This window comes from Helicoverpa zea, chromosome 30 (assembly GCF_022581195.2).
Source record: "Helicoverpa zea isolate HzStark_Cry1AcR chromosome 30, ilHelZeax1.1, whole genome shotgun sequence".
Classification (NCBI taxonomy): Eukaryota; Metazoa; Arthropoda; class Insecta; order Lepidoptera; family Noctuidae; genus Helicoverpa; species Helicoverpa zea.
Window position 1 is genome coordinate 5023659 of NC_061481.1, and position 113970 is coordinate 5137628.

General features: G+C 38.8%; 8 protein-coding genes and 1 long non-coding RNA gene across 29 annotated transcripts; 6 read left to right on the forward strand and 3 right to left on the reverse strand.

The window, feature by feature from the left end:
• The first annotated feature begins 5477 nt into the window (after positions 1-5477).
• Positions 5478-11488, forward strand: LOC124644598 (pancreatic lipase-related protein 2-like). The gene is made up of 8 exons (XM_047184081.1): positions 5478-5630; positions 7460-7640; positions 8295-8443; positions 8813-8896; positions 9401-9547; positions 10034-10220; positions 10562-10699; positions 11358-11488. The coding sequence occupies exons 1-8, from the start codon at positions 5579-5581 to the stop codon at positions 11413-11415; spliced, it is 996 nt and encodes a 331-aa protein (XP_047040037.1). The 5' UTR covers positions 5478-5578; the 3' UTR covers positions 11416-11488.
• Positions 11489-22794: 11306 nt separating this feature from the next.
• LOC124644647 (pancreatic triacylglycerol lipase-like) lies at positions 22795-32356 on the forward strand. The gene is made up of 8 exons (XM_047184139.1): positions 22795-22900; positions 27392-27566; positions 28110-28258; positions 28659-28742; positions 29062-29208; positions 29780-29966; positions 31045-31182; positions 31923-32356. The coding sequence occupies exons 1-8, from the start codon at positions 22798-22800 to the stop codon at positions 31978-31980; spliced, it is 1041 nt and encodes a 346-aa protein (XP_047040095.1). The 5' UTR covers positions 22795-22797; the 3' UTR covers positions 31981-32356.
• A 15604-nt stretch (positions 32357-47960) lies between these two features.
• LOC124644569 (mucin-22-like) lies at positions 47961-61396 on the reverse strand. 20 transcript variants are annotated; one of them, XM_047184034.1, is made up of 18 exons: positions 61293-61396; positions 59763-59888; positions 59331-59358; positions 58818-58841; positions 58682-58729; positions 58203-58292; positions 57830-57850; positions 57407-57496; positions 56434-56598; positions 55876-55929; positions 55403-55453; positions 54916-54960; positions 54530-54550; positions 54316-54363; positions 52103-53944; positions 51101-51172; positions 50219-50830; positions 47961-49849 (listed from the first exon to the last, which is right to left on the reverse strand). In XM_047184034.1, the coding sequence occupies exons 1-18, from the start codon at positions 61326-61328 to the stop codon at positions 48039-48041; spliced, it is 5184 nt and encodes a 1727-aa protein (XP_047039990.1). In that variant the 5' UTR covers positions 61329-61396; the 3' UTR covers positions 47961-48038. The 20 variants fall into 20 exon arrangements, with proteins under 20 accessions (XP_047039990.1, XP_047039983.1, XP_047039989.1 ...); XM_047184027.1 differs by having other exon boundaries at positions 51227-53944; XM_047184033.1 differs by having other exon boundaries at positions 50219-51172.
• A 4960-nt stretch (positions 61397-66356) lies between these two features.
• On the forward strand, positions 66357-67327 carry LOC124644707. Its single transcript, XR_006986098.1, has 2 exons — positions 66357-66557; positions 66894-67327. It is a non-coding gene; the product is annotated as an uncharacterized LOC124644707 (long non-coding RNA).
• Positions 67328-74471: 7144 nt separating this feature from the next.
• Positions 74472-79445, reverse strand: LOC124644386. Its single transcript, XM_047183698.1, has 5 exons — positions 79219-79445; positions 78341-78486; positions 76694-76927; positions 75970-76105; positions 74472-74564 (listed from the first exon to the last, which is right to left on the reverse strand). Exons 1-5 carry the CDS (start codon positions 79342-79344, stop codon positions 74472-74474), a joined length of 735 nt encoding a protein of 244 aa, XP_047039654.1. The 5' UTR covers positions 79345-79445.
• Positions 79446-81293: 1848 nt separating this feature from the next.
• On the reverse strand, positions 81294-87586 carry LOC124644387 (cylicin-1-like). The gene is made up of 5 exons (XM_047183699.1): positions 87559-87586; positions 85823-85999; positions 84290-84503; positions 83705-83820; positions 81294-83631 (listed from the first exon to the last, which is right to left on the reverse strand). The coding sequence occupies exons 1-5, from the start codon at positions 87584-87586 to the stop codon at positions 81311-81313; spliced, it is 2856 nt and encodes a 951-aa protein (XP_047039655.1). The 3' UTR covers positions 81294-81310.
• An 834-nt stretch (positions 87587-88420) lies between these two features.
• On the forward strand, positions 88421-89894 carry LOC124644388. Its single transcript, XM_047183701.1, has 2 exons — positions 88421-88762; positions 89838-89894. Exons 1-2 carry the CDS (start codon positions 88421-88423, stop codon positions 89892-89894), a joined length of 399 nt encoding a protein of 132 aa, XP_047039657.1.
• LOC124644629 (pancreatic lipase-related protein 2-like) lies at positions 89864-97881 on the forward strand. Of its 2 annotated transcripts, none has more exons than XR_006986091.1 (8): positions 89864-90013; positions 93606-93777; positions 94368-94516; positions 95092-95193; positions 95622-95768; positions 96587-96779; positions 97298-97506; positions 97736-97881. XR_006986091.1 is itself a non-coding variant. In XM_047184121.1 (8 exons), exons 1-8 carry the CDS (start codon positions 89965-89967, stop codon positions 97823-97825), a joined length of 1008 nt encoding a protein of 335 aa, XP_047040077.1. In that variant the 5' UTR covers positions 89865-89964; the 3' UTR covers positions 97826-97881. The 2 variants fall into 2 exon arrangements, 1 of the variants encoding a protein (XP_047040077.1); XM_047184121.1 differs by having other exon boundaries at positions 89865-90013; positions 97298-97435; positions 97768-97881.
• Positions 97882-98526: 645 nt separating this feature from the next.
• Positions 98527-106238, forward strand: LOC124644674 (pancreatic lipase-related protein 2-like). The gene is made up of 9 exons (XM_047184177.1): positions 98527-98749; positions 98839-98928; positions 101610-101787; positions 102306-102454; positions 103377-103478; positions 104214-104360; positions 104690-104882; positions 105641-105778; positions 106113-106238. Exons 2-9 carry the CDS (start codon positions 98886-98888, stop codon positions 106168-106170), a joined length of 1008 nt encoding a protein of 335 aa, XP_047040133.1. The 5' UTR covers positions 98527-98749; positions 98839-98885; the 3' UTR covers positions 106171-106238.
• Positions 106239-113970: the final 7732 nt, after the last annotated feature.

A 113970-nucleotide genomic window follows, 5' to 3' on the forward strand; every position in this document is an offset into this window, starting at 1 on the left:
TCTGATTTTTATCTGATGTGTTAGTGTTGCATTGTAATTTAACTATTATTATTTACTTACCAGTGTTATGTATTACTAGCTGTTGCCCGCAACTTCGTCTGCGTGGGCAATATAGAATAGTCAAAATACTACTTATCCCGCAGGTGCATTCTTTCACGTGACAGTATAATTAGGATTAGCACTTAGCAGTCGCATAGATTCATTGATCAAGGTTGTGTTGTGGATGTGACCATTTATCTAAACAAAAGAAGTAAAGTTTGTGACGTTGTGAATATCTCTGGATCTAGTCAGCCAATTTGGAAAATTATTACGTATGGTGCGTAAGTAATTTTCACAGGAAACAGTTATAATCTATGTCTATATGCTTTGAGTCTGACAAAGCTGTCATTTGTACATTTTCTGCAGCTGCTGCGACTAATCAGAAGCCAGAAAGTCTGTCAGTCTTACCATGGATATCGGCTTGTGTAGTTGACTGGATTGAAGATAGGTAGATAGGTAGTCGCTCCAAGCAAAATATTGGTACTCAAACAGATTCGGTGACTGGAAGCCAACACCAACATAGTTGGGGAATAGCTGGATGGATGATAAAATGAGTCATCATCATCAGCAGGCGCATAGGGTAGGATAGTTTCACTACTGGGGAGAAACACTTGTATGACGGGGATTTTCTGTGCACTTACTCACTATGGTAAGGCTGACCCCACATTAGGCGTGCGCGATCCTCGGGCGTGTGAGTAGCGCGGGCGTCGCGAGCACGCTGCATGAACGTCGCGTTTTGCTGCCCTGCGGCATGTGTGAAGAGTGCAAGCGACGCGCTCGCGGCGAGCACGCGGCGCTCGAGTTGCGTTCTTACCCCTTCGCCTGCTATCCCCGCCGCCCGCTAAACGCCTTAGCAGTTAAACGTCAAGGAGAGCGGCGCGTGCGCGCCGCGAGCGCGCTGTAGGTAAATGCCGCAGGGCAGCAAAACGCGACGTTCATGCAGCGTGCTCGCGACGCCCGCGCTACTCACACGCCCGAGGATCGCGCACGCCTAATGTGGGGGAGGCCTAAGCCGGGACTCCACCGAAATGTTTGCATTAGTTCACGAATAGGCAAAATGTACGTATCTGTGAGAGTCCACTTCATGTTTTGGTACTTGAAACCTGCAGTTTTGCCAAGATTTTCAAAATGTACGCTTGCAATTTGTCATTTCTTGGTGGAGCCAGCAAATCGAAAGGAACATAAGTGTTGTATACTGTGCGTCACTACCGCACACCGGGAAAATTTCGCTCTTGCGGAGGACGTTTATATACCATATTTTGTGTCACCCAGGACGACAGTAAGTATCCACCGAAACGCTTTCAAAGATCTGATGAACGAACAAATCAGACCTGACTTGGTCACCTGGGGCCAATCAGAGCTCTATGAAGCGATCATATGCTTTGGCTCCTACTGTTATTGTGGTTTCTGAAAATTTATTCACCTCATTCAACGATGAATGTAATTCTGATGGTACTATTAAGAACACTTGCTTAGCGCAGAAGCTGACGTTGGCAGGTCGACTCTTTTGACTTCTCGAATAGGATACCATTGGTTTTTGTGCAATGCACACCTGCAATGCATGCTGGATTAGGATAGGATACAGGTGGATAGGATTTGCAACAGAGAACAATTCTGTCTTTGTGATTGAATGACATCAAACGTAGTTTTATATAAAAGGTGTTTTTTTAGACTTGGCTCAGGTCTTACTGAGACTGTTCGTAATCGTGACCAGTGTATTTGCGATCAGAAGTTGAAAGTAAGCATGTCTCTGGTATGCGACGCGCAATTTGTACGTTTTCAGACGCATAAAGCATTTTACGTGTGTATGGTATTAAATCGAGAAAGCTCCCATTTCTTATCTGCACTTTGTATCTGGGCTTGTTCTTAAAGCTACAGAATCCTACATTACCTACCTACCTCACGCTTAGCAGCGCTTGCGAGAGACAGATACTCCTTTCTTCTAGGATTAAGTTAACATATTTTGCATCAGAAAAAATAATGGAGGTCTACTTAATACTACTCACTCAAAGTAATTTGTTTTAAGGCCACCACATTAGTGGAAGATAAGCTAAACTATGTCTATGAAAAAATCCTGATATAAACTCCATCTGTAACTTTAAATGATAATTAATTGTTATACTAAAGTCATCATTTTTGACATAATATTCAAAAAATAATTTAGATGGCACCGTTTTAAATTTGGCTGAGAACTATTATTTTCCTTTCATCAAGGTAATAATTATAATTGGATTTTGATGTGGCTCGGCAAACTGACAAACACTATTGAAATGTCTATCGAAAAATTACACTACGTGTTAAAATATGGTGAATTACGGAAAATACACAACTCCATCTGTTGAAATAATAATCCTCTATAAAGAATGTATGGTAATTATTTGTCATTTACCACCTCACTCCTTTGACAAAGAAGATGGATCAAAATTGCCCCACGTCCTATAACAATGTGACGTATCTCAAAAAAAAGGTAAAAATGTTAAAAAAAATATGGCATACTCTCTAATTTATTTTTTTTACACCTTCATACGAAAAATATGCTTTGAAAATTGTTCAGGCACTGTTGTGAAAACATCGTTCTTAGGACTATTTATGGACTTGTTTATTAAATTATTTTTTTGTTTGATAGGGTATACCTCACAGGTGGTCCCATAATCATCAGGTCAGGATCTGATGATGGAAACCCTGAGAAATCTAGGGCAGCTTTTGAAAGTTGTAGGCATGCGCTTGATAAAAACTTGACTATAAGGTGTATGTCTTGTAACAATATGGAACAGTGAAGGTTTGGAGCTGACCTGATGATGGAGACGAAAGAAGGTCGAGGGAACTCGACAACCGAATATGTAAACTACCTCGTGTTTGGGCTTATATTGCAAAAATATGCTTTGAACATTGTTCAGGCGCTATTGCGCCTGAACAATGTTCAAAGCATATTTTTCGTACGAAGGTGTAAAAAAAAAAATAAGAGAGTATGCCATATTTTTTAAAATATTTTTATCTTTTTTTTGAGATACGTCACATTGTTATAGGACGTGGGGCAATTCTGTATGGATTGTGATCCGTCTTCTTTTATGTATTTTATTTAACACAGATTACCACAGATGGAGCTACTTTAACCTTGGCTAAACACAATTTTCATTTTTTTTTTCTTCCGAATATACTTATGAAGGTGTGATTTTCTGTGTAAAGGTTAATAATAGGCCGATCAACTAATATAAGTACAACATTCAAATGTACAGTTTTGACAAACAGATTGCGTGTCGTAATATTTTACATCTTGAATTCACAAAATTAATCATATCTTTTGATAGAGTGAATCGATTTCGATGAAACAAAAACTAAGTAATACCCCAAGTTACGTAGAATTTTTGTATGTAAGCATTGTCTGCATTGAATTCGTAGATTTTACGTGAATCCCGAACAAACAAACAGATAAACAGACAAACAGACAAAAATGATGGAAATGGGTTCTGTTAGTTATCCTTTAACATGCTGGCTATTTTTTTTGCCAATTTCTTCAATGTACAAAAATTACTTTTCTACAGATTTATTATATGTATAGATTTATCTAAGTTTGTATGTACTTTCTAAGTATATATTAGACACCAGCGACTGTGTTTCTTATGGCACGTTAAACTATAGGTCCCGGCTGTCATTGAACATCCTTGGCAGTCGTTACGGGAAGTCAGAAGCCAGTAAGTCCGACACCAGTCTAACCAAGGGGTATTGGGTTGCCCGGGTAACTGGGTTGAGGAGGTCAGGTAGGGCTGTCGCTTCTTGTAAAGCACTGGTACTCAGCTGCATCCGGGTAGACCAACATAGTTGGGAAAAAGGCTCGGAGGATGATGATGTAAGTACCTAGTACCTTTGAGTTGGACATAAGCTACTTTTTACCCGAATGATGAGAGTACACCTACCGGGAAGAGAGTGAAACTGCGAGTGAAAGCTAGTAGACAAAAATGTTTTCTTTCTCCTTCAATCAATGAGATAGTAAGAATCTTGAAAAATATTTTGCAATTTTTGAATGATTAGATAATAAGCATTAGAAACAAATTACCAATTTATCTTTAAGACTATTAATTATTAGATATTATTTTTGTCATACTGTAACGTTTTTTTTTATTATGACAATTCATTCATTCATAAAAACAAATGACGTTTCATGAATTCATGAAACTGTATCTCAAAATTGTTGGAAAAATCGCCTTGAGCCAATGGTTCATCTCCCGAGCCTTTTCCCAACTATGTTGGGGTCGGCTTTCAGTCTAACCGCATGCAGCTGAGTACCAGTGTGCCATATGGACCGAATGCCTATCTGACCTCCTCAAACCAGTTACCCGGACAACCCGGGCGATACCCCTTGGTTAGAGTGGTAGTTAGACTTACCTACTGGCTAATAAAATGAAAGTTTTGAATCAGTCATACCAATATGCGTTATCTACCCCTAAGTACCTACCTAATTTATTGTAATCACGAAAGATGCATATCAAGCAATGCAGCTGTTTATTAATTAGGTATTAATATTACATAATCGACAATTAATTTGAATAGTAGTAAACAATACAGCTTTTATCAAGGCACGTAAAAGCCAAAACCCTAATATTTATTACACAAGACTTTTCTAACAAGTCCAAACACAGCTATGATACGATGTTCCATCATGAAGTTCCAGTTCATATCTTCCGGCTCCATCATCAGTTCGACAGTACCATATTATTGTCATAGATTTCCGCAAAGTAACGTCGAATTCCATAATGTGTCTCATTGAATGTATCAGACAGCCAGGGTAACTGGGTTGATGGGGTCAGATAGGGCAGTCACTCCTTGTAGCACACTGGTACTCAGCTGCATGCTGTTAGACTGGAAGCCGACCCCATCATTCATAGTTGGGAAAAGAGCAGGAGGTTGATGAGAAGGCCGAGGTACCGAATAGAGTGAGCCCATTGTATAAGTTCGCATGAGCAGCAATCTTTTGGTGTGTTTGATGGCCATGTGTGAAATTTGGTATGGGCATGTGATGCGGAGGAATGAAAGTCATGTTGTGAGGAAAGTGATGAGTATGAACGTGGACGGAGATAGTGGAAGAGGAAGACCAAAGAAACGATGGATGGATTGTGTGAAAGTAGATATGGTAAGAAAGAATGTTACTTGTGAGATGACGGCAGATAGAAGAGTATGGAAGGAGAAAACATGCTGCGCCGACCCCAAATGAAATTGGGATAAGGGCAGGAGGATGATAATATGTGAAATTTGAGTGAGAGGTTAGAAAACAGAGTAGATGATGTAATAGCGTTTGTGTATTATATTGCTTATTTTACAGTTTTGAAGAATGTAATTGTTTGATGACAATTCTATGTAAATATGTATCTACTTTCAATTGAAAACATAATTTAATTATCTCCTACGCAAGCAGTCGCGTGGCTAAAAAGTCTTTTTATCAAGATAATACACACGTTTTGATTTAAGATTAGAAAGAAATAATCAAAACAAGTCATTTTGTATAAATTGAGAGTCCCAATTACTTTTCGCGATAAATTCAAAAATGGTGGGTCACAGTGCTGTCGCGTTTTTGGCATTCATAGCTGCCGTTGCAGGTAAATATTGAAATAGATTATAATAGTTTAATAAATTCTAGGAAGACACGCTTTGTACGTACGAGTATGTCTGTGTACTATGAAAATGTAATTAACAAAAAACTAATTAACAAATCAACATATATGCCCATTTGCGAAACAACGAATATAAAGTGATAAGTCTGCACAAACATCTTGTGTCATCGTACTCTCACTAAGATTTCAGATTTTACATTTCCACCGAGAGTTCGTACACATATTTTTACAAACTTAAAGTCTGTATCGTATGTCATCACATCATCCTCCGAGCCTTTTTCCCAACTATATTGGGGTCGGCTTCCAGTCTAACCGGATTCTACCAGTACCAGTGCCAGCATAATATGCTTGCTGTATGTTTCCTTATACACTTCTGTAAAAACTTGTACCACCTATGTTCTATGCAAATGAATGTTTCTTTTTTTCTTTCTTTTACCATAAGGGTTTAGGTATACTTAAAGAGTGTGCAAACAATTAACAAACTGTCGGTGAAAAAATAAGACATTTTAAATGTAAACGCATATCAAGCGTTATTTACTCAAATAGGACATGGAAAATCGCTTTTTTTTTCAAAATTATTTTAAATTAATTTACAGAGGGGATACGCCAAAAATTACATGAAAAATTATTTAGGTGCGTATGATCTTTTTTTTAAAACGACTTCAAAAATCATCACATGACCCCTCCCGCTGTGGGTTAGCAGCGGCGAGGGAGTGTCAGATTCTTACTGACTAAAAACCGTCGTGTTCCGTCATAGGCCTTTTATGTACCAGGGCCGTGGTAACTAGGTGCGTATAATCTGAGGTTGGGTTTTTATCCCAAACCTTGACGTAGAAAAGATATTGCAAGGCGCATTATCTTCTATACCATTACGTCATTTATTTTATCATATTTTGTTATTCATCCATGAAGATCTAATTACACTGATTATAATCTTAGCGAATCTTAATTGTTAATTAATTACATGTACTGACAAGTCAATGGATGGAATTTCCGATCTTTGTCTATAACTTTCGCATAAACATTGTTTTTATTGATAAGAAAGATAATTTTTAAATTATCTTTTATGCATAGATTGATTTTATTTATCTACAGTTTGAAAGTAGTAGGGTAACTGGGTTGAGGAGGTCTCGGAGTCGGCGCGTAATGAGCATGCCGTCGGCGCGCTGTATGCATAAGGTCCGCTCGCTTGCAGCTCGCGGGCTGCGAGTCGAGTTGTGTGGTAGCGGCAAGCGCGCTGACTGCCCGCCGTTGGCTTTTTCTTATTGACATTATGAAATATATTATACTATACACGATTTAATGCTTTAAATTGAATGACAAGTTAAATGCTGGTGTGGAGCGGTACTGTTGCGTTGCCGGTATAATGTGCCATGACCTTTAGACTTTAAGCCGATCCTAATATAGTTGGGAAAGGGCTACGTCGATGATGAGTTTGAAAGTTATCAATCATAATATTTATTAATATTATAAAGAGGAACCATTTTTTTTTTGTTTGTTTGTACCCTGAAAGCTCCGAAATTACAGAACCTCTTTAAAAAATTCTTTCACTCCTGGAAAACTACACTCTTCCCGAGTAACATAGGCTATACTTTATCACGGTACAAGCAGTCTAAGTCTTATATATATATAACTTAAAATATTAAAAAAAGATAAGAGAAAAAGTAATTTATTCAAAGTTGGCTGAAAATCAGTACTTTTTGAAGGTTTAATTAACAAACAGGCCTCAAAACGCCCGTACTCCAACCATGTACTAAATACCTTCACCTATTTACACCCATGTACTAAAACACCCTCTTTTGTTTCTTCCCCAGCGGTGCCAGCAGAGTTCGACCCGATAATCTCCCGCTTAGACCCCGAAGGACTCCGGTACGGTTACATCAGAGATGACGAGGGAACACCACATTTAGTAGACTCCTGGATTAAGGCCAGTGACCTGAGGAATATGGCCAGATATAATCCGGATACGGATAATGAGTATCATTTGTATACTAGGTGAGATTTTAAGGTCTTGTCGAACTTTTTAATCTATACTAATATTATAAAGAGGAAAACTTTGTTTGTTTGGTTGTAATGGATAAACTCAAAAACTACTGGGCCGATTTTAAATATTCTTTCACCATTAGAAAGCTATATTATCTGCGAGTAACATAGGCTACATTTTATCCCGGTGCGGGCAGTAGCTCACTCAGGAACCGCGGGAAAACGGCTAGTGTAAAATATCGGATTGCGTTTGAATTGTAAAAACTTTTTGAGGTTTTTGTTTCGACTAGGACATCAGAAAATGCTTTGACTTATATTATTACCGCGATCGATAAGATTGCGCCACATATCGAATGTTAACGTAGGTAAAACTTAAAAAAAACACACATTTTATATTTGAGTTTCCAGCTACTAGCTGAAATACTCACTTTAAGCGAGAGAAGAGTTTCTAGAGAGATTACCTACCACACACGTAATTTTCTTAAATCTCGCGACAAGCTTTTAAAACATATTAATTGTGTCAAAAACGTTTTTGAAATGTTATAAGTTGACGGTAAAGTTATAGTAAAAGTTTTTTTTTTCTTTTTAGCGCATTTTAATAAAAGCTTGTTTTTAAAGATTTTCTTTTTTAAAATCATATTTCTAATACAATCCATCTACCCACAGATCCAACCCCCTGATCAGCCAGCCAATCGTGCAAGGCAACTCAGCTCTCCTCTCAGCCAGTAACTTCAATCCGGCTAGACGAACTGTCATACTCATACACGGCTTCTTGGGGAATATACTCAGCGGGTTTAATACTGTTCTAGTACCTGGTAAGTCTCATCATCGTCTCCCGAGCCTTTTCCCAACTATGTTGGGGTCGGCTTCCAGTCTAACCGCATGCTGCTGAGTGATGTCCTCCTAGCCGATCATAGGACACGGCGACCGTTCTCATAAGGAGATCAGCCAATTGCGCAGGACATATGGACACAGGTGCACTCACTGCTCCTTCACTCTCATTGCCCGATGGGACGGCAATCCGACACCACCGGAGAGAGATCAGGCGCAGGACCGACATCAACGTGCTCTCCGATGCACGGGTGTATCAATCACTAACTTCGAGACTACGGCCTGATTTGTGTGAAGCTGTGGTTCCAGGCACAATAATATGACAAAAACTAATGCATTCTGTTTTTCCGCAGCATTTTTGATGGCTGGTGATTTTAACATCATCGTCGTGGACTGGGGCAAAGGCGCTCATTTCGGTTTCAACGGAATTAGTTCTGGTAAGTAAATATATGACATACACATATGCACATATTTGACTTGACTACTATATAGCTATAACAGGCATCATCATCATCATCATCATCATCATCAGCCTATAGCAGTCCACTGCTGGACATAGGCCTCTCCAATAACAGGCATAACAAACTAGAATTTTATTACAACTCATGTTTATAGGGTTCCATACCCAAAGGGTAAAACGGGATTCTATTGTATTCGCTCCTCTGTCCGTCCGTCCGTCCGTCCGTCCGTCCGTCCGTCCGTCTGTCAGTCAACAGGCTGTATCTCATGAACCGTGATGGTTAGAGAGTTGAAATTTTCACAGATAGATTTTTGTTGCCGCTATAACAACAAATACTGAAAACTAGAATTTAATAAATATTTTGGGGGGCTACCATACAACAAACGTGATTTTTTGTCCGTTTTATAAATCGGTACGGAACACTTCGTGCGCGAGTCCGACTCGCACTTGGCCGGTATTTAATCAATCCTTATCTCCTCAGGACGCAGTGTCGGCCGTTTTATAACCTGGCTGAACCAGGCCTCAGGGGCTTCGGTGAACAAATACCATATACTCGGGTACAGTGTCGGAGCTCATCAGGCCGGTATAGTGGGCCGCAGCCTTAATGGACAAGCTAGTTACATTACTGGTAAGAAACAGTGAAAATGTTAAAAGCAATGAATATTTTTGAGTTATAATGTATGCTGTCGTGGGAGTTAATTTGTGTTTGTAACTTACTGGTTTTGATGAATATTGTTAAAATTTTATTCGCGTGTAAAAAACTCGGCTACTAAATATGTAAAAATTTTATCAAAATTCGTTCAACCGTTTTGTGGATTGTGAAATACATAGGTGTTCTTATATCAAATTCTTAATGTTTGGTGTAATCCTTAGGTTTTAATAAAATAAATGCCAAAGTTACTGTTTTTCAGTGTCGCAAATAAAAAAGTAAGTTTTCCCAGGAGCTAACGTAGTTTTGGCGTAAATAAAATTTTCTACAGACTAAAACCTGATAAAGGTGATAGACTAGTGTTTATCTGCAATCAGTAGTTCCAACAGGAGTGTAGCTAAAACCGTATGGAACAGCTGATAAAAAAAAAAACAAAATAGTCATAATTCCCCCTTTCTGCCACAGCTATGGACCCCGCAGACCGCTGGATAGCCAGCCAAGCGCTCCGTCCATCCGACTCACAGTACACCGAAGTCATTCACACAAACATAGGCAACATCGGAGTGGAGGCGCCCTGCGGACACGTCGACTTCTATCCCAACGGCGGCGTCGGCATGCCTGGCTGTTCCACCGCGCTCTGCGACCATTACAGGTGAAAAGTCATTTTGACACTCACTCGGACACTCATTAAGACACTCACTCTGACACTCACTGTAACACTCATACATGCATTACATGCACTCATTAACACATAATCCACTATTCAAGACACCGACTCATGGTATGCCTGGCTGATCCACAGCTCTGTGACCATTGCAGGTGAAAAGTCATTTGGACACTCATTCTTACACTCATTGATGCACTCATCAATACACTCACTTGAACACTCATGTTGACACTCGCATAGTCACTCATTGACACAGACGCTCATCAACACACTCAGACACTTGGGGCAAAAAGCTCCACGCTTTAAAACTTATCTCTTGTCCACAGATCATATTTCTACGTAGGTGAAGCAATGGCGACCGGTGGATTCACGGGCATCCAATGCGCGTCCCTGGCGGATGCTAAGAGCGGTAGCTGCAACCTGCCTGGCAGATTACCAATGGGAGGAGTCAATCCTAAAACTGGGTAAGTTAGCCTAGCCTTTTCTATGGCCAAATTCAAAAATCGTTTATTCTAACTTGGCTGCAAAACAGCACTTTTCGAACGTCAGAAATGTACAAAAGACAGCCCCCAAAACGCTCACCCTTCACCACTTCCTATGAGTTTTTGCTGGGAGAAGAAGTGGCGCAACAAACTCCCCAGCAACACAAGTCATGATTGTCTCCCGAGCCTTTTCCCAACTATGTTGGCGTCGGCTTCCAGTCTAACAGCATGCAGCTGAGTATCAGTGTGCCACATGGAGCGACTGCCTGTCTGATCTCCTCAACCCAATAACTTTAAGATTGGTAAAATCGGACTCCTGACTACCCGTAACGACTGCCAAAGATGTTCAAATGACAGCCGTGACCCACTAATTTGATATGCCTTCCGAAACACGGAGGAACTCGTCATGACAAGATGGTCTGGTCCACAGCTAGCATGTTTTCGCGCGGCGGTTGCAGTGTCGCGGACATGTTAGTAATGTTCGCGCGCAATGTGTTACTGTTTGCTAGAGCGAGTACACCACGAGATACATGCGGTGTGACACACAGTGACGCACCAAGGGGGAATCTCACCTACCTATTTTGCATGACAAAAATGTTAAATTTTTAGTTATTTATAATAACTTTTTTTCAATTTTCAGTGCTTCTGGTATCTACTATGTGCCAACCAACGGATCTCCGCCATTCTCTCAAGGCTAAACCAACTGATGAAATAATGAAAACCAACGACTAAAATATGAAATAACTTATTAAAAAACAATCTCTTAGCGTATTTTATTGTTTTATTTATTATCCTACTAATATTATAAACAATAACGTTTGTATAAAGGTATGTTTCTTCCTCTTTTACGCAAAAACGAACGAATGGATTTTGATGAAACTTTACTAATTAGATTAGGTTAATTTTTATCCAGGTGCGCGAAATTGTTCCCCAGGGACGTGGGTGCAACCGCTGGAAGAAGCTAGTTTATATAAATGCGAAAGTAACTCCATCTGTCTGTCATGCTTTCTTGTCAAAACTAATGAACGGATTCAAATGTTTCGTAGACAGATAATACATTACTCTTTTACATAAAAATGCTGAACGTATTATGATGAAACTCTACAGTTATATAAGTCACACATCAATTTAACATGTAGGTAGACTATTTTATATCTGAGTGGCAAATCCAGGGCAATAAGTTTCTATAATTTACATAACTTTGTAATCATAATTAGATTTTTTTTAAAAGTACCTAGGTTAAATGGTAACTCTTCATATAATTTTCGCTAGAAAATTCCTGGCTAGGCGACCCAATAATTCTATCTCCCTCTTACAAAAGCTATTGCTGTAAGAAATACTCCAGACATAAGCCCCGCCTATATCCTTCATCTCTTTCTTACAATTTATTACTTTTGAATATTAAGATATCCGACAGTCGCTCCATGTGGCACATTACGGGTATTCAGAAGCCAGTAAGTCTGACAACCAGTCTTACTAAGGGTTATTGGGTTGCACGGGTAACTGGGTTGAGGAGATCAGATAGGGCAGATCGCTCCTTGTGGCACACTGGTACTCAGCTGCATGCGGTTAGACTGGAAGCCGACCCCAACATAGTTGGGAAAAGACTCGGGTCATGATGAGGTAGTAAGAGAAAACTATCTTATGTAGATATGTTAGATGAAAAACTAGCTTCTGCCAGTGATTTCACCCGTGTCTCATTGACCGTAACCGGATAAAATGTTGCCTATGTTACTCGACGATAGTGTAACTTTACAACAGGGGAATATTTTTTCTAATCAGTTCAGAACAAAAAACCTCTTAGTATTACAATATAGATGTTCGGTAGCTTCGGTTAGCGGGTTCGCCAGTGTGTCATGGGAACCACTTCATGTACATAGATAAAGAGCAGCCTATATAGCCTTCATTGATAAATTTACTATCTATTGCTAAAAGATTTTTCCAGTAACTTCTGAGATTATTGCGTTCAAGTAAATAAGAAAACAAACAAACTCTTCAGCTTTACTTTTTCACAAACATATGTATATTAACCGGTTGCGGCAAGTAATTCCCCAAAAACGCGAGTAAAACCGTTTGCGGAAGCTAGTCGCAATATAAATAGATTCTCCTTTGTCCATTTCACATCAGATAATCTGTGTATTTTCCCTAATACAGGGATCAAAGCTATGTCATAGTTGTTTGAATGAACCCGCATCTAAGATCAGTAGGCAAACCAAGGAGATTAGAATTACTTATTCAACCTCTCTGATGTAGTTAAAACGTCCATTCTACTATCCTGCTAAACTATACTAATATGATAAAGAGAGAACATTATTTTGTTTATTGTTTGTACCCTAGAAGCTCCGAAACTACTGAATCGAGATGAAAAATTATTTCACTGCTGGGAAGCTACACTCTCTCTGACCAAAATAGAATATATTTTATAGAAGCACGGGCAGTAGTTTGTTAAAACGGATAGTAGTTTATATATCAGAATAATACACTAGCTACTTTTTAGGGTTCCGTACCCAGAGGGTAAAACGGGACCCTATTGTTTTCGCTCCTCTGTCCGTCCGTCCGTTCGTCCGTCTGTCACCAGGCTGAATCTCATGAACCGTGTTAGTTAGAGAGCTGAAATTTTCACAGATGATGTATTATTGTTGCCGCTATAACAACAAATACTGAAAACTAGAATTAAATAAATATTTTGGAGGGCTCCCATACAACTAACGTGATTTTTGCTCATTTTCTAAATAATGGTACGGAAACTTTCGTGCGCGATTCCTACTCGTACTTGGCCAGTTTGTTTTTATTTGTAGTTTTGCTTATCACAGATAGGATCAACAGCCCTCCTTTTTTATTGGATCAGTAACAGGTTAGACAGCATTATGTATGACACAAGTGCGTCAATGAACGAAGTCTCGGGTTCAATTCCCGGGTTCGGCCGAAATCGCTCTGTGTTAGAAAACACAAAGCAACCCGAAAAATGCTAAATTCATGTTTTCTTTTTTTACATGTATTATAATTGTATATTAATTTGTATGTCATTGTTGACAAAACATAGCGCACTTTATTATTTGTAAGACCTATATAATGTTACACCTATGTTTGACAAATAAAACATTTCTGATTTCTGATTTCTGATTTCCGAAAGTTGGTGATTGATACCCCCGTGCATCGGAGAGCATTGTCCTGTTTGTGATCTCTCTCCGGTGGTGTCGGATTGCCGTCCCATCGCGCTATGAGAGTGAAGGAATGGTGAGTGCACCTGAGTCCAAGCAAATGCGACTTTAACATCAAAATATTTTTGAAAGACAACATAATAATATGAGTCACTATCAAAACACAATTATTAATTACATTGATTAACTTCCTTAAATATTTTTAATGCAATAATCCACTGATAAAAATCACAAGACGCGTGACGTTCAGTGAATTTGCAGTTTACGAGCTCAACAGATACCTAAAGACAATATTTTAATTCCTACTTCGTTACAAATATTTCAATTTTCATATTTTCAAGATCTCGCTTTTTTAGGGTTCCGTAACCAGCATGTCGATTCTATAAAATATCACAACTCACTTCGACATCACTCTCACTTCGACTTCGATCTAAAGGTAGAATTCCGTGGACGCGACAATAGTCAACCTTTGAAAATGTATGGCACCGTTGTCGAGGCCCGTGACAGTCGCGCGCGGCCGACGAATTTCGTAAGCTGCTCGCGGCATTGTCAAAAATTTAATTCTGGTTTTACTAAAATTCTATAGATGTTATTAAGCGCTAGACCATGTTGAGAAGCGTACGGCCGCGAGCGGCTCACGAAATTCGTCGTCCGCGCGCGACTGTCGCAGCCCTCGGCAGCGGTGCCATACATTTTCATAGGTTGACTTTTGTCGCGCGCGGCTGCGACAATCGCGACCCACGGAATTCTACCTTAAAGTTTCGTGATTGACATTGTCAAACTACACTAGCGCTTCACTATCGAGCGTGTTGACAAGTTGAACTAAATCAAAGTCGAGATTTTGACAGATTTGTCAAAATCTGTCTATCTATAGGGGAGGTAGGGGAGAGATGGGCAGTTGGGAGACATGATCAAATCAGAATAAAAGGGGGGTCCTTTTATTCTGATTTCTGATCATAGTTTTGTTTTTTTTTAATTGGGTAGTTTACGTTACCGACTGGTAACGGTGTTCATCCATAGACTATCTGTCATTTCTGTGAGTTGTCAAGAACAAACACTCGTAAAAGTACTTAAATATTTTGTTGCGGTTTCGGATCGTTATAAAGAGAAAACTAATGAAAGGTATGTGTATTTTCTATTATTAATTATTGATTGTCAAAATCTCCAGTTACAATTATAGTAAGTCGATGCAATCCACACCTATTATACCTTTAGAAGAGAGTACTACAGCAATAGTTAATGGGCCCCACGTTTTTATTTTAGTCTAATATGACCGGGACCACCTACGTAGGTTGACAGGTAAGTAACTATTTTTTATTTTCTAGTTTTCAGTGCACATAAGATAAAACCGTTTAACTTAAAAGTTTTTTTACCGATTTTTTTTTCATAAACTAAGTCAAAAGTGTCCAATGCTCTCTATGGTAGGGAGGCTTTTCTTCGTCAGTGAAAATTTGTGAGGTTATAAATCTGCGCGAAAAATCCTTTATAGAATCTTGTTTCAGGTACCGTTGCCAACTTGATCTAGAGACTATTATATTTAAAATAGTGTTTAAATAAAGTTCTAAGTGTTTTAAAGTGATTAAGTGCCTACATTTAACGATGGCTAGAATGTTTTTGCTTAAATCTTTATTAGAAGAAGCTCATGCTTTAGATAATTTAGAAAAGCGTCAACAATCTGCTAGAATTCGTAGTTTACCTTTATTAACTCGCGATGATGACTATGTGAGCATATATAGATTGTCAAAGGAGCTAATTGACCAACTGGAGTCTGATTTACTGCCCCTGATAAAGCCCACAAAACGTCGAGGCAAAGGACTTACAACTCGTGTAAAAGTAAGTATTGACACAGTTTATAGTTGAAAAATTGTAATCAAGCACACAATAATAAGAAAAACACTTAGTTCTTAATAAGGAGTATTCCCTTTATGTGGTTTCCCCGCCAGCTGATATGTTTTCAAAAGCCTCTGTACTTCAGTTATAATATTGGTATTCTCTTAAGCATGAAAATAACCAAATTGGTCTCAATTTTGTTTTCACTAAATCCAGATAAAGTAGGTATTACATTTTTTATTGATTTATTGTTTCACAGATACTATGTACTTTATCATTCTTGGCTAGTGGCAGTTACCAGAAGGTTATTAAAGAGGGCATCAGAACTTATTTATCGCAACCGTCTGCATCTCGTTGCATAAATGAACTAGTGGAAGCTCTGAACAATCCGGCCGTAGTAAAAAAATATATAAGGTTTCCTCAAAATCAGCAAGAAAGGCAAATTTTAAAAGAAAGGTTAGTACCTAGATATAATATAATTTTAATATTATTATAATTAAACTGACCCTTTTATTTTTACAGTTGATCATGTTAGTGATTATTGTAAAAAAAAAATTCTGAAATTCTGTGTCAAAACTGATAAAATTAAAAACTGATTAATCTCGGTTGACATTTTGTCGAGTGGGGAAGTCACTAGCACAGCATTGGTCGATGTCGAGCTCACTTCACTTCGCAAGTGATTAGGTGATGTTTACAGAATGCAAAATCAAGGTCGTTCTGAATCGAATGCGAAGTGAGAGTGAATAGCGAAGTGAAATGCGAGTTGTTGTTCGAATTTTATAGAATCGACGTGCAGGCAGGCCTTGGCCCTGTTGCGCCCCGCTGGGGTTGCTGACAGTATTCTACTTGTGTAGCCCTTTCATTTGATACCCATATTGAGGGGGCTGTGCCATTTTGTGCCGGCGGCCATATTGGATTTAATTAAAGGTGTATACAAAATTTCAGACCAATCGGTTGACAGGAAGAGGGTGAAATTTGAATTACTAAATTTGATCCAAGAATAAATAATAAAACAAACGGGGTGAGCTAAATAAAACCGTTTAAATATCTCGTAATGTTGAAACTGATTGTAATTTTTAGGAAAGCTCTTTCATTATATCTAGCCGAATATAAGAAATGGCAATAAAAGTTGATAATGATCTGTAAAATCTGATTTTTTATGCAATAAATTGTGAAAAAGTGCCCATCCCTCCCCTACCTCCCCTAAAGTATGAAATGACATTACGAATCGAAGTGAAATGCGAGTTGTTGGTCGAGTTTTATAGAATCCCAGTACTGTTCGGTACCCAAAGGGTAAAACGGGACCGTATTATTTTCGCTCCTCTGTCCGTCCGTCCGTCTGTCACCAGTCTCATGAACTGTGATAGTTAGAGAGTTGAAATTTTCACAGATGATTTATTTCTGTTGCCGCTATAACAACAAATATGAAAAAATTAAATTATAAATTTAAAAAAACCCCCGACCCAAAAAAGCACGCAATTATTATGACAAAAGGTTAAAAACGCTAAACCCTATAAAAAGCAAAAAATAACTTTTAACACTACGTAAGTACCAACTAAAGCATGTCAGACTAAACTAAATTTTGTCGTGTCGGGGGACCGCTCTAATTTATTAGCTTAACGTTAGAAGTAATTATATACTACTACATTATATATACTTCTTATAACTTTTTATATAATTTTGTTTAGATACGTGTTTTTTTTATACGAATGTTGTAATTAAGTAGGTATCATTTGATTAATGTAGTATTTTTAAAGGTAAAAAGCGGTCCCCCGACACGTCAAATTTTAGTTTAGTCTGACATGCTTTAGTTGGTACTTACGTAGTGTTAAAAGTTATTTTTTGCTTTTTATAGGGTTTAGCGTTTTTAACCTTTTGTCATAATAATTGCGTGCTTTTTTGGGTCGGGGGTTTTTTTAAATTTATAATTTAATTTTATTTCATGCTTTTTGAAGGAGCTCCTTAATTTTTCCTTCTTTCATTTAATTTCTTTTATTTTAAGATGTGGTCGCTATATGCGATCTCGGCCAAAGGAGGCTGTTTAACAATCCTCATGACAAACTGGCTCTGGGAGAATTGCACAGATTGAGAAACAATAAAGATTAACCTTTGGTCATTTTAGACTTTCAGCAAAAATACATATAAATCGGTTTATCCGTTTCATTCCGGCATTCCAGGGTTTCATCCGCCACATCCTATTTCCAGCATCAGGTTCTAGTCAATTAGAAAAATGAAGAGAGCTAGTCAAGACAAATTCAACGAGCCCAAACTCGATGGGTTTACTAAAAGGCAGTTCAGGGTTACGTCTCCTATCTTCATGTCCTAACAGCAGACCAGCTCAGTCGTTCCAGAAGACATTAGTGTTTCAAATTTCTGATCCCACATATGCTTGCAAGTAAACTGAGCGTGTAATATTCCTATCACACCTAACAAACGAGCTGATGACCTTGAAGACCTGAACCGATTTCCACCAAACATAGCTAAGAACACTCCCGAATGACATACCTTTCAAACAAAAAAAACCGCATTACAATCGGATCATCCGTTTGGGAGCTACGATGCCACATACACACACACACACACACACACACACAGACACGTCAAACTTATAACACCCCGTCGTTTTTGCGTCGGGGGTTAAAAACTAGAATTGAATAAATATTTTGGAGGGCTCCCATACAACAAACGTGATTTTTTTGTCCATTTTATAAATCGGTACGGAACCCTTCGTGCGCGAGTCCAACTCGCACTTGGTCGGTTTTTTTTTCATCTACCTAGCCTTTACCATTTTCAACAACTATGTTGGGTTCGGATTCCAGTCTAACCGGATGCATCTGAGTACCAGTGTGTCACATGGAGCGATTGCCTATCTGACCTCCTCAACCTATCACTCGATGGAGCGGATTTCAGAAAACATAGGCTAGAATTGCTATTGCCGGCTAACCTTTGAAAGTGGTAAAAGCCATCTTAGGCATCGTTCAGACCAAACGTATTGTCGGCCGCTGACTGTGAGCGCGCGTTACGCAGTTTATTGCTTTTCCATATATATTGAAATTGTCGTTCACACCGAACCGACTATACGCTATTACGTCGTCAGTTGTCGCTGACTCTCAGTGGTCGATTATTTTACTACGCGACTATGCACGGCGGACGCGGATTGGCTACGCGGACGCAGTTGCCGAATAGCGCCGCTCCGCCGCGCCCGCACCGCCGCGCGCCTCGGCCGCAATACACTCGAGAAACAAACTTTAATGAGGACAGACGTGACACGTGACACCTCGCGATGTTCGACACCGAAAAGTTTATTGCAGAAGTACATCCTAGAGAATGTATTTGGAAAGCGAATTCAGAAGAATTTAGTGATAGAAACTTACGAAGATGCGCTTGGGAAGACATAGCATCTGTTATGTATGAAGATTGGGGGGTTCAAATACTGAGCTCTTTTATGTGTAGAATAGTCAGCCGCTCAGCGTACGCATCTAGTGTGAATCTACACGAGCCTATTCTTTTGTTCACACATGTAGCGCATCGTACGCTATAGCTTATTGTCGGCTTGGTGAGTACGGGTACTGCAGATTGAGTCGACGTTCACACTGGGGCAGACAGTGAGTATACTCACAGTCAGCGGCGGACAATACGTTTGGTGCGAACAATCCCTTACCTTGTCGCAAGGCGTTTTGTAGTGGTGGTAAAACATAACAAACTACCGAATTGAAATCCTGCTATTTTGAATGTCGCTTAAAAAGTGGTGATTTTAGGCCTAATTTAAATAAGTATGTAAACAAATATTTGTGCACATATGTACATATTTGCCGGAGATTGCCTTGAATGACCTAGACCTAAAAAATATAAATTTAAAAAAACCCCCGACCCAAAAAAGCACGCAATTATTATGACAAAAGGTTAAAAACGCTAAACCCTATAAAAAGCAAAAAATAACTTTTAACACTACGTAAGTACCAACTAAAGCATGTCAGACTAAACTAAATTTTGTCGTGTCGGGGGACCGCTCTAATTTATTAGCTTAACGTTAGAAGTAATTATATACTACTACATTATATATGTTATGGACCATGTGATTAATTCGGGCATTATTTATAATGCCCGAGCATTATGAATAATGTCTAGCATTATCGGGCCAAATGATTAATAACTATCTTAACTTCATTATTTATCACATTGCACGGGCATTATTATATTGCTACATGACAGTTGGGCAATTTGATAATAAAGCTAGATTTTATGCGGTGCGAGGGTGGCAGTTGTTCTAATAAATAAATTCTGTTACTCGCTACATATTTTATGATTATTCTTTCGAAAATTATATGTTCTTTTTTAATGGGAAATTATAAGTCTAACCACAAAATTATTTATTGGACAATTGTCATCTAATTTACTCACTCGGCATCGATTTTCTTGATCTCATTTTTCTTCGCTCGTTTTTTGATGGTAGAATTTAATTTGGATTCAAAACATTGTATTAAAAATTGAAGTCAGTGACGAAAACGAATCGCTGCAAACCCGACTCCACGTAGTCTTGTCTGCCCTACCCCTAGAGTGCAATTCAAAACCGCGTAGGCGCAGAGGGGCGAGGCGGCCTGCGAGCTGAGGCGCAGGTAGTTTTAACGCTCGCCGACGCGGCTGAGGCTGGCCGGCTGAGCCGGCCAGCAAGCCGAAGCTGCGGTGGTGAGCGTGAAAACCATCTGCGACGATAAGCTCGCATGGGACCGCCGCCCGGAGCCCCGCAGCGCCGGAGCCGTGACAGAAGCCATGCTTGCTGCATGTTGCATGCTTACTTCCATGCTGTGTGGTTTAATATTTAGTTTAAGTTAAATGTCAATAATAATAAAAAAATGAAATTAAATATGTTTATATTACTGTGCCCAAAAGGTCACGGGCAATATGTATAGTGCCCGGTCAATTTGATTATTTGAATAATTATTATCAAATTGCACTCTCATATTGCGCATTTTTCATAATGACCGGGCATTATGTATACTGCCCAATTTATCACTTGGTCCATAACATATATACTTCTTATAACTTTTTATATAATTTTGTTTAGATACGTGTTTTTTTTATACGAATGTTGTAATTAAGTAGGTATCATTTGATTAATGTAGTATTTTTAAAGGTAAAAAGCGGTCCCCCGACACGTCAAAATTTAGTTTAGTCTGACATGCTTTAGTTGGTACTTACGTAGTGTTAAAAGTTATTTTTTGCTTTTTATAGGGTTTAGCGTTTTTAACCTTTTGTCATAATAATTGCGTGCTTTTTTGGGTCGGGGGTTTTTTTAAATTTGTAATTTAATTTTATTTCATGCTTTTTGAAGGAGCTCCTTAATTTTTCCTTCTTTCATTTAATTTCTTTTATTTTAAGATGTGGTCGCTATATGCGATCTCGGCCAAAGGAGGCTGTTTAACAATCCTCATGACAAACTGGCTCTGGGAGAATTGCACAGATTGAGAAACAATAAAGATTAACCTTTGGTCATTTTAGACTTTCAGCAAAAATACATATAAATCGGTTTATCCGTTTCATTCCGGCATTCCAGGGTTTCATCCGCCACATCCTATTTCCAGCATCAGGTTCTAGTCAATTAGAAAAATGAAGAGAGCTAGTCAAGACAAATTCAACGAGCCCAAACTCGATGGGTTTACTAAAAGGCAGTTCAGGGTTACGTCTCCTATCTTCGTGTCCTAACAGCAGACCAGCTCAGTCGTTCCAGAAGACATTAGTGTTTCAAATTTCTGATCCCACATATGCTTGCAAGTAAACTGAGCGTGTAACATTCCTATCACACCTAACAAACGAGCTGATGACCTTGAAGACCTGAACCGATTTCCACCAAACATAGCTAAGAACACTCCCGAATGACATACCTTTCAAACAAAAAAAACCGCATTACAATCGGATCATCCGTTTGGGAGCTACGATGCCACATACACACACACACACACACACACACACACACAGACACGTCAAACTTATAACACCCCGTCGTTTTTGCGTCGGGGGTTAAAAATTAAAAGTAAAGACACAATTATTTTATCTTTGCAATATTTGAAACATAAAAAGTTTTATCTCCTAATTTAGATTTAACTTTATGACGTGGCTTCAACAAATTAAAAACAGATAATAATAGCATTGCAGTGCTCGAAGAAAAATATGTCAAGTGTGAATTGGCCGTGCACACCTGTCTGAATGGCCAATGTGTTCCGTATCTTATTAATGTTGTAAGCTAGCGACCCGCCCCGGCTTCGCAGGGGATATCAATATTTCTCCACAATTTAATGGATGTTATTATACATATAAACCTCCTCTTTAATCACTCTATCCATTAAAAAAACCGCAAAAAATCGGTAGCGTAGTTTTGAAGATATAAGCGTATAAAGGGACACAGGGACAGAAAAAGCGACTTTGTTTTATACTATGTAGTGAAGCGAAAGTTTGTAACGTTTTGTACGTATGTACATACTAGCTGGTGCCCGCGACTTCGTCTGCGCAGGTTTAGTATTTCGAACAATATGTTTACAAATTGTAGCCTATGTGTTATTCTGATGTATAAGCTATATTATTGTAAAGTTTCATTAAAATCCATTCAGTAGTTTTTGCGTGAAAGAGTAACAAACATCCATACATCCATACATACAAACTTTCGCGTTTATAATATTAGTAGGATTATGTGGTGAGCATGAGCAAATCACGATAAAACTACTGTATCTATGCATTTTCATGAAATTTTCCTCTACTTCTCTATCAATACTAATATTGTACAACCGAAGTTATTGTATCCTAAAACTAGCTGATCTCAGATATGAAAAAATCTATCATGGATAAAATGATCCAATACTAATCAATTTAAATTATTAAGCTTACTTTTCTTCAGGTTTTAAATAAAACTGAAATAAAGAAATATTATTTTTATAAATAAAGAAATATTATTTAAAAGTAGAACCAATGTTCATGAAACCAGCTTCTAAAACTTTTCTTTTCGGTGATTCAATCGTAAAAACTAATATTTTTTTATGGAACCCTAATTAAATTTTCTCTTAATAAGATAATTATCGTATCCAAGATATGATAGTAATGAACAACATAAAATGCGTTGTATCATCCACAGCACAGTTTGATATTGCAACTATGGCGCGAACGGCGGCCATATTGGTTCTTTTTGTCGGCTTGGCTGCGGGTGAGTTACTAAAGTATATTCATAGTAAATTAATATGTAGTTTAAAAACACAAGAAAAACATGCGCTTTAATGTCTATCTTCTGGCTGCATCATCAGACCTTGAAACCTAATCATTGTCAAAGTTACAAGACTTTTCTAACAAGTCCAAACACAGCTATGATGCAATGTTCTATCATGAAGTTCCAGTTCATATCTTCCGGCTCCATCATCAGATCAGTTCGACAGTACCATATTATTGTATTGTCATCAGAACTACATACAGCTGACAATGTTCATGACGCTACGATCCTTGGAAGATGGCTAAACTGGTTACCTTAGATTCCATTACATAGTTACATACATACAGGACGACCTAATAAAAGCGTGATAAAGAGAATATTAATTCGTTAGAGCTGTGTACACAATTTTTCAATAAACTTTTGTGTTTAACTTTAAATAACGTAATTTGTAAACCTACAAGTTTTCCCCCTCGATTTCACTGCTTTTTGTAACTGGATAACATAGGTACATACTACCCTATGTCACTCGAGTATAGTCTAGCTTCCCAACTACACTGAAAGAATTTTTCGAAATCGGTCCTGTCCTTTCGGTGCTTTTAGGGAACAGGTAGGTATATAATAAATTTTAACGGATTTAAATTAAGAAAACAGTGTTCAAAATTTCAATGAATATAAATTAATAATAGTGTGAATACAAAAAAAAATATTAAAAAAAGCGTGGGGTGCATGGTGTCAATAGTTATAAATATTTTATTGACAGATATGAGTACAGTGATTTTCATTTCGATAATATCTTAAAAAGCACCCCACGCTTTTTTTTAATATTTTTTTTTGTATTCACACTATTATTAATTTATATTCATTGAAATTTTGAACACTGTTTTCTTAATTTAAATCCGTTAAAATTTATTTTCTATTTTTTGGTTCGTTTTTCTATAAAAAGCGTGTTTTTTTAGTTTTTTTAAAACTATTATTTATTTTCTACTTTTTAGTTTGTTTTAAAACTATTATTTGTTTTGTAGAATTAAAATTCTCTTTAGTATACAAAAATTTGTCAATATTACAGAAAACTGCTAAAGATAATTATTGGAAATAAAAATTAACATCGAGTCCTGCCTTATCGACTGTAGAGAAAAATTCTAGAAAATTTTAATTAATTTTCTTACCTTATCGACTATAGATGAAAATTATATCAATTAACAAAAATCATATTTTGCAAATTGAAAAGCCTAGAAGTCGGTGTCTAATGGATGTTACTAAGTTAATTTTGCCACCGACTTCTAGGCCGATGCACCTAAAATTAGTTTTTTTTTATTGCTTTTTAGTGTTTTGGGAAGTCGGTTTAATTTTTTTGTAAAAAGGTTATTTATTTAAAGCTTTACAGTGATATGAATAGTTGTCACTATCCATACAAGTCCAAACGAGGTATTTTACATATTCAATTGTCGAGTTCCCTCGACTTTCTCTGGTCTCCATCATCAGGTCAGCTCCAAACCTTCACTGTTGCATAGGTCTTGTCAATACGAATAATTTAAGCCCAAACACGAGGTAGTTTACATATTCAGTTGTCGAGTTCCCTCGACTTTCTCTGGTCTCCATCATCAGGTCAGCTCCAAACCTTCACTGTTGCAAAGGTCTTGTCAATACAAATAATTTAAGCCCAAACACGAGGTAGTTTACATATTCAGTTGTCGAATTCCCTCGACCCTCTCTGGTCTCCATCATCAAGTCAGCTCCAAATCTTCACAGTTGAATAGTGCTTTTAGGCGTACACCTGAGTGTCAAGTTTTTACCCTATGTATGCCTACAACTTTTGAAGGTTGCCCTCGATTTCTCAGGGTTTCCATCATCAGATCCTGACCTGATGACTATGGGACCAACTGGCAGCTATTCCGAGTCGAACAAAAAAATAATCACGTAAATCGGTCTATAAACCTCGGAGTAATCGATGTTTATGTGTAACCTCCTCCTTTTTGGGAAGTCGGTTAAAAATGGAATTATTTTATCAAATTATTGTATTGTCATCGGTCCTCAATAAATCTACAAAGTTTGAACGAAATCTGGCCGTTTCAAGTGGGTCAAAATCGCGCCCAAAGAAGTCGGTTACAAACATACAGGTGAAGCTAATAAAAAGCGTGTAAAAAAATGTTTCCCTACATAAGTTTTAATATAGATATAGAACAATAAATATTTAAATGTATGTAATTTAAATATATAGGAACATGTGGGTGAGCTTTACTGAGTAAGAGTCTGACACTCCCTCACGCCGCACCTACAGAGAGAGATTTCTCACATAATTATTCACACACTCACATCTCGCAAATAAAAATAATTTGTAACAAAAAAAAAATACACGAGCTAATTATTATTGGTCTGAAAAACTAGTTTCAAACAGTAATTAATAACCAGATTATTACAATGATAATTATTAATTGAAATCAAGACCATATCGGCTTAACAATACCTGAGATAATACACGTATAGAAAGGAAGATAAATAAATATTGTGTAGTCGATGAGTTGTCAAAACAGTTGTTTTGCAAAATGTCTAACTGGGTTATTGAAGTAGCGTTTGCATAGTTGTTCGTGTCGATGTCTGACAAATTATCAAATTATTAAATTACTAATCCGTCTAACCACCCAATACTTGCCACCGTGAATGCTGACATTATTTCCCAGTATATGGGTCCGTTCAGATAGACCGGGTCAGAGAGCATCGGCGCGCATTTTTCTTTTCACACAGACCGGAGCCGATCAGCTGCGCGAGCGTTAAAGAGCATGCAAACGGAGCCATATACTGCGAAATAATGTCAGCATTCACGGTACACGATCGGAGCCGGTCGGCTACTCTTATTATTTCACACCGAGCGCATTCGAGCATTCCCAGTGACAAAAGCAGTGCGCATGCAAAAATAAACCTTACTTCAAATACTAAGTACTCAATTTTCAACGTGTTAAGAATTTGCTCTGCTCTCCGAGCCTGTCTGTCTGTCTGAACGGACCCTATGAGTTAAACTGTCATGCCTTATAAATAAATTACACATTAAAAACCTCTATCGCAGAAAACTCTTCTCACTATTCAGATATAGCTAAACTTTGTGGTATTTCGTCGTGAACGTTAGCTACGGAACCATACAATGACAAAAATATTTTGAAAAATAGTTGTTTTTCAGTAAAGCTAATTTAGTAACATAACTTCGACTTAGACATAATAAATAATCGAACTTTTTAATCTTTCAAATTATTTTTATTCTATTTAAGTGCATTTGGCACGAGTAAACTTGTTCGTATCATATAATTGTTGCTAGTCATTATTCAATGAAATACAATAATTATCATGGAACGCATTGATCGTTGCGTCACCAACATAGTTATTTTGATTAAAATTCTTTGCGGTTCCATCCGTTTACAAGATAAAAGTTATACGTTAAATTAATTAAACTGTTCTTTCTCAGGGCTCTTAGAGCCCTGCCTCACTAGGACGCCAATGGCGGCGTCGCCGGCTACGTATCCAAGCAGTTAGTATTGAAATGTATGGAACCTAACTCACTTGGCGACGGTTTGGCAACGTCGCCAAATTGGAAGCGTGGCCACGAGCTACAGTTCCAGAGCCCTGCCTCATTAGGACGCCAATGGCGACGTCGCCGGCTACGTATCCAAGCAGTTAGTATTGAAATGTATGGAACCTAACTCACTTGGCAACGTCGCCAAATTGGAGGCGTGGCCACGAGCTACAGTTCCCTACGTGGCTTCTGGCTACTCTGGCAGCTTGGCGACGATGCCACGGTTGCCACTATATTGTACGCGGTAAAGTGCACCTCCCTCACTCAGTCGCCAGTGTGGTCGCCAGACAGCGTGCGATTTCTTCAGCGACGACGTAAACAATTGACTGTCGAGACGCCATGGCCACTCGACTTGGCGACCTTTGGATGCCATAGGTAGCCAGACTTGCACCGCTGGCGACGTCGCCATGGCGTCCTAGTGAGGCAGGGCTCTTAAATAAGTTCAGTAGTTTCAGCGTGAAAGCGCAACAGATAGACAGATAAAGTCACTTCCACATGTGTAAGGAAAAAAATAGGACCGTCTCTTGGTTCCAAACTATCCACCACCAATTTTCAGCCAAGTTGGTTGAGCTGTTGATATTATTATAAATATAGGTTTTATTTTGTCCACGTACGCAAGAAATTAAACCAAAAGCGGGTGAAACCGCGGAAATCAGCTAATTAAACATATTCACAAAACAAAAAATGTTTGTGTACCTAGATAATATTTAAGTTAACGTGCCAAATATTGTAACTGATAAGTACAGTCAACTTCAGGTCAATGGTAACAGTTTTATAGGAAAATCGTACTTATTACTACATATTGTGTTAAGGTGCATGAGAGTTACCACTGCCGTACCTACGTAATTTAATTAATTTTATTGTCCATACAATTTTAATGTTCTTTAGAATTAATATATGAAAAAAACTAACACCATATACTTCCACAGCCTACCCCGCCAATGACCCAATCCTCGGCAAGTGGTCACCAGGTCTCCGCTACGACTACATGGAAGATGACAGCGGCTCCGTCCATCTGGTCGACAACTGGCTGAAGCTGAGCGACTATGAGAAACTCGCCAGATACAACCCAGACGCTTCTAATAGATACCATTTGTTTACCAGGTATGTTAATGTAGACTTGCTATTTACTTAGATCAATACGCAGCAGGATGAAAAATAAGAAGACTATGATTATGTCCTTATAGTGAATCTTTTAAAATATTTTGCCTCAATAGAAGATTTATACATACAGGATGTAAAAATGGCATAGCAATGGTACTTTTTAATAAACAGGAGAATGAATAACAGCCTTTTCACACTTGCTGATTTCCAAGTTGAAAAATCGAGCCACATTGCCATCAGAACCTAGGTTTTACAACACGCAGAAAAATCGAGCGCTGTAAGCAATTGAACATATGTTTTTTACGAAACTATGTAGAGAAACCCTGTCATTGTATGTAGTTGAACTGTAAAATATTCTCTTCATCAATCATCCACCTAACCATTTCTTAACCATATTGTAGTCGGCTTCCGATCTAACCAGATGGCTGAATTACCCGCACGAACGTTGCCAATCAAAAAACAATCTCCGCTGAAATCTAGTCTAATGCTTTTTATCCGTCTCGTTATGAAATTATTTACACTCCGTTAACTCCCTTCTTTCAGACAGAACCCCTCAATAAGCCAGCCCCTAGTCCTGAATAACGCTGGCACGGTGACGTCCTCGAACTTTAACGCGCGTCGCCGCACCGTCGTGCTGATGCACGGCTTCGCTGGCTCCGTCACCTCAGGGTTCAATACCGTGCTCGTGCCAGGTGAGGGTCCAAGTCTGCCGAGGCTGCAGGATTGTTCGAAAGAGTTACCTCAGCGCGGGTACATATAGGGCTTAAGAAGGAACCTGATGTGTTTAGTCAGTAAGATTCTGACACTCTCACGCTGCACTCACAGCGGGAGAGGTTCATCATCCTTCGAGCCTTTTTCCCAACTATGTTGGGGTCGGCTTCCAGTCTGACCGGATTCAGCTGAGTACTAGTGCTTTACAAGAAGCGACTGCCTATCTGACCTCCTCAACCCAGTTACCTGGGCAACCCAATACCCCTTGGTTAGACTGGTGTCAGACTTACTTAGAGGTTATTTGATGAATTCCCAATTCGAAGATAAGTGCCTACTAATATATAGATTATAGTTGTCAACTAGCAAACTGTTTTGTTCCAGCGTTCCTGGCGGCTGGTGACGTAAACGTGATAGTCCTGGACTGGAGCGCCGGCTCCGCGTGGGGACCCCGCGCCATCCAAGCTGGTGAGTGTACCATCATGGTCATCATCATCATCATCAATTCCTATCCCTAGAAAGTAAATCAACAAATAGATAGAATATTGGGAATAATCGTAATAGATAACAGTTAGTCCTATTCAAACAATATCAAGTTCCTATCAAATGGAAAGATCGATCTTATTGAAATAGAATCGATCTTATTGCGATGTGAAGCGATCCGAAGCTAATTCAATCACGGAAACCACTTCGAAAGAAATCGATTGTTTTTTGTTTTCCCATCGCGTCGCTTTGCTCATATAAGATGCACCCTTTTCTCTTTCTCACCCTCAAACCCTACTTCCAGGACAAGCCGCCGGCCGCTTTATAACCTGGCTGAACCGCATCACAGGAGCTACTCCTAACACCTACCACATCGTAGGATACAGTGTCGGAGGCCACGGCGCTGGTATCATGGCTAGAACTGTCTCTGGCAATGTGGGGTATGTTACTGGTCAGTATGATGATGTCCTGTTAGCCGATTATCAGCTACGGCGGCTGTTCTCATATAACGAGAGCCAACTGCGCAGGATATAGGATAGTGCACGAGCATTTGCGCAGACACAGGTGCACTCCCTATTCCATCACTCTCATAGCGCGAAGGGACGGCAATCCGATACGACCGGAGAAAGATCAGGCGCAGGACCGACATTTACATGCTTATAAACACAGAATAAAATTAATATTTTAGACGATTCAAACAACACAAATTTTAATTCTTTAGCCGTTTCATAGATAGCATGATCAGACTTCCCCAGTTAACCAGTAGATTTAGAAAAAAATAAACTAATTAAACTATTATGCAGGTAAACATATTTGCATGCCAAGGCAGAACCATTAACGCTTGTAAAAACTGGTACCACCTTTGTTCTATGCAAATACCTAAATGTCTCTTTCTTTCTTTCTTTCTTTCCTTCTTTCTTTATTTCTTCCTTTCTTTCCTTCTTTCTTTCTTTCTTTCCTTCCTTATATCTTTCTTTGTTTGTTTCTTTCTTTCTTTCTTTACACCTTGTTTCTTCTCCTAGGTTGCGACCCCGCCGACCGTTGGGACACGGCCTGGCTGTTCCGTCCCTCTGATGGCCTCTACACCGAGGTCATCCACACTAATGGTGGGGACATTGGGTATCTCAACCCCCTCGCTCACGTGGACTTCTACCCCAACGGGGGTAGGACTATGCCGGGGTGCATGACATCGCTGTGTCATCATTATAGGTGAGGAAATAAATATTGTCAAAGTGTATGTATTCAATATAGGTCAAAAACATTCTTCGGTCGTCAAATCTTACAGGAGACAGACCCAACCCACACCCTTGACCTATATTTCTGGGAAGAAATGGTACAAACAACACTATGTTCACAGTTTTTTTTTTGACGCTAGCGAACGTTGCTAGCTCACTCCATAAGATGTAAGGTGGATTATTTTTCTTATATTTTTAAGCTATTGCATAGCTTCTATCACAGGCCTTGAGCGCGGGGACCAAATTCAGAAATTCCGTAACGAAAAAACCTCACGCTCCCCACTCCGACGGGCACGGAGGTGTGGCTTGAAGGCCATGCATCGTCTAACGTCGTGTCAGTTCGGCAGTCTTCGACACGGCGCTGTGTGTCGTGCGATTAGACGTATTGTACGACTTTACGGAACTCGCCCGAATCGAGACGAGCTGCTCCGAAATCGGACGAATACGTAATCAGCTGTTTGTGAGAAAATATATAGGTGTATAAGTATTTATCTACAACAGTGAACGGTATAAATAAATAATTATAATTGCATAAGTTGATACAGAATGCTATGCAATAGCTTTACCGCGGCAGTCCCCGAGTGCCACACGTACTTTTTTTTTAAATTTTTTTTTTCTTTGTGCTAATCGACATATATTAACGTATTGAATTTAATGTGATTAGGTACGACACACTCTGCATGTATATAATTTTTGTATTGTAGGTACTTAAAATAACGATTTGAAAACAAAAATATGTATTTTTTCAGGAGCCGAAATCTATCACGATTGATGAATGACGGAACTTATTAAATACATTCCCCGAGTGCCACACGTATTTTTTTCTTTATTCAAAGCACTTTGTTGTGGTTGATTTAAGGGTGATTTGATTTCTTTAAAGCAACGTTCGCTAGCGTCAAAAAAAAACTGAGAACATAGTGTTGTTTTCAAGACGCAGGATTAATCACCTTACAAACACTAGTTGTCAATTCTGTCAAACCCGCCTGACGGCCTCTGATTCTATTGAAAATTGAGTATTGACTTGGAACCTAACACCGACATCCTCATTCCAGGTCATACTACTACCTCGGAGAATCACTACGTACTGGAGGCTTCACCGGGCGTAGATGTGCGAACCTCAACCAAGCGTTATCTGGTACCTGTAATGCTAGTGGCACCCTGAGATTGGGAGGTCTGGAGCCTAAGACTGGGTAAGTCTTCATCTCTTGAGCCGTCATCATCTCCCGAACCTTTTCCCAACTATGTTGGGGTCATCTTCCAGTCTAACTGGATGCAGCTGAGTACCAATGCCTTACAAGGATGGACTGCCTATCTGACCTGTTCAACACAGTTATCCGGGCAACCCAATACCCCTTGGGAAGACTGGTTGTCAGGCTTACTGGCTTCTGACTACCCGTAATGACTGGCAAAATTGTTCAAATCACAGCGATAAAATTACTAATATGGAAAGAGGAGGTCGTAGCTAAGTAAAAGCCGTCGCGATCATAAATATTCGGGTCAAACTAAGAACATCTTCGCTTTGAAGTCGGCTAAAGTATAAACTCTTAAATATAAATATAAATAAATAATGTCGGGACACTTTTTCACACACGGTCGGTTAGCCCCATGGTAAGTTATTAATTAACTTGTGTTATGGGTGCCAACACAACTGATAAACTACATATAAATACATATTATAACACCCAGACCACGGCCAACAAGCATGCTCATCACACAAATGTCGACCGAACCGGGAATCGAACCCGGGACCTCAGGTTCGGCAGTCCGGCATGGTGACCATTGCGCCATTGAGGTCGTCTTGCATGCAACTACTGTACTACTGCATCTAAATACTTTTCTGAAAACTGCATTCACGATCAAACACTGAATTATTTTCGAACTCGGTTGCTATTATGTCATAATTACATAATTATTATTCTTTTCCTTTCAGAAATTCTGGAATATTCCACCTGGTGACAAACCCACTGGCTCCATTCTCTCGCGGATAAACAAACCTGTGATTTATTTACTAACTGCTACTTTCAATAAGCTATCTATCTTTTGTTTTGCTTACTAGAGATAGAAAGTTGACATTATCCTGCTGCATTAGGCTGCGGGTTGTTCGAAAGGATTACCGCGGCCCTGGTACATAAAAGGCCTATGACGGAACACGACGGTTTTTAGTCAGTAAGAGTCTGACACTCCCTCACCGCTGCTAACCCACAGCGGGAGGGGTCATTTGATGATTTTTGACGTCGTTAAAAAAAAAGCCTCGTACATGTTATGTCAAATTCCTATCTTTGGTATGCAAATCAACAGATGGATAGATAATTGAAATTAACTGTAAACGAAGAATTGTTATTGAATATACGTATAACAAAGCTATGTCTAGTCTTTATTTAATCTAATAAACATTGTTATTGTTCAGACTTCTTGGTCATGTCCTCATTTCTTTCTTTTTTATTTGTCCTGCCATGACGGGTTTCGCTTTTGTTTTTTTTTTCACTTCGGTCTGTCAAAAAAATTGGTATCGCCCGCGGTTCGTCGCGTGATCAAAACCAATTAAAAAAACATGTAAAAACCTTGCTAGAAGTGCTGACCGTTAGTGCCTGTATAGTTATCGGCACGAATCTTGAGCTCTGACCTTCGCCTGCGCAGAAGTAATTTATTGGGTCCCTTTTGTGGTATGAAGTGAGGCGCGGGGGCGGGCTAAAGCGGTGATTGGCCCGCAGTGCATCGCGCCATAACCGTCACAAGGGATTGGTTCTTTGCTAATAAATCACTTTTGCGCATGTGTAGGTCAGAGCTCAAGATTCGTGCCGATAACTATATCACCCGGACTCGTGGAATGACATTACTTAAGCAAATGCGGAGGAAGTTTCCCGCTGGCCGGCATCGAGTGCCCCGTCGTCGGCAGATTTCTTTCCCGTCCACTTTCCGGTTCCCAGGTACCTAAGTTTGTCTTTTCCAGTTATATAAGGTCTTTACCTATGAAATTGCCAATCTGCGGTTATGGCCATTTCAAATCGTAATATTTTTTGTTTGGCCAAGAATTGTAATTCATTAAATTAATCTTATTAAAAAACCATGGAATTCATCTTCCAAAAGTAGTCATTAGTTTATTGATTAGTGCTACATTGTCATCGCATTTCAATCTTCTTCATCGTGGATACGTTAAAAAATCAAGTAACTATGGAATATGACTACCGTGGTGTAGCAACGCGGCACAAGCGGCACGTAACATCAACGACGTTTACGGAGCTAACACTGCTAACTGACACACCACCTGTTATTGGTGTGCTCGCTTCCGTTTTGGAAATTTTGACCTGAAAGTTGAACCGAAGACTTTGGTCGACAACGATGAATTAAAGGCGATTGTGGAAGCTGATGATACACAATCTACGGCTAAAGCTTTCGACGTTAGCGTCAAAACAATATTGATCCATTTGCGTCAAATTGGCAAGGTAAAAAAGCTTAACAAATGGGTGTCCCACGAACTCAATGAACACTAGCGCAAAGTACGCGTCGAGACGTGCCTTGCACTGCTCAACAGACACACAAATGAATGATTTTTTCCGTCGTCCGCCAGTCACCAGACCTTGCGCCCACACACTACAACTTTTTCCAGAATTTGGATAAGTTTTTGTCGGGTAAAAAATTCAGTACCCGAGAGGCAGTAAAAAATGCCTTTGAATAAATGGTTGCCTCCCATCCAGCTAATTTCTTTAAGAAGGACATCGATTTACTGCCACTGCGTTGGAAAAGAAACATTGATTGCATGGGTAATTACTTTGATAAATACAAATAAAAAATACATGAAAAAAAAAATACGTTTAAATTTTTTCATACAAAACGGCAATTTCATAGGTAAAGACCTATTATTTGTTTATTTTATTAACTTTTTCTTATGTTAAAATTGTCGGATTGTTAAGAAAAAATAGCAATACCCCGCAGTTTCAGCTACGTCACGGAAGTAAGTTTTTCTGAAATCGGGTAAAGACTAGTTTCTTATGCGTTATTAGATTATCTGTGTACTAATCATTTCATTCTCATCGAAGCTATTTATCCGGATGCGGAAAGTGGTTCCCTCGTGATGTCGGACTTAGGAGTAACACGGAACTACTAGACTAAGTAATAAATATTACGTTATTTTAATAAATACAAGATTTTTAATAAAAACTAGCTTTCGCCCGCGGTTTCACCCGCGTCCCGTAGCCGGATGGTGACAAAAACTATCCTAAAATAAATATCTCCCGGGTCTAAGTTACCTCCCCTCTAATTTTCAGCCAAATCGGTCAAGTCGTTTTCATGTTATGTTGTGACAACGGAAAGCGGGTTTCATTTATATATATATGTTACCGGCCGAACCCGATTTTAGGACAAACCAGTTTTGCCTAGGCTCAACTAGTTCTTCCTATAGGCGTTAGGATTAACTAGTAGAGCCTAGTCCAAACTAATTTGTCCTAAGCCCGATAGGACGGACCAGTTTAGGCTAGGCAAAACTAGTTGATCCTGATATAAGTACGCACACTCTAGGATAAACTGGTATAGCCTAGTCAAAACATATACATATCTAAAAGTCTAAATAAATAGATGAACTAAATAAACTACTCCGTGTTTAGAAAAATAATCATCTTTATTAAACTATAATGATTCGTCGTTATGGATAAATTGATAATACGAACAATCATACTACATATATGTAGCAAAGTAACAAATAATAGGTAAGTATTTTTTTAAATTAACTAAATACGTTATTAGTAGATATGTATATGTTTTGACTAGGCTATACCAGTTTATCCTAGAGTGTGCGTACTTATATCAGGATCAACTAGTTTTGCCTAGCCTAAACTGGTCCGTCCTATCGGGCTTAGGACAAATTAGTTTGGACTAGGCTCTACTAGTTAATCCTAACGCCTATAGGAAGAACTAGTTGAGCCTAGGCAAAACTGGTTTGTCCTAAAATCGGGTTCGGCCGATATATATATATTAAAATTTCAAACTAACGTAAAAAAAACATCTTTTAAATAACTGTTTTTTTCAAAAAAAAATCTCAAAAACACTTGCTTAACCCCAAATCTGTGCTTTTCTTAAGTTTATAAAGTGCAATACAACGTGCTCTCACGTCTTCGCTATAAAGTTGCGTGTGTAGCTTCCGACACCACTTCATATACAGGAGGATTCATGCCAAATAGAAGGCAGGGTGTTATATAAAAAAATACCGAAAAGTTTTTTTTACCAAAAAAGGGAGGTTCTTTATGTGGATTTTCAAATTGTATTTTTTTGTGTGTTTTTGGACGTCTCAAGTTGAAGTTAGTTGTTAAAGATTTAAAAAAATCGACCTTTAAACCGATGCAAAATAAAAACTTATTACCTGTTTTTAATAGGCCACGTAAGAATATAAAAATAATACTGTTTCGGAAGTCGGTTTAATAATGAAGTCATTTCTTTCTGTTCTTGTTGTCACTATTTGTTTAAAAAAAACTAGCTTAAGTCCAAATCTGTACTTTTCTTAACTTTATAAACTGCAATACAACGCGCCCTCACGTTTTCGCTATAAAGTTGCGTGTGAAGCTTCCGACACCACTTCATATACAGGGGGTTCACATCAAATGGAAGATCTTAGAGTTAAAAAAAAACATAGATTTTTTTTAAATAAAATTTCCTGCCATGAATGACATAGTATTTTTTTTTTTTGTAAAATGTGTGCAAAAAGGACAATAAATAAAAAAATAAAATAAGGTATGGAAAGAGCCACAATTGAGTACCTCATCTTTGGAAATAGGTTAAAAGTAATTGAGTAGAATCATCATCGTCATCTCAGTCTTAGGACGTCCACTACTGAACATAGGCCTCCCCCTTAGATCTCCACAGATTGAGTAGATTAAGCCTATAACTTATTAAATCTTACTTATTAAAACTTATTAAAAACCCCTTAATGTAAGTGTTATTAGACCCCTAATAACACTTATATTAAGGGTTTTTTTTAATGAATTATTGAACCCGTTTGAAAAATTATTTCACTGCTATGAAGTTACACTATCACCGAATAAAATTGGCTGTAATTTTTCCGGGTACGAGAAGTAGTTTTCAGGGGACGCACGTAAACTGCGGTGAAAAACTAGTAAACGATAAAAAAAGTGTAGAATATTTTTTGCCAAGCTAACAAATTTTATTTTTTGGCAAAAATCAACTACAACATAACATGAAACATGTTTAACTTCAAAATTCAATCCATTTTAAACAAAAAAAAAAAACATTTTTTTACAATTCCAAAACAAAACACCCTCTAATCAACCCAGGTGTAAGAACGCACCCTTTATACTCGCTACGTGCCGCGACTACACAGTACGAGTTATGAAGATATACCCGTTAATATATAACTTATAAAGCACTTATATTTCATGTTCAAGCTACTAAAATGATATATTACTAAGGCACTGAAAAGTTTATAAGAAGGTAAAGAACCAACCTCTCAAGTACGTGTGTGTATGAGTCTGCAAGTACCAATGCAACTTTTTGAATTTGTATATTTATAGTATTCAGTAATATATAGGTATATCTTTTATCATATGCTTAGCCTTTTTCCAACTATGTTGGGGTCGGCTTCCAGTCTAACCAGATGCAGCTGAGTACAAGTGTTTTACAAAGAGCGACTGCCCTATCTGACCTCCTCAACCCAGTTACCCGGGCAACCCAATACCCCTTGATAAGACTAGTTGTCAGACCTACTGGCTTCTGACTACCCGTAACGACTGCCAAGGATGTTCAATGACAGCCGGGATCTACAGTTTCCGAAACACGGAAGCACTCGTCATGATGTGACAAGATGGTCACCCATCCACGGACTGACCGCACTAAGCGTTGCTTAACTTTATGATCTTTATACTGTCTACGTGCCGCGACTACACAGTACGAGTTATGAAGATATACCTACCCGTTAATTATCTATACTAATATTATAAAGAGGAAAACTTTGTACGTTTGTTTGTTTGGTTGTAATGGATAAACTCAAAAACTACTCGACCGGTTTTAAATATTCTTTCACCACTAAAAAGCTGTATTATCTGCGAGTAACATAGGCTATATTTTATCCCGGTGCGGGCAGTAGCTCCCACGGGACGCGCGCGCAACCGCGGGAAAACGGCTAGTAACTTATAAAGCACTTATATTCCATGTTAAAGCTACTGAAATGATATATTACTGGAAACTTTATAAGAACGTAGGTAAAGTATGGTTTAGTGGTAAGAAGTCGTCTTAGGAACCTACAGCGCTTGGTTCGATTTAATATATTGTTTCTTGTATACAGGAATGAATTTTATCCAGTAGTAATTAGTTTAGTACAAAAAATAAAAATTGATAATATCGAAAGATATTTTCAATAAAAAGTCGTGGTGGCCTAGTGGGTAAAGGACCAATCTCTCAAGTATGAGGGCGCGGGTTCGATCCCAGGTCAGGCAAGTACCAATGCAACTTTTCTAAGTCTGTATGTACTTTCTAAGTATATCTTAGACACCAATGACTGTGTTTCGGATGGCACGTTAAACTGTAGGTCCCGGCTGTCATTGAACATCCTTGGCAGTCGTTACGGGTAGTCAGAAGCCAGTAAGTCTGACACCAGTCTAACCTAGGGGTATTGGGTTGCCCGGGTAACTGGGTTGAGGAGGTCAGATAGGCAGTCGCTTCTTGTAAAGCACTGGTACTCAGCTGAATCCGGTTAGGCTGGAAGCCGACCCCAACATAGTTTGGGAAAAAGGCTCGGAGGATGATGATCGAAAGATATTTTGTAACCGATTGTACGGTCACAGTCGTCATAGTAGGCACGGTATACCGGCGAAACCGGTTTACTGACGCGAGCGCTGCTCCAAGGGCGTAAGAATAGTTGGATCCATATTTTTCTGATTTTAGGGCGGACAAAAGAGCCTTCTTGTAGCTCAAGCAAAGTACGGTAGTCGTAATGAGTTACTAGAATTAACGAGACGTTCGGATTCCAAGTCAAGTCAAAACCAATCTCTCAAAGACTGTGCTTGATTGAAATAAATATTTTAAGCGACTCTCAAACTCATACATGTCACCGGAAAATAACAAGACTCGTAAGTTGATCAATTTTTTAGGTCAGGATCAACTCTCGGAAAATAATAAACGTCATTTAAAATGTACTATTTAACGTATGTATTTTAGTAAGTTAATTAATTTACGGCGTCTTGTCGTCTAATCATCGTACGTTGATTGGTTAAAAGCTCTCTGAATAAACACTTGCTAAATGCTTATAATGAAAGCTGTCGACCAATCAGAGAAAAGTGTATTAAGACTTGACGAAGTGACGGACACTGGGCAATGATTGGTCCATTTGTGGATGATTTTACTTGTAGCAATATAGTTAATTATTAAATTACGGCTAGGTACCGCAAGTTGACCAATAAGCTAAAATTCAATGCGTTAAATAGTACATTTCAATTGCCGTTTATTATTTTCCGAGAGTTGATCAACTACCTAGAAAATTGATCAACTTACGAGTTTTGTTATTTTCCGGTGACATATACACACACGACTATGCCCGCTTTCGAGAGATGAAACATCTATATGGGCTACCTACCTATTTTTTTTTGTAATTCCAGTAATACAGACCTAATGCAGTAAAAACAAGCAAAGCCAAGAAATAAAGCTAGTATTAAACAGCCCCTAGCGTCGCAATAAATCAGGGGTAGTCGCTTACACTGGTATTCACTTAAACCGAATGCTGTAAGCTAAGCATTACAGGGTTTTAAGTAAAAGCCTAGCTCAAACTCAAAAACGTTTATTCAAATTAGGCTGATAAATCAGCACTATTTTCGAACGTCGAAAACATAAGACAGCCCCCAAAACGCCCGCCCTTCACCACTTCCATGTGTTTTTGCCGGGAAGAAGAAGTGGCGCCACATACTCAATTGATTGTGTTGTGATCCTAAATGAATCAATTTTATTAAAATTACCCGCACAGTAAGTTTGTTTGGGCTCATAAATAACTATGAAGATGAATGGTAGTACGCACATTACAAAGATCAGGTATTTAGCCGGTATCAGACCGACTGAAAACTTTGAATTCACGATTTTGTTAAAACATATTTTTTTCTGGTACTCTTTATTGCATCTTTGACAGTCGTTACGGGTAGTCAGAAGTCAGAAATTCTTACAAACGAAGCCGGGCCGAAGGGGACCTATCGGGTTGCAATGTATGAGAAGGTAAGATGGGCAGTCGTTCCTTGTGGCACACTGATACTAAGCTGCATGCGGTTAGACTGGAAGCCGACCCCAACATAGTTGGGAAAAGGCTATGCAGATGATGAGATCAAGTTTTGTATTGATTGTAAGTGGTAAGATTACTTTTATCTTGACAATAATCATGAAACGCGGGTAAAACCGGTGGCTTAGTCTGGTATATACCATAGCAGGGGTGCTCTTAGATCATACAACCAACTGGAGACGCCATGTCATGCCTTCTTCTAAAAGTATGAGAGTACCACTCATCTATAGTAATATAATAAATGGGAATATTTTTTTTGTTTGTGCCATAAAGGCTCCGACATCACTGAACCAATTTGAAAAATTATTTCACTGTTGCGAAGCTAGACTATCCTTAAGTTACATAGGCTATATTTTGTCCGAGTACCAGGAAAAAGTTTTCCCAGGGCAAAGGTGAAATTGCGGAAAATAACTAGTACTCGTTAATATGTAGATGACTACCAATGTGCCATATAAAGCGACTACACATTTGATCACCTCAATCCAGTTACCTTGAAAACCTCATACCCCTTGTGGCCCTTGTTAGGACAGATTGTCAACCTTACTGGCTTGTGACTACCCGTAACCACCGCCAAAGATGTTCAAATGACAGCCGGGACCCACCAATTTAACGTGCCTTCCGAAACACGGAGGAACTCGTCATGACAATATAGTCCAAATGTACATACATACCTCGAAAAGTTTTGGAGTGGAGACCACGGACTAGCAAGCGCAGCGTATGACGTCCACCAACAAGGTGGACAGACGACCTTATAAAGGTCGCCGGAAGACGCTGGATGCAGGTCGCCTCCAACAGGTATCTGTGGAGATCTAAGGGGGAGGCCTATGTTCATCAGTGGACGTCCCATGGCTGAGATGATGATGATGATTATATACCTCTATAGTCATCATGACATATACCCATTCACAGAAACACTTATAATGTCTCAATCCGAGTCACTGTAACTTAGCCACGAGTCCCTCCTATGGCGGCTCCAGAAATTTAAATAATCTAAGCAGGTGCCCAATCCCGCGTAAAAAGTCCATGAATAAAATTAGGGGTCCGCAACAATTTATAGCGCATATAAAATGTGAATACTCGAATATATCTTGTATTAATTTACATATTGTGTGTTTACATATTGTCTGTTGTATTTAAATGTGCTTTTTTTTAGAATTCTGCAGGTTTTAAAGAAAGATGTGCGTAGTTTAAGTATGATGTCTGGTTGAACTCGCTTATCTCAGTAACTATGAGACTGATTCGAAAAATTCTTTCAGTTGTTGATAGCCCATTTAACGAGGAAAGCTATAGGTATTATTTACGGTGTAATATACTGAACAACATATAGGTAGTTAAGAATTTTTGATAGACAGTCTAATTTGGATTTGGGGCTCATGAAATTAACTAAGAAAATTAGTACCTAGTAGCTATTCTAAGATCAAATTGTATGCCTGGTTTATTGATTATATTTAAAAAGTAAACACTTCAATATTTAAAAAATAGATGGTTAGAAAAATATTTTATAGATGACAATAAAAAATCGTGTATTGGCTATTTTTTTATAGAGGATCTGTACGTATGTTTATGCGCGACTATCTCACGCCTAACTGAATCAATTTTGATGCGATTTTCAGGCAGTATTTGTTAGACTGAAGATTGATTCTGCTAGACAAGAGATAATAGCTCATAAACATGAATAAATTGAGTTTTTTAAGTTTTTGGTTCCAGACATTTTCTTACCCCAAGTATCTTTTTCAACAATTTCTTCCGTTAAAAGAAAACCATCAAAAACTAACCTAAACCAATAAATAACGATAAAGTTAAACTTAAACAAGCTTGCTGACAACCTGACGGATTTACGAGCAACCGGATAAGCGGGCATTACCCGGGTAACCGGTGAGCATTACCCGCGTACCCGGTTACACTGCGGTCATTTCCTTAAGGGTTGCGTCTTGTGTTACGCGTGAGGGTAAGGGGTGTAGACATGTAAGTGGCTATAGTTTTTTATTTGGTTTTGAAAAAAATATAACCCTAATTTTAATCGATTTCGATATACTTAATATGTTTGGAAAAAATACTTAAATTTAGTAATTTCTGTTTTAACGAAATGTGTCTGTGAAACCTAATTATGGTTTTCGAAGAAGAGGAAATTCAAAAATGACTTCCGAAAAGGAGTAAATCAATTGAAACAAATAAAAAAACTGTCACCTGAAGCTTTGCGGCTTGCTAGCACTTCAAGTGAACCTTTTTTTTTTTTTTTCCGACGTCAAAAATCATCAAATGACCCCTCCCGGTGTGGGTTAGCAGCGGTGAGGGGGTGTCAGACTCTTACTGACTAAAAACCGTCGTGTTCCGTCATAGGCCTTTTATGTACCAGGGCCGCGGTATCTCTTTCGAACAACCCGCAGCCCCGGCAGACTTCAAGTGACCCTAAGGCTGGTTTTTATTTTGGTCAAAAAGTACGCTAAAACGCTGCCAGCCTCTTGGGTACACTCCCGGTGGCCAGCGATGAGGAGTTTTTTGATGCAATTTTGTAGTTATTAATTGTGTATTTGTTACTTAAGTTTGTATATAGCATGTAAATATAATAAAATCGTAGCTTTAAAGTATCTATCTTTACATAATTATGTGTATTTTGCTTTTCAGTATTTACCAAAAAAAAAATCATAACATCTAATTATGTAATTACCTACATTCTATGCAGATAGATAAATCTATCTATCTATTTATAACTAGCGACCCGCCCCGGCTTTGCAGGGGTATATTATTTAAGAAAGAAAGAAAGAAAAACCATTTATTTAACACACAAATGACGCAGAAAACAAACACACACAAATACAAACAATTAAAACAATGGACAAAACAAACAGTGAAACAAAAAAGAAAAGCGCTGCAGCTGCGTCACTTATGCGTGAAAAGGGGCAACGCTCAGCATAATGCTGTGTCTCGCACACGCAGGCACGAGACAACAGCGCTGGTTTTCAGCGCTGACCCACCCATTTCAGTAGTTCCCCACAATTTTATTGAATGTATGTTGTTATAAATACAAACCTTCCTCTTTAATCACTCTGACTATTAAAACACAACCGTATAAAAATCCGTTGCGTAGTTTTAAAGATTTAAGCATACATAGGGAGCATATAGAGGCAGAAAAAGCGACTTTGTTTTATGCTATGTAGTGATGTGGTTTGTAGCGTTTTCTTTTCACAAGATATTATGACTTATGAAAGTTGATTTTAATTTATTTAATCTTTTTGGTATCATTATTTATAGTAATAAACTACTTTCACTGTTAAACATTGAAAGTACCGACATATATCCCTGAAAAAAGTATATAGAAAAATCTTCCACTTACCTTATCAAGTTTGCCTTTAACAATATACGGTATAGCCGGCACGTGCCCAAAAATTCCCGGCATCATGGCGTTAGCTATAATCAGTTTGACCGACTTCTCACTTTCTCCACAACCACAGCAACAGTGACACTTTTTCACACTATTCTCACTTTTTACGCCACTTTCATTATTATTTTTCATATCACTTTCATTAGTTTTCTCGACTTCTTTGAATAGTTTCGGTTTTTTACTAAATTCTCCGGGTAATTCTAGTAATGGTTGACGCCGTTTCAAGTCTTTCGGTGTTTCTAGTAAATAGGTTTTTGGTTTTTCACTGTTTTCTGTCAGTTGGTTATTTTGTGAATTGCCCGATATGAATGGGTGTACGAGCAGAGTTTTTGTTGCTTTTGGTTTTTGGTTTGAGGCCCCTGGAAGGGCCTCAAAAGGCCTTGTTGAATCCAATTTGGTATTTTTTTTTATCGGGTTTTAGACAAACGTTATTGAAAGTTCGTTGATTTGTCCATTTTTTTTTTTGGTTGTGTGTTAAGTTTTAAAGATAATATTTTGTCCAAATTCAAAAGTATTATTAATAAGAAACACTACAATTTATCAACTTTTAAATATTTTGGATGAAATTATATTTTTTATTTATTTTTTAAAAAGCTTGTTTACCAACAAGAATATTATTTGTCCTTTTAATTAGTTACATAATTATCAATTCTAAGTCCATTAAAAAACGATAGTTTTGTCCATTATTTTTTAACTAATGTCTATTTTAATTCATCTAACTGTTTATTTATAACACATAAGCACTTTTCTTTTCAAAACACAGAATTCACAGTTTTTCAAAAAAGTCCACGTAAATGTTTTCACAAATCAATGTACACAATTCCAGTTAATTGAACACAACACTTTTTCAGCGAAAATTTTGTAATTTTTTTCACCAAAAACTTGATCCGTAACTCTCATTTACATCAAAGGTCAACAACCTTTACAACCTTGAAAGCACGTGACCTCTGTTTGTAAACAAACAAACAAGCGAAAAAACAATTGAAAAAACAAGACAAAAAACAACACTGAAAAAATCTGTCAATTAAATCCAAAATCACTGTGTATTTTTTGTTGCAAAACTATTGACAATTACATAGTTATTTCATAAAATTGGTTTAAAAACTACGGAGAAAATTTCAGCACGTGCTTTTCTCATGAAGTCGCGTTCTCAACTAAGCTTCGAAGACAGATTTAGGGGTAGGCGGAGCTTTTAGTAGGCGGGGTCTGAAACCACGCCTACGTCTCTGAAAATCTAAATTATTTCATTGTCTAGACTGAACAAAATGGCGGACTAAGATTTTGATGATATTCGTGTGAATTTTAGTGCATAGTTTGAACTGTATTAAGTTAAATCCCGAGCCTTTTCCCAACTATGTTGGGTTGGCTTCCAGTCTAACCGGATGCAGCTGAGTACCAGTGTGCCACAAGGAGCGACTGCCTTATCTGATAGCATCAACTCAGTTACAGTTCGACAGTTCAATAAAAGTTTGATTTTCAAAAAATTCCGATACTCAAAATATACATGAATTTAAAAACTCGGAAGTTCTGTCTGAAAGTCGGAAATCGGTCAGCAAAATTTTACTGGCCTGAAGACATCGAGTTCCAGAGCGATTTAGGACCCAAATCATTTTTAAGAAACTTACATATATCTCACTTTCAGCTTGATGACAGGCGGAAAAAACAATTACTATAGTTCGGCCATTCAGAGAATGCGTTCCTGACACGTCGCGATTGAACTGACGACGTAACTTTGCAATGGCGTTGCAGTTACGATAAAAATATTTTTGCTGGTTGTTTACCGTTTTAACAATTGAGGAGCATTAAAACAACATTATTATATCAATAATCAATGAATGTTATAATTTTGTGCCAAACTGAGTGTCAAATAACTTGGTAAACAATATTTTTCTAAATCTATACTGCGCTATTACAAGGTTATGTCAGCGGTTTATATTTTGTAGTGCTGTGCTAAAAATAACAGGCAAGTATCGTAATCTGTTCTTATACAGTTATAATATAAAATAATACGTTTTGATTTTCTTTTTAAGAATTGGAAAATAATGGACTATAAGACTTAATTATAACTTTTATGAAAAATAAAAATAAAACTATGACCAAACCGCATTTTTATACTTAGATTAAAAATGGTAACCCCAAATGGCGTTATGGGCCGCCATTTTGTGACGCTAAAACAGTCGTCCGTTGTCGTTTCGTGCGCATAGACCACGTTTTTCAAGTGTTTTCGATCTGTTTTTATTTGATTACCCGGCTTTTGTTAGACCGAGATATCAGGATTGATTCTGTTATTGATAATAATATAATTATACATGTAGGCGAAGATGATGATGAAGACACCACCTCCTCAAGCAAATCGGAGTCTGATTAATATTCTGTTCGCACATTCAATTCAATGTACTTGTAACAAAGAATAAATAAAACAATTTTATTATATGAATATTACCTTTTTTTGGTTTCCACTTAAATAACTAAAATATAAAACAAATGATTCCGCCAATTTAAAACGAAAATAATCTTAAAATAATGCGGCGGTTCATTTTGAAGGAACGGTAACGAACTCAGTGTTATGTTGTGCCCATCACTAGTCGTGACTAACTGATAGGTGTCAGGAACGCATTCTCTGAACGGCCGAAGTATAATAATAGAGAAATTAATTACAAGCAGTCAAAAATCAGTGAAAAGCTGATTTTTCAATTGTTTTCTTTAATTTTTCTCGTTTCTTCGTTCATTAGTATTCATGAAGTATCTTTGTTAAATCAATAGGAAAAGGAAGCGGTCGCCTACTGAATTTTTAAACAGACTTTCTTGATGTTTTATAAAACATCTTTTTTGGGGTTCCGTAGTTAAAATGGAACTCTTTTAGACAGTCCGTAAACATACAAATACGAGTACTCAGCTGCATCGGGTAAGAGGGGAAAACTACCCTAATATTTTTATTTTATTTTTTTATTACAGTTTTTGCACACATTAAAAAAAAAAAACAATGTACAAAGGCGGACTTAACGCCATAGGCGTTCTCTACCAGTCAACCTTTAGGTGGAGGAGAAATTTTTGGGAAAAGGCTAGGCAGATGATGATTGCTAAGTACATTTAAATAGGCACTTAACTAAAGGTAGACAATCTTGACAGGACCTTTTACACAAATACCTAAATATTAAACAATTAAACTACTGCTTAGCCACATTTTTATTTTTAATACTGAGTTTTTAAAGACAAGTGGAGAATAGAATTAGACTGAAAGCCACCCTGAACACCTGAGAGCACCCAAAAACTGCAGACTAAACAGTCGGCCGACAATTGACCCGTTTTTTAAAGAAAGTCTTGATTCCAATCAAACTCTTCAGTCGGTCTGATACCGGCTAAATACCAGCCCCCTTACTTATAAAATCTCTAATCACCTTCTAAGCAACGTTTTAACTATAGTTCGGCCATTCAGAGAATGCGTTCCTGACACGTCGCGATTGAACTGACGACGTAACTACATTCATTGATTATTGATATAATAATGTTGTTTTAATGCTCCTCAATTGTTAAAACGGTAAACAACCAGCAAAAATATTTTTATCGTAACTGCAACGCCATTGCAAAGTTACGTCGTCAGTTCAATCGCGACGTGTCAGGAACGCATTCTCTGAATGGCCGAACTTATAATCACTACTTAAAGTCTTAAGCATTGATTAAATGTTAGTTAAGACATGATTAAGCAACGTTTATAAGTAAGAATTTTGTTAAGCAGCCCTTAAGTATTACTTATATTTAATTCACGTTTATAAGTAAGGCTGCAGATCTTTGTAATGTGCGTACTACCATTCATCTTCATACTGATTTATGAGCTATCTACAAACTATCGGCCGACTAAAACTTTGCAGTGTGTGGCTACTCTAATGGTTCTAGTTACACGGCTCATAAAATCTTGGGGTATATTGTACCCTTAAAATGACCAAACCCATCACTTGTAATATCGTCTTACTTATATGAAGGGTCAAACTAAGCCCATATAGTTAGATTTGATAGCTTATGACCATTGAGAGGGTTAAAATGTATGTATATGATCCTGTTGGTCTTGTTTGACTGCGGAACTAAGTGTCTAGGGTTCGATTCCCGGTATAGTGAATATTTGTGTGATGAAAATTTTTGTTGACTTTGGTCTGGGTGTTATGTCTTCTACAGTATAATAATATTATATAGAGGAAATTTTGTATTGTATGCTCATATAATACTAGCCGTTTTCCCGCGGTTTCACCCGCGTCCCGTGGGAGCTACTGCCCGCACCGGGATAAAATATAGCCTATGTTACTCGCAGATAATATAGTTTTCTAATAGTGAAAGAATATTTTAAATCGGTCCAGTAGTTTTTGAGTTTATCCATTACAACCAAACAAACAAACAAAGTTTTCCTCTTTATAATATTAGTATAGACAATAAGTGCTCTAAAAGTACAAAAACGATTTGAAAAATTCTTTCACTGTTGGAATGCTTCAATATCAACGAGTAAAATAAGTATGCTACAGTTTGTCTGTTACGAGAAAAAGTACTTACATCATTTTATAATAACTACTCTATAGATCTCTGACTTTTTTCACTGTTTACTGTTTTTTTAAAAAAAAAGCGTGAATCAAATCTTTTTCAATCTGATACCGGCTAAAAACATGATCGTTGCGTACTGATTTACGAACTCAAACTATCAGCCTACTAAAAGTTTTCAGTGTGTGCGTACTCCTATTCGGTCATTGGTATCCAAGATTTACCCAGAAAGTAAAAACTTAGAAATTGCCTCGAGGAAGTATAGATAGGATAATGCCCTCCTAGCCGATTATCGGCCACAGTAGTTAAGTATATAGTTTTCAGAATATATACAGGGTGTGTCGTACCTAATCACATTAAATCCTGTCACATATACTTTGTGATATTCTATGGCTAATTGTAAAAAATAAACCTAATCCATTCAGAGGTTTAGCCACAGGAGTATTTTCCGTTTTTATAATTTACAATTATCATGTGTAAAGCAGAGACGAACTTCGAACGAGTATCGAATGTTTTGAGCAGTTGATAGCTGTTTTCAAGGGAGAATTTTCGTTGTTTGTAATGACCGACTCTTATATGGTGTTCTAATTCTCACACATTTTAGCTCTATTTACTTTGTTTGGAAAATTATTTCTTTATTTTTACGTATTTTATTTTTTTCTTTGTGCTTATCGACATTGTATATTTACCAGTTTACTATATAGTTTTTAATTTAATGTGATTAGGTATACACTCTGTATAATAGATATGATAAAACAATACATAGATATAGGGTAGAAAAATAATAAAACAAAAACCGATTCAAATGCATCACCTATATTTCTAAAACTTACTACCTAAAATACAATTCATCATTGCCTTCAAGTACCTTTAACTCTTTAATTTGACGAGTAAGAATAGCTACTGTCTGAGCTACTCTTCTTTGAAGAATGACTGACGTGGTGATGCTTCTGAGAGTGGAAAGAGCCATCAGAGCTGGTCTCCGATTTGCTTTCATCAGCTACACTACTGTTACTCTCAGCATCATTCGACGATTTCTTCTCTACCTTAGAGTAGGATCCATCACGGTTCTTCCTCTCTTCTGAGTAAGATGAAGAGGCTGAGTTACCTTCTGATTCTTCCACTTTAGAGCCAGAAGCTTCGATTGTCTTGCCATTTTCTACTTTCTTCTGATTATAGCTGTCTTCTGAGCCGTCTGAGAAATCGCTACTTTCGTTGGTTGATGAAATCTTTGTATATTCATCTCCATAGCCGTTATTTGAACCTGTACCAGAGTTAGCTGATCCGGAACCTGTGGCTGATGAGGATCCTGTATTTGATGAGGAGCCTGTGGTTGATCCGGAGCCTGTGGTTGATCCAGAAGATGTGGTTGATCCAGTTCCTGATCCGGAAGATGTGCTAGATCCAGTTCCTGTGGTTGATCCGGAACCTGTGGTTGATCCACTTCCTGTGGTTGATCCGGAACCTGTGGTTGATGAGGAACCAGTGGTTGAGCCGGAACCTGTGGTTGATGAGGAACCTGTGGTTGATCCGGAACCTGTTGTAGATGAGGAACCTGTGGTAGATCCAGTTCCTGTGGTTGATCCGGAACCTGTGGTTGATCCACTTCCTGTGGTTGATCCGGAACCTGTGGTTGATGAGGAACCTGTGGTTGATCCGGAACCTGTTGTAGATGAGGAACCTGTGGCTGATCCGGAACCTGTGGCTGATCCTGAACCTGTGGCTGATCCTGAACCTGTGGCTGATCCGGAACCTGTGGCTGATCCGGTTCCTGTGCTTGATCCGGTTCCTGTGCTAGATCCGGTTCCTGTGGTTGAGCCGGAACCTGTGGTTGATCCAGAAGATGTGGTTGATCCGGTTGTTTTGGTTGTTCCGGAGCTGGTTTGGGAACCACCTTCAGTTACAGTCTTCGTGGTTGATGTAGATCCGGTTCCTGTGGCTGATCCGGTTCCTGTGCTTGATCCGGTTCCTGTGCTTGATCCGGTTCCTGTGGTTGATCCGGAACCTGTGGTTGAGCCGGAACCTGTGGTTGATCCAGAAGATGTGGTTGAGCCGGTTGTTTTGGTTGTTCCGGAGCTGGTTTGGGAACCACCTTCAGTTACAGTCTTCGTGGTTGATGTAGATCCGGAACCTGTGGTTGATGAGGAACCAGTGGTTGAGCCGGAACCTGTGGTTGATGAGGAACCTGTGGTTGATCCGGAACCTGTTGTAGATGAGGAACCTGTGGTAGATCCAGTTGCTGTGGTTGATCCGGAACCTGTGGTTGATCCACTTCCTGTGGTTGATCCGGAACCTGTGGTTGATGAGGAACCTGTGGTTGAGCCGGAACCTGTGGTTGATGAGGAACCTGTGGTTGATCCGGAACCTGTTGTAGATGAGGAACCTGTGGTTGATCCGGAACCTGTGGTTGAGCCGGAACCTGAGGTTGATCCGGTTCCTGTGGTTGATCCGGTTGTTTTGGTTGTTCCGGAGCTGGTTTGGGAACCACCTTCAGTTACAGTCTTCGTGGTTGATGTAGAAGCGGAACCTGTGGTTGAGCCGGAACCTGTTGTTGATCCGGAACCTGTGGTTGATCCGGAAGATGTGGTTGATCCGGTTCCTGTGGTTGATCCAGAACCTGTGGTTGATGAGGAACCTGTGGTTGATCCAGTTCCTGTGGTTGATCCGGTTCCTGTGGTTGATCCGGAACCTAAAGAAAGACAGAAAGAAAAATTATTTATTGACACAAGCCATACATACACATAGAAATAAAAAAAAAGTAACAAAAGGTTGCGCCAAATAGGTCCAGTTCAGCATTATGCCAGACAACTAGTGTCTGACGCTGGTTTTCAACTGGACCTATGAGGACTTGCGGGTGTCGAACGGTATGAAATGATTTATGCTCCAAATCGGGCCCCTGGAATACTCAATTTAAGCTGTGAGAATACACTACACACATTACATACACGTTAGCCTCACACATTGTCATAAAATAAGTGGGCAATATAAATAAGATTAGATCCATTTCTTATTGATATAATTTAAAATGATGGCGATTGATTTAAACTTATGGTATTACCTGTGGTTGATGAGGAACCTGTGGTTGATCCGGAAGATGTGGTTGATCCAGAACCTGTGGTTGATCCGGTTGTTTTGGTTGTTCCGGAGTCGTTTTGCGAACCACTTTCAGTTACAGTATTCGTGGTTGATGTAGAACCGGAACCTGTAGTTGAGCCGGAACCAGTGGTTGATCCGGAACCTGTGGTCGAGCCGGTTTCTGTGGTTGATCCGGTTGTTTTGGTTGTTCCGGAGCTGGTTTGAGAACCACTTTCAGTTACAGTCTTCGTGGTTGATGTAGATCCGGTTCCTGTGGTTGATCCGGAACCTGTGCTAGATCCGGTTCCTGTGGCTGATGCGGAACCTGTGGTTGAGCCGGAACCTGTGGTTGAGCCGGAACCTGTGGTTGATGAGGAACCTGTGGTTGAGCCAGAACCTGTGGTTGAGCCGGAACCTGTGGTTGATGAGGAACCTGTGGTTGAGCCGGAACCTGTGGTTGATCCGGTTGTTTTGGTTGTTCCGGAGCTGGTTTGGGAACCACCTTCTGTTACAGTCTTCGTGGTTGATGTAGAACCGGAACCTGTGGTTGAGCCGGAACCTGTGGCTGATGCGGAACCTGTGGTTGAGCCGGAACCTGTGGTTGATCCGGAACCTGTCGTTGATCCGGTTCCTGTGGTTGATCCAGAAGATGTGGTTGAGCCGGAACCTGTGGTTGATCCGGAACCAGTGGTTGATCCGGAACCTGTGGTCGATCCAGTTTCTGTGGTTGATCCGGTTGTTTTGGTTGTTCCGGAGCTGGTTTGAGAACCACTTTCAGTTACAGTCTTCGTGGTTGATGTAGATCCGGTTCCTGTGGTTGATCCGGAACCTGTGCTAGATCCGGTTCCTGTGGCTGATGCGGAACCTGTGGTTGAGCCGGAACCTGTGGTTGAGCCGGAACCTGTGGTTGATGAGGAACCTGTGGTTGAGCCGGAACCTGTGGTTGAGCCGGAACCTGTGGTTGATGAGGAACCTGTGGTTGAGCCGGAACCTGTGGTTGATCCGGTTGTTTTGGTTGTTCCGGAGCTGGTTTGGGAACCACCTTCTGTTACAGTCTTCGTGGTTGATGTAGAACCGGAACCTGTGGTTGAGCCGGAACCTGTGGCTGATGCGGAACCTGTGGTTGATGAGGAACCTGTGGTTGATCCGGTTCCTGTGGTTGATCCAGTTCCTGTGGTTGATCCGGAACCTGTGGTTGATCCGGTTCCTGTGGTTGATCCGGTTGTTTTGGTTGATCCAGAGTCGGTTTTGGAACCACTTTCAGTTACAGTCTTCGTGGTAGATGTTGATCCAGTACTTGAGGTTGATCCGGTTCCTGTGGTTGAGCCGGAACCTGTGGTTGATCCGGAACCTGTGGTTGAGCTGGTTTTGGTTGTTTGGGAACCACCTTCAGTTACAGTCTTCGTGGTTGATGTAGAACCGGTTCCTGTGGTTGATCCGGAACCTGTGGTCGATCCAGAAGATGTGGTTGAGCCAGTTCCTGTGGTTGATCCGGTTCCTGTCGTTGATCCGGTTCCTGTGGTTGATCCAGAAGATTTGGTTGAGCCGGAACCTGTGGTTGATCCGGAACCACTTTCAGTTACAGTCTTCGTGGTAGATGTTGATCCAGTACTTGAGGTTGATCCGGTTCCTGTGGTTGAGCCGGAACCTGTGGTTGATCCGGAACCTGTGGTTGAGCTGGTTTTGGTTGTTTGGGAACCACCTTCAGTTACAGTCTTCGTGGTTGATGTAGAACCGGTTCCTGTGGTTGATCCGGAACCTGTGGTCGATCCAGAAGATGTGGTTGAGCCAGTTCCTGTGGTTGATCCGGTTCCTGTCGTTGAGCCGGAACCTGTGGTTGATGAGGAACCTGTGGTTGAGCCGGAACCTGTGGTTGATCCGGTTGTTTTGGTTGTTCCGGAGCTGGTTTGGGAACCACCTTCTGTTACAGTCTTCGTGGTTGATGTAGAACCGGAACCTGTGGTTGAGCCGGAACCTGTGGCTGATGCGGAACCTGTGGTTGATCCGGAACCTGTGGTTGATCCGGAACCTGTGGTTGATGAGGAACCTGTGGTTGAGCCGGAACCTATGGTTGATCCGGTTGTTTTGGTTGTTCCGGAGCTGGTTTGGGAACCACCTTCAGTTACAGTCTTCGTGGTTGATGTAGAACCGGAACCTGTGGTTGATCCGGAACCTGTGCTTGATGTGGAACCTGTGCTAGATCCGGTTCCTGTGGTTGATCCGGTTCCTGTGGTTGATCCGGAAGATGTGGTTGATCCGGTTGTTTTGGTTGTTTCGGAACCACCTTCAGTTACAGTCTTCGTGGTTGATGTGGATCCGGAACCTGTGGTTGAGCCGGAACCTGAGGTTGATCCCGTTCCTGTGGTTGATCCGGAAGATGTGGTAGTTCCGGAGCTGATTTGGGAACCACCTTCAGATACAGTCTTAGTAGATGATCCTTTAGTCGTGGTTGTTCCAGAACTCGTGGTTGATCCGGAGCTGGTTGTGGAACCAGAGCCCGTAACAGTCGTAGATGAACCGGAGTTGGTTTTGCTAACGTCAGTGGTTGATCCAGCCTTGCCTTGCTTTTGTTTGCCCTTGTTAATCAGATCATTGATCAATTTCTTCTTCTTTTCGATCTTATCGGAATCATCGTTTCCGTTCACATCGTCAGATAAATCAGATCTTTTGTGTTTCTGACCAGCATTACCTGTGTTGTTATCAGAATCATTGTCAGAATTGTTGTTAGAGTTGTAGGTTTGAGATTCTGAGTCAGTGGTTGATCCGGAGGTGGTTTGGGAACCACCTTCAGTTACAGACTTTGTGGTTGAGCCGGAACCTGTGGTTGATCCGGTACCTGTCGTTGATCCGGTTCCTGTGGTTGATGTGGAACCTGTGGTAGATACGGACTTCGTGGTTGATCCGGAGGTGGTTTGGGAACCACCTTCAGTTACAGTCTTCGTGGTTGATGTGGAACCGGAACCTGTCGTTAATCCGGAACCTGTGGTTGATCCGGTTCCTGTGGTTGATCCGGAAGATGTGGTTGATCCGGTTGTTTTGGTTGTTCCGGTGTTGGTTTGGAAACCACCTTCAGTTGCAGTCTTCGTGGTTGATGTGGAACCTGTGGTTGATCCGGAACCTGTGGTAGATCCGGTTCCTATGGTTGATCCAGTTCCTGTGGTTGATGAGGAACCTGTGGTTGATCCGGTTGTTTTGGTTGATCCGGAGTTGATTTGGGAACCATTTTCAGTTACAGTCTTCGTGGTTGACGTGGAACCTGTGGTTGATCCGGAACCTGTCGATGATGTGGAACCTTTGGTTGATCCGGAACCTGTCGTTGATGAGGAACCTGTCGTTGATGAGGAACCTGTCGTTGATGAGGAACCTGTGGTTGATCCGGTTGTTTTGGTTGATCCGGAGTTGATTTGGGAACCATTTTCAGTTACAGTCTTCGTGGTTGATGTGGAACCTGTGGTTGATCCGGAACCTGTGGTTGATGTGGAACCTATGGTTGATCCGGTGTTGGTTTGTGAACCACCGGCAGACACAGTCTTCGTGGTTGTTCCGTTGTCAGACTGGTTTTCATCAGAATCGTCGTCATCGTCATCATCATCATCATCGTTTGCTTTATTGAAGTCTTGGTCGGTACACTTCTTCACGCCAGATAAAAGCTGTTGCTGGATTTTGTATGATGAAATTTGGTTCAGTTGGTCTTGGAAGATTGATAGATCTGAAAATACAATAATTCTTTGTTAATGTTACCGGATTAGCAAGTTGAAGTGGCAATGGGCTGGCCATATTGCTCGCAGAGCGGATGACCGATGGGGTCGAAAAGTACTGGAGTGGAGACCACGGACTAGCAAGCGCAGCGTAGGACGTCCACCAGCAAGGTGGACAGACGACCTTATAAAGGTCGCCGGAAGACGCTGGATGCAGGTCGCCTCCAACAGGTCTCTGTGGAGATCTAAGGGGGAGGCCTATGTGCAGCAGTGGACGTCCTATGGCTGAGATGATGATGATGATCAAAAAATATGATTTGAATATTCTTTGAATATTTTTTCAGATAAAGAATATATGTATTTTAGATATAGTTTAACTTACCTAATCCTACATTAACGACATTCTTGTTAGAACCAAGGCGGAGGAAATCTGAAAAGATAATCACAATTTTAGTTTTTCTTACAAAAAATTATTATTTTTGTACTTGTTCAAAAAATCAAAGTAATTTATCAAATAATACTATAGAAGCATTAAATTTTATTTTTTTAACGTTAACTTTGAATTATTATCAAATGTTAACATATGTTTTACTCACCAGCTAAAACGTATCCTCCAACTGAAAATTAAAATAGTAAAAATTAGAATAATTTCTTAATAAACATATTTTTAAAATAATAAATCATATATTTCACTAGCTTCTGCCAGCGGTTTCACCCGCTTCCCGTAGGAACTTCTCTACGAACCCGGATAAAAAAGTAGCCTTTAGCTTTCCTCGATAAATGGGCTATCTATTACTGAAAGATTTTTTCTAATGTAAAGCAATTATCTCAGGAAGTAATGGTCCAATTTGATTTTTTTCAGTGTTAAATAGCCCATTTATCAAAGAAGTCTATAGGGTATACTTTTTATCCATTTGCGCGAGGTAGTTTATTACGGGACGCGGGTGTAACCGATGACGAATGCCAGTTCAAGTATACTCACGGCGTGGGTAGTAGGAGTTTGCGAGCCATCCCAATACTTCGGTCGCTGTAAAACAAAATAAAATAATATTAGAATACCTATTATTAATTAAACTTGTAAGCCAGTAAGTCTGACACCAGTCTAACCAAGGGGTATTGGGTTGAGTGGGTAACAATGTTGAGTAGGTCAGATAGGCAGTCGCTTCTTGTAAAGCACTGGTATTCAACTACATTCGGTTAGACTGGAAGCCGACCCCAACATAGTTTGGAAAAAAGCCTTGAGGATGATGTAATTAAACTTGTGTATATTAATTAATTAAACCCGGCTGTCATTTGAACACCTTTGGCAGACGGGTAGTCAGAAACCAGAAAGCCTGGCAGCCGGTCTGAAGGTCCAGAAGGTCGGACTACAGGTCTGAAGAGATCAGATGAACAGCCGCTCAATATGACACACTGGTACTCAGCTGCATGCGGTTATACTTTTAAACAAACCAATGATAGGTACTTACATTTTGCGAATACGGTGTTAACATCCTGTGATGACCAGGTCTTGACATCACCTGTAAATAAACAAATATTAGATAAATAAAAACGTATAAGTAGTATAAAAGAACATTTCGGCGCAATTAGGAGTCGAAGTATTCCTCCGGAAAAGCTCCCAGAAGACTAGATAAATTACTCAAATTACTAAAATCAGCGGTATATGAAAGCGAAAATATAAAATAATGGCACAAAACTAAAATCACAAACTTATTTGGATGATTGTTTTTCATCAATCATCATCAAAATTAATTGGTAAATGAGACAGTAATAAATGTAACTTTTAAACCGCATCGCTGTCAGCGGGGATCGTGCCCAAAAGGCTGGCTGCATTACCACGCTGGATGGCAGTAATTAATGTTTATACAGTATATACCTACATAGGTAAGTAATACACGTATAGGTAAGTTTTACAGTAAGTATATTGTTTTTAAATACTTACGGTCGAAAAGCTTAGCAACAACGACGATGGCGCTTGCGATCTTCTTTTCATATCCTGAAAGAAACAAATTCAATTAGCCAAACTTATATAGATGAGCTCGTGGCTAAATAATAGTCCCGCAGTCGATATATCAAAAGCAAAGCTATACAGGAATTGTCAACTTTCTCATATTTCTTTAATATCTTTTAAAATGTTCTCGCACAGGACATATTATAGTGCACAAGCATTTGCGCGAACACAGGTGCACTCACTATTCCCTCACTCTGATAGCCCGTGCTGCTTTTTAAAAGTATCTTAAAACCCACAAAGCGATTTCTTAAATCCGAGACACAGGGAACATTATGCGACTACCAGACTGATCTAAATTTTCTATACTAATTAATATAATAGAGAAGATTTTCTTTTTGTACCATAAAAAATTGATTTGAAAAATTCCAAATTCATTGTTGGAAATATATCCCCGAATAACACAGGATATATTTTATCCCGGTCTATCGGAACGTAGCCAAGTCGGTGAAAGTCGGTTCAAGAATCAATAAAAAACCATGTTTCTCTTACCATCCAAAGCCTGGATGCCACCCTTAGCAGCAAGGAACTGGTTGACCTTAGCCGAAGCATTCTCTAAGCCGTAACCCTTGATCACCAGAGCGGCATTGGAGTAATCACCAGCGTACGCCTTCCAGCCCCATTTGGCTCCGTAGTTACCGTTAGCGCAGATGTTGACTGAAAAATTATAAGATAATATAGTATTTAAAATATGTATCAAAGGCAATTTATGCATTTCCATGCTTAAATATAGTATGGGAATATCAAATTATATATACCACATCCTACTTATATTATAAATGTGAAAGTTTGTGAGAATGTATGGATGTATGTTTGTTATTCAATCACGCAAAAACGGCCGGACCGATTTGATTGAAATTTGGTATGTAGATAGGTGATACTCTGGATTAACACATAGGCTACTTTTTATCAACACAACACGCGGGCGAAGCCGCTGGCGGAAGCTAGTAGGTATATAATTAGACGTAAAATACTTCTGTCATTTATCTTGATAATAGTAAAACGAATTTAAGTTAATTTTGTTTGAAAATTAACGGATCATTAAGTTACGAACTAATGCTTAAGTTTATGGAGTATTTAAAAAAAAGTTTATGTTTGTAGAACAAATATTAAACTTCAATAACGCGGATTGCTATTAATGGGTAATATAAGGTGTAGGGCGGAGAGGCCTTCCATGTTTTTTTCTTTGAAGTTCTAAAAGTGCTGGTTCTTCAGCCTAATTTGAATAAACGTTTTTGAGTAAGTTATTCAATTACAGTTAATAATGAACATAAGCTATTTACAACCCATTAAACTCATTAATGAGCAGTCTATCTGTATCTCTTTTCTATTCTAACTCTCCCATAACGGACCTGCTGGAAAAAAAATCTTTTGAGATAAGCTCTGCTCATTTATTTTTTTTGTTATTTATTCGTATCTGTATTTACGTGTACATAAATAAATAAAATCTTTATATTCTACTTACTGTTAGCTTTTCCATCGCGAACCAGTCCGAAGTGAGAGCTTGACGGTTGTCCAACCACACAGTAGCTGATTCTAGCACTTGCAATTACCACTAGAAAGAAAATATATTGTTTTTAATACCTTCGTAGTTTTGTAGGAATACAGTGAAGGAAAGAAAATGGTGTGTTCTTAATGTTGAAATTTTTTTTTTTTAAGAGTAGTATGTGAAAAAAAAAGAGTATTGAGTTAGAAAAATCTTTCAATGTAGAAGTTGTGGAATTTTACAGAAATATTTTGTAGCTTCTATAAGAAATATGGTAAGAAGTCTAGAAAGAGATAGCAAAATATACAAGTAAACTAATTAGTATTGGGATAGAAAAATCTTTCACACACACACAACACATAGGTATTCATTTTAATTAAAAATAATAAAATTACTACTTACGTGATGAAAAGAGACTGCCAACTGAAAAAAGAATATTTACAATTAGTAAATTAACACAGTATATAAATAAAGTAAAGTTAAAGATAGACCTTTAGAGCTCTGCCTCACTAAGACGCCATGGCGACGTCGCTGGCAGCTACGTATCCAAGCAGTTAATATTAAATGTATGGAATCTAACTCACTTGGCGACGGTCTGGCAACGTCGCCAAATTGGAAGCGTAGCCACTAGCTACAGTTCCCCACGTGGCTTCTGGCTACTCTGGCAGCTTGGCGACGGTGCCTGTACACGGTAACGTGCACCTCGCTCACTCAGTCGCCAGTATGGTCGCCAGTCAGCGTGCGGTTGTATAGGAAGAAGAATTGTATAACTTACGTCCAGGAATCCATAGATTGATGAGACCACCGACTCCAGCGGCTGCCGTCAGAACTATATCCAAAGCATCATTCACTGATGACACCGCAGCTGCAAGAGATAATATACTTTAAATAAACAGTCTTAAGGTTCATTTTCATATCTCAGACACCAATGACTGTGTTTCAGATGGCACGTTAAACTGTAGTTCCCGGCTGTCGTTTAACATCCTTGGCAGTCGTTACGGGTAGTCAGAAAGTCTGACACTAGTCTTACAAAGGGGTATTGGGTTGCCCGGGTAAATGGGTTGAGGAGATCATATAGGCAGTCGCTTCTTATAAAACTCTGGTACTAAGCTGTATTCGGTTAGACTGGAAGCCGACCCCAACATAGTTGGGAAGAAGGTTCGGGAGATGATTATGAATTTATATGGAGCTTATATCAATATTCTATATCTTAGCGCTAATCAACAAAACTACTGCAAGATTTTAGAAACTTACTTCTGCCGCCAATCCATTTGAAGGCTTTGTAGGACAATGAGTTACGATCTACAAACAAAAGAAAAAATAGTAAGAAATAAATATTAAGAGAGGATTTTTTTACTTGAAAAGTTATAAAAATTAAAAGAATGCTTACCAGCTATTCCTTTGGCCAAGAATCCTGCAAATAGAATTAATAAATTAATAACAATGTCGATATGTTTTATTTTTGTTTTTATAAGGCCAAAATTCACAAACAACTTTTGTGAACAAAATTGATTTGAATGAAAATGCATAGTAAACAGTTTGTTTTAGATAAAACAAACATCCGAACAAGCGCAGCGTAGGACGTCCACCAACAAGGTGGACAGACGACCTTATAAAGGTCGCCGGAAGACGCTGGATGCAGGTCGCCTCCAACAGGTATCTGTGGAGATCTAAAGGGAAGGCCTATGTTCAGCAGTGGACGTCCTATGGCTGAGATGATGATGATGATGATGATGATGATGATGAAACATCAGAACCTCCTCCTTTTTGTGAAGTCGAATAAAAACTAACGTAAGGTTGTCTGTGAAATTGGGACCAAGAACTTTATTTTAAAAATGTATCTAGAATGTTTATAACAAGTAGTTATATCAACAATATTATTTAAATAGTCATAAGTACTTACTAAGACTGCTGAAAGCTACTGCATTTGCCTGTAATTAGAAAAAATAAAATAAAAATTGATGTTAAATTATTCTTATTCTTCTTATTCTTGTTGAAGTTCTATCTCTAGTAGCCAAGTCAACAAGAGATAGGATATTGAAAGCAACCCAAGTCTAGTATACTTCCTCCTGATCTCTCTCCGGTGGTGTCGGATTGTCGTCCCATCGCGCTATGAGAGTGAAGGAATAGTGAGTGCACCTGTGTCCAACCAAATGCTCGTGCTTTATAATATGTCCTGCGCAGCTGACTGATCTCCTTACATGAGAACAGCCGCCGTAGCCGATAATCGGCTTGCATCATCATCATTGTCATTGTATAGAACTAAGCCCTATCTCTAGTTACCAAGTCAATAAGAGGTAGGATATTGGAAGCAGGCCAAGTCTAGTATACTTACACCAGCATTTCCAGCGGCCGAAGCCCCGGCTGTGACCCCTGAACTTCCTGAAGAACTGACTGTCCAGGCGTAGGGCACTTTCTTCTTAATAGATTTGTGGTGGGGAGACCCTGCCACTATGGCCACCTGGAGTAGAAGAATGGTATGGTAAGATAAGCTATGCTATAGTAGATATCCCTACTAATATTATAAATGTGAAAGTAACTCTGTCTGTCTGTCTTAACGTATGTATTTTAGTAAGTTGATTAATTTACGGCGTCTTGTCGTTAAATCATCTGCAGAGGCGAGGTGTATGTTGATTGGTTAAAAGCTCTCTGAATAAATACTTGCTAAATGCTTATGTCACCGGAAAATAACAAGACTCGTAAGTTGATCAATTTTCTAGATAGTTGATCAACTCTCGGAAAATAATAAAAATTCGAAAGCTCGTGGGAATGTTCTACATAAAGGTACGTTTTGCGAGCTGCCGACTGCCACTGCCGACCGCACACGCCGCGACTGAATTAAATCGGCCAAAGCTGCACTAGTGGTTCGTTTGAAGCGGTAGCACCATGTGCGGTCGCCCTAAGATATCGATTATTTTCATGCAATCACGGCATCGGTGAACAGTTGCAGTCGGCAGCTAGTGTTCAAAAAGTACCTTAAATAAGCAAGCATGGCGTCATTGCCGCTTCCTTTTCAATTTTAAATATGGAATTCCAAAATATAATATTAATTTCTTTTTAACACGATTTTATTGTGTCGACCTGTATGTAACTATGTAATGGAATCTAAGGGTGCGTCCACATCTGGCGAATGCGCCGCGAATGCGCAGCACGCGAGCCGATCGCGAGCTGTCCGCGAGCTGCGCGCGTGCAGTCACTGCAATAGTTCGGTGCGCCTCTTTAGCGCAACTCACGCAAGGCTCGTATAGAGCGCGCGAGCGGCGCGCGATCTGCGCGCAATCAGTTCTCGCCCTTACAGTTCCGTATATTGGCTCAGTACTATCGAAGATGGCAGACGTCGCGCGCCGCCTGCGCGCCGCTCGCGTGCGGCGCTTAGGTCGCGCGCGAGCTGCGCGCGGGCGGCGCAGAAGCGGCTCACGAACAAAAATGCACGCGCGCAGCTCGCGGACAGCTCGCGATCGGCTCGCGTGCTGCGCATTCGCGGCGCATTCGCCAGATGTGGACGCACCCTAAGGTAACTAATTTAACCATCTTCCAAGGATCGTAGCGTCATGAACATTGTCAGCAATATAGCTTACAGATCAGAACAACGTATAGACTACATTTTATAAGGATGCGAGAAGAAGTTCCCTTAAAAAGCGGGTGAAACCGAGTGTAATTGCTGGGGAGTTTGTTGCGCCACTTCTTCTTCCCAGCAAAAACACGTAGGAAGTGGTGAAGGGTGGGCGTTTTGGGGGCTGTCTTTTGTAAATTCCTGACGTTCAAGAAGTATTGTCTTGCAGCCAAGTTTGAATACATTATTTTAGTTTTTTTTTTTTTTGTAAAGCTAGTCTAATTTAACCAAATAGTTAAAATTTGAACTCACCACTGCCAGGAGTGCAAGGAACTTGATAGACACCATAGTTTAAGTTTAAAAATTAAACTTTTGGGATATTTGACCCGGTACGGACCAAACTCCTACTATGATTTTAACTGAAATCTGTTTAGTATTTATACTTGAATTTTATTTGTTTAACACAATCAAAATCTCTTTAATATTTACTCAATTGGTTGTAAATTTAATATTTAATAATATACAAAGAAATTAAATTAATTTGTTTGTTCATATTGTCAGAATCATATACGATAATCAATATATTAACATAATGTACCTGCGTAGCCTTTCCCAACTATGTTGGTGTCGGCTTCCAGTCTAACCGAATGCAGCTGAGTACCAGTGTGCCAAAAGGAGCGACTGCCTGTCTGACCTCCTCAACCTAGTTACCCGTGAAACCCAATACCCCTTGGTTAGACTGGTGTCAGACTTACTGGCTTCTGACTACCCGTAACGACTGCCAAGAATGTTCAATGATAGCCGGGACCTACAGCTTAACGTGCCTGCCGAAACACAGTCAATGGTGTCTAAGATATACTTAGAAAGTACATACAAACTTAGAAAAGTTGCATTGGTACTTGCCTGACCTGGAATCGAACCCGCGCCCTCATACTTGAGAGGTTGGTTGGTTCTTTACCCATTAAGCCACCATGACAAGTATTAGAGCTCTGCCTCACTAGGAGGCCATGGCGACGTCGCCAGCGGCTCATGTCTGGCTACTTCTGGCATCCACATGTCGCCAAGCCGAATGGCTATGGCGTCTCGAAAGTCAATTGTTTACGTCATCGCTGAATAAATTGCATGCTGATTGGCGACCACATTGGCGACTGAGTGAGGGAGGTGCACTTTACCGTGTACATTATAGAGTGGCAACCGTGGCTATGTCGCCAAACTGCCAGAGTAGCCAGTAGCCACGTAGAGAACTGTAGCTCGTGGCTACGCTTCCAATTTGGCGACGTTGCCAAACCGTCGCCAAATGAGTGAGGTTCCATACATTTCAATATTAACTGCTTGGATACGTAGCCGGCGACGTCGCCATTGGCGTCCTAATGAGGCAGGGCTCTTATTATTTTCAGTATTTCTATACTGGAACAAAACCTCTTTACTGAAAATAAATCAGGCATCATCGCATGCTACAACTAGTTATCATTATTAGTATTATAAAGTCATTCAAACTATATAATATTTGTCAGTAATAAATCGTAATTTTCAGTTGTGTCAACATTTTAACATATTTTGGCAATTATTATTTCATTCCAAAACCAGATTTTATGACAAACGGTTGAATTTCAGTAAATAGGTATTAGCTATTACTAGTGGTACTATTTTAGTACTATTTGCTAGTGGGAACTACTGCCCGTACCGGGATAAAATATAGCCTATGTTACTCGGGAAGAGTGTAGCTTTCCAACAGTGAAAGAACCTTTCGAATCGGTTCTGCAGTCTCCTAGCTTTCCGGGCACAACAAACAAAAAAATGTTTCTTCTTTATTACATAAGTATAGATGGCGTTCGATTCCCGCAAAATACAAAAATTGTGCGCATGAAAATAAGTTTTTGATTTAGTCTGTGGTTTTCCTATTTATGGCACATATCATCATCATCATCATCATCTCAGCGATTGCACGTCCACTGCTCAACATAGGCCTCCCCCTTGGATCTCCACAGATACCTGTTGGAGGCGACCTGCATCCAGCGTCTTCCGGCGACCTTTATGAGGTCGTCTGTCCACCTCGTTGGTGGATGTCCTACGCTGCGCTTTCTAGTCCGTGGTCTCCACTCCAGCACTTTTCGGCCCCATCGGCCATCTGCGAGCATATGACCTGCCTATAAATTGCCACTTCATCTTGCTAATCCGGTGGGCTACATAAATGTTTTTATGTATAGGTACTAGCGGCCCCCTGTTTTTTCATCTGCATTCCAAGAACTTCCCGCACCCGGATAAATAGTAGCCTATTTATTTTCACAGGCTCTAGGTCAGCTTAGTAGGAATATAAGAAAATCTTTGACAGTCTTTACTGGCAGTCAACAGCCAGAAAGTCTGACAATCAGTCCAATCGTAAACGTCTTATGAACTTCTCTGTACACCCCAACTTTCTCAGTACCTTCCAGAGGGCCTCGCGAGGGACGCAGTCAAAGGCTTTTTCCAGATCAATAAAGCAGAGATACAAGTGCTGTCCCTGCTCTCTACTTTTTTCCTGGAGTTGACGGACTGCGAATATTGCCTCACAAGTTCCTCTGTCTGGTCTGAAACCAAATTGGGTTTCCGGCAGAATCTTTTCAGAGAGGTTCCTGAGGCGGTTTAGAAGTACTCTGGCGAAGACTTTTCCAGAGACAGAGAGCAGTGAAATACCGCGGTAAGAACCACTATTAAATATTTCCCCACTATTTAATGTATGGTATTATACATATAAACCTTCTCCTTTAATCACTCTATCTATTGAAAAAAGCCGCATCAAAATCCGTTGCTAGTTTTGAAGATTTAAGCGTACAAAGAGACATAAGGACAGAAAAAGCGACTTTGTTTTATACTATGTAGTGAAGTGCACTAACAATTTCAATGTTTTTACTGGGTCCAAACACAGCTATGATACCGTATTATTGTATTGTCATCAGAACTACATACAGCTGTCAATGTTCATGACGCTACGATCCTTGGAAGATGGTTAAATTAGTTACCCTAGATTCACATATAGTTACATACAGGTCGACCTAATCAAAGCGTGTTATATCAAGTCTAGTGGGATATGGTGACAGCATTTACGTCATAAAATGTTAACTGGGTTTAGGAGGTCAGATAGGCAGTCGCTCCTTGTGGCACACTGGCACTCAGCTGCATCCTGTTAGACTGGAAGCCGACCCCAACATAGTTCAGAAAAGGCTAGACAGCTGTAGATGATTTACGTCATAAAATATTGAACTCATTTTAAAAAAGTACGGAAAACAAATAAACAATAGTTTTACGTCATTTATCAATAATTTATGCAACTACGTCATGTACATTTTTAATTTAATATATTATTACAGCTAATTGTTAAATTAAATTGGCATGAAGAACCGAAAAATTATACTGTGCTTTTATCAGGGTTCCCTAAATAAAAATAATATCGTTATTTTCTGGCTTCCAACAATGGTTTTAATTGTATCCCGTTGTGTGTGCACAAATGCTCGTGCACTATAATATGTCCTGCACAGTTGACTGATCTCCTTACATCAGAACAGCCGCCGTGGACGACAAATCTACGCACGTTCTGCAATTACTGCGTAATTGAATCGAATTATATGAAGTTTTGAAGGAATTACAAACATTATATAAATATTTATTAGTAGGACTGTTACCAAGTTTCATTAAAATCTGTCCAGTTGTTGTTAGAGAGAAACAAACAGTCTTAGAAACCTTTGCTGTCACAATGTTGGTAGGGTGACACGTATTAACCTTTAGCTTCAGGACAGGTCCTATGGGTAAAATGAATTTCAAAATCTATTCGAAGTTACCTCCAATTATTATGTTTTGAGTTTTTTTCCATGGATTCCCGCTCATCATCATCATCATCATCATCATCTCAGCCATAGGACGTCCACTGCTGAACATAGGCCTCCCCCTTTGATCTCCACAGATACCTGTTGGAAGCGACCTGCATCCAGCGTCTTCCGGCGACCTTTATAAGGTCGTCTGTCCACCTCGTTGGTGGACGTCCTACGCTGCGCTTGCTAGTCCGTGGTCTCCACTCCAGCACTTTTCGGCCCCATCTGCCATCTGCTCTGCGAGCAATATGGCCTGCCCATTGCCACTTCAACTTGCTAATCCGCTCGCATGATGAAAAATATTTTTGGCGATAACTATTAAACCTATATTGTATTTTGTATTGCTTAAATCATTTCCCATTTGAAAAATTCTGACTTGACATAAAACGAGTCACGTTTCTTATGACGTCATTATCATTCAGTGCGAAACATATTTTGCTAACTAAATATTATGTAGCTAACAAAGACGAAATGCTTAAACAATTGTACCGATTAAAATCATGGTATTTATATGCTTATGATTTAAATAGATGAAAAAATATCTAGCTACTCCCCATGTTTAAATGGGGGAAATTCTGCGCGTACCTGGATAAAATGTAGCCTATGTTACTCGAGAATAGTGTACATTACAACAGTGAAATAATTTTTCACATCGATTCCGTACTTTCGAATCCTTCTCTTTGTTTGGTGAGTCATTCACTAAGTATCTCATTTGTAACTGCCTCGTTGGTCAAGCTGTCGCAAGTGCGGCTGCTGAGCACGAGGTCTCGGGTTCGATTCCCGAGTCGGGCCGAAATCGCTTTGTGGGTTTTAGAAGACTTTCACAAAGCAGCCCGGAGCCTGGAAGCTGGTGATTGATACACCCGTGCATCGGAGAGCACGTAAATGTCGGTCCTGCGCCTGATCTCTTACCGGTCGTGTTGGATTGCCGTCCCATCGGGTTATGAGAGTGAAGGAATAGGGAGTGCACCTGTGTCTGCGCAAATGCTCGTGCACTATAATATGTCCTGCGCAGCTGGCTGATCTCTTTAAATGAGAACAGCCGCCGTGGCCGAAATCGGCCGCGGACGCCATTATCTCATTTGTAGAATTTGTAACCCCATAGTTACACCCATATTTTTTGAAAATTACTTAGCTTTTCAAAATAAACTACCCAGGTGTCAACCTTTCGCTATTTAAAAGGAATCTCAATCAGTAAAGTAATTTAGAGATTTCTTATGAAATACCTAAGCTGTGCTTTTGTACTATTTATTCTTTTTTTTTTCTTCTTGTCTATGTTCTGTGTATGTGTACATAGTTACATACACAGAACACACAAGACACTATTAAATAAATAAATAGTTTACGCCTACATAAACGTCACAAATACATGTATTTACTACGTATAGTAAGAAATCTGGCACACTGGTACTCAGCTGCATCCGGTTAGACTGGAAGCCAAACCTAACACAGTTGGGAAAGGCTTCCGAATTAGATATACATATTATTAGCAATTATTTTTCTTGTCCGAGCCCATTATTAACCCTTATTTCGAATTTGTCCGTACTACCGGACAAGTACTTTAAAAAAATCCACCACCCCGTTTATTTCTATTTTTGCAACAAAAAAACAACTAAGCTATTGGGAGGTCGTTTAAATTTTAAAAGAAAAATAAATTATGCTTGTGACAACACAGAGTTTGACAATTGGCGAAAAAATGTCGGCGAAACCGCGCACTAAGAGAGTCTTTCAGGTAATTTATTAAAAAACATTATTTTTTGATAGATTTCTGCGTAGATTTTTATTTGTGTTTTGTGAATTTAGTGTTTTAATGTTCAAATAATACGATTCCATAGCTTTTGCCTACGTTATTCATAATAATTATCGAGTTTTTTACTTGTCCGCCACACCGGACCTCGTCGAAACACCTGTATTTATTGTGTCTTATAGCTTGTCCGTCACGGCGGACCTTGTCGAAATAAATATGGTATGACCAGCAGGAAACCAGCAACGGTTTGTTTCGATAATTTTTTTACATCACTTGAACTTGTTTACCTGTTGCGTGAAAATTATGGTATTTTTTCTGTAGGTACCATTAGAAGCAACCGCCTCAAAGGAGCCGAAGAAAAATTGAGTAGCGAAAAGGCACTAAAAAGAAACCAAGGGGATCGATCTTTCAGTCAAACCGTCTGTAACAAAAACAAGTTGTCGGTTGTGAGGTGGCATGAGAACAAAGCTGCTACTCTCATCAGTTCCTATACTGACGCTGAACCAGTTAGCAGGATTAAAAGATATTGCAAGAATGCCAAGAGGAAAGTCGATGTTGATTATCCCAATATTGTGAAAGAGTATAACAAGAATATGGGCGGTAAAAAAACTACGGTTTACTGCCTGAAATGTGATACACGCCTTTGTTTTGTGAAGGGCAAAAATCCTCGCAACTGTTTTTTGAGCTTTCATGTAAAATAACACAGGCCCTACAGTTTCCTTGTACTTTTATAAAAAATAAAGGCTTTTTTACTATCATATTCTTTTACTTTATATACTATGCAACTTCATTCACGTATTCGATTAAGTCCGCTAGGACGGACAAGTCCTTTTAACACTTTTTTTATTAAGTTTCGATAATGTCCGGTGTGGCGGACATCGCTTTTCTCCATAAGGGTGGGGGGTAGAATTTTTTTTTAGTTTTTTGGAGGTTCAGAAAAACCATGGAAACTATGTTATACAATAAAATTTTAATAAGTTCACTATCGCCTTCTCTGTCGAAATAAGGGTTAAATACCTAAGAAGACCTTGTAAACATTAATAAATTAATTATTGAATGAAATGCGTACTAAAGAAACATATGTTCAAACATTTATTTTAAAACGATTTATTACTATAGACGCAAGCGAATTTGCACTCTACGTCCGTAAGTTAAAGTCTCATTTTGTTTCACATAGTTGGTAATCATAATTACGCATGATTTTTTCATGTTATTTAATCGCTAAGAAATTCTTACGTTTTCATAATTGAATTTCAGCATGTACCTAAGTAACAGCCGCACGGGTCGATCGATCATAAGGTCAAGCAACGCTTGGCGCGGTCACCATCTTGTCATGACGAGTTCCTCCGTGTTTCCGAAGGCACGTTAAATTGGTGGGTACCGGCTGTCATTTGAACATCTTTGACAGACGTTAAAGGGAGTCAGAAAATGTTACATTGGCCTTTCCATTAGTACCGGGTTGCCTAGTTACGTATAATAACTGGGTTGAGGAGGCCAGATAGGCAGTCACTCCTTCTAAAACTCTAGTACTCAGCTGCATCCGGTTAGACTGGAAGCCGACCCCAATATAGTTGGGAAAAGGCTACGCAGATACCTATGATTAATTTATAGTTTTGATCGTTTCTAAAAATATATGTTATGCTAAATACATCTTTCCACGTCAGCACCCGTCAGGCAGGATTGTGAACACTAAAAACCATAGAGCGCACATAATAAGATGGATAGAATTATCACTCATATCGCCAGAATTTGATTGCCAGAAATTGAATTTGCCGGAATGAGGGCGCCAGAGTTTACTCTTCGAGCAGCAGAAGGTATATCAGTCAGTTTAGCAGTATATCACACTGTATGACGAACTTTAGATAGATTCTACATAATGTATATTCATATTTAACTAGCTGTTCCCCACAGTTCAAGCCGAAATAGTAGCGGATGTCCTTTACAAGCGAGTGGCTTAAATTCATCGGTTTGGTGGGATTTCACGGGTAGGGCGGACTTGGGTGCGAGTGCAGACCATGTCCCACCTCATCGCATGTCCAATGTGCCCTGAAACTTGCTCGCGGCATGACCTCATGAGTACATCCGGCCGTGCTCTCGCTGTGGCGGCATATTGGACTGACAAAGTGTAGTCTCACTATAAGACATGTCATCGATACGAAAGAAGAAGAAGATCGGTTGATGAAATACTAAGTGTATGTAGATCGTGCATGCTCTGTTATTTCCTCTAAAATTCGCTTTGAAAACTAATGGCCTTACTACAAAAACTTAAACCCCTGTTTTACACTTGTCTAATAAAATTTTGGCTGCAAAATGAACCATATGTCAACGTCATAATTTGACATTTTTTTAGACAAGGCATAAACTGACGTTTAAAAGTTTTTGTGGTAAGACGGAAAATGTTAAACTTCTTTTTAGAGTATGTATTTAGACAAGTTAGGACTGATTTAAATAAAAAAAAGTCGTTATTGACCGTTTTAAGCACTTATCTATTATTTTGACAAACTCAAACTTTATCTAACATAAACATTTGAACTCCTTCGCAGGGATTTAAGACCATTTCGAAAAGAACTTCTCAATTCGTTTCCAGTTAGACTCACCCCTGGAAACGAGAGAAAAAATCGATTTTATTAAATGATCTCGTCAGGACTATAAACGGCCACTTTCAATAATATACCATCTATCTTTTTATTTGCTAACTGGAGATATAATTTTGACATGAGCCCTATACAAGGTTCTTCTAGCCTACAGACAGACATGTGTTGCTGGGGAGTTTGTTGCGCCACTTCTTCTTCCCAGCAACAACACGTAGGAAGTGGTGAGGGGTTTTGGGGGCTGTCTTTTGTAAATTCCTGACGTTCAAAAAGTGCTGTCTTGCAGCCAAGTTTGAATAAATGATTTTTGATTTTGATTTCAAGATATGGCAAATTACAATCTCTAGTAAAACAAAACGTAGACTGAATATTGGGAAAACCCTTAAGAGATTACTCTGGCACCCTTAGGCGCTGACATGCAAAAAAGTTACTCTAATCATTAAGAGTTTGGTACATGGAAATTATCTATCTTCCAATGAGAAAAATATATAAAAGAATATATAAAAACTTTTGCGCCAGTTACAGAAAAGATGAGAAGTAGAAGATTGTCATGGTATGGGCATGTAATGAGGATACATGATACGTATGCAACAAAGTGTGTGCTAAGTATGAATGTAGATGAATGGAGAGGAAGAGGAAGACCTAAGAAAAGATGGATGGATTGCCTAAAAGATGACATGAATAGGAAGGGAGTTATGAAATATGAAATATTTAAGTTATGAAAAAGACGCTCTATTAGGCGCTGAGTTTTACACATTTTGCAATTGCAAAAATGTGTTTTATTGGATTAGAAGGAAATAAAATGCTTTATGTGTTCAATAATATTTATTTCCAATCGCCGGATTTGGCGGAAATTTAACTTTGGCGATCCGAATTTAATGGTAATTCTAAGTGTAATAGTTTTCAGCTTTAGACATATCGGCCAGCATCCCTTAATTCCTTCATAATTTCATATAGACGTCTGTGGGAACAAAATTTATGAAAAAATATAAAAATATTTTAGAAAAAAAAATGCAAAAATTTTGCAAAAAAAAAATATAGATATGTAGGTACTTTTTATTATGAATTTTAAATTGGTTGTATAATAAATCAAAACGATATATTTACAGTATTAAGAAAATGTTTATTTATATATAATCTTTTCACTATATTTATAGTCATAAATAAAAACCCAAATTAAAAAATCTGTAGCAGAAAAAAAAACTTCATCCAACTAGTAATTTTTTACTGTTTATTGGTATTCAATATATAATATTATAAAATATATATTAAAATAATTTTTTTCTTGTATTTCTTGTGTATATTGTTTCTTCATTAATTCAGTTTTTTATTTTTTTTGTCAGGTGTTATTCTTTTTCTGTAAAAAAAATAAAAAATCATCCGTTTTGTGAATGTGATAAAAGTAATTCGTTGTTTTTTTTTTTACTTCACAGCTTAATATCTGCCTCGTTGGTCTAGTTGTCACAAGTGCGGCTGCTGTGCACAAGGTCTCGGATTCGATTCCCGGATCGGGCCGAAATCGCTTTGTAGGTTTTTAGAAACTTTGCAGCCCGGAGCCTGAAAATTGGTGATTGATACACCCGTGCATCGGAGAGCACTCTCCGGTGGTGTCGGATTGCCGTCGCATCGCGCTATGAGAGTGAAGGAATAGTGAGTGCACCTGTGTCTGCGCTAATGCTTGTGCACTATAATATATCCCGCGCAGTTGGCTAATCTCTTTATATCAGCCGCCACGGCCGATAATCCGATAGAAGGGAATCATCATCATCAGGGGCACGATTCCGCTATTTTACTTAAGCGACATACGATTCACATCCGACTGAGATCCAATCACGACTCAGCTACGATTGAAGCGTATGTGGCATTCCGATATTTTTTCTTTGAAATTAACGTTTTTATCCTTTTCTGTCATTAAAAATGAATAATTTTGTCTGCAAATGATTTACGATTGCAATATGATTGTAGAGCAAACTACCGTATAGACCAAAATCACCAAAATAGCAGACCAATCTCAAGTCAAACGAATGTCGTTGGAATACGATTGATCTTGTATTAGTAGCAGAATGCCCGATATGGTTAAAACTGCTATTGCGATCATATTTCGATTCAATTTTGACATTATTAACTTAGGAGAATCGGGCCCCAGATTGATGTAAAATATTCTCATAAAAATCTGGTACGTAACTTGAGTTTTGTCGGTTATCCAGTAAAGTAAAGAGCTTTCGCAATCAAATGAGGCTTTTTTGCAGTGCTAGACATGAAAAACAATATTTTAAGGATGCGTCTACACGGTGCTAAAAAATTAAAGTGTTAAAAAATTACGTAATTTGAGATCACCTTCCTAAATAATACACAAAATATAACAGTTATATTATTATATTTGCAAAAATATTATCACAAATACAAAAAATAACGATTCAAATCCATTTTGGAATTATTTGAAAAATGTATTTAATAAGTTCCGTCATTCATCAATCGTGATAGATTTCGGCTCCTGAAAAAATACATATTTTTGTTTTCAAATCGTTACTTTAAGTACCTACAATACAAAAATTATATACATGCAGAGTGTGTCGTACCCATAGACATAATATTAGTAAACAGGACTGCGCACCTTTACCCAAAAAACGAGCCGAGTGAAACAGTTAGTACCGAGGCCGTCTGTCCCTTTCTAATAGGGTGACTATGAGATTAAGCTATGTGAGACAAATCCGAATTTGCTAAGATTATTAAACACAGATTGGTATTGAAATTTTAACTTACGCAGTTTGTGACCTTAAATTACTAATATAGGCTTTTAATAATTAGCGGGAATTAGCAGTATAAAAGCAGGGAGATTCGAAGTGAAGACTGTTTTTTTTTTTTTTTTGCTTAACATATAGACTGCTGAGCCGTTTATGTCGCCTTTCTTCATTTTTTGGGTAGCTATAACAATAGTACAACAGTTTTAATATCCATCACCCATATTTTGACTCATTACAAGAATTCATGGGCACCTTAGTTGTTTGATTTACTAAAATGTTATTATTAGCTAACCTGTGGAACGATATATTACAACCACCATAGGATTCAGTTTTACAAGTATAAACGCAACACTTTTTCACCATTTTAATAGTTTAAATTGATTTAATACAAAAAATATAAATAAAATTTTAAATGCTGATTACGCGCCAAGAATGTTCAGGGTTACCGCTAGAAAATAAAAAAAGCAAAATAAAAATGTATGTTGTTTATGTTTTAAGAATAAATACGAATAAATTAATGCGATTGTTATTAATTTGTTAACTTATAATTGTTAAAATAAGATAAAAATATAAGTGATTCAATTGTTTTTTTGGGAAGACAAAACTGTTGATCACATTTTTTTATGCTGGCAAGGTGTTAGAAAGAGACAAACGGCCTCCGTTCTAACTATCCCTCTCGGCTCGGATTTGCCTCTGTGTATTATGCAACTAATTTAGTACCTTATTGCGTTAGAATAGAGTTCATTTTCGTAAATATATATTTTGAGCGTGCGCAATCTTGTTTAGTATATTACATCTATGGTCGTACCTAATCACATTAAATTAAATACGTTAATATATGTCGATTAGCACAAAGAAAAAAAAATTATAAAAAAAAAATATTTTTTCAAACAAAGTAAATAGAACATAAATGTGCGAGAATTGGAACACCATATTATGGTCCAGTATTACAAACAAATTCTCTCTTGAAAACTGACAGCTGTCAACTGGTCAAAACATTCGATACTCCTAACTTTATCTCTGCTTTACACATGATGTTGTAAATAAAATTATGAAACCGAAAAATGACTCCTGTGGGTAAACCACTGGTGTAGGTTACTTTTTTAGGGTTCCGTACCCAAAGGGTAAAACGGGACCCTATTGTTTTCGCTGTTCTGTCCGTCCGTCTGTCGCCAGGCTGTGTCTCATGAACTATGATAGTTAGAGAGTTGACATTTCCAGAGATGATGTATTTCTGTTGCCGCTATAACAACAAATACTGAAAACTAAAATAAAATAAATATTTAGGGGGGCTCCCATACAACAAACGTGTTTGTTTTTGCTAATTTTAAATAATGGTACAGAAACCTTCGTGCGCGAGTCCAACTCGCACTTGGATGGTTTTTTTTTAATCATATAGAATAGCATAAAGTATATGTGATAGGGTTTAATGTGATTAGGTACGACAAACCCGATATACAAAAGGAGAAGAGCTCGTGGCTAACTAACAGCCGTATGGGTGGATCGATCGTAAGGTCTTAAAATCTTGTCATGACGAGTTCATCCGTGTTTCGGAAGACATGATAAATTGGTGGCTCCCGGTTGTCATTGGCAATCGTTACGAGTAGCCAGGGGCCCGATTCTCCTAAGTTAATAACGTCAAAATTGAATCGCAATAGCAGTTTTAACCATATCGGGCATTCTGCTACTAAGTAATAAGACCAATCGTATTCCAAAGACATTCGATTGGTTTGCGATTGGTCTGCCATTTTGGTGATTTTGGTCTCTATACGATAGTTTGCTCTACAATCATATTGCAATTGTTTGCAGACAAAATTATTCATTATTAAGTGACAGAAAAGGATAAAAACGTTTATTTCAAAGAAAAAATAGCGGAATGCCACATACGCTTCAATCGTAATTGAGTCGTGATTGGATCTCAGTCGAATGTGAATCGTATGTCGCTTAAGTAAAATAGCAGAATCGTGCCCCAGAAGTTTCAATTGACCACGGCGGCTCTTTCTAAGGAGATAAGACAGCTGCGCAGGACATAAGTGCACAAGTCAATAGGTGCACTCGCTATTCCTTCACTCTCGATGTCAGAACATTAACGAACTCCGTAAACCCGTGCACAAAAAATGACACTTTGTCTCGTGATGTACTCGCTTTAGCAAACAGTAACACATTGCGCGCGAACATTACTAACATGTCCGCGACACTGCAACCACCGCGCGAACACATGCTAGCTGTGAAGTCGCGTTGACGTGTATATTTTTTGTCCGCGATAAAATTTTAATGTAGGAGGCATTTTAGTTTATTTTCGTTATTCTCATTCGTCGAATATGTATTATTTCTAATTTAATATGCATTTATTGAAAACAATTTGTTATCACAAAAGTTCCTGCGTAACATAATTGTAATAAAATATAATTTAGCAAATATAGCACTTCAGTAAAAAAAAGTTTTAATAATCTTAAGTTTAATACTTTTGTATCAATTCCGAAACCGAAGGTAAAAAATACATACTACACTACCACAGTGTAGACAACTCTCAATAAGGGTATATTCACATGGACTTTCTGTACCTACCTGAATCTGTAGGTCTCTGGCGTGGTAGCTTCTTCACCCTCAGGTGGCAAAGGCTCGTGAGTCTCCCCGGCCGTCGACGCAGCTGTCACCTGTCAAAAAATACAAAATGTCAGTATAACCTAAAATTAGCTTTTGCCAGCGATTTCACCCGCATGTCCATGAACCCGGATAAAAAGTAGCCTATCGTCTTCCTCGATAAATGTGCTATCTATTACTGAAAGAATTTTTCAAATCGGACCAGAATTTCCCGAGATTTGTGCGTTCAAACAAACAAATTCAACTTTATAATATTACTAGCTTCCGCCCGCGGCTTCGCCCGCATGGTGTCTCGATAAAAAGTATCCTTTCTTTCTAGTGTAGGCAATACAAGAATATGTATACAAAGTTTCATGATGATCGGTTGAGTAGTTTTTGGGTTTAGGTCTCGGGTCCGATTCCCGAGTCGGGTCGAAAGTTTCTAAAGCCCCCAGTACACGTTGGCCTGTGTTGGGCCAAGCTTTGCAATGCACAAATGTAGGCCACGATTAAATGGTGTTTACACATTGGCACATGGCTCATTGCTGCCCGGCAAACCACTTGCGATGGACGTCGAGGTAGTTACGGCTACGGCCGTTTAATTGTATACTACACTACTATATTTATACTATACTGTACTACTATATTTATATTATACTACACTACTATATTTACTACTTTATTTATTGTTATACGCAACACAAAAGTGTACTATCCTCAGCGGCCGGTGACGAGCTAAACATTGGCCGAATGTGTAAACACCACACGCCAAGCTGGGCCACGATTCCTTTGATGTGTGCCCAAAAAACCGACAACTCGCCGAATGCGCACCAACCTTGACAAATGTCCGCCAACCTGCACCAATACCCCGTGTACACATTGGTGATGGCGTGTATTGGCCGCACTTGGGCCAACGTGTACTGGGGCCTTAAAATCCACAAAGTGATTTTACGATATTAGATTTAGCGAAAAAAAAGTCGTGGTGGCCTAGTAGGCAAAGAACCAACCTCTCGAGTGTGAGGGCGCGGGTTCGATTCCAGGTCAGGCAAGTACCAATGCAACTTTTTTAAGTTTGTATGTACTTTCTAAGTATATCTTAGACACCGGTGACTGTGTTTCGAATGGCACGTTAAACTATAGGTCCCGGCTGTCATTGAACATCCTTGGAAGTCGTCACGGGTCGTCAAAAGCCAGTAAGTCTGACACCAGTCTAACCAAGGGGTATCAGGTTGCCCGGGTAACTAGGTTGAGGAGGTCAGATAGGTAGTCGCTACTTGTAAAGCACTGGTACCTACTCAGCTGAATCCGGTTAGACTGGAAGCCGACCCCAACATTTTTAAATTTCCCGGGAATCGAACCCGAGACCTCGGCGTACTCCGTAGCCACGCTTGCGACAGCCAGACCAACGAAGTAGTCAATGTCTGATGATGATAAAGAGTTGAACCTCGTTTTTAGAAAGTCGGTTTATAATGTACAAACCTCATGAGTTTGCGGGTGTTCAGTAGTGGTGCCTTTATCAAACTTTTCAGGGTCTCCTCCGTTGGGTAGCTTGGTGGACTTCGGCTGCGGTTCCACCACGGGACCCATGTTGGTAATGATGGCGTGAATCAGTTGGCTGGTGAGAAAAAATTACGAAATACCTACTATAGTGGGTTTTATTATAATGACGTCCAAGGCCAGTTTTGGTCAAGGCAGCTGCTCTAATATAAGCAGATCAGCTAACTGTTCCAAAGTTATCATCATCCTCCGAGCCTATTTCCCAACTATGTTGGGGTCGGCTTCCAGTCTAACCGGATGTAGCTAATTACCAGTGCTTTACAAGGAGCGACTGCCCAATCTGACCCCCTCAACCCGAATGGTTAGAATGATGTCAGTCTTACTGGCTTCTGACTACACGAAACTGCCCCAAAGTAAGCCTAGCAATAAAGTTCCTCGTCCCCCTAACACCTGCATTTCAGCGACGCTAGTTTCTTACGAGATTTTGTATTTCAGAGAGCAAGTAAATGTCGGTTCTGCGCCTGTTCTCTCTCCGGTGGTGTCGGTTTGCCGTCCCATCGCGCTATGAGAGTGAAGTAATAGTGAGTGCACCTGTGTCTGCGCAAATGCTTGTGCACTATAATATGTCCTGCGCAGCTGGCTTGTCTCCTTAAATGAGAACAGCCGCCGTGGCCGATATATAATCAGGTAATGAGGAGGAACTTACCCAGCGAACTCATAACCAACATCTCTGAAACTGTTTCTCTCTTGAGTCGTGAGAAGAGCGTTGAACGCCTTATAATTGTCCAGGGTCTTTACATCCTTCATATGCTGCAAATCTTCCTCTCCTCCTTCTACAGGGTCCCCTGGTTCAGGGTCTGTTGGATCGGGCTCTCCGGGGTCTCCACCTTCTCCAGCCTCACCTTCGGCTTCCTGTCTTCGATTATAAGAGTGGTAGTACCTGAAAGGATTTTATCGAGGTTATATTAATACTATTTAATCCCGAACACTTCGACATCCAGACTGCTCAAAGGATAAAGACCTAACAAAGGATCCAAAACGTCGGGATTTATAATACTTAGTTTTTTTTTTGTTTTTATTATTTATTACCATTTAAAAATTACAACAAAAACATTCATATACATAGCATTTATAAACTACAAAAGTTTGTAATTAATGATACAACTTAACAAGACATTGTAAGTATGTATATTTAGGATGTTGGTAATTACATTCCCAATCCTATATCAGCATTCTAAAAGCTGCAGAGAGTACTGGTGAGCGGACAACATCTTACCTAGTTCCTCGTTTAATTAACAACCTATTCGCAGATTTACGAAATATCATAACAAAAACGAATATTAAAGGAGATTGGGCAAGAATGTATGAAGTTTGGTCCAAATGTCCACCGCGAACGAGACCTATATAATTAAATAGTCCACTTAATTTAGAGTAACTTTTACTAAGAAAGTAAAATAAAAACAATGCCAAAAAAAAGTTATAGCCAAAAATGTATTCTTAATTTTCGGTAGTTTTTGTATGTTATCATAATTATTTTTTATTTTATTCCACTTCCCTTTCCGCACTTTATCTAAAACTAAGATGAGTAAGACACATTTGCACATAAACAGCCCATATTTTTTTGCCCGATGGATGTACGAATCACTAACCAATTGAGGCGCCAGAAGTACTTGAATATACTCAGCTGTTCCTGGATCTAAGAAAGTTCGATGTAACTGTTGGTGTCTTCTCTCTAATAATGAACAATTCTATTTTGTCAGAAGTTACAGAAAGTACGAAAATCGAACATCACGGAAAGTAATTGAAATTGAAAAAATCTATAAAATGTATTATTTGATTTTGCTATAACTTTTTTCTGGCATTATATTTTTTTTTACTTCCATAACAAAAAATGTTCTATATTTAACGGGCTATCTAGCCAAATAGGTTTCGTTCGTGGTGGACATTTGGACCGTAATCGCCCATTGTCCTTTAAACTTAAGTCCTACTTTCTGCTGCGGGTTGTTCGAAAGAGTTACCGCGGCCCTGGTACATAAAAGGCCTACGACGAAACACGACGGTTTTTAGTCAGTAAGAGTCTGTCACTCCCTCACCGCTGCTAACCCACAGCGGGAGGGGTCATTTGATGATTTTTGACGTCGTTAAAAAAAAAAAAAAAAAAAAGGGGTATTGGGTTGCCCGGGCAACTGGGTTGAGGAGGTCAGATAGAGCAGTCGCTCCTTGTAAAGCACTGGTACCCAGCTACATCAGGTTAGACTAGAAGCCGACCCCAATATAGTTGGGGAAAAGGGCTCGGAGGATGATATAGTGCCATCTAATCTGCCGGAAGTCACAGGCAATAGCTAGTACTTACATATTAGCTCCTGGGGCTGGGGAAGTAGCATCCTCAAAAGGCCTCGTGACTCCAACTAAATCATTCACTCTTTGCACCATTTTTGAATGAATATAATTCAGCACTTGAGCACTCATTTCTCTTACGTAGACTTTTAAATCGTCCATCTTAAACAAAAATAATCACTACATAGTATAAAACAAAGTCGCTTTTTCTGTCCCTATGTCCCTTTGTACGCTTAAATCTTCAAAACTACGCAACCGATTTTCATGCGGTTTTTTTATAGATAGAGTGATTAAAGAGGAAGATTTATATGTATAATAACGTACATTAAATAGTGGGGAAACACTGTTATCCCGTGCGAAGCCGGGGCGGGTCGCTAGTATATTATAATCCATGTGTTTTTCCGTGCATCGGAGAGCATGTAAATGTCGGTCCTGCGCCTGATCTCTTTCCGGTCGTGTCGGATTGCCGTCCCATTGGGCTATGAGAGTGAAGGAATAGTGAGTGCACCTGTGTCTGCGCAAATGCTTGTGTACTATAATATGTCCTGCGCAGTTGGCTAATCTCCTTACATGAGAACAGCCGCCGTAGCCGATAATCGGCTAGGAGGACATCATCATCATCATCATATGTTTTTCAAAAGCGGGTGGGTCGTACTTGAACATTCCTGAAGTTAACCATTTGTCACTTATCTACAGTTAAGACCAACTGCGCAAAACGAGTATTTTTAACCGACTTAAAAAAAAGCGGATTGTCAGTTTGACCTGCTCCTGCGCATGTAAGTTGTTTCTCACGTTTGACTGAACCGATTGGGATATGGTTTTGCGCGACTTTCGAGAAAGTTTCAAATATACTATCGAAGTACTTTTTTTTAAATAGTTTTTTAACAACCTTACCTTGTCAGTCAATATCTTGAGATAGTCGGGCGTTCTTCTGAATCTTCTGAGCACAGACTTAAAGTCTTCTCCGTACAACTTCATTGCTTCTGACTCCACGTCATACTTTCTACCGCCACCGGTCATCAAACAAGGTGATACTAGAAGAAATATTAGTGGTTAAAGTACCAGGATCTCAAGTAAGCCTATCCTAGCCGATTGTAGGCCACGGCGGCTGTTCTCATATAATGAGATCAGCTAGCTCCTCATCCTCCGAGCCTTTTTCCCAACTATGTTGGGATCGGCTTCCAGTCTAACCGGATGTAGCTGCATACCAGTGTTTTACAAGGAGCGACTGTCCTATCTGACCCCCTCAACCCAGTTACCCGGGCAACCCAATACCCCTTGATTCAGCTAGCTTCGCAGGACATATTATAGTGCACCAGATTTTCGCAGACACAGGTGCACTCACTATTCATTCACTCTCATAGCGCGATGGGACGATAATCGGACATCACCGGAGAGATGAGGCTCAAGACGGACATTAATATGCTTTCCAATGCCCGGGTATGTAAATTACCAACTTCCAGACTGCTTTGTAAAAGTTTCTATAAGCTACAAAGCGATTTCGGTCCGACCCGTGAATCGAACCCGAGTCCGCCTGCACAGTACGCTTCAAGTACGAGAATAGGATTGATGGAACCAGTTCTTCAAACCATACTGACAGAATTGTGTTGCTGGGGAGTTTGCCATTTATTATTTCCAGCAAAAACACATATCAAGTGAAACTAACTTTCAAAAAGAGCCTACTTTGAATGTGTTATGTCTTTTTAATATTTTTATCTGTGCTTGATTCTTCGTACCAATGAAACTTTTCTAAATATATCACCACCCTTGAAATGGGAACGAGTCTAGAGTGGAGTCCACGCCTCGGCAAACGTAGTGTAGGACGTCCTCAGGCACGGTGGAGTGATGACTTGCGCAAGGCGGCTGGCAGGAGCTGGATGCGGGAAGCCGAAAATCGATCTCAGTGGCGTGCACTTGGAGAGGCCTATGTCCAGCAGTGGACTGCGATAGGCTGATGATGATGATGATGATGAAATGGGACAACAAAAAAGCTGATGGAGCTGAAAGAATATGAGCTTTTTATCTGCATCTGGGTAAATAGTTCTCTTGGGATCTTGTTGCATAAGCTTAAATAAATAAACATAAATAAACAAATACTTACTAAAACTAAATAAAATGAACGCATTTACAACAATTTTCAACATCGTTGCACTACACGCTTTCACAAATATAATTTACATAAAAACAGTAGCTACTGAGTAAACTACCTATAAAATATTTATGTATTACACATTTTATAGCAGTTACATAAGAAAGTATATACATACATATATTGGAGCAAATATTTCTTCATTCTTTTGAAATCGGCAGCAATCAGAGAACAAAATGACTAGCGAAGATGTCATAACGCAAGATCTCCTAAGAAAGTAGCGACAACATGCGGGGCGAGGGGGACGAGGAACGTTACTAGCACCCTTCTGACACGTCTTCTATGGAACCAGCCCATTTTGTTCAAAATAAAATCAATAAATCAAGACCAATATTTGACAGATTGGTTTTGATTTGACTAAGTACCCGAACGCCTAGTTAGTTCTAATAACTAATCGTTCTGATTACGCCCAACGTCTTTTGCTTTGACCTACAAGCAGGGGCGCGATTCTACTAATTTTACTCAAGCGACATACGATTCACATCCGACTGAGATCCAATCATGACTCAATTACGATTGAAGCGTATGTGGCATTCCGCTATTTTGCTTTTAAATAAACGCTTCATCCTTTTCTGTGATACAATAATGAATAATTTTGTCTGCAAATTATTTACGATTGCAATATGATTGTAGAGCAAACTACCGTATAGACCAAATGGCAGACCAATCGCAAACCAATCGAATGTCATTGGAATACGATTGGTCTTTTATTAGTAGCAGAATGCCCGATGTGATTAAAACTACTATTACGATTCAATTTAGATATTATTAACTTAGGAGAATCGGGCCCCTGGCGATCATGTTTTAAATAAAATAACGATACTACCAAAACATTTATTAATCGGCATATATTCTCTTTTTTCCCGCAAATGGTATCGGCGTTCTACCAAACGCGCCAAAGTTCGCTGGTGGATTATTCCTCGGTCTTTCGTCGTATATGTCATGATGTTTCTTCTTCGGCTGATAATAATCATCATTTTTAGGAACATAATTATCCCAACTAGATTTCTTTTTCTTCGGTTTTCCGTAATCTGTGTTATAGTCATCATTTTTCTTAGTTTTTTTCTCCGAACTGTCTGTCTTTAGATTTTTTTTCGACATATCATATTGACCCCAATCCGGTTTCGGTGATAGAGCACCTACTTTGTCCCAATCATTTTTTTGTACTGGTTTCTTGTTATCATCTCTTTTGTCTGTTTTTTTGTCTGGCGTGTTCCAGTCATCTTTTTTGTTAAAATTGTCCTTTTTATTACTGTTATCCGGTTTATCCCAATCGTCCTTTTTATTTCGAGTATTCGGATTATCCCAGTCATCCTTTTTATTTCGAGTATTCGGTTTATCCCAGTCATCCTTTTTATTTCGAGTATTCGGTTTGTCCCAGTCATCCTTTTTATTTCGAGTATCCGGTTTATCCCAATCATCCTTGTTGTTACGATTATCCGGTTTATCCCAATTATCTTTCTTATTACGGTTTTCTGGCTTATCCCAATCATCATCCTTCTTATTACGGTTATCTGGCTTATCCCAATTATCTTTTTTATTACGGTTATTAGGTTTATCCCAATCATCCTTCTTATTACGGTTATTCGGTTTATCCCAATCATCATCCTTCTTACCCCAATCATTATTTTTATTCCTGTTCGAATCTTTTTTATCCCATTGGTTTTCTTTTCTATCCCAGCCGTCATCACGGTTATTCTTTTTAGGTCTGTCATAATCTATATTTCTATCATCGTTTCTTTTATTCATATCTTTATCTTTTCTGTTCCAGTCGTCATCTTTTTGGTTTCTATTGTCTTTTTTATTCCATTCGTCTTCTTTTTTATTTCTACTATTTGGTTTGTCCCAGTCATTGTCTTTTATGTTTCTGTCGCTATTTTTTTTGTCGCGTTGGTTATCTTTTTTATTCCAATCATCTTGATTATCCCAGCGACTATCTTTTTTAGTTTCACGGTCATCTTTTTTGTTTCCCCAATCGCTGTCTCTGTGGTCTCTTTGATTGTCAGTTTTGCCTTCATCTTTTTTACCGCGTTCATCATCATTCTTATCTTGTTTCTTTGTAAATTCATCTGCATCTATATTTTTTGTATCCCATTCTGGTCGTTTCCTCTTTCTATCGTCATCATAGTCATTTCTCTTGTTTTTGTACGAATCGTGCTCACTGTGATATTGGTTTTTCTTCTTCTTCTTATCTCTCAAATCCCACTCATTTTCTTTTGTTGTTATCTTTTCTTTCGTAGTCTGTTTCTCATCTTTGTATGGACTTTCTCTATGCCAGTCATCCCCTGCCTCGTTTTTTCCCCGGTCCCCTGCACCAGTATAATCCCCTCCTCCGTTCTTGCCCCGTTGTCCTATCCCCTTATCATCCCCTTCTTTACTTTTATCAATTTTCTTTACAGGTGGCTCATCCTCCAGTTTTTTATCTTCCACGTCTTTCTCTGCTATTTTCTTATTTTTTTCTGCACTCTCTTCCCACTGTCTATACTTCTTCTCACTTTCGTCCACCTTTTGATCTTCTATTTGACTCTTGTCGTCTTCCCTTGGGTTCTTATTCCCGGAATTAAAATTTCCTCCTCCACTACCTTCGTGGTACCTTTCAACGCTTTTATGTTCAGGTTTACTTGGTCTACTTTCTTTAGATTCCCCGTTATTATTATTATATTCCTCTCTCTTAGTCCACGACTCTTCTTTCTTATCTACCGGTGTAGTTCTCTCTTCGTAACTCCCTTTCTTTATTTTATAATCATCTCTGTAACTATTCTCTTCCTTATCTTCTCTTAATGGACTCTTTTCTCTCTCACTTTTTCCTCTATCTTCATTTGATTGTTTTACTTCTTCGTTAACGTTATCATCTTTTTCTTGCTGCTTTTGTGGGCGAGGATATTCTTCTTTATTCGGCTCATTCTCAGTACTTTTACCTAATGCCAGTGGTTCATTATGTGTGTCATCATGCTCTGTATTATCTTCTTTCTGTCCTTCTTCCTTCTCTATTTCTCTGATCTTCAAGTCTATATCATCTGCGGCTGTTGTTTCTTCTTCTTCTTCCTCATCAGGGAAGCTTGGTTGAAAGGTTCCCTCTTGGTCAGATTTGGGTATGAGTTGGTCTATCATGTCGGTTGGATTCTTGGTATTTTCTATTGACTCGATTACTGGTTCTACTGCAAGGGGTTAATCGTCAGAAATATGATTTATAAGTATATAATAAAGATTTATAAATAGCAAATAACTTACGATTCTCAAGATCACCAAATTCTTCGAATCGCCTTTTTGATTTCTTTTTGTGCTTTTTTTCCAAAGAATTGAATTCAAAATAATCTAGGGAGATTGAGGCGTCATATATGGGCTTTCTGAAAACAGAAATGTTATAATTATGATGACAAAACCTATTGCAAATGGCTGCTGTTGATCTCTCTCCGGTGGTGTCGGATTGTCGTCCCATCGCGCTGTGAGAGTGAAGGAATAGTGAGTGCTCCTGTGTCCAAGCAAATGCTTGTGCACTATAATATGTCCTGCGCAGCTGGCTGCTCTCCTTGGAGAGAACAGTCGCTATGGCTGATGATTATTACAGTCCTTAAAACCAAGATTTTCGTAAGTGCAATTTTCTTTGCAAATTACTTTATTTTATAAACTGAAGAGTTTGTTTGGTTATTTGTTTGAACCCATTACAATATCAGGAAGTACTGGTTCCTTATAATATACAGCTACCCTGATACATGAAGTATGTTTAAGAAGATAGGATAGTTTTGTGAAAGGGCAACAAAACAAACAAGCAAACTCACTCTCACATTAAAATTTATTTAAAAAACAACTGCTTACTTCATTCTCTTCTTTCTTTCTGCTTTCCTCTTCTGCTTTCTAAAGTATTCTTCTAAAACTTCTGGATTGTCTATGACATGGTATCTGACATTTGAAGCCAGTTGCTGATAGCCGTCACCTTCGTAATCATGTCTTTTGTCCGGGTGAGGGAAATTGTATGCATCGCCTAAGAGGTGCTGTAGACTCTTCGCGAAATGTCGGCGCTCACTCTTATCTAAAAAAATAGAACTTTAAAAAAAGGTTTCGGAAACTATAAGTAACTATAGATTCTGCCAGCAGTTTCATCGGTGTCCCATGGAAACTAGCTACTTCACACTTCGTAATCTATACTAATATTATAAAGAGGAAAACTTTGTTTGTTTGGTTGTAATGGATAAACTCAAAAACTACTGGACCGATTTTAAATATTCTTTCACCATTAGAAAGCTATATTTTCTGCGAGTAACATAGGCTATATTTTATCCCGGTGCGGGCAGTAGCACCCTCGGGACGCGGGTGAAACCGCGGGAAAACATTATGGATAAACTGAACAAAACTCCTTTAAAACACTCCTTTTTTTAGCAGTCAGAGGAATTCTTATTCTTTATTGCACACTTAACAATAAATACATAAAAAGAATACAGACAGTTTATGTACAATGGCGAGCTTAACCCAGAATTGGGTTCACTTACAGCCAACCTTAAAGCCATAGAGAGATTCGATAGTGGTAGGGTAGATTCAAAAAAAGTGCACAACAAACATTAATAACCAAACAAAAAAAAATATATATAAAATAACAATATACTAAACATATATATGTAGTAAAACTACACAATACATAAACATAATACATATAAAAATATATATTATATATATACATACGAATCATATACATATATATCAATATATATATCATTCATGTCATCAGAGTTTCCTCAAACCCGACTGACGGCCTCTGTCGTGGAATTGTAACAACGACTGCTACTGGGTAACATTACGAACGCTGGCTTCGCCTGCCTCGGCCACGGGGATATAACACCACCAACAAATAGACTCCTGTGGTGTCATTCTGTAAGACTTCATTCTTAACTTCGCATCTGAATCCGCCGTGAGTTTCGTGATTGGTATTCTCAAACTACACTAGCGCTACTCTTGCGAGCGTGTTTGCGAGTTAAACTAAATTATACTCGAGTTTTTGACAGATAAAGTATGAGATCTATGACTTTAAAAACTTTTTGAACCGAATGCGAAGTGAGAGTGAATAGCGAAGTGAAATGCGAGTTGTTGTCTGAATTTTATAGAATCGACGTTCTGCTTTGTGAATGTTTTTAAACCCACAATGTGTTTTTGACCCAGGAATCCAACCCAGAACCCCGTACACGGCAAAGGGAACAACGACTGTTTGGACTCTACCTAGGCAACGAACCGGGCCCTCGTACCACTGCTACCAACAAAGCGCTTATCAGGTCATTTCTATAACCGATCTATCTTTTGCCTTCTCACAATAGCAAGCAAAACAACAGATAGATTATTACAACCCCCCTTATTTCTTACCTTTTCTCTTTCGTAACAGGTCATCCCCTCTCGGTAGGAACGCTAAAGAGTCTCCATTGTACATGCTGTTGACAAAGTTGATAATTTCTGCAGTTTTAGATGTCCTGATGGCATCCTTCTCACGGGGAAGAGGCGTGGTGCTGGGCGGGACTGCTGATATGCGTTGTAAGATGTGGGCTGAAAAAAAAATTGGTTGGTAGTATGTCTCATACTACTACATATCCTACTTAGATTATATGGGTTGGACCACATCTGGCAGCACGGAATCGCATTTGTTCAGCTTATGCTACCACGTGCTGCGAACTAGAACTGGAACTGATACTGTGAACTGGGGAAAGGATGCGTTCAGCTTTCTGGAGTCTCCCTGCCGACCATTGCATTTTGTCCGTGATGCCGATCGCCTCGAGGATTCCGCCGCGTGCTATCGCATTATGCTTTCTGTCTCGGTCTAGCAAATGGCAGTTCTAAGAGACAGAATTAAAAAGGGCGACGGAAAAAGGCGATTCCGTGCTGCCAGATGTGGTCCAACCCTAAATATGAAAATTTGTGAGAAAGTAAGGATGTATATTTGTTATTCTTTCATTTTACAGATCTATTGCAGATTACAGATTATTTATAGAAAAAAAGCGTGTTTTTGGGATCAGTAATTAAAACTCCCTGCCCTAGCGGGAAATCTTTTGTTTATAAATTGTGTTTTGAACGGTAGTCTAAAAGTGCTTAATTTCTCCTTTTTCTACTTACCAATATAACACAAAAAAATTAAAAACTTCATTTTTAAATCCTATCACATTTTCAAACAAAAATTGTTCTACTTCGTCAAATTGTTAAATATTACCTTATCTATGAAATTAAATTAAATTCAAACCATAACCAAACATGATCAGATATTTTTTATCGTCCCACTACCGGGCACAGACCTATGTTGGCTTCCAGTCTAACAGCATGCAGCTGAGTATACTCATCGGCACGAATCTTGAGCTCTGACCTTCACCTGCGCAGAAGTAATTTATTGGGTCCCTTTTGTAGTATGAAGTGAGGCGCGGGGGCGGGCTAAAGCAGTGATTGGCCCGCAGTGCATCGCGTCATAGCCGTCACTCGGGATTGGTTTTTTGCTAATAAATCACTTCCGCGCAGATGTAGGTCAGAGCTCAAGATTCGTGCGGATAACTATACCAGTATGCCACATGGAGCGACTGCCTATCTGATCTCCTCAACCCAGTTACCCGGGAAACCCGATACCAACCGGCAAGACTAGTTGTCAGACTTACCGGCTTCTGACTACCCATAACGACAGCCAAAGATGTTCAAATGACAGCCGGGTCCAATTTATCGTGCCTTCCGAAACACGGAGGAACTCGTCATAACAAGATGGTTGCTTGTAACATGATCATTCGACACATGTGGCTGTCACTTAGCCACGAGACCACTTAGTACTTGTATTAATTAGGTTGCAGGTGTAGATAATTCAAAACATTCCAATATTGATTACTATTTAATCTTAATGAGAGATCTTTCGTATCAATGACTGATAAATAAATTGCCTGATAAATCGCCAGTAGTGCTCAGGGTCTAAAATTTCATACTTTGTTCTTCCTGCTCTATTCCAAAGTTATTTTGGGTATGCACTAATATATTATTAGTATTCTATTAATCTCTGTCAGCCGTTATACTAACATCCACTCCCTTCTTATTCATGTCATCTTTTAGGCAATCAATCCATCTTTTAATCGGTTTACCTCTGCTTCGCCATCCTCCCACATTCATACTTAACACAACTTTTGTAGCATGCGATACATATCGTACGTCTCATCACATACCACGACAAACGCTGGCCTCTTATTTCTTCTTTCACGAGAACGCTCCTGACAGTCGCTTTTACAATTCCATGTCAGAGGCCGCCAAGGGTATTTGAGAAAACTCTGACACCAGGGCTTGCTAGGTAATTAAACCTGCAGCTCACTCGATAAGGAGGTTGAAAACTCAATCCTTTCATCAAAACAATACTAATTACGTAATGAAAACAGGTGTCTCTTATCTTGCGTAATTTTAAATGTTTTTGCTATCACTGACCCTGAATATATCACTGATTGAGAAATAGATCAAATTAATTGAAAATAACAATAGTAAATGTCACAGGCGCGCGGATCGATGGGTCATACGGTTAAGCCACACTTGGCGCGGTCACTCCGTGGATGACCTTCTTTTCATGACGAGTTCCTCCGTGTCTCGAAAGGCACAATATACTAGTTGCAATTTGAACATCTTTGGCAGTCGTTATGGGAAGTCGGCAAACTGGGTTGAGGAGATCAGATAGGCGGTCGTTCCATGTGGCACACCCCAACAAAGTTTGGAAAAGGCTAGGCAGATGATGACTATCACCAATAAAAGAAAATAGGTATTCTAATATAGGTATTTTTTATAAAAGCTGTCAGTCATTTCATTACATTATTAATTTTATTGACTTTATTAATTAATCTTGCCGCGGTTCCACCCGCTCCCCGGTGGAACTTCTTCCCGTAGCCGGACAAAATATAATCAATGTAACTCGGGGATAGTCTCGCTGAAGGGCACGCCGTTATCGCGGCGATAAGGCCCGTAATGAAGGAGTGGCTGGAGAGAAGCCACGGCGCCCTCAGCTTCCGCCTGACACAGGTTCTCACCGGACATGGTTGTTTCGGAAAGTTCCTGTGTCGCATAGGCCGGGAGCCCACGCCCGAATGCCACCATTGTGGCACCGGCAACGAAGATTCGGCGCTGCATACGTTGGCGGAGTGCCCAGCTTGGGCAACGCAGCGCCGTGATTTAACTGCGGTACTGAATGCTGCGGGAAATCTTTCGCTGCCGGCCGTCGTGTCTTGCATGGTCAGCAGCGAAGAAGAGTGGAATGCCGTCGCCTCCTTTTGCGAGGAGGTGATGGCTTTAAAGGAGGCGGCGGAAAGGGTGAGAGAATCTGCTACCTCTCTCCCCGCCCGCAGCAGACGTAGGGGGCGTCGCAGGGTGGCTGATCTCCGGCCACCATAGGGCGCGGCCTGCGGACGACAGACTAGGGGCGTCTGTCGTCCGATCAGAAACAGGCCTCGAGACGGTGGCGTTGTGTTGCGCGCGCCTCTCTTAGTGGAGTTACTGTGGCCGCTGGTTGACGGCCACAGAGGGTGACGGGGCCCGCCTTCGAACATCTGGCGGGCCAATACCTGTCGGGGGTGCGGAAGAATGCTTCGGCGATACCCGTGCCCTCGACAACAGGTAATTGGAGGCAACACCAGGTAGGGTTTTTAGCCGGTAAGAGTCCGGCACACCCCTCCACCTACCCCAGGTGGAGTACAGTCCATGAGGATTTTCCCCCCTGACAAAAAAAAAATAAAATAGTCTCGCTGAAAATACAGTGAAATGAAACACACAAACAAACAAAAAAATGTTTACTCTTTATTATAATAATGTAGATGACTTGCTTCATATTTCGACAATGACCAAAACTTTGGTTTTTCCATAGATAATCATTGTCCACTCTAAATAACGTCATTGGGTACCTATAGTTAATGTATTCCTATCATATCTATTTCCCGCTGTTTCACCCGCGTCCTGTAAAAGTGAAAGTACTTTATAGTTTTTGTATACCCCGTATTTTTATTTGCACATATTTTTTCCTTTTTCTGTGGATGTTATCTTGTGTGTCGAAATAAATGGTTTTTCTTTGTTTCTTACTTCTTGCACCCCAAAAAACCGATAAGTTGGTGTTAGTATACAGGAATTTGAAAATTCTTAATCTCAAGGAAGAGCCTTACCCGTTTTGTAACATCATGAACAAAAACTGTGTTTTTAATTTTGGTTTATCACGGGAAACTACTTCCCGTGTCCGAATAAAATATAGCCTACGTTACTCGAAGATAATGTAGCTTCCCAACAGTGAAATATTTTTTCAGTTTCGGAGCCTTTAGTGTACAAACAATATAACATTTTTTTTTCTATTAAAAGTATACCTATACTTATTTATACTAATATTTATCTATATCTACAGATAAATAATGGACAGAAGTGGACCCGGGGGAAACAGCAAGTATTATCACAAATCTGAGATAATAATTATCATAATCAAGAAATAATTAGCAGTCAACAAATTAATTAGTATTAGTATATCGTGAGCCATGCAGACCTATAGTACTATATTGTTTTGTGTCTTCGCGGCTGTATCAGGTAATAAAAATTCAGTCTCATACCAACGAAAATCATATTTAAAACAAATCTAAGCATACTTTTGTTATAAAGCTGAAGAGTTTGTTTGAACTTGCAGCTGCTGGATCAATTAGAAAAAAATCTGTGTCAGACAGCCCATTTATAGAGTAATGGACACACTCAAAGACATTCCTTAGTACAGAATTTCTGTAAGAATCTGTGACTAAGGAGTGACTTAAGTAATCATACACAGCCTTCCTTATAAACGTTAATAAGTAATACTTAGGGGCTGTTTAAGAAAATTCTTACTTATAAACGTTGCTTAAGCATGTCTTAACTAACATTTAATCACTGCTTAAGAGGACGAATTGGAAATTTTGGCGCCAAGGATCTCAATTTTTAGGGTTCCGTAGCCAAAATGGCAAAAACGGAACCCTTATAGTTTCGTCATGTCCGTCTGTCCGTCTGTCCGTCTGTCCGTCTGTCACAGCCGATTTACTCGGAAACTATAAGTACTACAGTGATGAAATTTGATGGGAATATGTGTTGTATGAACCGCTACAAAAATATGACACTAAATAGTAAAAAAAAGAATTGGGGGTGGGGCCCCCCATACATGTAACTGAGGGATGAAATTTTTTTTTTCGATGTACATACCCGTGTGGGGTATCAATGGAAAGGTCTTTTAAAATGATATAAAGTTTTCTAAAAAACATTTTTCTTAAAGTGAACGGTTTTTGAGATATCAGCTCTCAAAGTCGTAAAAAGTATGTCCCCCCCCCTCTATTTTTATAACTACGGGGTATAAAATTCTAAAAAAAATAGAGGTGATGCATGCTAATTAACTCTTTCAACGATTTTTGGTTTGATCAAAGTATCTCTTATAGTTTTTGAGATAGGTTGATTTAACTGTAATTTACGGAACCCTTCGTGCACGAGTCCGACTCGCACTTGGCCGGTTTTTTTTCTCAGTAAATACAAAACGGATCAAAATACAACTTGGTTACCTGAAAGTTCATGATATAATAGTTATTTGTTATACAAGAGTGCAAAGTTGCTTTTTAACCGCGGGCTCAATTTTGATGACCGAGCAAGCGAAGGATACTAAAATTGAAACACGAGCGTAGCGAGTGTTTCAATAATTAGAATCCTGAGCGATAGCGAGGGAATCAAAAGAACACAAGGTGAAAAATCTTTGCACTCGAGTGCAACACGTAACTTTTCATCCCACCTCATCGAGGAAATTTATAAACTCGAAAAAAGAAAATGGCACGCACGTCACACATGGCAAATTAAAAAGATGTAGGTACCTATTTTTATTTATGCAAAAACTCAGTTTAAAAATGTAATGAGGTTTAAAATCGACCTCAAAACAATAAAAAATAATAATTTCATTCCACTTCATCGAGGAAATTACTAAATGTAAAAAAAAACAAAATGGCGCGCACATATGAGCATCAAATTAAAAAGAAGTACCTATTAAAGTTCATTTTTTTGAAAACTCTGTTTAAAAATGAAACGAGTTTAAAAATCTATGTAAAAACAATAATAAAAATTACTTAATTAATTGAATAATTATTTTAAGCAGTATTTTATTTGTTTAATATGTATTTGTTTGAAAAGTCTTATCAAGATTGTCACAAATGGAGTATTGGACACGATGTTCTAAATTCAAATCACTTTGCCGCTCTAGAGGATAAAAACGGCTTTTGCGCTCAGATATCAAAGGGCAAAACTACTCTTTCCGAGATGGTGGGATGAAAATCTTATTTGTTAGACTTCAAAACATGATGAGGTAACTTTTATAACAGAGAAAAATATATCAAACATACCTCTTTTCAACCGACTTCAAAAAAAGGAGGAGGTTCTCAATTCGGCTGTATTTTTTTTTTTTTTTTTTTTTTTTTTTATGTTTGTTACTCGATTTCTCAAAGACGCCTGGACCGATTTCAAAAATTCTTTTTTTATTTGAAAGGGTATGCTTGTCATTTGGTCCCATCGTCATCAGGTCAGGATCTGATGATGGAAACCCTGAGAAATCGAGGGCAACCTTCGAAAGTTGTAGGCATACTTAGAGTAAAAACTTGACATTCAGGTGCATGCCTGAAAGCACTATTCAACAGTGAAGGTTTGAAGCTGACCTGATGATGGAGACCAGAGAGGATCGAGGGAACTCGACAACTGAATATGTAAACTACCTCGTGTTTGGGCTTATATTATTTGTATTGACGAGACCTTTGCAACAGTGCAGGTTTGGAGCTGACCTGATGATGGAGACCAGAGAAGGTCGAGGGAATTCGACAACTGAATATGTAAAATATCTCGTTTTTGGCCTTATATTCTTTGTATTGATGAGAACTTTCCACATATATGGATAGTGACAACTATTCCTATCACTGAAAAGTTGTAAATAAAAAACTTTTTTACAAAAAAATTAAACCGACTTCCAAAAACACTAAAAAGTAAAAAAAAAAAACGAATTTTAGGTGCATCGGCCTAGAAGTCGGTGGCAAAATTAACTTAGTAACATCCATTAGACACCGACTTCTAGGCCGATGCACCTAAAATTCGTTTTTTTTTTTTACTTTTTAGTGTTTTTGGAAGTCGGTTTAATTTTTTTGTAAAAAAGTTTTTTATTAAAAAGAGATTCACATATTATGGGCAAACGGGACCGATTTAAGCCTCTTAACTTTTTTAGTAGTTGAGTATATACAAACTCTTTAAAATTGTGGAAGGAATTTTTATCAAATTATCGTTTCTAAATAATAAAATTACAAAACCATTTTGTCGCTTACGACTTTTAGTTATAAGCTAGCGCGCGTATTGTAATCCTCGCCCCGCTCAGACGCTCCGTCCCCTCTTGGCGCCTTAGATGCACGTGCCGGTTATGGAATTATTGTTTAGCAATTCGTCGCCTTAAGACTTTAAGTAGTGATTAGTTAAAATGTTACTTAGTAGGTGATTAGAGGTTTTTATACGCTTTTAGGCTATATAGGCTTTTTATCCGGCAGTGGAAAGTAGTTTCCCCGGTAAGCGGGTGAAACCGCTGGTAGAACCTTGTAGATTCCGCGAAGACAATGTGCGTACATTAACATGAGTATAGCTCACCCACTTTTATGAGATAAAGCATCTATAAGACTACCCTCACAAATTGCCTTTACCAAGTTTATATACCTTTACAGCCTTACTTATAAACGTGAATTAAATAATAAGTAATACTTAAGGGCTGTTTAAGAATATTCCTACTTATAAACGTTGCTTAAGCATGTCTTAACTAACATTTAATCACTACTTAAGGCTTTAAGTAGTGATTAGTTAAAATGTTGCTTAGAAGGTGATTAGAGATTTTTATAAGTAAGGGAGTATATCTTTATTAAGTTCAGTCCTGTATTAACTTACATCTCTGCTGTATTTTTTTTTCAAAAGAGCTCTTCATTATCTCCACTAAAAAAACTAACTCGTTGTCCCCGACAGGGTCCATAATTGTTTTCATTTACTTTGACCCACCAACTTTGTCCACGTTATGGAATGCAATAAGGTTATTGAATATTCTATGATTCATACCCCTGTATTGTGCCAATAAAAAACTGTTAACCTAAAGTTCCAATTTCAGCGCTCCCTCACGACCCGATCCTCAGAAAGCTTGACGATGGAGCTCGCTACCAATACGTGCAAGGTTCTGATGGCACTCCTCACTTAGTAGACTTATGGATGAAGGCCAGTGACGTGGCTGAGGCGGCCAGATATAATCCTGAGAGACAGAATGTCTACCATTTGTTTACCAGGTAAAAAGTCTGGTAGTTGGTGATTGATACACCCGTGTGGTAGTGAGTATGTAAATGTTGGTTCTGCCTGATCTCAGCTGTAAATGTTTGCGGAAAGGAAGGCTTCGGTTTTGACGTGAAAAGTGTTAATTTAATAAGCACAGTATTACAGGAAATGTTATTGAAATCAGACTTTGCGTTGGATGCAGCTGAGTAATAGTGGGCAAATAGAGCTGCTGTCTGATCTGACCTTACCTTCACTACCACAAATCCTTGTTACTTGTCAGACTTTCTGGCTTCTGACTTCTCGTAACGACTGCCAAATATGTTCAAATGACAGCCGGGACCTAACAATTTGCCGCAACAAGCGTTGCTTTGCCTCATGATCGAACGACCCGTGCGGCTGTTATAAACAATACATACTAATAGAGAGGAAACACTTTTAATTATTTGTACCATAACGGCTTCCTAACTACTGAACCGGTTTACAAAAAAATATTTCACTGTCGGGAAGCTCTGTCCCTTAGCCGGAAGAGAGCTCTGTACCGGTCAGAACTTTCCCCAAGACCCGGATGAAACAGCTAGCAACTAATATTTTTTGTATTTTCTAGACAAAACCCAACAGTAAGTCAGCCAATGCTGATAGGTAATGAGGGACTACTAGGTCTGAACAACTACAATCCGGCTAGGCGGACCGTTGTGTTGCTGCACGGATGGCTCGCTGATGTCACTTCAGACTTCAACACTGTGTTGGTACCAGGTAAGGTTCGGGTTTTAGAGGGATTAAGATAGATAGCTGTGGTTTAGAAGAAGATGAATTTATGAGATGTAGTTTTTCTTCTCGTGTGCAGGTAAACTTGATAAGAGCAATGTGGCAAGAAAAATGATAGCGCATAATAAATGCTAAAGTTATTAGACTAAATATAAAGAATGTCTGATACACTTTTACATCAAAACTACAGATACTATTAAAATGAAAGGTGCACAGATTCTTTAGAGCTGGAGAAAGTAAGCGCTCTTTTTTATCCCGTTGCGGAGAATAGTTCCCTCAGGACGCGGGAGAAACCGCGGGTGAAGCTAGTCCTCCAAATACTATAAGTGCGAAAACTTTAAACAATGTACCAATGTATGCATGAAAGAATAACAAACATAGCCGTTTGTTAATCTTTCACGCAAAAACTATTTGTACCTATATCAAAACAATATATAGGCTAGTTTTTATCCGAGTGTGAAAAATAGTTATCTCAGGATCGGCTAGTACCTGTATAACATAAATATTTAACCATCTTTACCGTTTCCGCTTGAGTATATTTACTTATTTATTTACATTCACAGCGTTCCTGTCAGCTGAGGACGTGAACGTGATCGTGGTGGACTGGAGCGCGGGCGCTGGCACCATCAACTATGCCGCTGCCGTCGCCAACACCGTGCCTTCTGGTGAGTGGTCAATGAAAAAGTTATCTGTTAATTATTATCCCAGTCAATATCTATAGACATTTGAAATAACAATAATTCAATTTAAATATAGCGGAAATATAGTGGCCTTGTCGGCAACTATATTTGAACCCCACACAGTTGAAACCCTCTACCGATCTGTCTAGGCGGATGGTTGACGCTTCTCGTGACCAAAAGGCTGGCTATTACCTCGGACAAAGGCATGCACCAGCACGACGATCCAACGAGGTAATGCTGCCAGCCTTTTGGGTACGCTCCGGGACGAATTTTTGTCTTTAGTTTAAAGTTTTTTTATTGTTTTACTAGGATAGTTGGTTTTATGAATTTAGTCAAAAAATATCTCACAAAAGACCTTTTATCGCCACAATATCTTTTGCTAATCAGTCTAACATGACTTAAAAAATTTCCAGGTGAAAGCGTAGCAAACTTCATCGAGTGGTTGAACTCCGTCACCGGAGCTAGTCCTGCTATGTACCACATCGTAGGACACAGCATCGGCGCTCACCAGGCTGGTATCATCGGCAGGAATGTGGGAGGGAACATTGCTTATATTACTGGTAAGAACGAGAGTCGTGCTATGTACCACATCATAGATAGGACATAGCATCGGCGCTCACCAGGCTGGTATCATCGGCAGGAACGTGGGAGGGAACATTGCTTATATTACTGGTAAGTGTGAGAGTCCTGCTATGTACCATACCGTATTACATAGCATCGGCGCTCACCAGGCTGGTATCATCGGCAGGAATGTGGGAGGGAACATTGCTTATATTACTGGTGAGTTTGCGGCAAAGTTAATGGCGGTAGACTAAGACAAGTAACTTGCCAGTGTTTTATATTCGACACTTGTGAGTGTAAATGTGTGTATGTGTGTACATGCTGATTGTGTTTGACTCGGCGTCTCGGTCACTACTGAGTGCGAACAAACAAGGTAATCCCCTAAGACTGGTTGTCAGACTATCTGGCTTCTGACCGCAACTACCGTACTACCAAAGATGTTGAAACGATAGCCAAGACCCACCAATTAAACGTGCCTTCGGAAACACGGAGGAACACATCATGAAAAGATGGTATGAACGATCGACTCGTGCCGCTGTTATTTAGGCCGAACTTCACTTACAGTAAAAACGTCAATTTGTTTAAAAACAACTGCAACTTTAACCTGACATAGACGTAGATGAAGTAAAATTGCCGTGTATCTTGTCTGCGTCAGGATCACTGTCACACCTCACCGATCCTCTCGAAATACGTATTGCTACCTAATTGCTTCTAGCTACCATTAGGTGCTACCTGTTGTCACTGAACAGGCCTATACCACACAATGTCACCGTCAAAGATCTGCCGATTTTCTAACCAGCTAACCCCCCTTTTGTAGCTCTCGAAGCAGCTCTCCCCGGCTGGATTACAAACGACGACAAGTTCCGCCCATCAGACGGGGTCTACACTGAAGTTATTCACACAAACGCCGGGGTCTTGGGCTACATGAGCACTTTGGGGGACGCCGACTTCTACCCCAATGGGGGAATTAACATGCCCGGGTGTAACTCTCAGGAGTGCGATCATGCTAGGTGAGTCAAAGAGGAATTATGTATTAAATTAGTTCTGTCAGCTGTTTCATCGGCTTTTCGTGGGAACTACTTCCCGCATATGGATAAAAAGTCTTACGAGATAAATGGGCTAAAATAATTTTTCAAATCTGACTACAGGTTCCTGAGATAAGCGCATTCAAACTAGAAAACTATTCAGATTCAGATTTATTTATTTATAAACATAGGTACAGATACGCATGAATGTGAGATCATGAGATTCACCTTTATAATACTGAGTATAGATATGAAGGAATGAAGTTATTCATACAAACCGACTAAAACCGAGACCGAATAAAACCGACTTCCAAAAACACTGAAATGTACAAAAAAAACAATTTTAGGTGCATTGGCCTACAAGTCAGTGTCTAATGGATGTACCCAAGTTTATTTCGCCACCGACTTCGAATCATTCCCGTATCCAATTAATTTTTTTTTTTTTATGTTCCTTTCTGATGTCAAAAGGCCAGAAACTAAACTCTTTGTCTACAACATTCCAGGTCATATTTCTACCTAGCGGAATCGCTAACATCGGCCGGCTTCACCGGACGTCGCTGCGCGTCGTTTGTCACCGCTATGACCGGCAACTGTTTCCTATGGGGGAATCTGAGGATGGGGGGATTAGTGCCGAAGACTGGGTGAGAGCAATCTTTAGTTGTTTTTAGTCACAGCCGAAAAAAGTCAAAACGTCACGTCAAACGTCAATAGTTATTTGTGTAAGAGTGCATCATCTTCATCTCCCGAGCCTTTTCCCAACTATATTGGGGTCGGCTTCCAGTCTAACCGGATGCAGCCAAGTACCAGGGTTTTACAAGGAGCGACTGCCCTATCTGACCTCCTCAACTCAGTTACCCGGGCTTACTTACTGGCTTCTGACTACCCGTAACGCCTGCCGAAGATGTTCAAATGACAGCCGGGACACGCCAATTTATCGTGCCTTCAAATAATTTAATGTATTTTCATTTTTCAGACAATCTGGAATCTTCTACTTGGAGACCAACGCGTCGCCGCCATTTTCACGAGGCTAAGAAATTAATGGACAAGAAAACCGAACAAATAAAATAAATGACTGATTTATCACACACACACATTCTTTTATTTATATCTTGATTAATGAATAAACTTGTGAAGATATGAACCGCAGGTAACGGCAACAATATAATACAGGGTTACTTGTAAATAGACCGCATCCTTTCATGAGGTGATAGTATCTCCAGTATCTGGTTCTATAATTTTAGCAGGAATTATATTAAAATTAGGAGGTTATGGTTTATTACGTTTAATAATTTTTCTTTAGGTCAATACGGACAAAGACCATGGGATACACTGGGCAAAAGTTAACCCTTTTCAAGATAATCGAACTTCAAGATTCGTATAAATTCGTATAATTTTTTATAACTAGTTAAAAGTCTCACGAAAGAAAGAAATAACAAACCATAAAACTGTACAAAACACTTAGTATAAACTCTTAGTATAAACCTACACGCGCAATGTTACCAAACCACGGACTAAGCTTAGTGTAATTGACCGACGGAAGGACATACGGAACAACGAATTGACATGAATAGTAAAATCCTTACCAAAGACATACCTTAGCCTATTTACGGTTGATCCTTACGAATACTTATATTATGAATGCGAAAGTAGGTAACTCCGTCAGTCTATGATGATTTCAGACCAAAACTATTGAACAAGTTTAAAACTATATTTGGTAGGTACTAGATCCTGACAGGTCCTGAGAAAGAACTTAGGCTACTTTTATCCGTATATTAGAAGTACAAAATACCAACGAAACACGGGTGAAATCACGGTCAACACCTAATCAAATAATATTTGGAATAACTCCCACTAAAATACCCCACTTCCTATTGTGTTCACGAATTCAATGACCCTATTATTATATAATTGAAAATATCAACAAACCACCTACCAGGCTCGAGCGATTCATTTCGGTACAAACCTTTGCAAACCTATTATCTAATATTATATCTATATAATCTTATGATTATTTGAAATAATCTTTATTTTTACTTTATTTAAGGAATACTGCAGTTTTTAGAAAGTCATTTTTGGGTTGATTTTTTGAAGATGAAGATCGTGCTGTTAATTTTTGGTCTTGCTGTGGTTGCAGGTGAGAGAAATTTGTGTTGTTTAATTTTATTATTATTTGGCACGTGGCACTGGATATAAAAAGTCGTAGTGGCCTAGTAGGCAAAGAACCAACCTCTCAAGTGAGGGCCCGGGTTCGATTCCAGGTCAGGCAAGTACCAATGAGAGTTTTCTAAGTTTCTAAGGATTTCTTAGATATCAATGACTGTGTTTCAGATGGCACGTTAAACTGTAGGTCCCGGCTGTCATTGAACATCCTTGCCACTCGTTACGGGTAGTCAGAAGCCAGTAAGTCTGACACAAGTCTAACCAAGGGGTATTGGGTTGCCCGGGTAACCGGGTTGAGGGGGTCAGATAGGGCAGTCGCTCCTTGTAAAGCACTGGTACTCAGCTACATCCGGTTAGACAGGAAGCCGACCCCAACATAGTTGGGAAAAAAGATCGGAGGATGATGACGTGGCACTGGATATTTTATTTCTACTGGGGCGTGAAAAAGCCCATATGCTATTTAAAGATCTATTGAAATTGCTGGTTGATGCTTCTCTTCTCGTGACCAAAAGGCTGGCTATTACCTCGGGCAAAGGATCAGCATGGCGATCCAACGATGTAATGCTGCGAACCTCTTATGCACGTTACTGGACGAATTTTTTACTTTAGTTTTAGGTTTTTTAACTTGATTACACCTAAATAGACTGTATATTATTTTAAAGTGAACTAAATCGATGTATATTTATATAAAACCGGCCAAGTGCGAGTCGGACTCGCGCACGCAGGGTTCCGTACCATCCAAACTAATATTCTATATATATTTATAGATATCGAGCAAAAATGAGCAAAAAAATCACGTTTGATGTATGGGAGCCCCCCGAAATATTTATTTTATTCTAGTTTTCAGTATTTGTTGTTATAACGGCAACAGAAACACATCATCTGTGAAAATTTCAGCTCTCTAACTATCACTATTCATGAGATACAGTCTAGTGACAGACGAACGGACGCACGGACGGATGGACAGAGGAGCGAAAACAATAGGGTCCCGTTTTACCCTTTGGGTACGGAACCCTAAAAATGAAAAAAAAAATAACATTCCACAGTGCCACAATGGCTTAGTAACATTTTAGCTTAGTAGCTAATATTAATCAGCTACAAAAATAAATGAATTAACATTACATTATCTTATATTTTGACAATGCACTAATTTATCATATCACCTCACCCGCTGAGTTTATCGAGATAATCCTGAAAAGCCAAGATTTAGGATTTTAGATTATTTCATTGCGTCAATCTCTGTATCTTTAATTCAGAATTATAAGCTTTATAATATAGCCTATTAAGGCATCGTTCAGACCAAACGTATTGTCGGCCGCTGACTGTGAGCGCGCGTTACGCAGTTTATTGCTTTTCCATATATATTGAAATTGTCGTTCACACCGAACCGACTATACGCTATTACGTCGTCTGTTGTCGCTGACTCTCAGTGGCCGATTATTTTACTACGCGACTATTCACGGCGGACGCGGATTGGCTACGCGGACGCAGTTGCCGAATAGCGCCGCTCCGCCGCGCGCCTCGGCCGCAATACACTCGAGAAAAAAACTTCAATGAGGACAGACGTGACACGTGACACCTCGCGATGTTCGACACCGAAAAGTTTATTGCAGAAGTACACTCTAGAGAATGTATTTGGAATGCGAATTCAGAAGAATTTAGTGATAGAACCTTACGAAGATGCGCTTGGGAAGCCATAGCATCTGTTATGTATGAAGATTGGGGGGTTCAAATACTGAGCTCTTTTATGTGTAGAATAGTCAGCCGCTCAGCGTACGCATCTAGTGTGAACCTACACGAGCCTATTCTTTTGTTCACACATGTAGCGCATCGTACGCTATAGCTTATTGTCGGCTTGGTGAGTACGCGTACTGCAGATTGAGTCGACGTTCACACTGGGGCAGACAGTGAGTATACTCACAGTCAGCGGCGGACAATACGTTTGGTGTGAACAATCCCTAATAGTCAAACAAAATCATACGATGTTGGGCTATCTAAGATTATCTGTTTCCCTCGGTTTTACCTTCGTTCCGGGGAATAAAATGGGACTCCCTTTCTTTACCAAATTGTTATTTCCTAAAATCATTATCCATAGCAAGTTTGCCGTAGCCATAATGTTCGAAATCCAGAAATCTTGTTTAACATAATTACCTTTAGTTCTAAAGAAGCCTTCTGTCATAATTTCAACTATAACAATTAAATCTAGAAGATTTTACATGACCTAAAGACATTCACTGCACGGGGGAGGTGTGACTTCCCAAAAGTTAAAGATTTTTTAAATCGGTTCGGTAGTTTCGACGCCTTTAGGGTACAAACAGACAACAAAAAAATTTTTCCTCTTTATTACATTGTACCTATACATAAGCATGCAGATGGCCAATGAGGCCAAAAAGTGCTGGAGTGGAGACCACTGACTAGCAAGCGCAGCGTAGGACGTCCACCAACAAGGTGGACAGACGACCTTATAAAGGTCGCCGGAAGACTGGATGCAGGTCGCTTTAAACAGGTATCTGTGGAGATCTAAGGGGGAGGCCTATGTTCAATAGTGGACGTCATATGGCTGAGATGATGATGATGATGATACATATGCACGCTTGGCCCGTTTTTGTTTCCTTCCATTTCAATATTTATCTCTAACCTTCCTTCCATTTCCAGGTGTTCCCTGCAAAAACAAGAACCTAGAACCCAAGTTAGACGACGGCATCCGTTATCAGTACGTGCAAGGTGGAGACGGCAAGCTGCACCTGGTAGACCTGTGGAACCTGAAGGATGATATCAGCCCCGCAGTCAGATACAACCCCGATGCCGTCAATACTTACCATCTGTTCACTAGGTGAGGTTAAAGAGAAAGATATTTCAGGTGATAATACAAAAGTCGTGGTGGCCTAGTGGGTAGAGGACCAACCTCTCAAGTACGAAGGCGTGGGATCGATTCCAGGAGAGGTTCTCTCAAGTATAACGCATGGGTTCCAGGACAGGCATGTATAAATTAAACTTAAGTTTTTCGTGGAATATAATTTTAGGGTTCCTTACCCAAACGGTGCAACGAGACCCTGTAACTAAAACTACGCTGCCCACTTTCAAAATAAGTGGCTTTAAAATTAAAATTTGTCTCAAACAAAAAGACATGATTTTCGGTCGTTTTGAGGATACGGACCCCTTCGTGCTTGGCCGTCGTTCAAATTACTTAATATAACAACTCGTTATCTAGTTTCTAACAAAAAATAATATACGCGCCCACGCTGTGCATTTTGTGTGTATACTATTTACCTATGCAATAATATCTTTCTCCAACCCAAATCTCCATATTTTCAAGTCTTTAAATCTCAATCTCCATGTCTTCTTCCCCAGAGACAACCCTTCAATCAGCCAACCTCTTCTTCTGAACAACGATGGCTGGCTGACCAGCACCAACTACAACTCTTCTAGAAGAACTGTACTCCTCATACATGGCTGGTTGGATACTGTTACTGCTGACTTCAATACTGTTCTTGTGCCTGGTAAGTTAAAGGAAAAGAAGATATGTGCCTACATAATACATAAAGTTTCTAAAACAAACAAAGTGATTTCGGCCCGACGCGATGACTCGGCAAATTGAACCCGACACTACTTTGAGAAAATTTAAGAAAGTTAGTGATAGATAAACCCGTGCATTAGAGAGCACGTAATTTCGGTTCTGCTTGTGATCATATCATACCATTTCGTTTATTGTCAATGTTTTAATTTAATAAAGGCGTGCACGGCCGATTTCGGCCACGGCGGCTGTTCTCATTTAAGGAGATCAGTCAGCTGTGCAGGACATATTATAGTGCACGAGCATTTGCGCAGAAACAGGTGCACTCACTATTCCTTCACTCTCATAACCCGATGGGACGACAATCCGATATGACCGAAAAGAGATCAGGCGCAGGACCGACATTTACGCGCTCTCCGATGCACGGTTGAATCAATCACTACATAACTTCCAGACTACGAGTTGCTTTGTGAAAGTTTAAGAAAACTCACAAAGTGATTTCGGCCCGACTCGGGAATCGAACCCGAGACCTCGAGCACAGCAGCCGCGCTTGCGACCACAAGACCAATGAGGCAAACCCCTGCATCAAAGAGCACGTAATGTCGGTTCTACTTGTGATCATTTCATACCATATCGTTTATTGCATTCCACAATGTATGTACATTAGGTGGACGATATAAAATGATAGTCACAATTATGGACCCTGATGGGCACAGCAAGGTAGTCTCTCCAATCTTGTCACGTGTTATCCTATCGCGCTATGAGAGTGAAGGAATAGTGAGTGCACCTGTGTCCAAGCAAAAGTGCGTGCACTATAATATGTCCTGCGCAGCTGACTGATCAATTGTCGGTCATACATTGCGGTGTTTGTAAAGCGAAAGTTGAAGGACTATATTTTCTTTGACCAGCTTTCCTGGAGAAAGAAGACTTGAATGTGATCGTGGTGGACTGGAGTCACGGAGCAGGCACCATCAACTACCCCATTGCTGTCATCAACACGCCTGTCTCTGGTAAGATTTCGAGAATAAATCAATCCCAGATAATAATGGTATTGATTTAAGCTAAAACATGAATGGGTCTTTGGTAATAATCAGGATCAGGTATTGTCTACCAAAGAATAGCTTTTAAAATTACCACATAGTTTTTTTATTTTTTTGTGTAAATGCTAGCTTAAAAAAAAATAGTTTTCATTAGGTGTGTCTCGGTGTGTGGTCTCGTAGGAATTCTACTTGAAGCACCTGTATAAAAAGTAGCCTACGGGCTTTCTAGATGAATAGTATATCTAAGTAACACTGATTTCTTTCAAATTGGACCAGCAGTTCTTGAGATTGTGTTGTTTGTTTGGCCGCTCTTATCTTCGGAAATACTGGTCAGATTTAAAAATTCTTCCAGTATTAGATAGCCCGTTGAACGAGAAAAGGTATAGGTGGTCAATTTTTTACCCCAGTTCGTAAGGTAGGTATAATTATCGGCACGAATCTTGAGCGCTGACCTTCATCCGAGTGACGGCTATGACGCGATGCGCTGCGGGCCAATCACTGCTTTAACCTGCCCCCGCGCCTCACTTCATACCACAAAAGGGACCGAATAAATTACTTCTGCGCAGGTGAAGGTCAGCGCTCAGGATTCGAGCCGATGATTATAAGGTTCGAGATATAGATGGAACTATGAGTGACTACCATCTCATTGTAACGTTATTTCCTTCCCCACGAAATTTCTCTCAAAAAATCCCTTCAAATCCTCAGGAGAAGCAGTAGCCAGGTTCGTGACCTGGTTGAACAAAGCCAGCGGCTCCGATCTCAAGAACTACCACATCGTGGGACATGGCTTAGGCGCTCATCAAGCTGGTATTGTGGGGAGGAGACTCGGAGGTGGCGTTGCGTATATCACTGGTGAGAAGACACTTTTTGACTTTCAATGTTTCCTGATAAAAGTAACGGGACCCGTTGCGTAAAAAGTAAAACGAGGCTCTGTTATAATAAGGACTTTGCTATCCTGGTTTGTCACCAAGCTGCGTACCTATCTCATTAACTATGATAATTGATAGGTTTAAGAAAGTCTTGGAATCTTAATTTGACCCACTTCCCGGTCTTCGATTAGGATGAAATTTTGCACACGCTCTGAGTTCTGATGACAATACATGACTAGCTAAGAAAGGAAACGTGTTTTTTTTAGTTTTTTTAACTAAATTTTTATTATTAATCTGTGCTTTTCTTCCCAGCTCTAGATGCGGCCTTCGCCGGCTGGTTAACCCACGACGACAGGTTCAAAGCGACAGACGCGGTGTATACGGAAGTGATACACACAAATGCTGGTCTACTGGGCTTCTTGGCGCCGCTGGGAGATGTGGACTTCTACCCCAACGGAGGCGTCGACATGCCGGGCTGTATCAGCCAGGAGTGCGATCATAATAGGTGTGTGCTGCTGAGCGGCGAGTCCACCGTATTGGTGGTTAGGCTAATATGCTTTTGATAAAAAAAAATCTCTTTCCGGTCGTGTCGGATTGCCGTCCCATCGGGTTATGAGAGTGAAGGAATAGTGAGTGGACCTGTGTCTGCGCAAATACTCGTGCACTATAATATGTCCTGCGCAGCTGGCCGATCTCCTTAAAATGAGATCAGCCGCCGTGGCCGAAATCGGCCGTGGACACCATTATAATTATGCTTTTGACATCAGACTTATTTATTTTTGTGTACTGCCCCAATCTACTTCCCCGATATACTTTCTTGTGTAGGTACTCTCTCGTACTTAACATTATCCCGAAGACCTTGTGTCCTCCCTATACATATATACCATGCCATTCAACTAATAATTTTTCCTACTTTTCCTAATAGAGCATTAGGTACGTGTCCAGAGTTAGGCAAAACGAGACTACAAAGAAATTAAAAAGATCACCGCTTCCCGACGGAACTAAGTTCCGCACATGGATAAAAAGTAGCCTATGTTTTTGATATACAAATTCTCAACAGTCTACATATAAAAAATAGTTTAAATACCTTTATCCAGCAGTTCATTGTCATATTGTCATCAACACTTTATAGCAAGTACCTAAGTTATATCAAAATCAAAACCCAGCCGTGCAGTAGTTTTTCGTCGAAAAGCAACGAACATCGCGTTTACGATAATAATAGTAGGAAAGGATAATAAAGACTCCATTTTGTCTGGTTTCTAGATCATTCTTCTACATGGCGGAGTCAGTAAGGACAGGCGGTTTCGCTGGCACCAGGTGTTCTACATTCGTGTCAGCTATGGCGGGACAATGCTTCCTATGGGGCAGCCTCAATATGGGCGGAGTTACTCCTAAGACTGGGTGAGTCTGCTTCTTCATCATCTCCCGAGCCTTTTTCCCAACTATGTTGGGGTCGGCTTCCAGTCTAACAGATTCTGCTGAGTAACAGTGTTTTACAAGGAACGACTGCCCTATCTGACCTCTCAGTTACCCGGGCAACCCAATACTCCTTGGCAAGACAGACTGGTTGTCAAACTTACTGGCTTCTGACTACCCGTAACTACTCCAACGATGTTCCATGACAGACAGTAATTCCTCTGAGTTTTAACTTTTAACAAAGCTTTTAGTTCTGAAAACTAGTACATAAATAAAGAATAATCGTAATTATTGACAAACAAATCAATTATTTTTTCAGACAAACTGGAATTTACTATCTTAGGACGAACGCTTTCCCGCCATTCTCAAGAGGTTGAAAAAATAAAGAAAATACAATATTTTTTATATTTTATTTTTAATTAAAAATGTTTTTTTTTTATTTGAATTAAATGTGTTTTATTCATAACTTTTACCCGCCTCCGTTGATTCTCTCTAAACTGATGAAGATGGCATCCTAGCTTTTGCTTACAGGGAACTACTTCCAGCAACTTGGTATATTATATACTATCTAGTTACATAATAGGCATGATGACAAATTTTTAAATTCCTTTGTATGATGTAGGTATACGTCTATTTTATATGAAAAATTATTAATTTTAAGAAAATGCGAAGTTTTTTTTATCAAATAATTGCATTTTTCTCTGTCCACTTTGAATCCGGCGCGAAAACGCTTGTCAGTGTCATGTCGTCACTTGTGGCGTCACAACTGAAATTACAAGACGCAAGTAAACAACGCTCGTGCAATAATTAAGTTTTTTGTGTTATTAAATATGAATTCGAAAGTGCATAGGTGTTGTGGGGTCCCCCAGTGTAAGAACACATCCAAAACAACTCCTGATAAGTTATTTGTGTACGTTCCTCACAATAAAAAAATACGAAACAAGTGGCTTAAACTTGCAAGGCGAGATTCAAAAGCAATATTGCCCAGGGAAAAGCTTTATTTTTGTGAAGATCACTTTGATGTAAGTTATTACATAGTTCTCTAGATTCTAACATAGAAGTTTTTTTAATTAAACTAATACACTTACATGGAAGTTTTTTTTAATTAAACTAGTATACTTACATGGAAGTTTTAACATTTCTAAATTCATTTCTCTCCCAGCATTATGATATCAATTCTAGGCAAATTAGCGCTGTTTGTCTTGATAAATCCGGGCTCCATAACTCGTGTTATACACAATTAATTAATTAAAAACAAAGATCGCAGTGGAAGTTCACAATAACGAAATGTGACGTTCGCGCGCTTTCGCGCGAGTTGTTTTGAGAAATGACGTCACGAGCTCTGATTGGTGTTCAAGATATCATGGCGGATTGCCTTATTTCGTAATTTTATTTTATAAAAATACATATTAATCACATTATTAATAAAGAAAACAATGCGCGTTTTACATTCCAAGCTTCAAGTTTAATTTAATAAATATATTATTTTAATGATTTTTGATTATTGTCATCATGCCTATTCTGTACTTTTCTCATTTATAATACTGTTACAGCCTTTTTATCGTCCCACTGCTGGTCTGCGGCCTCCTCTCACACGGAGAAGGATTGAGCGTTAATCACCACGCTTGCTTAATGCGGGTTTGCTGATTTCAGACTTTATAGTCCAGGTTTCCTCGAGATGTTTTCCTTCACCATTTTATCAGTCCAAGATATACTTAGAAAGTAAATACAAACTTAGAAAAGTTGCATTGGTACTTGCCTGAACTAGAATTGAACCCACTCCCTCATATTCGAGAGGTTAGATCTTTACCCACTAGGCCACCACGACTTTTTATAATATTAGTCGCGATTTTGAAATGGTCGATGCAGTTATGTATATTTAAACAGCTTTCATTTGTTTTATGAAATACCTAGGCAAATTCTTATTTAAATTATAATACCGTTTTAATATAAAATAATGCAAATATGTCAATAACCCCGAGGTTATTCACATTATGCACTAAAAAACAGTATTTTTTCGACAGTACCTACCTACATATTTTTAACTCGTTTTTATTGAGTCGATGTATATGTAACTATGTAATCCCACCAAAAACATTAAATGTAAAAAAATGCCAAGTCTCTCGATGCAGCCTTTCCATCGTAAAAAGTTTTGAGATCTCATAGAAGCCAAGTCCTATTCAAAATATTTTGTAGTTATAAATCAACATTTAGTAATTGTATCAATAGTTTTCTTTATATTATAATTATAGTGACTTGGCAATGAGCACAAATTAAAAGCTGCTTGCTGCCTGGAATTATGTGCAAATGTTACTGACGAGACCAGTGATCAGATTATTTGTTATGTGTGAATCATGATGGTCACTACCGACTACATGCTCCAATACAATAATTAAGAATACCTTACGGGCCATCGCTTTATGAAAGTAAATGAATCGAGAGTACACTAAGACTGACTGCCGTTGCCGAAATTCGGTTGGGACGACACGGATAAACCAAAAGAAAATTAATTTTGTGATATTAATGTTTACGCATGCGGTGTGTGTAACTTTCAACTCCTCCAAATATGCCGTTTTATTTGTTTCTTCTTGTGCTCATTGCCAAGTCACTATAATTATAATATAAAGAAAACTATTGATACAATTACTAAATGTTGATTTATAACTACAAAATATTTTGAATAGGACTTGGCTTCTATGAGATCTCAAAACTTTTTACGATGGAAAGGCTGCATCGAGAGACTTGGCATTTTTTTACATTTCATGTTTTTGGTGGGATCTCATTTATTTTTTGTAAGTGTTTTTCTTTCTTTTTTTTTTTAGGTGACCTCATAATTTCTTGGACTTCAGCTACTGCTTTGCTTAGAACCCATTCTCTATCTCTATCTCTTTTGTTTCTTCTCTGAGGCTTCGTTACTTCTAAGGTAGACAAGTCTGGGCGATATATACTTCGGAGTCAATTATATTCAGCTATTGCTGTCTCCTGAGCTTTGATACTACTTTTTCACTAGCTACTTTTTCACTAGCTTGGGTCGAGCTAGGAGAATCAGAAGTATTTTCATCTACCTGAAGATCTGATACTATGGAGTAATTATCAGGAACGAGTACTTTGTAATGACCTCCTAAAAAATTCCCAGTAAATCGTAAACGTTTCACTGGTTTCCTAGGATCATCACCGAATGATCCCTGCAAACGACCATTTTCGTAAACTTGGAAAATAAAGGGATACAATGCAGCGGCCGCTTTAAGTTCGGATACGGATCCATAGGTGATTGTTTTCAGCATTGCAGCTGAATACATATCTGCATTGATATAAACGTCTCCACGTTCGTCGCAGGTATAGACTTGCATATCATCCCAATTCTCCACTACATAATGGACGACAGCACGCCTAATATCGTTTGACGACTGAAAACTCCCATACATGCAGTATGACAACGAATGAAATAAACACGACTCCAGGAATAGAGATGACTCTGTGTGGACAAAGGTCGCCATTTATGTACAATATTTCACGTTCCATTACACTATATTTACAATTACTACTATAACAATATATTAATAGGGCTTAAACTTATATATATATGTGTATAATAAATAACTAACAAACTAAATAGATCTAAACTAACTAACAAATAACTAACTAAATAAATATATATCTACTAACTTACAAACTATAACTAAACTAAACTAAATAACACGTAAAGTGTTCCGAATATCAATTATCACTACAATTTAAAATAAGCTTTATTTCTAACAGAACTGGTCTTTTGAATAATAGTGTGTTTTGCATGATCCCTAGAGTGTACAACCATTTACCTAACTCCTTACTCAAAATATCTAATAATAACATTTTTAAAAATCAAGTAAAGAAAATACTGATAGACAAATCGTATTACTCAGTAAAAGAATTTCTTGATGATAAATTATAACAAAAAAAAAACTGTTAATCGGAATATAAACTTATTTATCTGTATAATCTGAATATAAAACTAGTACGGAAGAAACATTGTATCATAATATATAAATAATTAAAACAATTTAGTGACTATTTCTGCTCTTTGACATTATGTATTATTTTGTATTTTTTTTTCTATTAGTATTAAGATTAATAACCGAATGTAATATTATTAATTATTGTAAGATTGACATTTTCGTAATTGTATGGACTATTATTTTTTTTTTTCTCGATATGTTTGCATGTAACTGTTCGGTTGCAACAAATTTGCATGGCGTGAGCCTGATTATGGCGATTTATAATTTTATTTTAAGAACATCTTGTATACTTACCCATATTCTGCAAATAAAGAATTTGAATTTGAATTTGAATATTTTTTAGTTTCGAAATGGTTTTTCATAGACAGAAGGCGCTATCAAATGAAAATTATCGAATTATTTTGAAGTACTACTTAGAAACCATAGCGCGATTCAGACAGGTACAACGCCATCTATCAAGCGCGCATACAATATTTATCGCAATACAATGGAGTTTTAGCTTTATTAATTTAATGAATTATGAACTTTATGTATTAATTTGTATTAATGATAGTCTATGTATTACATTTATATTATTCTTTTCTATTCTATGTATGTATTCATCCAATTGAATAGGTACTTAAACAACGAACAAAGTTAACAATGCAGTCAAAATCCATACATAATGTTCTTGCCAAACCGCAAATATAAAATTGTTTTCTATGGCATATTATTTTTTAATGTTTTTATAATTTTTCCTTTATATGTGGCTAATGACCTATCTTGGCGCAAAATTTGAAGTTTCTAAGTCTGCTAGAAGTACCTTAGATTTTTGATGATCTGTCAGTGAGTCAGTGAGTGACAAAATGGTGTAACTTTGATCGACCGTAACTCCTAAACTATTAATTCAATTGGCATGTAATTTCGAACTTAAGCTTGTTCTAATGCCTACTATTATTCACCAAAAACCTAAACTCCTAGCTTTGTCCACGTCGAAGATATAGGGGGGGCGAAACAGCCGCGAATCGCTTCGAGAAAAGATGGTACGGCCGTGCCCGTTTTGCTCGAGACTTGGCTGGGGCACTGCCGTGCCCCCAGATGTAATCTAAGGTAACTAATTTAACCATCTTCCAAGGATCGTAGCGTCATGAACATTGTCAGCTGTATGTAGTTCTGATGACAATACAATAATATCTGTCGAACTGATCTAATGATGGAACCGGAAGATATGAACTGGAACTTCATGATGGAACATTGTGTCATAGCTGTGTTTGGACTTGTTAGAAAAGTCTTGTCATTATTTTAGTGTTTTTGAAGTTGTTACCTAATTTATTTAGCTGAATGTTTGTACGTTACCCAGGCCAGATGTTGTCGAAAATGGTCATTTGAATCTTACAGATAATTAGTTGTGCGGCTTCTGTAATTGTTGCGCACATTTTTAAATTTGTTGCACTTATAGTTTTTTAGTTATTTCACAAAAACATTTCCTGCTGGCGTAACGTTACGCCAGCCAGACCTTTTTATTTCTAATGGGAATATTTAAAAAAATATTACCTATAAAATTAGTTGTCTAGATAAAGTAAATGTTGTGCCATATTTTGTATTTGTTCTTTCTTCGGTTGCGAAGTTATTCGAGATTATAATTATCTGTAAGATTCAAATGACCATTTTCGACAACATCTGGCCTGGGTAACGTACACGCTGAATGTAGGTAAATAAAACAAAATAATTCAATTTTTATACTATAATAGGTGCAACATACAAAGTTTTCGGTGATAATTAATATTTAATATCTAGAATAGAAACATTTATCCATTGTTTTTGCATATTGACAATAATATTATGATCTGTGGCTTGACTGAATATACCATAGACATTATAAGGCCCAAACTTCAAAACAACCAATAAAATTTCGTAATTATGTCCTATTCACTGAGCCGTGAGCCAAAATGTAAACAAAGAATGACACTTTTTCAAGATGGCGGGTATAACCCGACCGATGACAAAACATCACATTTTTTAACCGACTTCCCAAATAGGAGGAGGTTATCAATTCGGCCGGTATATTTTTTTTTTTTTTTTTTTTTTCTATGTATGTACATCGATTACTCCGAGGTTTATGGACCGATTTACGTGATTCTTTTTTTGTTCGACTCGGAATAGCTGCCAGTTGGTCCCATAGTCATCAGGTCAGGATCTGATGATGGAAACCCTGAGAAATCGAGGGCAACCTTCGAAAGTTGTAGGCATACATAGGGTAAAAACTTGATACTCAGGTGTACGCTTAAAAGCACTATTCAACAGTGAAGATTTGGAGCTGATCTGATGATGGAAACCAGAGAGGGTCGAGGGAACTCGACAACTGAATATGTAAACTACCTCGTGTTTGGGCTTAAATTATTTGTATTGACAAGACCTTTGCAACAGTGAAGGTTTGAAGCTGACCTGATGATGGAGACCAGAGAAAGTCGAGGGAACTCGACAACTGAATATGTAAAATACCTCGTATTTGGACTTATATTCTTTGTATTGATGAGAACTTCCCACTTGTATGGATAGTGACAACTATACGTATCACTGAAAAGCTTTAAATAAAAAACTTTTTTACAAAAAAATTAAACCGACTTCCCAAAACACTAAAAAGCAAAAAAAAACTATTTTTAGGTGCATCGGCCTAGAAGTCGGTGGCAAAATTAACTTAGTAACATCCATTAGACACCGAATTCTAGGCCGATGCACCTAAAAATAGTTTTTTTTTGCTTTTTAGTGTTTTGGGAAGTCGGTTTAATTATGTAAAATGTTCGCTGTATCTGTGGTCTGCAATTTCGTAGGGTTCTATGTATGACAGTAACGTCTTTTAGGTTCTTTAACATGTAAACGATTTAATACATATTAAATTAAAATTAAGAAAATAATTTACGGCATTTATTACATTTGATTTCAAATAAGTCTGAAAGGATTACATAAGTTCCACAGACATCGTTCTAAAATATCATTTCTTATGTTGTCAGTGTATTACTTCCGTAATTATTTTTATAGAATATGTTCATTACTTCAATCGTGACTTATAAAGAACCCTTTTTATGGTTTGTTTACCTTTTGGCTCATGGCTACGTGAATAGGGCATAGTTGTTTAAAAACTTCTCAATTCCGTTTAGATCGACTCTACAGAGAAATAAACCAATCATGAAAAGCTTACATTAAAAAAATCACAGAATTCGGTTATATAAAGTGACATAAATATACTTACATAAAATAAAATTATAAAGTGGGGACTCCACTTTCCTTATAATTTGCTCTATCTTTTGCTGAAAACCACATTAAAAATCTTTCAGCAGTTTTTGAGTTTATCCCGAGCAAACAGACTAGTCTGAGGCGTATGTTTTTTTAATACGTGGTATTAACTTTGTGTTTTAATCACAATAGTTAGAAAACTATGTATTTTAGATGCATTTAGAAAAGGAAACCATTTTCAAAGATACAATAATTTAAATATAATTTTTTCATAGGAAAAACTGTGTGGTACATTTTTTATCTACTTAAAAAATATAAACAAATTGTTTTAGGACAAAATTAGTGTGTCGATCCAATTTCGTCAAAGTAATATTAGTTTTTATATTATTTCTGAAGAAATAACATTTTATTTTGAAGCTACAAGTTTAACAAAAGCGATAACATTTTAAAATGTTCAAAACAATTAAAATTTTAATTCCCATACAATAATTTTCTAAGGAAAAGCATTTTCATACTAAATTACACACTTACTAGTATTTTGAAATACTGCAATTTACCAGATAAGCAGAATTTTCCACTAAAGTACTATAAAACGGTTTCGGGATTGTTCGCGCGAGTTACCGCGGCGCTGGTTCATAAAGGGCTTAAGAAGGAACATGGTGGGTTTTAGTCAGTAAGAGTCTGACACTCCCTCACGCTACACCCACAGCGGGAGGAGTCATTTGATGATTTCCTATCAAAAAAAAGAACAAACTACCCGAATCTGTCAAATTTGACCAATCGTACATTGATCTTCCGCTATTTTGATGAGGCTGAAAATCTATTGAAAAAAATTGACAGATTAAAGTACATACATTGACGCGAATTTACCAAACTATTAAAGCATTATTATATTGTACTTAATTTTGTATTTTCATACATATTATTATAAAATTAAAAAAAAATAACTTGGCAATTTAATACCGAGAA

Bases quoted from the DNA above. Each gene is read 5' to 3' on its own strand.
- LOC124644598 (XM_047184081.1), top strand. From the start codon at position 5,579: ATGGTGGGTCACAGTGCTGTCGCGTTTTTGGCATTCATAGCTGCCGTT. The intron at 8,444-8,812 runs GTAAGTCTCATC...GTTTTTCCGCAG, and splicing joins TAATACTGTTCTAGTACCTG to CATTTTTGATGGCTGGTGAT. The intron at 10,700-11,357 runs GTAAGTTAGCCT...TTCAATTTTCAG, and splicing joins GGAGTCAATCCTAAAACTGG to TGCTTCTGGTATCTACTATG.
- LOC124644647 (XM_047184139.1), top strand. From the start codon at position 22,798: ATGAACAACATAAAATGCGTTGTATCATCCACAGCACAGTTTGATATT. The intron at 22,901-27,391 runs GTGAGTTACTAA...ATACTTCCACAG, and splicing joins TTTTGTCGGCTTGGCTGCGG to CCTACCCCGCCAATGACCCA. The intron at 29,967-31,044 runs GTGAGGAAATAA...TCCTCATTCCAG, and splicing joins TCGCTGTGTCATCATTATAG to GTCATACTACTACCTCGGAG.
- LOC124644569 (XM_047184016.1), bottom strand. From the start codon at position 61,328: ATGGTGTCTATCAAGTTCCTTGCACTCCTGGCAGTG. The intron at 57,497-57,829 runs GTAAGTAGTAAT...TTTTCTTTCTAG, and splicing joins TGGCAGTCTCTTTTCATCAC to TGGTAATTGCAAGTGCTAGA. The intron at 54,961-55,402 runs GTAAGTACCTAT...TTTGTTTTACAG, and splicing joins TAACACCGTATTCGCAAAAT to CGACCGAAGTATTGGGATGG.
- LOC124644386 (XM_047183698.1), bottom strand. From the start codon at position 79,344: ATGACCGGTGGCGGTAGAAAGTATGACGTGGAGTCAGAAGCAATGAAG. The intron at 78,487-79,218 runs GTAAGGTTGTTA...TTTTTGTTTAAG, and splicing joins TCAAGATATTGACTGACAAG to ATGGACGATTTAAAAGTCTA. The intron at 76,106-76,693 runs GTAAGTTCCTCC...TTTTCTCACCAG, and splicing joins GTTGGTTATGAGTTCGCTGG to CCAACTGATTCACGCCATCA.
- LOC124644387 (XM_047183699.1), bottom strand. From the start codon at position 87,586: ATGAATGTGGGAGGATGGCGAAGCAGAG. The intron at 86,000-87,558 runs GTAAACCGATTA...TTTTTTTTTCAG, and splicing joins GGGAGGATGGCGAAGCAGAG to CCCACATCTTACAACGCATA. The intron at 84,504-85,822 runs GTAAGAAATAAG...CTATTTTTTTAG, and splicing joins CCTGTTACGAAAGAGAAAAG to ATAAGAGTGAGCGCCGACAT.
- LOC124644388 (XM_047183701.1), top strand. From the start codon at position 88,421: ATGAAGGAGTGGCTGGAGAGAAGCCACGGCGCCCTCAGCTTCCGCCTG. The intron at 88,763-89,837 runs GTGAGAGAATCT...CTATATCTACAG, and splicing joins TAAAGGAGGCGGCGGAAAGG to ATAAATAATGGACAGAAGTG.
- LOC124644629 (XM_047184121.1), top strand. From the start codon at position 89,965: ATGCAGACCTATAGTACTATATTGTTTTGTGTCTTCGCGGCTGTATCA. The intron at 95,769-96,586 runs GTAAGAACGAGA...CCCCTTTTGTAG, and splicing joins GAACATTGCTTATATTACTG to CTCTCGAAGCAGCTCTCCCC. The intron at 96,780-97,297 runs GTGAGTCAAAGA...ACAACATTCCAG, and splicing joins CAGGAGTGCGATCATGCTAG to GTCATATTTCTACCTAGCGG.
- LOC124644674 (XM_047184177.1), top strand. From the start codon at position 98,886: ATGAAGATCGTGCTGTTAATTTTTGGTCTTGCTGTGGTTGCAG. The intron at 98,929-101,609 runs GTGAGAGAAATT...TTCCATTTCCAG, and splicing joins TGGTCTTGCTGTGGTTGCAG to GTGTTCCCTGCAAAAACAAG. The intron at 104,361-104,689 runs GTGAGAAGACAC...TTTTCTTCCCAG, and splicing joins TGGCGTTGCGTATATCACTG to CTCTAGATGCGGCCTTCGCC.